This window comes from Hyperolius riggenbachi, chromosome 1, assembly GCF_040937935.1.
Source record: "Hyperolius riggenbachi isolate aHypRig1 chromosome 1, aHypRig1.pri, whole genome shotgun sequence".
In the NCBI taxonomy this organism is placed as follows: domain Eukaryota; kingdom Metazoa; phylum Chordata; class Amphibia; order Anura; family Hyperoliidae; genus Hyperolius; species Hyperolius riggenbachi.
In genome coordinates this window covers 406,752,304-406,879,707 of record NC_090646.1, presented here as the reverse complement: position 1 = coordinate 406,879,707, position 127,404 = coordinate 406,752,304, and the positions used below count along the sequence as shown (strand labels likewise).

Here is a 127,404-nt window from a genome sequence, read left to right as displayed (position 1 = left end):
TCATCTGGTACTGTATGCATTGCCTTCTTTGGATTTTATCTATGTCCACGCTTTACTCTGCATGCTGGCAACTTGCAGTGTCTGTCGCTCCTGCTGATGTTTTGCTGGACTTTGCTTTGCCTCTCCTCAGCTTTGCAGCTTTTTGTTGCTTTCTATCTGTGCTTTCTATCTGCTTGCCTCACACAAGTGCCGGATCAGCCGTTACCTGGATTATCTATCCCCCTGTATACCCATGGCTGTTGTGTCTTGCCGGGCTGTCTGATATCTAGTTGTTACCGTTACTGAGTGGACATTTCATTCAAGAACTCTTATTGGAAACACTCAGTCTGAGTCAAGTGGAACTAGCTCATGCATGGGTTTCTACAATTGAGTTCCTACTGCTAGGGGGTCAGGATTGTATGGGCGTGTGTGTGTGGCCTGAGTGAGCGGTGTGCTGACAGCCATTAGGATGTTTCTGTTTTAATGTGTTATCTTTTTATTATGTACTTCAAATTTTGATAATTAATAAAATAATTTTGATATTTCCTTAAAACATGCATCTTTATTGCTTGGAGTATATGCCCCGCACTAGTACCTCCTAAATTGTTTTGGCTGAGTTTGGAGAAAAACGAGATTCCGGAAATTGGAAAGAGACTAAAACACGAGATTCCCGAGATCGGAAAACGACTAAAAAAACTGACTGAGCAAACCATAGTGCAAATTGCTAATGTTTTTCTTTCCCAAGGAGGTGCTTTTATAATGAAGAGTACCGTGCTGATGGTGATCCTAGGCTGCCATTTCGTCCTAGGAGAATGAAGAGAGGACATTCTCATGTATAATAAAGGGTTAATGAGAATGCAAGGCCCAAGCATGTTAATGTTTGGTGACAGAGGTACTAATCCTTTCACACCTCCCTCCGCTTGGCAAAGATGGACCAAGCAGGGATGGAGGAAAAGAGCACTTGTGCCAGGTGAAAACAAATTTCAGGGCACAAGGTGGGGAACAGGTCTGAAGGGTCAGGTGTGCGGGCAGTATGAATTGAATGGCAGGGTAAATCTGCTATTGAATGTCACACTCCCAGAATCGATGCACCGATCCAAAGGTTGGTTAAAAGGTACACTGCAGTACAATCGGTACATGCAAAAGGTGGAGTGTGTGATTCAGGGGTACCTTGTCTTGGTTATCCAGAGTGAGATGGTTCCAGAGTGGAGAGGAACGAGCAGGAGGCGTCAATTCTCCTGCCGGAGAGACACAGGGGACATCGCCGCACTCGGTAACTACCAACAGGGAGTGCCTCTGAAACAACTATACACACGTAAAGGCTGGAAAGCCGAGGGTTGGTGGTTCTCGAAACAAGAAGTAAAAATCGAGATCAAGCCACATTTCCAGGTGACAAAGAGGGTGGGGAGAGCGGTCCCGGGGGAGGGAAAGCCAACACAGGGAACCCCATTCACACTACACGGGTCACCACAGGGGACGATATTACACAGTCCATATGCAGCCGCTTATACTCATGCTAGTTGGATAAGTGAAGAGGTACTCTTAATTGAAAGATTGCAGAGAGTACAGTCTTCCCGACCTCAGGTACATATTGTGCCTCAGGACATAAGGGGGGAAGAGGTCCAATCAGGACAGTTGGGGACACATTTTGTCAGGGAGATGATTAAAGATCCTGTCCAACTGAGATTGGACAAGGGGAGGTATATTGATTTTTCTGGAGAAGGATATTTTGTATGGAAGCTTCAAGATGTTTGGGTGAACAAATGGAAATGGTGCAACATTCCTTTAGGCACCGCCACTTCCTTAGTTCCCACCTCAACACATGTCTTACACCATGACCTGAGAGGTCAACCTTTTTTGGTGCTAGACGGGGAGATGAAACGAGTAGAGTTGTCCTCATGCGGGCAATTCTCCCAGAGGTACCTGTGTTTGACGGGGCAAGTCAAATTTAGTGAAGAAGCCTGCGGGCTCAATAACACAGAATGCGAGGCTACCATTCAAAAGATCCACCCTGAAGCCAAACCGATAGTTCCGGTGGCTGAAGGAAAGGTTTGTTTTTTTAGCATCATGTCTAAGTACACATTCAACATACATTTTCATAATTGTTCCGATAAGGAGGATCGGTCAAGAGGAACATATTGGGTGAGCGGAAATCCCATATGGATCCAGTCATCCAGGTTTGATGACGTTATTTCTCAAATGGTTAAGAGAACTCTAAAGTTCAAAGTTTCACGGGACGTTCCCCTCCTGAAAGAGAACACGACATGGGACAAAGGGGAACAGGGTTTGAGCCAAGACGACCACACTTTGTTAGAACGCTTAAACAAACAGTACACTAAGTTAGAGGTAAGAATTCACCATGATCCAGGTGATCTTAACGAGGTAGAACACAAAAATAAGGAGGTGAGTTCCAGTCTGACCTGGTGGAAAAGGTTTCCGGTGATGTTCCAGGGACACTCGGACTAGGCCTCTGCAGTTCAAAAGTTCTTCCTACACCCACTGGTCGTCTGGATGGGGATGACAACTTTAGGCATCATTATCCAGGTGAGGTTGTGTGTTAAAATTACGTAAAACAAATTAACCTGGTCAAGAGATTGGTGCCTCATAAACAATCTCATGAACCAATATTTTCAAATTAAGGGATATACAGGGTTACGGGTATAGGTTTAGTAGTTCCCGGTGATGGAGCTGATTGTATAAAGGCGCTCTTTTAGAAGGCACCTGGCACGGCTCCGTTGGGTAACAACCAAAAACGAGTTTCACTTTTCTGTGGTCATGCGAGTTTGTAAGTGATACGCAAGTGACGCAAATGCTGAGCATGTGGTATAGAGGGACTTAGAAGTAGGGCATCCCCAGAGAGCCTGGTTACAGGAATACCAAGAGGTCTTGCCCTCTCTCCCAGGGATAACCGCCTAGAGCAGAGAAGTTGTGTGAGCACGAACATCGAAAAGTGAAACATAAAGAAACGAAACCAGGTACTGTGGGGTTCAGAAGCTGGGATCTGCGGATCAAGCCATTTTAGGGGGGATTGTTAGAATTTAAGTAGGCCTCAGTTACTTGGCCTGAGTTTTATGTAAAAGGCTTGTCCGCAGTGTATGCCTTTAAAATAAATAGAGTTCTTGTGATGCAGGCAGAGGCATCTCAGGGTCTGCGTGTAGCAGAGGATACACGCAGATACTGAGAACATGTTCCTAAAAGAAGGCCACCGGCCTACTCTGACCTCAACAAGTACACCACAGGAACAGTAAACATAGGCCGTGTTTACCAAAATACCAAATTCCAGTAAGTAAAGGAAAGGTGACATTGAATATTAATCGAGTAGGTGTGTATTATGACACCACGAGGGGGCTAAGCCAATAGTCGTGGCGAAGATGATGTCATATTTAACTCTTTCCTATCCGCTATTAAAGATGCGGGACGAGCGGACAGAGGTCTCTCTCTCTCTGATTCCTGCTATGCTTCCTACTTTAATGCTGACTGGAACCTCTAAGTATTTTCATTCTATATGTAATCTGATATAATGTATGCTGTACGTAGGTAGTCTAGTGTAACGTAGTTTAGAAAGAAGGTACCTGATTGACTTCAGCAGGAAGTTTAATCAAGAAGCTTGTAACGCAACATGAAGATTGGCGTGGCTAGGATATGATGAACTGTATCTATCTGTATTTCTGTTTCCTGAATAAATAACGTGAATATTGAAGAAGCCTGAGAAAGTCTATCTCCTGCTTGCTGTGATGAGTCGTGTGTGCAACTCTTGCTGATGAGTTGCTGGTGCCGGAAAAAGGTGATTAGAACAGTTTATAACACTAACCAGGCAATCCAAAAGTAAAAAAAAAATCACTCAGTTTTCTTATCCATAAAACAACATTCCCCAGTTTCCGTGGCTCTTCTTTGGTACATCTGCCACACAAAGGAAGTTGCAGGGCATGCTGGGTTGTCCTTTTTTGCTTTTCTACTCTCCCCTCAGACTTAACTAATGCAGTCTGATTGGCTGAAGACTCTTTCCCTCCCTGTTTTCCCCTCCCACACCTCTGGTCTTCTCTGATTGGCCAATATTTCTCATGCTGAGACAATGCACTTTCTATTGTAGAGCTGGGTGGTAGTGCCTAAAGACTGGGACAAAGGCGAGCAATGCATACACAATCAGGCAAAGGAGAATAAGGGATATAATTACACCAGGATTAGCTACAAAATAGACACAGCTAAGATGGAGAATCCTAAGAAGGATTTTCTCTTTTTTTACTATAGAAAAATCAGTAAAATCAAATGTGGACAGTGCAATACATACTGTATGTTATGTAAGTAGAGCAAGTATTTATCTACTTCTATGTGTTTTTTTCTCTGAGCTAGTATTGCAGACAGCTGCTCTTTAACATGATATCTATGAGGTGTCCAATGTATCCCTTGCAGTACCGCCCAGTCCTTATTAACCATTTAAGCCTCCTGGACATAGAAGCTACGTCCAGGAGGCTATGTGTGCTACTGCGGCCGATTGCGCGTGCACGCGCGCTCACGGCCGCGGATCGTTAGCCCAGGAATCAATCAATCGGGACATGGTGCCCAATGATTGCTTCTCTCGGAAGCCTCGCTTTTTCTGCCTCTTGCGTCTCCCTACGTTCCTCTAAGCGTACATGTTACGCTTAGAATGACGTCATGTAAACAAACTTATGATTGCCATCTTGTGGCCAAAAAGTAAAACTACATCTAAATGTAAAAAAAATAAAAAATAAAAAATACATATATTTACATTAAAAAAAATATTATTTACATCCCACCCTCCCAAAAATACCCACATAAAATGCTTAATAAAAAAAACATTACAATAAAAAAACAACACGTAAATATTTACCTAATGGTCTAAACTTTTTAAATATCAATGTAAAGATGAAATATATATATATATATATATATATATATATATATATATATTTTTATTATAAGCTTGTAAATAGTGATGGATGCAAAGCGGAAAAAATGCACTTTTATATCTAAATAAAATGTTGTCGCCATACATTGTGATAGGGACATAATTTAAACGGTGTAATAACCGGGACAAATGGGCAAATACAATACATGGGTTTTAATTATGGAGGCATGTATTATTTGAAACCTGAGAAATAATGATTTTTTTCTTTCTGTTAAAATGCATTTACAGTAAAGTGGCTCTTAGCAAAATGTACCCCCCAAAGAAAGCCTAATTGGTGGCAGAAAAAACAAGATATAGATCAGTTCATTGTGATAAGTTTGATAAAGTTATACGCTAATGAATGGGAGGTGAACATTGCTCGGATGCATAAAGTGAAAACGACTGAGGGCTGAAGTGGTTAAAGACCAGTATGTACGTGCTCAAAACACAGCATTCTCGAGGTTTTGTGTGGAAAACAAAGAAACATAGAATTTTACTAAACAAACTGCAATTATGCTTAGATAAGGAGGGTTTGAAAATACATCATGCTGGGAATACACGGGTCGATTCTGGCGCTCGATTCTATGCCCGATCGTTTTGTCAGCTTGATTCTCTTATCTTCCGCTCATTTTGCTTATCTTTTTTCAATCCACTTCAATGAGAAATCGAGCGGAAAAAACAATCGAACGATGATCGGACATGACGGAAATTATCTACCTAACCATCTTATCAGCTCAGAATCGAACAGTGTATTCCCTGCATTAGATCGGAAATTATAACAAAGCAGCCTTATTACGGTATGTAACAGGATTGATTAACTCAACTAGCAAATATACAAACCACGTGCTAAAAATGGAAGTAGCCCAGCCTTGGTCCTATTGACAGGTCTGGTACATTCACACCTACAATCACTTCCTCCAAGGATTTTGCAGCATTGCATCTTTAGGAGCAAGATAATGGCCTGGCACTTGGTGTGCAAAAAAATGTCACCTACCGTGTACGTTGTCCAAGTATATGCCTATTATGGCAATCCAAGGTATCCACAGAGTACACAACAGAAACAGTTCTAAGGTGGATAACTTTTGAGGAGCTTAGAACGAAGTTTGGGGTAAAAAAGGGTGATAAACTTGCATATTTACAGTTAAGATTCTAGAAACTCGGAAGTACACGATACAGCAACACAGAGTTTGCCAAGCTGATAGCACTGGAGTGAGCAACCAAAATATTGTCAGAATTGTATAGAGGGTTACAAGATATGGAGCTAGAAAAGGGGCAGCTAATATGCGCTTTAAGCATGGAGAAAAACTTTAAAGGATGACACTGTAGGTGAAAAGATAATTCAGAGGCATGGAATACTTAGAACTTCAAAACAATGAAAGTGGAGGACATCTCACTTACTATTCCTACATAAGGCTAAGTATGCCTTGGACATTAAGGCCTCAATTCACAGAGCATTATCAAATGTTTATCAAACACTTTATCAAACGTTTGATAATTTACCTCATGGGTAAAATCTCATTTTAAATTCACTAAGGTGTTATATATTTATCGAATGTTTTACCGATAAAACATTCAACAAATATATAACACCTTAGTGAATTTAAAATGAGATTTTACCCATGAGGTAAATTATCAAACGTTTGATAAAGTGTTTGATAAACGTTTGATAATGCTCCGTGAATTGAGGCCTAAGTAAGCAAGCAAGACCACCTCCTCACTATTCGCCACATTGTTCAGCATGTAATCTGAATTAAATGCGGAACTGTTTCACTGTGTGAGGGAATGCCTTTATATAAATCATTTCTGGGATAAGGTAACCACATTTGCCAACAATATGTCCTCCAAAAATATACGGAAATGTAGAGACATATACCATTTTCACTACCATACCTGGGCACTGTTACAATATCATACTTGCAGCAGACAGGAAATCCATTTTTGATACTTGGTTGGAAAACAGACCACCAACAATGTCTATGTTAAAACAAGAACTGGGTCTCAGTAGGAAAAAAACATAATACTTTCCAAAAGAAAAAAAGAAAAGCGAACCATGGCCTTTTTCAAACTTTGGAAGCCCTATGTTGCAAGATACATGTCAGAACAAGAAAGGCAACTACTGATGTCACACTGTGAACAGACATCCTGGTATTGCTTAGTCCACTAGAGAAGAACTTTGGGCAAATTCCCTGATTGCTCTAGATGGATGGGTGCCATACTGGATTCAACTTTTGTTGCTGCGCTGGTCTTTCAAATGCAGAGACAGGGAGGGGTGGGTGGTATTATGGGGTTGTAGTTTTTAGGGTATGTTGAATATGTTAAACATGTGAGTACAAATATGCCCTTAAATGTGATCTTGCTATTGGACCATAATCTGCAAAGTTTGTACTATGTTCTTATGGAAACTAATAAAAATACTTTAAAATATTAAGAATCTCTCACCTGTCTGGACGCCATGAGTCCAGCTGCTTTTTCTTTCTCATTCAAGTCCCACTTGGCTGCCGAGCATAGCCTGTGCCACGTTGTAACATTACACACACACCAGTGTGGCACCACATGAGACCTGAAAATACGGAAGGAGCAGCTGGACTTGCGGCGGCTCGACGGGGAAGAAATGTTAATGCATGGGCACTATCTGGCACATGGGGGGAAAGCGGCCACAATTCTGCTGTATTCATCACTCATACTGATATCACATGCCACTACAGCCACACACCCGATAGGCCACGTCGGCCCGAGATTTCCAGTTTTCTCAATTGATACATGCTTGTTGCGGCATTGATGTCCATCACATTTGATAATAATTATCAGCCGCAAAATCGCTAGATGTATGGCCACCTTTACTCTAGCAGTGTGTCTGTATAGAGTGGTTATTCCTAAAACTGTCACCTAGACTGGAAGATTATTCAGGGCTACAGTTGTTGAGTGTTTGTACGGGGCTTAAAGAGACACTGAAGCCAGGCTAAATTCCCTTTTTTAACTTGTATTTATGTTCATAACTATAACCCAAGCTAAATCGCCGCTATCCCGCGGCAAAACAAGGGGTTAATACCCCCCAAATCCCCCCTGCAAAATCCACTACTTTCTTGGTCGTGGATTTTGCTGCTCATGGAGGCAGAGCTATGAGCTGCAGCTCTGCCTCCATGCACGTCAATCGCCACACGGATCTCCGCCTCTCCCCAGACCTGTGAAGGCAGATTGAGAAGGGCAGGGAGAGGCGGCGATCAGCCGGGATTGACTCGCTGAGAGGCAGAGCTACAGCCATTAGCTTTGGCCTCATTCAGGAAGCGCTCCCCGGACTGAATAGAGGGGATTTGGGGGTATTAACCCCACATTGTGCCGCGGGATAGCGGCGATTTAGCTTGGGTTATAGTGATGAACATAAATACAAGTAAAAAAAAAAAAGGGAATTTAGCCTGGCTTTAGTGTCTCTTTAAAGAGACTCCGTAACAAAAATTGCATCCTGTTTTTTTATCATCCTACAAGTTCAAAAAGCTATTGTAATGTGTTCTGGCTTACTGCAGCACTTTATACTATCACTGTCTCTGTAATAAATCAATGTATCTTTCCCCTGTCAGACTTGTCGGCCTGTGTCTGGAAGGCTGCCAAGTTCTTCAGTGTTGTGGTTCTGCTATGAACTCCATACATATGAAAACACGCACACCTTCTAGTTTCAAATGCAAAAAAGGTGTATTAAAAGTCATAGATTGACAAAGTACAGTCAAAAACATGTAAAAAGGCACGAGTACATATATACACATACAGGTGTACCACAATAATCAGCAGACCTCATGAATACAGGCAGTACAGGCAGTCAATTGAGTGTAATGAAAAATGCACATTATAAGACATGAGTAAAGTGGCTAGATTGCTATGGCTACTGAGACAACAAGGTACTGGCTGATACTGACACCCGAGTCAAAAATGGCAGGGAAAACCATATGTAACAATATAGTCAAAAGGCAGCAACTCGCGCTAAAATATATCCCTTTATTGCTTTCAATTCACAGTAAATTCCTTGCACTTAAATCCCACCAAGAATTCTCCCCAATTACTTCTAAGACACATTCACTCCACATACACAATTTAGAAAACTTTCCAAGAAGGGCCCTTCAAAAAAATTTTTTGTATAAAAAAGATAAAAATATTGACTATTCCATAAAGATTGTGTGAATTACACAGAGTTCCTAAACATCCAGATTTGCATGTAATCACAATAACAAAGGTCCCACATTGATTGAACCAAGCCCTGTGAAATATGGGGTTCCAATAGTCAATAGATATTCACCTTTGACCCAGAACTTAGGCAGAAATGTTATGAGTAAGGGGGATACTGGAAATTGTAATAGGACACCTAGGGGTCCATTATTAAGGGGACAGGAGGTCTATAGAAGGAATAGAAGTAGTGGGTTTAAACAAACACCTAATAAGGGACCCCACTCGAGAAATGGATTTAGACAGACACCAAATAGGAAACCCCAATTAAAGCATCAGAATAATATTATAGTAGAAGAACCCCGAAATTCTATTAGTCAGTATTTTTTACGGACACCACGACCTGGAAACGCAAAAGGGGATGTAGGGGGGGTAGGAAGAGGCACCAAAAGGTAGCCAAAAACATAATGAATGAAGGGGTGGAAGTTGAAAAGGCAGGGGGTATTTTTAATTTAAGTAAACGTGAACTGAGCCCTGAGGAGCGAAATCTCCTACAGAAAGGTCTCAAGTTTGCGCCAAGTACAAAGGTGAACAAATTCGACACCTATGTAAATATGAAAAAATTCATGAGGAAACTATGTCTGAGAAAATATTTTTTGAAACAACCAACTCTGAGAGAAAATGAGAATTCTGAATATATACATACAGATTTAAAGAACCCGTCTACCTTTTTTCCACAGGCAGAATATAGCGATGCAATGACAGCATTCGAGAACCTGGTAGATAAGGATATTAGACGTTTTAACAACAATAAAATAGGTAATGATAACTTAACTTATGGGGAACGAAAGGCCCTGAAAGAATTACGTAATGACCCTGGGATCACCATACGTCCTGCAGATAAGGGCGGTGGTGTGGTGATACAGGATTCAGAGGTATACCGAAATGAAGCACAGAGGTTACTCGGGGACTCAGAGACTTATCGCGTCTTGAGTTCAGATCCGACTTTTACCTTTGTTAAAAAATTAAGGATCTTGCTCCAGGAAGGACTTGATCAGGGGATTTTGACTCAGAGAGAATATGATTTTCTTGATATTAAATTTCCCAGACGGCCATTGTTTTATCATCTGCCAAAAGTACATAAAAATTTGGATAATCCCCCAGGCAGACCAATTGTGTCTGGGGTAGGGTCATTAACTGCTAATCTCTCCAGGTATGTGGACACCTTCTTACAGAAGTATGTTAAAACAACTAAAGCATATATAGAGGATACGAAACACATTCTGAATGTTCTTGGGGGATTACAGTGGGAAGAAAATTGGATTTTGTGTACCATGGATGTAGCCTCCCTATATACGATAATTAATCATGAAAGAGGTTTGCAAGCCGTGCGTTTCTATTTGGAGAAGGATGAACTAATGAGTGAGAAACAGAGGGACTTCATCCTTAAATCCATAAGATTCATTTTGGAGCATAATTATTTTGAGTATGATGAGGGGTGGTATCTACAGGTTGGGGGAACAGCTATGGGGACCCGGTTCGCACCCGCCTATGCAAATCTGTTCATGTCCCATTGGGAGGAGCAGTTTGTTTACGGCAGGCATGGTCTGGGTGCGGACCTGGTCCTCTGGCGTCGATTTATTGATGACGTGCTACTAATATGGAGGGGGGATGAAGTCTCTCTAAGAAGATACATTGAGATGATTGGTGAAAATGATTGGGGTATCAACTTTACGGTCAATATGAGCAAAACCAATGTTCAGTTCCTGGATTTGGAACTATATATGGGGAGTGATTCCCTCAACACCAGAACACATCAGAAGACAGTAGATGTGAACAGCTATATTTTATATACCAGCTGCCACCTCCCGAGGTGGCTGAATAATATCCCCAGGGGGCAGTTCACCAGACTCCGCCGTAATTGCACTGAGGTTGACCAATATGATATTGAAGCGGATAAGCTGGCGGACTGCTTCATGGAGAAGGGTTACCCTGTTCAGCGAGTTGAGGAGTCAAAGGTGGCATTGAGACAGACAGTCCGGGATGACTTGCTTACTAAACAGAATAAAAATAAATGGGAGGATAGTAATTTCAGTATGGTATTACAATACAGCTCACATTCAAATAGAATAGCCGGGATTGTCCGGAAGCATTGGGAGGTCTTAAGGGAGGACAAAGTTTTGGGGGAATCATTGCCAGCCCAGCCTAAATTTGTTTTTAAGAGGGCCCCAAATGTAGGGTTAACTGTAGCAACAGCAGCTACTGAAACTAAAAATGATGGAAATAAGGAACAGAAAAAAATGGGTAAACCTGGTTTCATAAGATGTGGGTTTTGTATAAATTGTAAGAAAACTAAGAATCCAGGGAGAATAGTGGAGGTAGAGGCCATGGATTCAAAAAAGTACAAGATAAGGGACCAGATAACCTGCACTACATGTGGAGTCATATATTGTATTCAGTGCCCCTGTCATAAAAGGTATGTGGGGAGGACGAAGAGGGCCCTACACAAAAGAATAGGTGAACATTTTAATAATATACAAAAGAAGAATGAAGGACACCCACTGTCCAAACATTACAAAGAAAAACATGGGGGAAGTTTGAGGGATACCATTTTCTTTGGAATGGAAATAGTGCAACATGATAGAAGAGGTGGGGACTATATACGCAAGATGTCTCAGAATGAATCTAAATGGATTTATCAGTTAGATACACTGGCCCCAAAACGTTTAAATAGCGAGATTGAGCTGTTTGCTTTTTTTAAGTAATTATGAATGTATGTATGTGTGGATTTTTTTAAAAAAAAGTTTCTTCACATATATGATATATACAGACCAATTTTTTTATTTTTACTTTTATTTTTATACAAACAACTCCTATGAATTGGACAATCAGAAATTGCATGGACAATGCTGTGGATACAATAATGAGAACAGGACAATGTACCTTTAAGATCGATGAATCCTCTGTGCTATTTACATATGGGTGGAGTCTAGGGGTGTGGTGTGTGTATATATATATATGGGAATGATGGCTGACCACTCTGTAATAGTAAATCCTCCTGAAGAGGGCCGACGATATCGGCTGAAACGCGTAGAGGTTTATGAGGTTTACATCTACATCTAAAAAATTCCGCTGGGGATCCTGAACTTAGGCAGCCGCATCAGCGCGCAGCGACTGCCTGGATACAAAGGTCCAGTGATCTGAGGTGACGTCACCTACCAACAAGAGCTAGCCGAAGACCAGCTGAGTTGATGTGCGGCGAGCGGAACTCTGAGCCTATCAGACGGAAGTGACGTACGCCGCCACGGGGAACCAGCTTGGTGAGGCTACGAGCAGAGATCGATACAGTAGCCAGCTGTCCAGATTGGATTTCTGACTCAAACGGATTTGGTGAGTGGGGAGTAGGCAATCGGCCACTCTGATCAACTATATACCAACAACACAGCACCATTTGGTAAGCGGAGACACGGCAGATAGTTGCACTAATGACTGTATGCAAATTACTCTGCAAGGAGTCCACGGAGTTGTGAGATATACACCCAACCCATTGTGACATTCTTATTTTGGATCATATATTGGTTCTTTTACCTGGAAACAGGACATAGTCCGGATTTTAGGAGATCTATAGGAGATTACATGCAGATCTGGATGTTTAGGAACTCTGTGTAATTCACACAATCTTTATGGAATAGTCAATATTTTTATCTTTTTTATACAAAAATTTTTTTTGAAGGGCCCTTCTTGGAAAGTTTTCTAAATTGTGTATGTGGAGTGAATGTGTCTTGGAAGTAATTGGGGAGAATTCTTGGTGGGATTTAAGTGCAAGGAATTTACTGTGAATTGAAAGCAATAAAGGGATATATTTTAACGCGAGTTGCTGCCTTTTGACTATATGATTACCTATTTTGAGGGTTTTAGGGAAATCCCCTTTTTGCAATAACGCTGCTTACAGTTTAGCTATCATCAAGCGCTGGTTGTGTGATATAATTACATATGTAACAATACACAAAGAGTAAACAACGAGGTACAATACACCGCTGCATTACCCAGACGCAGCGTTTCGGAAAGTTCCTTTATCAATGGGGCAAGCAGGAGAGCAGCTGAAGCAGAGCGGCAGAGCGGTGATGTCCTGGGATGAACTCCCCCTTCCAGGCCCCTCTATGCACACTGCCTGTGTGTTATTTTGGATTAGAGCAGCTTCTCTCTTATCTTTTACAAGCTGGATAAATCGTCCTCTGAGCTGGCTGGGCTTTCACATACTGAAGAATTACAGACAAGGGAAAAGCTGTTTGCAGGAAGAAACAAGCAGCCTGAAACTTCAGTGCATGAGAACAGGGGGAAAGAAACACACAAATGATCTCTTGAGATTCAAAAGGAAGGCTGTATACAGCCTGCTTGTGTATGGATGTATTTTCTATGTGTGGAGATACTGTACATCAACCTACTTCCTGTTTTGGTGGCCATTTTGTTTGTTTATAAACAAACTTTTTAAAACTGTTTTTAACCACTTTTAATGCGGCGAGGAGCGGCGAAATTGTGACAGAGGGGAATAGGAGATGTCCCCTAACACACTGGTATGTTTACTTTTGTGCGATTTTAACAATACAGATTCTCTTTAAGTGGTTTACTACATGAATGCAATATACTGTAAAGAACATTTACTAAGTTCTTATCACAATGAAACACAGTTTATTATGAGAACTAACTTTTTTTTGTAATTAGTGACATTCACTTTAACATAAAAGGCTGTGTTTATTTTATGTTTAAATCCATACCACAAAATGTGTACTCAGTTATTTATTAAACAATGTAAAATTTATTTTCTACAATTGGCAAAAATAAATTATAAATGGATGGACAGATGAATACATTCATAGCACAACATGGCAGTTTAATTTCTTTTTTTTCATTTTGCATTAAATTAGCACTTTATAAAGTGGACGAGGGGGATGCAACAGCCGTCCTGCTTTTTGAAGTGTCAGGAGTGAGAACTTAAAGTGAACCTGTGATGGAAAAAAGTTAAACATAGATACTTACCAAAGTAGAGGGATAGTCCAGAGGCTTCCTTGATCCTCCTCAAGCCCAATGATCCAGTGCTGGGACCCTCTGAACAGATCTTACAAGAGCTTGTCAGGTATGTTCTCGTGGTCAAAGCTCTCATCCAAGTATGAGTTACTCTGTACTAGGCATGTGCAAAGACGGTCCACGCTCAGTAGAATGCATGGCTTTTTCCTTTGTGCACGAGCCGGTTTTGTTATACTGGACATATAACAGTGGTAGGCTTGAGGAGGATCTGTGAAGGTAAAAAAAATAAAAATGGATACCTAAGTAGAAGGAACTACTTAGGTATCCATTTTAATTTTTTTTACCTTCACAGTTTTGCTTTGAAGGAAACTAAGAGAAAAGCAATAAGGCCATTTACTTATCTGGGGTTTCTTCTGGCCCCTGAAGTCTTCCAGGTGCCTCACTGTCATGCTGCTCGGCTCAATTCCACTGCTGTCCCCCTCTGAACGCAAAAATTGAGAAGTGCGACTCACCTAGTTGCCCAGCTTTCAGAAGGGATACTCGGGGTATGAAGCAGTGCAGAATGACATCGAGGGACCAGGAGGCTTGAAGAAGCCCAATGTAAGTAACTGGCAACCTTTTTTTTCACATAACACTCCCTTTAAGGGGTGGAAATGTGCTTTCTCACTATGTATGTACCATATCTACTTATTAGAGCAGGACACATTGGGGAGGTATAATACTTCATTGTTAGGTTAGTGGTGTCACGAAGCACATGGGGCCATATGCAATTTACTTTTTCTTCTGAGTTTTCTCCTAGGAGAAATTTTTTCAGCTTTGATTTATACTAACGTTTAAGTACTTTGCAATGGAAAAAGTAACAAAAATAGGTGAAAAGTACTATAAAAACTATTTTGAGTATTTGTTTGTTTGCTGATGGTTTAAAATACATTTTATTGACAAGTCTGAAATTTTCACAAAGGAGAAAAAAAGGGAATTGCATATGAGCCATGGAATCTCACCCTCTAAGCCACAGCCTTCCAATGTTTACAGCAATCCATTTGTGCGCCTCCTTGTTACAGATCTACAACCTTCATTACATTTTGGTTGGCAGTGTGTTGAATGGTCTAGAAATATTTTGCTGAAATTTAATCTGAAATGTGATCAGAATTTGTGACCTATTGAACTTCAGAATCAGTATTTCAAATAGAAATAGGACTATTTCAAATAGAAATTGATAAATGCATGTGAAGTAGTTCACATTTATGAATTAATAATCATTCTGCTTATTACTTTTAAATTATAGTTTCCTCCTATTTTATATATTAAAAAAATCAAGTGTCATTGTTCTGGGTTGTAAGCAGTCGTCCATAGCTCAAAATTGCATCCATAGAACTGTAGACTGAAATACAGATACCGTAGTTCCCAAGTTTTGTGTAAACTGTTACCAGGTCGGAATACAAACTGAATCTTGTAAAATTGTTTGTTTTCATTCTAATCATCTATAAAGAATTTTCTTTGTGCTTTTCTGGCTTTTTCAATCTGCTCAAAAGTAGGCAGTCCTTGCGGCAGCTCAAGCAAATGGCTTTCGTGTTCAATAATACTCTCTGCACTACCTATAAAAAAAGAGAAAAACACAAATGTACAATTATACATCAGAAAAATGTAGTTTAAACATTAAAAAATACCAATAAGAAAACATTCTAAAGTATAGTATCACTGTAACAAAAAGTATTAACAATATAAATGTTAACAACTCTTTGTTATGCAAAAAGTGGTAGCCCTTTGCTTTGGAAAAAATACTCTCATTTAGATTACTTATGATAGTATCTACAGAGTCATGTCTCCAGAAATGGCATCTTCTTCTTATGCAAGTCCTATTTTTAAGATTTAACATACATAATGTAACATGCAGATGTTCTTTGTAATTGGTGCCCAACATATCCATTGCATCAATGTCAACTGCATTGATGCACACACACAATGACTTGCATTTAATGTGGATTATTTCTAATTAGTCAGGAAACAGAAACATCTTGTCATAATAAATCTACTACAATACATTGTATGGGAAAACAGTCTACTGCGATATAAGGTGAACTGGTAAGCTGCATACCCTACTTAATAAAAAAACAACAACAACACACTGTATTCTATTAGTGATGTTTTCATGTTAATATGCAAAGATTTTTTCAACACGGTTTTATTCTAGAAAAGAAAATATGCTTTATGAATACCTTAAAGAGACACTGAAGCGAAAAAAAAAATTATGATATTATGATTTGTATGTGTAGTACAGCTAAGAAATAAAACATTAAGATCAGATACATCAGTCTAATTGTTTCCAGTACAGGAAGAGTTAAGAAACTCCAGTTGTTATCTCTATGCAAAAAAGCCATTAAGCTCTACGACTTTCAAAGTCGTGGAGAGGGCTGTTATCTGACTTTTATTATCTCAACTGTTTTCTTTTCCTCTGCCAGAGGAGAGGTCATTAGTTCACAGACTGATCTGAAATAATCATTTTGAATGCAGAGTGTTGTGTAATCTGCACATATTAGAGAACGATGCAATGTTAGAAAAAACACTATATACCTGAAAATAAAAATATGAGAACATTTTCTTTGCTGCTAATCTTCTAGTAATTATTCATAGTACAAAACCAATTCATTATATCATATATTTTTTTTTCACTTCAGTGTCTCTTTAAGAGAGACGATACCTTAATATTGTGTTCAGTTTAACCACTTTACCCCCCGCGGTACGAATTTCTCCGTCCCTTTTTTCCCCCCTAAAAAAACAAGGGACGGAGAAATCCGTACCTTCCGCGCTACCGCTGCTGTCCGCGCTCCCGCCGCTCGTGCACGCCGCCGCCCGCTCGCCCGGAGATCAATGAACGGGAAAATCCATTCCCGTTCATTGATCTAAGCCCCCGCAATGATCTGCTGCTTCTTTGAGAAACAGCGCGATCATTGTGATCTTCCCAGCCTGGTAGTGCTTCCTGTAAGCGTCCTTCCGGACACTTACAGGTCCCATGTAAACAAACTCACTGTGGCCATCTTGTGGCCAAATAGTAAAACTACACCCTAAAGCATTTTACATATACAAATACATTCGTTTTACACAAAAAATTTACGCATTACCGCCCACACTCCCCAATTTTTATTTTTTGTAATTAAAAAAAATACAATAAAAAAAAACATAAATAGTTACCTTAGGGACTGAATTTTTTAAATAATTTATGTCATGAGGGTATAACACTGTTACTTTATAAACTATGGGCTTGTAATTAGGGATGGATGCAAAACTGAAAAAAATGCACCTTTATTTTCAAATAAAATATTGGCGCCAAGCATTGTGATAGGGACATAATTTAAATGGTTTTATAACCGGGACAAATGGGCAAATACATTTCATGGGTTTTAATTACAGTAGCATGCATTATTTAAAAACTATAATGGCCGAAAACTGAAAAATAATAATTTTTTCCCACATTGTTTCCTATTTTCCCATTAAAACACATTTAGAATAAAATAATTCTTGGCATAATGTCCCACCTAAAGAAAGCCTAATTGGTGGCGAAAAAAACAAGATATAGTTCATTTCATTGCGATAAGTAATAATAAAGTTATAGACGAATGAATGGAAGGAGCGCTGAAAGGTGAAAATTGCTCTGGTGTTCAAGGGGTAAAACTCCTCAGTGGTGAAGTGGTTAATCACCATGTGGAACAAGAGCTTTTGACAGCTTTAAAGCAAACCTGATTACCACCTCCACTTTAACCCATCTGCCAAGTGCTCATACCTTATGGTTATACTGTATTATCTTGGGTCAGTTTGCTATTGTATCATTTCTAGTGTGTGGTGTACCTAGCACCCGACCGGTGTATGGCCTACCTATGGGAGGACCTCCTCACCATTGAATCCATGACAAGCGCAGCTAGGGAATCATTTATCACTTCTAATACTGGAGAAGAAAGTGGAAGGGAATATCACAGAGCAGACACTGATGTTGAACCAGTATTTAGGGATATCTTCAAAACCTATAAAGAATTCACAAGATCAGCATGGGAAGTGGCGAGTTTTAATGTGTATTAAAAGGAGAACATAACAGTACGGGGCCTAAGAAACGTAGTAAAGCCTCATTCACATACTGATGATATAGAATTCATGACTGGGTGGGATGAACTTAAAACCAAACAGAGTTTGGAGCAAATGCAACATTTACATGACTACGAATTAAAATATTCTGAGAAAGTGAGAGAAAAACTCTTGAGCGAACAGAAAGTTTATTAGAACTGTCAGGTCACCCAGACTTTGAGAGATTTGAGACGAAACTTCAAAGTAAAGTTAACACATACACAGAGGAGATTAAGGCTTCGATTCATCAAGACTTATCGAATTGGTTAACGACAGTTCAGTAAAATACCGAATTCGTTAAGTTGATTTCAGGTTTCATCAAATTTATCTACAGCTGTTAGCGAGCATTCGGTAAGAATTCGGTAATCATTCGTTAGTGATGCGTTAAAACGGAAGAAAGTGCAATTCATGAAGATGAAAGTGGGCGTGGTTTGGCGTTAAATTTAGGATTAGTTATCTCTTTCACTGCTCTGTTATTCCTGTCAGATCATTGCTGACAGAGAAGATGGAGCCATTTGAAGTGGTTATGTATCAGCTGAAAGTGATTCAAAGGCGCAGAAGGGCAAGAATAAGGTCTAGAACCATATCAATTTTATAAAGAATAGATTTATTTGCTATACCAGGACATCTGCATTTCTTTTTGAATCCTCTTGTAAGAGAACATGGGCAGTGCCAGGGTTAACTAAATTGCTAGCTGCACTATATTTTTTTAGAATAGACTCCTATCAAGCCGCAGCTGGCGAAATTGTGGGATTGTCCGAAGCCACTTCCAGAATCCTGGTCCAGGTGTTAAGCCCTATTCGGAATGTTGCTATGTGGTGTTCAAAGGACTGCCTTTTTACCCACAATTCCATGGGAATCTTATGGCCTTGTGTTAAATTACCGCTGTAAAATGGAAATATCGACACGTTACTGAATTGTTATCGAATTCACACCGAATGCGGAAAAACCTTGATGAATACAACTAGAAATCGATAAACTTTGAATTCGGTAATTTAACAAACTGGAAAAAGTTATCTAAAAAGACAATGATGAATCGAGGCCATGGCTGCTAACCAGAGTGTGATAGGCTGAGAGGAGAGCTTGGAGAGGGTGTGTAAAGCTTCTGCCCATCACAAGCAGTGCTGCACATTCCGCACATTCCAGCCTGAGCCCGACAGAGGAAAGAAGATAAGATTTATTACAGAGGCAGTGCAACTAGAAAAGGCTGCAGTATGCCAGAGCACATTAGAACAGGTATAGGAACTTATAGGATAGAACAAATAAGGCTCAAAATGTTGTTACAGAGTCTCTTTAAGAATAATAAAGTGTATAACTGGGCTGAGAAAACCAAACCTGTTGAGGCTCATTCATACCAAAATAGAGAAATCTCAGACACTGAAACCCAGTCAGGGAGTAATAAGGACAGAAACACAAGAAAACAACATAAAGTCAGACCCAATAGACCAACAAACCAACAATCTAGATCTCGTAACCAACAAACCATTTTTTTAGAGATAACCCCAAAGATACCCGGCTCACAATGTGTAGATACCCCAGAAACACTGAACACAGCAGCCAAACAGGCCCTAAGAGATCGCAAAGATGGAGGTACACTGGCCAAAAAAGAGGCAAGACAAACCATCAATGGTAAATGCAACTGCAAATGAGACGCAGACACAGATGCGGGTTATCAACTTGTCCACACACGCTTTGTCCTCCACACAGATATCTCTTCTCACTAAGGGACTTTCTTTTGTACCCACAGCTATATTTGATGCGTTTGAATGGGTAAAGGATGTTAATGTATTTGCACGTAAGCTAGCCTTGGTGAAGATGTTTGAGACTAGAAACGCAAAAGAAAAGAAATCGTTTAAAAATGAAAAGGAAGCTCTAGAGGCACTTGAATTACTTAGAGAAAATACAGAGGGTACACCTGAACTAGCACCACCTAGTGGAATAAAGAAAAAAAGCACATATTGTCCCTCACTGAACCAGTACCCCCAAATATATACATTCGTTGATATGGTCACTAGGGCCCTGAGAAGACTGGAAGTGGAAACACACAGGGTAGCCCTAACAGACAATCTTAGTGGGGAAGAAAGGAGGGCTCTTGAAGCACTTAGAAAAAATGACCAAATAATCATAAAACCAGCAGACAAAAGGGGTACATCCCCGCTATTTTTAAAAATCATACACTGATGCTTGAAAGTTTGTGAACTTTTAAAAATGGTTTATATTTTTATATGAATGTGGCCTAAAACAACAACATTTGATTTTAAACAAGTTGTAAAAGTAGATAAAGAAAACCTAGTTAAATAAAATCTAGTTATCTATTATATTCAGTGGTGTACTATTGAAAAAATGTTAGAATAAAATATCTGCATGTGGCAAAAGTAAGTGATATGGAGACTGCCATCTTCATTCCATTATAAACAATGCCAGTTGCATAGCTGTAATGTTGAGCTTTTGACTTTACTTGAGTCACACACCTGCAACAAGCATGCAGTCAGTGGAGTCAGACCAGAGTCAAAACATCTGATCTGCATGCTTATTCTATTAGAGGAAGAGCATCCTCACAGAAGCCCAACAACTGACATTGTTTATTAGAGAATGAAGATGGCAGCCCCTGTATTCTTCTTACTTCAGGTTCCCTGTAAGATTATCCTACAACTTGAAGGTGAAGTCAGTCTGATGTTTTCAATCAGAGGTATAACAATCAAGTGTGAGTTAGAGGCTCTAGAGGACGGGGCCCTAGCAAAGCCCATTCATACAATCTTTCATGCATCACTGTGTGGAGTAATCTTCAGATCTCCAAAAATGTGCTGTTATTTAACCTCCTTGGTGGTATTCCCGACCCAGGCTTGAGGTGAAAAAAAGATGCTGAGAACGGTAATCCTGAGCCTTGGTAGGGGTAGACGCCAGGAGGTATGTGCAGACAATGCAGCGGATAAGTGTTTGTAACTCACTTCCCCCAGGATCTAGACATTCGCAGCCCGTCTTCTTCCAGTCCTCAGAGGCTCTCCTTCCCTAGGGTAAGATCGCCGTCTGTCACTTGATGACAGGTGACAATCTCACCATAGGGTTAGAGCGCCACCTGGAGGACAGAAGGGAGAATTGCAGCTCTGATTCCTGGGGAGGTGTATAATGTGCAGGGGCTGCTGCAAATCTCTGCGGTATAAATGTGTGTAGGTGTAACTTTACTATTTGGCTACAAGATGTCCTCGCACATTACTTCTTATTGCACACTTATAGTACGCTAAATAGGAAGTAATGCGTGAATGCATCTCACTGATGACGGCGATGATTCACACGGGGACGGAGATTAACCATCTTGGCGATATGGACGAGTTAAGCTCGACCATACTGCCGTTGCAAAAAACGGTAATGACGAGCTGAGCTCGTCATGTTGTTGCTGCCACTCACTGCTGCGATCGGCGGCGCCTTCGCTGCATCCAGCAGCTTGTGTCGGCTCTGCGGGCTGTGTCCGTCTCCCTGTCTCTCTGTGCGGCCTGATGCCCGGCAATCCAACATGGCGATCCCCAGCTCCTTCCTGTGATGCGGATCATGCGCCCCTGCTGGCCGGTGCATGAATTACATCACAAAGTTACATCATTACACAGCCACAGTAATCCAATCATGTTATAGTAATTCAAAGTTGTTAGCAAAACACCTGAGCACAGTTAAATATGCTTGGCTGTTACTGGTTATTCCTCTTTCAGAATCCATCAGAGTACATTGCTAGTTGCTTGCCAGCTCAGCTTTTGTGATTTCCGTGCTTTGATTCGATTTCCTGCTTTAGCCATACAGTGTTGCGGTATAGTCTTGATAAACACTGCTGTAATTGCTGTGTGATTGTCTTTGCAGCAGATTTTTTTTTTGTCGCTGACCTTCGTCTGACCCCATAACCTGCATAGGGTCATGGCCTCAAGTTCCCAGAGGCGTCTGACCAGGCGCTGCTCGATGTGTTAGAGGACAGTGGTAATGATGTCAAGTCTGTGGCTGAGGAATCTACCGACAGTCACGTTCCTGGGGACCTGTCATCAGAGACCGAGGCCACGAGTGACAGCGACACAGAGGGGCCAGTAGGTTTGCGCACTTGGTGTGAGCTGGAAAATCTGTCGCAGGCTCTGCCACCTAAGTTAACTTTCACTGGGGTACCTGGGCAGAAGTCCGACTGTGACCACAGCCTGCTGGCCTACCTGAAACTCTTCCTGACCGAGGATGTCATCCAGATGGTTGTATAGGAGACCAACCGCTACGCAGCGCAGCAGCAGGGTGCTCCTCTAAGCAGGTTCTCCAGGAGCAGGAAGTGAGAACCTGTCACCAGGGATGACATCTGGCTGTTCCTGGGCCTCATCTTCCTCCAGGGAGTGGTCGGGAAGCCGCTACAGAAGTGGTACTGGACTACGAACAAGATGATCGCCACACCATTCTTTGGTTCTGTGATGCCGGAGTACTGCTACACCCTCATCATGAAGTACCTGCACTTCACCAACAACAAGGACTTTGATGAGGCCACCCATCCCGCTCCCAACCTGAAGAAGATCTGGGACATCTACCAGCTGATTGTAGGCAATTTCCGGAATGCCTACACACCGGATAGAGACATCACCATCGATGAGTCTCATGACCTACAAAGGTAGACTCAGCTGGGTGCAGTTCATTGCATCAAAAAGGGCTCGCTTTGGGATCAAGTCCTTTATGCTTTGCGAGGCCCAGTCCGGATACATCTGGAACTCTGTGATGTACACGGGCAAAGGCACCAAGTTTGCTCCACTGTAAAGTAAGTATGGGAGTGCTACCTCATCCGTGCTCACTCTCATCGTGCCTTTGTTGGACCAGGGGTATTGTCTGACCACGGACAATTTCTACACCTCCCCTGAGCTGTATGAGCATCTCATCCTGCACAAGACGGATGCTTATGGCACAGTGAGGCCCAACCGAAGCCAAATGCCACCAGCCTTTTATGCCAAGAGGTTGAAGAAGGGAGAAGTTTTTGCCTGGCAAAAGGGGAAAATGATGGCTCTGCGGTGGAAGGACAAAAGGGACGTTTGCATCCTCAGCACGGTGCACAACGCTGCTACTGTGCACACCACTACCAGAGGTAGCAGAGAGGTGGACAAGCCCCAAGCAGTGTTTGATTACAATCACACCATGGGAGGTGTGGACAGGGCTGATGCGGCCATGACCTTCTACACGGCTGTCCGCAAACAGCAGAAAAAATATTATAAAAAAAATTTCAGGCACCTCCTTGAACAATGCCTCTGGAATGCGTATGACCTTTTAAAAAAACGCAGTGGAAGGCCTGTACTTCACCATGACTTTGTGTGGCAATTGTGTGAAAACATATATTTGAAACACCCCCCACCGGAGTCAAGTAGATTGGGGCGCAGAGCATCTTATGTTGTAAATCCAGAAAGACTTACTGGACGCCACTTTGTGGAATATCTGCCAGCGACCGCACACAAGCAACAACCGACAAGAAGGTGTGTGGTCTACTGCGCCAAAAAAAGCCCTGATGGGAAAACAAATCCGGAAGAAGACCCGCAATTATTGCCCGGACTGTGATGTGGCACTTTGTGCAATCCCTTGTTTAATGGTGTATCACCAAAGGAGGTGTTTTAGGGGTAAACAACCTATACTGTATTTGTTTTTCTGCCTCCACATATTTCTGCATGTATTAAAAATGCAAGATATTTCTGTTTGTGATTAACCTCCTGAGCGATAATCCCGAGCTGAGCTCGGGGTATATCGCGCAGGAGGATTTCTCAGGCCCTGGTGGGCCGATTTGCATAATTTTTTTTTTGTTACACGCAGCTAGCATTTTGCTAGCTGCGTGTAACTTCCGATCGCCGCCGCTCGCCGCCGATCCGCCGCCGCTCGCCGTGCAGCCCCCCCCCCCCCTCCCCGACCCCTTGCGCAGCCTGGCCAATCAGGCCAGGCAGCGCTGAGGGGTGGATCGGGACTCCCTCTGACGTCACGACGTCCAAGACGTCGGTGACGTCATCCCGCCCCGTCGCCATGGCGACCGGGGAAGCCCAGCAGAAAATCCCGTTCTGAACGGGATTTCCTGCTTACTCTGATCGCCGAAGGCGATCGGAGTGGGTGGGGGGATGCCGCTGCGCTGCGGCTATCATGTAGCGAGCCCTGGGCTCGCTACATGATTTAAAAAACAAAAAATTTAAAAAATAGTGCTGCGCCACCTCCTGGGCGATATAATTGTATCGCCCAGAGGGTTAATAAATGTTATTTTATTTTTTGACAAGATTTTGTGTTTGACACTTTTATTATACTCATAATGTATACTAAACTCTTGCTTGACTCATTTTGGTAAGTTACAGGAAAGATGGTTATGAAATTTAATTGAACCACTTTTTGCACGGAAATCCTGGGGAAATTGAACGCCAGGGTGGTTAACTGCGTTCCCATTCATTCATATCCCCTGTAATGATTGGTGGCGAGAACGCGAGTGCATATTGGCAAGGGACGTAGTTCCTACATCCCTGCGAGGTAAAGTGGGAAACTGCAGGAACGTAGTTACTTATCCCGGGGGAGAGGAAGTGGTTAAAAGGGTGCATTTTCACTATGGGCATTGTGTTACTTAAAAATGTTACTTATCAACTCACTGCCTATACAATAATTTAGGCATGTTCACACCTCTGAGTGATGTAGAGATAAGAACATGCCCATACGTTTATATGGAACAGAAGTTCACATGCGATATTAATGTGTAAGTGACAATGTGTTAGGACATCACTACTTCTTTATAACAGGCTCCTATGTGGTAGTTGGATGGGTGGTTTTATAATTAATGTTACCCACTAAGGCTACATATAGACGCTAGATGAAATCCAGCATGTTTACAGCAACTCCCAAGTGCAGTGTTACCCTGTGCACTGTCCTTCTTACCCGCCCACCAGATGCCATTCCTTTTCCGCTGAGTCTCTCTCCCGATTCTTGTCCCCTCCACATATGGCAGGCCAGGCTGCTCACAAACTGCACAAGTCCAGTAAAAGGAAGTGCTTGTGCAAAAGTTCTTCCTTTTAATTGAGGCGCGCAGGGAATATATGTTGGACTGGGGGGGGGGGGGGGGGGGGACATCGGACCCTGGGGCCGACGGAGAATGACAATTGCTAATAGTAAGACAGATTTGCTTAACTGAGAAAATGTTTTAGTCAGTTGAGGTTTGCTTTAATAACCAAAGCTCCCCAGCATGGTAAGAATCAAAATTAACTTGAAATCTTGTGTAGCGAAAATTACATAAAGACAAATGTATACCTTTCATCCTACGGATTAGAGTTCCATAGCCCATATCATACTGGTATGCAAACACAAATCCTAACGGTATTACAGGAACAAACAAAGCCGGTTTCTTCCCTTTAATGGCCCTGTATATGTACAAGAATAGAATGAGTTAGACAATGCCTTCATAGGTGCTAATTGTATAATCAGAACAGGATTTGGTTATTAAGTGTCACATTTTCATTAACATTTTTTGTTTAAAACCCCGACCTGTATAAAATAAGGGCGAACACAATGCATGCTCGAATGTGACAATGCATGCGTTCCTGGCGCACAACATGCACATCACGATGTATGCAACTGTAAAACAATAGAGCCCGAAAAAGAACTGTATATGTTGAGCAATAAAATGTTTCTGGCCACGTTACATCACAACACATGGGAACTAAGGACTTTCATATTACCATGCAGATTAAGCACAAACACTATGTGCAGTGCAACATAAGCAACAGCTGTTACACCGTTGTACAATCAAGATTGTATCATTGATGGGCACCTTTCATAATACTGGGGGCCTGCAGCATATACCACTAAGGAGTTTAGCAAACAAAATCTACATCTTAATCCACCATTAATGCTTTGGAACCATCATGCACCTTACCCACAAAATCATATATAAAACCTTTCCTCCATGCACAGATCTATACATACAATCTAAAAACTTGCAGTTCTCTGGTGTCCAGTGGTTCCCTCCTTCCTCCCCCATATAGCTTCCTTAGTGTCTAGTGGCTCCCTCCCTCATATACCTTTCCTGGTGCCTAGTGGTTCCCCCTCCCCATATAGCTTACCTGATGTTTAGTGACACCCCCCCCCCCCACCACAACCTTATAGTTTCCCTGGCCTCTAGTAGATCCATCCTCCCCCATATGATTTACTTGGTGTCCAATGGTGCCCCCTTCCATCCCCTATATAGCTTTCCTGGTGTTTAGTGGTTACCTCCTCCCTCTCCCTAAGTTACATGTTTCCAGGACTAACAACCGGAACCGGGCTAATGAGGAGAGGAACGGACAACACACAGAGGTACAGTATATGAATCTAGCATGAACATTCTTCTGTGCTTACCTCAGGTAGTACATTAAAGCATCATTTCCTCATATAACATTGACTGAAGGTCACCAAGTTTGCATGCTGAGCTTCAGGCATTAATGAATGTACCGTATATACTAGAATACAAGTTGACCTCGTGTATAAGTCAACTCCAATATTCAACCCTCTTAAGCTGGAATTTTTTATTGACTCAAGTATAAGTCTACCCAGCAAAATTAATGGCTGCACTTGGGGCTCAGGAGGGGTTAATGACTGCACTGCATACAGTTTTGCAGCCATCAATGCTTCCTCCAGGCCTCCAAGTGCTGCAATTATTCTCTCCCTTTTATGCAGCCCAGTATCTCCAGCTGCCCCTTTTCTTGTTACCGTATATACTCGTGTATAAGCCGAATGTGGGGGTCTCGTCTTATACACGGGTCAATACTTTATGTAGATCCCCTCTGGGTGCCCCCTGCAAATATGCCCACTTCCTTTCACCCCTGCCTGGCTGGAGCGGCATGTACCGTAAGTACAATCAAATACCTTGTTGTATCTCCCCTCCCAGTGCGCCCGGTATAGACCTCCGTTCCCCTCCTTCTTCCAGTCCGGAGTGGCATGTACGTGTCGGCTGAATCCCAAACCTCCTTCGGGCCGATGCAGAGAGCGCAGAGCGGAGTTTTAAGTTATTGGTCCACGCCGCCGGGATTCCGCGTTAGCTTGCTTGTCTCAGTATATTTCCTATGATGCCCTCTAGTGGCGCCTCTCATCACGTGTGCCAGTGCTGGGCGTCATAGGAAATAGACTGCGACAGGCAAGTTATCAGGAATCCCGGCGCCGTGGACCGGTAACTTAAAGCTCCACTCTGTGCACTCTGCAATTGCCGGAAGGAGGTTTGGGACTCAGCCGACACGTACATGCTGCTCCGGACTGGAAGGAGGAGGGGAACGGAGGTCTATGCCGGGCGCACTGGGAGGGGAGATACAACAAGGTATTTGATTGTACTTACGGTACATGCCGCTCCAGCCAGGCGGGGGTGGAAGGGAGCGGACATCTATGCCATGGTATTGGATTGTACTTACATACCGCTCCGATCTGGCAGGTGGAGGGCACTATGACCTTACAGCACCGTATATGATTCACTGCCCTGGCCCTGTCTGCATGGAGTTTCAATGTTCTCCATGTGTTTTCATAGGTTTTATCTGAGAACTCCTGTTTCTTCCTGAAAACATAATTGTAGGTTAACTAATGTCTCTCCAAACTGATCCCAGACAGTTACCTGACTATGCAAGGGGCATTAGATTAGAAGCTGTTTTGAGAGACATGCATTTTTTTGTGTATAGTCTGCAAAGTGCTGAGGAAAATGTCCTCATTATTGCAAATTTCAGCCACCCAAGCAACCCCCAGGCTACCACTTTCATACCCCCGGCTTATACATGAGTCCATCATTTTTTCCATGTTTTTAGGGAAAAGTTGGGGGGTTGGCTTATACGCAGGTCGGCTTATACACGGGTATATACGGCAATTGCTGTGGCCAGGTCAGACCTGTGTTTTATTGGTATTTTCTTTCCTCAAAGTATCACTTACCAGAGGATAAATTGGTGCAAATGGGAATGTCACTTTTAGTACACACATTACTCAGTGTGCTCAGTGTTCCCCGTGGCTCGTGTATAAGTCGACCTCTATACTTTTATGAAGTGAATCAGACCTAAATTTCTAGACTTATACTCAAGTATATACAGTACATTTTAAATCATAGTTTCCTTGGGTACAGTTTGAAGCCTAATAGTTTTTGACAAGTGATGAAGGATGAATGGAACCGCTGGCAATCACATTTATTGCAACTTTTAATTGTGTTACAAAATCTACAAGCAATTTGATTGTCAGGAGGGCTGGCTGTTCCCTCCCTCATTGTGCTACATTGAACTGCTACCTATTGGTCAGAGGACACTACATGCAATTTAGTTACATGTGTCCTGCAGCCTACGCTCATTTGCACTTTCCTCTGACCGTAGTGCCAACGTGTATACTCCTTTATAGCATAATAGTTTGTGAAACTACTAGACTGTAACGTACAGATCTGCTTATAAGCTTCCACCGGCCATCCCCCATATTATCTCACTTAGCAGGTTTACCCTCATCCATCTGTTTCATTATTTTCTATCTCTCTCTCTCTCCCCTTCAAGCTTAGTGTTTATCCTCTTAAGGACCACAGGCTTACACCCCCCTAGTGACCAGGCTATTTTTTACAATTCAGTGCTCTGCAGCTTTAACAGCTCGCTGCAGAGCTATACAACTTAGCACACAAATGGATATCCCCCCCCCCCCCTTTTCTGCCCACCACAGAGCTTTCTGTTGGTGGGCTCTAATCGCTGCTACTGACTTTTTTTTAATTAATTTTGCTGTGTTTTTTTTTTTAAATAAACGTCTTTTTTCTTTATTCCCTCCCCCCCCAGAACCAATTAGGGTGATCGCCTCTCATGTTGAGCCTATCCAGGGGACAGCCAAGTGACAGGGCTGTCCCCAGTACAGCGCTGCACAATGAAAAGAAATGCCGTTTCTTTTCTTTTTAGTCTGCCAGCCGCAATCGGCGTTGCCAGACTGTTGACTGAGCAGAGTCCTCCCCAAGGACTTGTTGCTAATTGGCGTTAGGAGGTCCTGGGGGAGCCACCTTGCGGCTGATTAAATCGGCGTTAGGCGGTCGTAAGGTGGTTAAAAAAAATCCCTATTCAACAGAGTGAAGCCACTTCCAGTCACATGCAAGTCATCTTTTGCATACAGGTTTTACTGAAAGTAAACATCAGCTCACTGCTCTAGAGACCAAAATATTTCCCTCTAGCATCAAGTTTAAGGGCCTATTTCCACTACACGCGGATTCTGGATGCAGAAAACTGACTCCAATGAATGCCTATGGGAAATCTGCATCAGAAAAATCGCGTTTAGTGGAAACATACCCATAGGCATTCATTGGAGTCAGTTTTTCTGCACCCAGAACCCGCATGTAGTGGAAACAGGCCCTCAAAGAGACTCTGAAGTCTCTTTTTTCCCCTTATTTTCTCATACCCGCTTGTTAAGCGTTAATGCCTAAGTGAAATCCCCGCGGCAGATGACAGATTTATAGTTGAGGATTAGCCCTGCAAAGCTACTGGGCTCGCAGGGATTTACTTCCTCAATGAGGCAGAGTTTTAGGCTGTAGCTCTGCCTCCTCCACAGTCAAGCTCTGCGAATCGCTGCCTCTCCCCGCCCCTCTAGGTCTTCTTTCACTGAGAGGGGCAGGGAGAAGGCGGAGACCCGCGGAGATTGATTGCGGAGAGGCAGAGCTACAGCTCAAAGCTCAGCCTCTCCAGGAAGAAAAGCCCTGCGAGCCAGGGCAGCATGATCTGAGACCAGCAGGGTAATAGAACTTTGCAGGTCGCTTCCAAGGTAATAAATCAACCATCGGCCGCGGGGATGCGTCGATTTAACTCCGGCATTAACTCTTAACAGGCGGATATGAGAAGATCTGTGAAAAAAAGAGACTTCAGAGTCTCTTTAAGGTTTATAGACATGCTAGATGAAACTCGACCAAGGCTATGATAACAACATAATCTCCCGTGTTGTACATGGCATAAGCAGAGTTCCAGACATCGTCTTAGTGGCCTTTTCTTTTGTCTTACAGCTTAGTTCTTTCAACTGAAGATCTTCCATCTTCCCTGTATACCATCATTGGTTTCAAAATATACCAGGAAAGCTAGGTCATGGCCAGCTCCTTCTACCACGATAAACCTCTTGATCTACCACTTTAACATCTCTCAGCCAATCTCTTACAAATTAGCTTAATTGATGTTTTATTTTGTTATGAGGAAGGCTACTGTATTAAAACAAAATCCAGGAGGTTTCTTGATTTAAAGCCTATTTTTTTTTGTATACTTTCCAAGACAGTAGCAGCAAGATTTGGTATTATATTGCACTGATCAAATGTGTAATAAAAATATACAAACCCTGCTGTCAATCCAAGAGCTGCCAAACTGAAAAAAGTGCCATAATACTTAAGGAACTCCCGGGTCCAAGCAATCTGCATGGCCATCTGCCTTTCCCGCATCTGATTTTGCATCTGGATTTGTCTCTCCAACTACAGGAGAATAAAAAGAAAAACAATAAAAAGCAAACTCAGTTATGAGAAGCAAAATGCAATTTCCCTACTTCTGTAGCAGCACAAAATTCATCCATCCATCAGTACACACATTATTATCCACTAAGTGGAGCAATTTGTACATAAACCTATTATAAAAGGTTAGAAAGGTGTGCACAACTATGTCTACATATGTGCATATCAATCTTAAAGAGTTTCAGGTGGACTTTGAATAACCTATAATTATATATATATATATATATATATATATATATATATATATATATATATATAAAATTGTGAACAAGGTTTTAGAAAATTATATTAATCAATCTTGCTGACATGCTTACAGCTCCAAGCACATTAACCATTTCATGACCCAAGATTGTATATTTACAACTGACTACAGATGTTTGTGTTTCAGTGCTTTTTACATTTTCTTATAACAGAGAGACTGATGGTGGGCAGACGTGAATAATTATTGGAAGAGGTCAAAAGATACTGAAAAATATTTCATCACAGGTACTGCATATAAGACCAATGGCTGTTTATAGTGTTGAATTAAAGTTTGTGAACACTTTTGTATTATATATATTTTAGCATAAAAATATGATATTTCTTACTGCAAGTCTTTACTAGAAATATGATTTCTATTAAACAAATAAGTAGAAAACATTATTTTTGTTAGTTTACTTATTGAGGAACATGGTCCACAGTTGCGTTTGTGTGTGGCAAAAGTATAGCAACCTCTTAAGTCAACAGCTAGTTTAAAAGTGAAACCAAAGACTGAGTCAGGTTTTAGTCAATGGGATGATAATCAGATGTGAGGGTAGGGCGCCTTACCTTATTCAAAATACTTAAATATGGGTCTCTTCTCTAGCCAGGTCTTTTCCCTAAGGCTGCTTACACACAGGGACGTTACAGGCGCACATTAGTGCAGCCTGTAACGCTCCCCCAACGCACAGCAATGTAACACAAGTGGGCTGTTCACACTGCCCACGTTGCGTTACATGTAACGCTGCACGTTCTTCCGAAAGTGCAGCATGCTATAGCGTTACAGCGGCTTAAGCCGCGTTAGACTGTTTGCACATGCGCAGTCATGTTGGGGAGGAGCGGGGAGCGGCCAGGCACATGGCTAATGAATATTCACTGCACGTTGTGACGTGCAGTGTTTACTTCCTGGTGCGGCCGCTCTGTGCGGCGATTGGCCGGCGGGACCATGTGATGCCGCATGCGTCGAAGAGTACGCATCACGGACGCCAGAGTGAGCTGCACAATGCGGCTCACTCTGACGTCCACATCGAAGAGCACCAGGCCTTGCGTTAGGTGCTTGTTATGCGACCTTAACGTAGCACCTAATGCGACCTCTTAGTGTGCAAGTAGCCTAAAACACAGGTTTGTTCATTACCCAAACAAAGGAGATACCGGAGGGCCTATCAAAAAGTTATTAAGTTATTGATGTTTTACGAGGCTGGAAAAGGACACTATTTCTAAAGAGTTGGGACTTGTTCTTATTTGAGGGAGGTCATGTACAAATAGTGACAACTCAACACTATTGCTATGTTCTTGAGAAATAGTGAAGCAACAAAGATCACATTAAAGGTGGCCACACATGATATAATAAAATGATCAGATTTTACGACAAATCGATGAAATAGATCAGATTTCCTGAAAAATCGAAAGCTTTTTTTAAATTCGTTCAAGAAATCTGATCGTATTTCCCATTTTTATTTGGTCAAAGTTGATCAGGATTTTTCTGACCAATTTTTATGAACACCCAAATAATTTTATCAGAGTTTCCAATCATCATAAGTGAGAAAAATTGAACATGTGTGTGGTACATTGGTCAGATTTTTGAAATGTTACAATCAGTCAGAAAAATGTATTGCAATTCTTGAATTGAACAGATATTTAAAAAAAAAATGTATGGTGTGTGGCCACCTTAAAGGGACACTTAAGTAAAAAAAAATGAGTTTTACTCACCTGGGGCTTCCAATAGCCCCCTGCAGCTGTCCGGTGCCCTCGCCGTCTCCCTCCGATCCTCCTGGCCCCGCCGCCAGACACTTCCTGTTTCGGTGACAGGAGCTGACAGGCTGGGGACACAAGTGATTCTTCGCATTCCTGGCCACAATAGTGCCATCTATGCTGCTATAGCATATAACATATACCATATAGCAGCATAGAGGGTGATAATGTGTCTGGGAACGCGAAGAATCACTCGCGTCCCCAGCCTGTCAGCTCCTGTCACCGAAACTGGAAGTGGCTGCCGGCGGGGCCAGGAGGATCAGAGGGAGACGGCGAGGGCACCGGACAGCTGCAGAGGGCTATTGGAAGCCCTAGGTGAGTAAAGCTCATTTTTTTGTTTGACTTAAGTGTCCCTTTAAGAGCAAGATGTGTAATAGTCCAAGGTGTCTCAAAATACCCCAGCAACTTATGGTCTCTTGCAGTTGTGAATGTCAGTGTTCACAAGCCACTGATCAATGTGTATAGCAGGAACCTTGCAGCTCTTCTACAGTTTGTTAAAAGGATACAGGAGTACATAAATATTATGCATCTTAGATCACATAACCCACCAGAGGAACCGAGGGTTAATCACTTGACCACATAGTAAATAATTGTTAGTCTAATCTAATTCATGTTCCATTTTGGATGTCCCAATACAAATAAATATGAGTAGGAAAATACTGGATTAATAGGACTTTAGAGGGGACTTAATAATTATAGTAAATACACATTTGTGTAGTAGGTTATTTGTTTTCATTAAAAAGTATATATATTACAAACAACATACAGTCACACAGACATGCAAAAAAGAAACCTGAGTGTACACTGCTTGCCACTTTATAGTATATATGCATACATTAGTCTACAATCATAGACCTACAAATATACTTTAGGAAGTAATAGGGGGGTCTGTTTCCCAATACGAAAGTGTATATAAATCTGATCTCCTCACAGTCTCAGATAGGAGAAGTCATCCCTAATACAACGAATAGAAAACAACAACAAAAAAGATTGACTATGGTCAAGTAACCTGAAAGGGCTGCAGTTCATACAAGATGGAAGTCCATCTATATGTATAAGGCAGTGTTGGGGCTATCCTTAAATAATACTCTGCGGTGATGCCATTTAAAGAACTCATTTTGAGCCGGTAATATTGTTTTTGAACCTTATCACACTTTTGCAATATCCACTATTTCTGGACTGATAGCTGTTAGGATAAATATCACTGAAACCATAAAAACTAGTTGACTAATTATTCCCACAAAGGAAATAAGAAAATGGTGTAACTGTTCCCAATATCACATCTTTGGAAATAAGCAAAATAATAATTAAAAATTATTAAACATAATTTCAGTATGGCAAAGAGGGAGTGAAAAACACACTGATCATATAAACACACTGATCATCTTAACTACCGGTAATGTACTGCAAGAAAACAATTTTCAGAACCTTTCTAAATGTTTCAAAGTTACAATATTATTGTCGACACTAATTAAGGTTCTAAAAACGCAGTTGATTCTCAATGGAGCAGTGTACAGAAGAAGCCAAGGAAATAAATAAAAATAGCCTATAAAATAAATTAAACACTATTCCCTGAGTAAACATTTAGATAACAATGGGAGGCTTGCCAGGCAGCAATAGGAATGTTTGTGTCTCTTCAGTGACTGCTTCATACAGTCTAACTGGGACAAATGGCATAGTTTTATTGAAGCAATTTTGGAGAGCACAAAATGTCATAGAGAGCAATGATTTAAAGCACACCTTGAAGCAAACCTGAAGTGAAAATAAACGTATGAGATAATGAATGAATGCGCAGTACAGCTAAGAAATAGAACATTAGTAGCAAAGAAAAGAGTCTCATATTGTTTTCCAGTACAGGAAGAGTTAAGAAACTTCAGTTACCTATGCAAAAGAGCTTCTCTGAGCTCTTCGACCCAATTTTTGACCCAATTCAACAAATTCATTTCAGAATTTGTTTGAGCTAGTACTGTCTCATAAGAATTATCAAAAGCAAAAATGTTACCTTTTGCAGGATAAATAATGCAAAAATAAATTTGATAAAGCAACTCAAAAAAATGAGAACATCCGTATGAACCTTTTATGAAAGATAAATACAAGATAAAACAGCATATGCATAATGACATTGGGAGATACTGTTACAGTATAGCAAATTGTCCATGGCAATCAATTATCTTTATTATGGGCATTGCTAGACTTTGTATACAGTCACAGCTGTAGCAGAATTTACATTAGTGTTAATGGAGTATATGCCTGCAAATATGATGTGAATATAGGAAAGTTTGCATAAGCATTACAAAAAAGTTACACAGTCCGTGTCACAAGATGTTCTAGGCACAGTTGGCTTTTATCAAATAAGGAAAAAAGAAGGTATGACCCAGTGTAATATTCATAAATTACTTTTCACTGACAACAAAATACACATATAACATCTTTCTTTCTATTTGCTTGTTATGGCAAGGGCAAAGTAGATAATATATGTGTTATAAGCTTTGTTCCATTTACACGATGAGCAGGTGGACCAGCGCACGGGAGTCAAATCACTCAACCAGCTCAATCATTTTTATTGGGCATACTTGTGTAGGAGCTGAACATTAAATGTAAAGAAAAGACAAATAGGGTAATTATGCCACAATGTGAGCATATATTTTCACAACAGTAAATGCATTTATAAATTCACGCACAAGCATATGGTCTTGGCCATAACAGAAAGATTATACTTCATCTGCAATATTGTGCAAAACATTACACTGCATCTTGATATGTGAGCTAGATAAAAGAAAACTTTTGTCTAGTCAAATTGAAGCAGGAAGATGCTTGTTAGTTATCCCCAAGTTTGCAGTTAGTGTCGTTTTCTGGCTCCCTCTAAAGCCTTATACATAGGAGGAGAATTCCGCATACTGTAGTTAAACAGCCTAAACATCACTGGGAGGGTGGGGTTATATACCTATACCAATATACAGCTATGTGTAGATATAGAAAGTGCTTCTCATGCTGAAACCAGCAAAACATAAAGTGGGTATCCTGAATAATTTACTGCAATCTACTATATGTCACTACAGTGCTTCTTTCTGCAAAATGGAGTACATTTTTTTATATGTTCTGTTCCAAAGCCTCTTAACTTTGTGTCTTTAGCACAAAATATGAATGAAGGTATCTCTGAGAGCAGTTTGGGCTGTTGGAAGTGTCATTTTTTACAAGCCTTACTGGAGCCAGGAGCTATTATTATTATTTATAGTATTTATAAAGCGCCAACATATTACGCACTGCTGCACAATAGATACAAGGGTTAACATCCAAGGTAGTGCATACAGGAAACTCACAACAAAAACAATATCATGCAAATTATTTGATAATAGTACTATTGTCAAAGTACTTTCACTTGTTTCAATTACAAATGCTACTGTGACTCTCTCCAAATGACTACACTGCTCCAAAAAGTAAAGTGAACACTTAAAGTGACTAAAAATCTACTCAGCAGAACTGAAAAGGCTTGGTGTTTCTTTAACAGTTTCACAGCATCAGAACTTTGTTTTTCTTACCAAAGCATCATTTTTAGCTGCATTTTTAGCTAAGCTCCACCCATCAGAGAAAACTGCCCATGCTTTTTCCCCCTGATGTTGTGCAAAGCATGATGGGATTTCCTATGTTGTTGTTCATGTTGCCTAGCAACTGGGAGGGGTGATCAGCACACAGGACACTTGGAACTGTGTCTCATGTTCCCTGTCACCTCCTTTTAACCAAAAAGATGGCTTCCCTCATGAAATCAAACATTTGCCTGTTTTTTTTTTTTAAATAGGATGGGTATGAGATTATATTACCTATCTATTTTAATTAACATAACTAATGTAACTTAATGACAGTATGTTTGTTTAGGCTGAAGTTCCTCTTTAAACAACGCAATGTAACTCGATCGTAAGTCAATCGCACTTCTGTGAAATCAAACTCTCCACTTAGGTAGCAACACTGACTGGGAATCAATTTCACATGCTGTTGTGCAAATGGAATAGACAACAGGTGGAAATTATAGGCAATTAGCAAGACATCCCCAATAAAGGAGTTGTTGCTGATGTTTGGTCACTTTTGAATGCTGGGGGTGCTTTCACTCTAGTGGTAGCATGAGACGGAGTCTTCAGCCCACACAAGTGGCTCAGGTAATGCAGCTCATCCAGGATGGCACATCAATGTGAGCTGTGGCAAGAAGGTTTGCTGTGTCTGTCAGCAGCACAGTGATCAAAAGCATGGAGGCACAACCAGGAGAAAGGCCAATACATCAGGAGACGTGGAGGAGGCCATAGGAGGGCAACAATCCAACAGCAGGACCACTACCTCTGACTTTGTGCAAGAAGGAACAGGAGGAACACTGCCAGTGCAATGCAAAATGACCTCCAGTGGGCCACAAATATGCATGTGTCTGCTAAAACTGTCAGAAACAGACTTCCTGAGGGAGGTATGAGGGCCCGACGTCCACAGGTGGGGGTTGTACTTACAGCCCAACACCGTGCAGGACGTTTGGCCTTTTCCAGAGAACACCAAGATAAATTTGCCACTGACGCCTTGTGCTCTTCACAAATGAAAGCAGATTCACCTTAACCACCCTGGCGTTCTATTAAGATCGCCAGGGCGGCTGCGGGAGGGTTTTTTTTAAATAAAAAAAAACCTATTTCATGCAGCCAACTGAAAGTTGGCTGCATGAAAGCCCACTAGAGGGCGCTCCGGAGGCGTTCTTCCGATCGCCTCAGGCGCCCAGAATAAACAAGGAAGGCCGCAATGAGCGGCCTTCCTTGTTTTGCTTACATCGTCGCCATAGCGACGAGCGGAGTGACGTCATGGACGTCAGCCGACGTCCTGACGTCAGCCGCCTCCGATCCAGCCCTTAGCGCTGGCCGGAACTTTTTGTTCCGGCTACGCTGGGCTCAGGCGGCTGGGGGGACCCTCTTTCGCCGCTGCTCGCGGCGGATCGCCGCAGAGCGGCGGCGATCGGGCAGCACACGCGGCTGGCAAAGTGCCGGCTGCGTGTGCTGCTCTTTATTTGATGAAAATCGGCCCAGCAGGGCTTGAGCGGCAGCCTCCGGCGGTGATGGACGAGCTGAGCTCGTCCATACCGCCCGGCTGGTTAAGCACATGTGACAGAAGTGAGTCTGGAGATGCCATGGAGAATGTTCTGCTGCCTGTAACATCCTCCAGCATGACTGGTTTGGCAGTGGGTCAGTAATGGTGTTGGGTGGCATTTCTTTGGGGGGGACGCACAGCCCTCCATGTGCTCGCCAGAGGTAGCCTGACTGCCATTAGGTACAGAGATGAGCTCCTCAGACCCCTTGTGAGACGATATGCTGGTGTGGTTGGTCCTGGGTTCCTCCTAAGGTAAGACAATGCTAGATCTCATGTGGCTGGAGTGTGTCAGCAGTTCCTGCAAGAGAAAGGCACTGATGCTATGGACTGGCCTGCCCATTCCCCAGACCTGTATCCAATTGAGCACATCCGGGACATCATGTCTCGCTCCATCCACCAACGCCACATTGCACCACAGACTGTCCAGGAATTGGTGGGTGCTTTAATCCAGATATGGGAGGAGATCCCTCAGGAGACCATCCCCCACCTCATTAGGAGCATGCTCAGGCGTTGTAGGGAGATCATACAGGCACGTGAAGGCTACACACACTACTGAGCCCCATTTTGACTTGTTTTAAGGACATTACATCAAAGTTGGATCAGCCTGTGGTGTTTTTTCCCCACACAAGACAAATGTTATTTGTCTTGAGCTAAATAAGCATCTCGCAACACTGAGACGCATACACAACATGGAGATGAGCTTGGATCTCACGATCCAGACACTTGATGGAACCCTTGAAGATGAGGTGGGTGGAGTAAAGCCGGAGCAAGAAGCAGAGGTAGCCGCTAGTTGGGTCACAGTTAGAAGGGGTAGGGGAAAAAGTGGCAGGGAGGCTAGTCCCGAGTTGTCCCTCACTAATAAGTATGCTTGTTTGCGTAATATTGGTGAGGACGACTCTGGAGTAGCAATGCTGCAGCAGGATGTGCTCCTTAGCAACCAAGGGGCAGACTGCTGTAACGAGAAAGGGAATAGGAGTGCAGCTAAGGCTAGACAGGTACTGGTGGTAGGGGATTCAATTATTAGGCGCACAGACAGGGTAATCTGTCGAAGAAACCGTGAATGCCGTACAGTCTGTTGCCTCCCGGGTGCTCGGGTTCGGCATATAGCGGAAAGAATTGACAGATTATTGGGTGGGGCTGGGGAAGACCCGGCTGTCATGGTACACATTGGCACCAATGACAAAGTTAGTGGGAGATGGAAGGTCCTCAAAAATGATTTTCAGGTACTTGGAGATAAACTTAAAGCAAGGACCTCCAAGGTGGTGTTCTCTGAAATACTGCCAGTGCCACGTGCTACATCTGAGAGACAGAGGGAGCTTAGGGAGTTAAATAAGTGGCTGAGAAATTGGTGTAGGAAGGAAGGGTTTGGGTTCCTGGAGAACTGGGCAGACTTTGCAGTCGGCTACAGGTTCTACAGCAGGGACGGGCTGCACCTTAATGGGGAGGGTGCAGCTGCATTGGGGGAGAAGATGGCTAAACGGTTGGAGGAGATTTTAAACTAGGATCTGGGGGGAGGCGGGAGGATAAAGTCTCAACATATAGACAAGATAAGGTAAAAAGACAGTGGGAGCCTAACATTATGGGGGGTGGAGAGGGGGGTGGGGACAGTGTAAAGATTAAGGAGGTTGGTAAAACTTCAAGTAGCCCATTTCAGGTAAACAAAATTGGTAAATGTGGTGGTAAAAATATAAAGTGCATGATAACCAATGCTCGGAGCCTTGCAAATAAAATAGATGAACTAGAGTTCATTCTGAATGACAAAGGCTATGACATTGTGGGAATAACCGAGACATGGATGGATGAAAGTCATGACTGGATAGCCAATTTAAAAGGATACAATGTGTTCAGGAGGGATAGAACAGGGAAAAAAGGTGGAGGGGTTTGTCTCTTTGTTAAGAATTCTTTTACAGCTGTCCTCAACGATGAGATGGAGGAAGATTGCGAAGATGTGGAGTCCGTTTGGGTAAATATTCATGGTGGAAATAAAAGTTGCCAATTGCTTATTGGGGTATGCTACAGACCACCTCATATTAATGAAGCTGCAGAACTGCAATTACTACAGCAAATTGAAAAAGCGGCAAGTAAAAATGGGGTCATAGTTATGGGCGACTTCAACTTTCCAGACATTGACTGGGGTATTGAGGCTACCCATTCTGGTAAAAGCAGCAGATTTCTGGCAGCACTACAGGACAATTACTTGACTCAAATGGTAACGGAACCAACTAGGGGGAATGCGTTACTGGATCTGATCATTTCAAATAGACCAGATAATGTATCAAATGTGCAGGTTCAAGAACATTTGGGAAATAGTGATCACAACATGATAACGTTTGATCTGGTGACTGATAGGCCACGGGGCAGCGGGACCACTAAAACTATGAATTTTAGAAAAGCAAAGTTCAATCAAATCAGGCAGGCACTAAGTTTGGTGAACTGGGATAATGTACTACAAGGGGAGGACACTGAAGGGAAATGGCAAGCTTTTAAACGTATTCTCAATCAATATTGTAGTATGTATATCCCATATGGAAACAAAATGTCTAGGAATAAAAAAAGGCCTCTATGGATGAATAGAAAGGTTAAAGATAAAATGAAGAGGAAAAAGAATGCCTATAAGGTCCTAAAACAGGAGGGGACCGAGACTGCACTAAGCAATTATAAGGAGTGCAATAAAAATTGTAAAAAAGAAATTAGGCTGGCAAAGATCGAAGCTGAAAATCAAATCGCTAGGGATATCAAATCTAACCCAAAAAAGTTTTACAAGTACATCAACTCTAAAAAAAGAAAGGTTGACTGTATAGGACTCCTAAAGGATGAGGGTGGGAACTCAATGGTGGATGACCAAGGTAAGGCAGAGTTATTAAATGCTTTCTTTGCTTCTGTCTTTACAAAGGAAACAGCACTGTTGCAAATTACAGAGGCGGAAGAGTCTCAATCTTCTAACTGTAATATTAAATACTTAACGCAGGAAGAAGTAAAGGCAAGACTAAATAAATTAAAAATAGACAAGGCACCTGGCCCGGATGGCATGCATCCTCGGGTCCTAAGGGAATTAAGTTCAGTTATAGATAAACCCCTTTATCTTATCTTTTGTGACTCTCTTGCAACTGGCAGAGTCCCAGTGGATTGGCGTACAGCCCACGTTTTCCCATTATTTAAGAAGGGCAAAAAATCAGATCCAGGAAATTATAGACCTGTAAGCTTAACATCAGTTGTATGCAAACTATTTGAGGGGTTACTAAGAGATACTATACATGACTTCATAGTAGAAAATAATCTTATTTCTCAGCATCAACATGGGTTTACTAAAGACAGGTCCTGTTTGACTAACATGCTCAGCTTTTATGAGGTAGTGAATGCTAATATGGATATTGGGAATGCTGTAGATGTGATATACTTAGACTTTGCTAAGGCATTCGACACTGTTCCCCACAAAAGTCTGGTGCAAAAGATGAGGATGCAAGGACTGGGGAAGAGTCTGTGTGCTTGGATAGGGAACTGGCTAATGGACAGAAAACAAAGAGTTGTGGTCAATGGATCATACTCAAAATGGGAGACTGTTAGCAGTGGGGTCCCACAGGGGTCTGTACTGGGTCCAGTGCTCTTCAATTTATTTATTAATGACCTAGTGGATACAGTAGTGAGCAATGTTGCTATTTTTGCAGATGATACAAAATTGTGCAGAATCATCAACTCTAAGGAAGATAGTGTTATATTGCAACAGGATCTGGATAGGATGGCTATATGGGCACATACATGGCAGATGAAATTCAATGTTGACAAATGTAAAGTCATGCATTTTGGTCGTACCAATGGTCTAACACCATACAAAATAAATGGGATACAGTTGGGGACATCAAACTTGGAGAAGGACTTAGGAGTACTCATCGACAACAAGTTAAATAATCGTACTCAATGCCAAGCCGCTGCAGCTAAAGCTAACAAAATTTTGGGATGCATTAAAAGGGAAATAAAAACTCGAGATGCTAGCATAATATTGCCCCTGTTTAACTCTCTAGTAAGGCCACATCTGGAATATGGAATTCAGTTCTGGGCACCACATTACAAAAAAGATATTGCAGTTTTAGAGCAGGTGCAGAGACGAGCAACAAAATTGATACGTGGGATGGAAGGTCTCACTTACCAAGAAAGGTTAGATAAACTGGGTTTATTTAGTCTAGAGAAAAGACGCCTTAGAGGAGATCTAATTAACATGTATAAATACATCAGAGGGCAATATAATAGCTTGGCGGATGAGCTTTTTGTCCCTAGGCCTTCTCAAAGGACTAGAGGACATGATCTGCGCATGGAGGAAAAACGTTTTAGCCATTTATTTAGGAAAGGGTTCTTTACAGTAAGAGTGATTAAGATGTGGAATGCATTGCCACAGGAAGTCGTTATGGCAAACTCTATACCTGCATTTAAAGGGGGCTTAGATGCTTTCCTTGCGTTGAATGACATCCATGGCTACAATTACTAGGTAATGCCAATGATGTTAATCCAGGGATTTTATCTGATTGCCATCTGGAGTCGGGAAGGAAATTTTACCTCGTAAGGGTTTTTTCGCCTTCCTCTGGATCAACAGGGATATGTGAGGGAGCAGGCTGGAGTTGTACTTTGTACTGGTTGAACTCGATGGACGTATGTCTTTTTTCAACCAAAGTAACTATGTAACTATGTAATTATATAGTGCTCTTAGCATGGCGCCTGGGGCTCATGAACAGTCCATTTGGAGGCACCCAATTTAGACAAGTGGATATGCAATTTGAATGGTTTAACCTCCCTGGCGGTAAGCCCGAGCCGAGCTCGGGCTATGCCGCCGGGAGGCACCGCTCAGGCCCCGCTGGGCCGATTTGCACTTTGCTAGCTGCGTGTAACCTCCGATCGCCGCCGCTACCCGCCGATCCGCCACTATGCCCGTCGCCGCAGCCGCCCCCCCCCCCAGACCCCGTGCGCTGCCTGGCCAATCAGTGCCAGGCAGCGCTGTGGGGTGGATCGGATTCCCCTTTGACGTCACGACGTCATCCCGCCCCGACGCCATGGCGACGGGGGAAGCCCTCCAAGAGATCCCGTTTTTTGAACGGGAACTCTTGATCTCCGTTCGCCGAAGGCGATCGGAGGGGCTGGGGGGATGCCGCTCAGGAGCCATTGTCTCGCTACATGGAAAAAAAAAAAAAAAAAAAAAAAAAAAAAAGGTATTTGCTGCCCCCTGGCGGATTTTAACAAACCGCCAGGAAGGTTAATTCTAAACCAAGTCAATAATGATGTGCCAAAAGTTAAAATAAAATTTCATTTGATTGCGAACAGCACAGTGACAACGTGTTTCTCAGCGTAAGCCGCTTCCTCAGGTCAAGTATGTGCCGTCTAAGCGGTTTAAGGTATCCAGATGCCAGTATATCTGTCTGGAAGTTTATAAATTGCATATCCACTTGTCTAAATTTGGCGCCTCCTACCTTCCAAATTTATTCTTTATATCCCTATCTAGTAGGACATTCGTGGCCTCACGTTGGGCGAATCGAATATATTTTCATTTGGAGCTGCAACCGAGACCATCCAAGACAAGGCCAAGTGGGGACGGCACTTTCCCATCTGCACATACGAGTGGTTGCCTCTTTGGAGCAACCCACCTTTGAGTATAAACATACAAGAATTTTCTATTGAAACTCTATCAAGATGATATCACACCAGAGCGGGATCCCGGTGTCCGGGTGTTTTTCGTATTTTCAGCAACATCATTTGGAGGTACGGATATTGACCTGATGAATCGGCTCTTGCCATGGAACGTGTTGTCAAGTGGCGCATTGAGTCAGGAGAAAAGCGTGATATAAATGTTATTACTTTTGTCCTGTCTTATAGTATAGTGCTCTTTACCCAATTTAATGTATATATGCCATATTTGTACATCGGGTGCCTTCAATCACATTTAGTGTGATTATTGATTGTATTGTTACCTGCAGGCAATTTCTGAGGTGGGGATTTGTGCAGCTCCAAGAAGTAGAGAAATTTACGTTTTAAACTGGTTCTGTGTTGCATTAAATTCTGCAATTCTTATTTGAGAAGTACTACTGACAGGCCCTATGATACATACTCTGCCACCAAACTACAGCTCACCCCCCTGGAAAACATAATTTTGTTGCAATTCCTCTTTTAGCAGAGGGATGAGTCTTTACCTCCCTGTCCTGGAATGACCATATTAGTGGAGTAACAGAGCAGCACACATGGCTGAGGGAGGTTATACAAGGCACCTCCAATAAAACATACATAATATCCTAACTCAAAAACTCATGGATGACGTCTGCCTTCCTCCAAGGCCTTGTTCACATTACGTTGCACTCACGCTCTCGCCCGCGCTGAGCGATTTTTTTTTCTAATCGCTCTGCTCTGCATGTTATGAGCACTTTTGTAAGTGCTTTAGCACAGCAATTATTTAAATCACTTCCTGACCGGAGTCAGGAATTGATTATTTTGCTCCGGAAATGAATAAATACAATGTATTTATTTATTAAAGCGCTGGGGAAATTGCTATATAAAGCACTTTTTCAAGCTCTTTGCAATTTCCCTATAACTTCCATTCAGGGCAAATCGCCCTGAAAATGGTACATGCAGCACTTTTGTCAGCGGCAAGCAAACAGAACGCCCCAATGAGAACTCTCTCATTAGAAAGCATAGTGTAAGCGCTTTTAGGGCGATTTGTACAAATCGCCTGTGCTTAAAAATTCCAAGAAAATGCCTCTAGTATGAACCAGCCCTTAGCTATGCATTTACTAGTTATTGTATACAGTATACATCCATGTCTTACGCACTCAAACATACTAAGAATACAGCAAAAGTTTTTTCCCATTGTATTTTAATAGCAATCTATTGTCTTTCTGCCAAAATATATACAAGCTATCCTTAGCACTACTTGCAGACAATTTACATAGAATTCTTCTATATTCAATGTATTACAGTAGAGAAATACTTTACACAATATTGTCCTAATGATGTATATACATCCTGTTATGGCAAACAGGCATGTAATCTTTCTTTTAGTTTTCCCCTATCTCTGGTAAACCAGCTGCAGTTACAAATGTTCAGTGTGGTTAGAAAATGTAAGGAGAAAGTTTCTCAAACACTGACAACCAATTAAGAGGAATAAGTCACGCAACTCACAGTAATTGATACATCCAGAGACTGATGGTATCACACAATGGCGTCATAATGAAGTATGGCAGCAACTAATGCCCGGAAATCTTACCTCAGAGGACCTAATTTGTGCTCTTTTTGTGTGCCTGTATAAATGATACAAATGTTTGAGGGGCTGCAATGAAGCACAGCAGCTCGTCCTACCTGTCAAAAGCTAAAGACAAACACACAGGACCCTGGTGCCCTAATCAATACTGGCAGGAAACAAATGTTTTATGTTCCCTCTAATAGGAACACATTCTCATCATTACATCAGATTTCTGTCTTTGTTGCTTTTTTTGTTTTGTTTTAATGAAAGTTCAGTTTTCTACAGAGCGCTGTGCAAAGGTTAACTGGAGAAGCTGATGATAGTTAATTCACACATTTGTCCATTTATTGTTGAAAGGCAGCTTCCTAGAATAAATCTCAGCAGTACAATACAGATAGAACGTTACTCATCAGCACATGATTATGTCAGTCCCTATATACTGTAAGGGGAGATACCAATGTCAGTGTCCCAGGAGATGTAGCTAGACTAAAGGGATGGGTTAGTGAAGACCAGAATTACACATATCAGCTATAGCAATTCATTTCTAAATGCTTGTTTCCCTTCTCATAACTGGCTCTGAAAGACTGATAAAATGAAAACTCCTCTTGACATAGGGCTATAATGTAGCATTCATTTGAATGACCCTTCCTTGGGTGGATGTTTTCTACATGCCCCGCCTATGTCAACAAAGCAAGCTATTTATTCCAATCAGAAGTCTATTCTATTGTCTGAAGAGGTGCTTTTATGGTCTCTAGCTCAATCCGATTCCTTGGGAACTGGCAAGTGTTTGAATAGTATACATTTAAAGTGGACCCAAATTGAAAATACAAGATTTCAGGAATAAAATCTATTTTGTAAATTATAATAATAAATAGCAGCCTTTTTTCAGCTGCATGATGACAAATATAAAATATTTTACATTTATTGGAGGAACCCCTCCCTTCCTTTCATATTGCCGGGACAGAATCCGGCAAAATGCTGGAGTAGGTGGTGTCCGGCAAATGATGAATTGCTAATGGCTGCCCCCAGTATAACCCTAGTTATGGAAAGAGAAGGGTGAGAAGCATGCAATGAAATGCTCATAGGCTTGAAGGAGTGTTTATTTATCTTTGTATGTGTCAGAGTGGTGCAACTAAATATTTTGAATAAAAAAAATGTTTGGTTTGGGTCCGCTTTAAGTTTTATGGTAATTCAGTGCCATGCTATTCATACTCCATGTCCAATCCAAAGAATCTTCACAGAGCTTTGCTCTAAAGAAGAAATGCAATTACAAAGTGAAATGCAATTTTCAGGCTGTTGATATAGCCAATGGCTATCTAAAAAATAGATTATCTGAGGAGATCCAAGCCATAAGGCTACTGAAGTGGAGCTGTCAGACAGAAGGCATTTGACAGTGTTTCAAAATGTCATGTACATTCTTACAGATTGTGGCAATATCTAAGTGCCTACATTTTTAAAGGGCATGGTCAGCTTTCATATTTAAATAATTAAATACATATAAAGTAGGGTAAGGTAACAAGCAAGAATAATAGGAGACCTAGAAGAAAAAACAATCTTTGTGTGGATTGGGACTTATTCATTTGTTGGTCATTTAACAGACTAATAGTACTATCATTAAAATGGAGCCTAATGTTGCAATCAATTTGCTAAGGTGAACAACAAATTTCTAAATCGTACCATTTTTAAAGAGCTTGTAGATCTTCCCACAACTAATATAAATGAAAAACAAAACAATATTTACAGATTTGAACTAGTAGAAATTGTAGCCATACATATGATGACTCTCCAAGCAGCTACCATTATACCTTTTTCTTCTATTGATAACTGCAAGAATGGATTTATACAAAGCAGTATAGTAGTAAACAGCCACTTGACCACTCAGTCAGCTACTGAGGGGCACACATCCACCTATGCTCTCATTAGCGGTCCTGCCTGACTGGCCTTTGAAATTGATTGAACACTGTTAATCAATTTCCTCAGCAGCAGAAGATTACAGGCATATTTGATTACAAACATGTCTGCCTTTAATTGATCTGGACATTCCCACCATCTTTTGGCACCTTTAATTAAGCAGTACTTAATTAAAAAGCACTTGTACATTGCAAACTTCTAAACAGCAATCAAATTATAAAGTACTAGGCACCCTACAGCTTCCTGGCTTGCTAAAGCTGCGTAAACCTTCTAGATGAAACTCAACTGAGGTGGCCGATAACAACTGCCTCTGACGAGAATCCAGCATGTGTATCAACCGCTCTCGCCCACTCAGCCAGTGACCCAAACTGGTAGATCGCTTTGGCCAAAAGCATTGTTCTCCCCACTTATCCCACCATTGACAAAATGAAAAGTGCCATCACTCAACAGGTATGAAAAATAGAAAACCTTTATTGGTGGATATGAACACACACGGGGACCTATTAAAACCAATTAAAAGCTCCGGAGCAATCCCAATCCAGACATGCCGCAGTCACACTAACACACCAACCACACAGGGGTACCGGTACCACAACCTATATAACTGCCCTGCGGGAAGGGAATGGCTGAGCGGATATGTCGGCCGTCTGCAGAGTGTTTAATGCTGGCTGGGGTGAAAAGTCAATCTGGCTACCAGAATATAGACAATGGGTACGTGGGATATCTTCACCCGCATAGCGGGACTCACCACTCTTCCTCCAATTGCCGTCCTTTTATCGCTGCTGTGCGCACAGAAGACACCGTGAATTTTCCGCTGGGTCCTCAATCCGGATGGAGAGGTTCCCGGCTCCACATATCCAAGGTTTAGGCCAGCAAAGCCGCATTGAAGACCAGTTTCAGCAAACACTCCGGGAGACTCCGGAACACACGTGCGGGTTGGAGCCCAGCCCACCTACGCGTTGCGCCCGCCTTCTACGGGCTTCAACTGGGTGTAGCTGGTTCCGTAAAAACACTTCCCTTATAGTTGCGTATCACCATGGTCCTTCCTCCTTCTAACCATCACTTCCTCTTCCGTCTGTAAGACACAGCATCCCGCAATTTGTATACGCACAACACAGTGTGCACAAGGATGATAGAGACGTGAACTTCTCATTTCTGCGTAGGCAAGGTAGGAGCTAAAACATCCCTCCATATTTCATCATGAAATCTGACAAGATGGCACAAGACATCTCATAAGTGTCACTTATCCCACCATGTGACATTACAAAAGCGATGCTCCATCATCCCTCCACCCCCTGCATGGCAACAGTACACAGCACTTGCCTGCAGGCTAGTTATGGGTTTGTCAACTTTCTCCCTGCAATGGTACCTGAGGCACTGGGCACCAATCTCTGCCGGGCACATTGATTTCGTCTGTATACGAACCTGAAAGTGGACCTGAAGTCTTGCACAGGACAGAAAGGAAACGCAGAGAAATACACCCTCTATGTACTTAGAGAGATAAGCCTGTATAATTCCCCCATCTGTGACTAATTACAAGTTGTAATATGATCCCTCAGCTGTGCCAGCTAACTGCCATGGCAGAGAGGCTAATTTGAAAGCACAGTATGTTAACAATACATCTGCTTCCATAAAAGCAGGAAGTTGAAAAACTGTAGATTTATTGCAGGATTTGTATCAGCTGTAACAAATAAATATTTTCTTTAAAGTTTATTATGCTGTTGTGTATCTTATAGAGCAGAGAGGAAGTTCTGAGTTCAGATCTGCTTTAACTGCTACCAACTAGTAATTTGTGTCTTGTATAGTAAAACAATTGCACCTTTTACAGTCAAACATACATAGCAGAAATAACTGTCAAGCAATTAAAGGGACTCTGAGCTCTAACTAAAATCAAAACCTGAACTTACCTGGGGCTTTCTCCAGCCCACCGTAGGTCGGGAGGTCCCTCGACTGTCACATTTGCATTGAATTCCTCTGGAAGCAGGGAGCTTGGACATTAGCATACAGTTCCTCTGGACCACCAGGAACAGGTAATTAGGTAACGATTCCCTTTTGTCTGGCATCCTGCAAAGGTGATGCATTGCTTTGATCTTTGTATTAATGTAAACAGCTGCCTGTTGGTCAAAACACTATCAGACTAACTGAGTCTGCCAAGTTCAAAGTGGACAGGAATGTTTGAAATTTACATGACAGCCTACTGGAAGTGGGTGAAGGGTTGAAGTCCTTTTGATACAATTTTTACCTGTGGAAATTGGGTTTATGAAAGTGTTTTGAAATCTCTGAAAAGATCAAACACTAACACAGCAACGCTTTGAAGTTGCACACGTTAAACAGGCAATTGGATTATTCCTGGACCTGAGACATTGGAGTGGCCCCGGGGCACACATTTATCTATAAAACAGCAGCTAGGACAGTCACAGATCATCTTCTCCCAAGAGTAGCTCATCGCTAGAGATGATCCCGAGGGAATCGGAAAATTTGTGTCTCTCCACGTTTGGACATTTGCGCTGGTAAAAGTTCAATTAACGTTTATCCCATTTTATTTTTATGCAAACTTGTCTTGCTGTGTATCCTTGTAAACTTTTATTTTGTAACTTTTTACTTTGTTTTTGTAACTCTTTTGTATATATTATTTTCTGCATTGTTCCACTTTTTTCCTGGAATATTAAATCGTTATTTAATAAGTTTGACTTCTGCTGTACTAAACTAACACTCATAGCCTAGTAGAGGAGACTGAAGTGTAACGGTGTATAAGTCCATGCCTGATTGCATGATTGAGCAACACTACCGTATAAGATTGTAATTGCATTTTGTGTATGGGGCACTTCCGCACTCGACAGCAGAGTGGGAAGTCTCGGAGTGGCTAACAGTATCGTTCGGAACGACTGTTAGTGGATCATTGAGGACATGGAGGATCATTGAGGACAGGCACAGGACAAGATGTCTGCAGGGGGCCAGCAGAAGCCCTAGGTAAGTGACAGTTTTTGTTTTTATAATGCCCTTTAAAGAGACACTGAAGCAAAAAAAATTATGATATAATGATTTGTATGTGTAGTACAGCTAAGAAATAAAACATTAGGCATTAGACATAAGTCTAATATGGTTTCCAGTACAGGAAGAGTTAAGAAACTCCAGTTGTTATCTATGCAAAAGAGCCATTGAGCTCCATGACTTTGAAAGTAGCAGAGTGCTCTAGCTTCTGAAGCGTATTATCTCAACTGTCAGCCACTGTATTGTTTGTTCTTCTGCAGAGGACAGATCAATTGTTCACTGACCTACTCTGTAAAATAATTTAGAATGCCAAGTAGTGTGTAAACTGCAAATATTAGAGAATGATGCAATGTTATAAAAAAACACTATATAACTGAAAATAAAAATATGAGAATAGTCCTAAGTGTTCTGCCCCCAACCCTTCTTCTCTTCGCCGCATGTGGCTATGTCCACCGGTTGCTGATTTTTGGAAACAGGTTACGAACTTTCTATATGACGTGATAGGCTCTCCAGTGGACCCCGATATTAAAGTATGTATCTTGAATCTTCTGAATGAAGACACTCCTAAATTTGATAAGGTCTTACTTAGGGAATCCCTCTTTGTTGCCAAACAATGCGTTACTTTTAGTTGGTTATCTCCAATTTCTCCCACACTGGACACTTGGAAAGCTAGAGTCCGTAAACACCTACCTTTCAAAAAGCTAGTATACTCTCACAGAAAATGCACAAATAAATTTAATCAGGTTTGGGACAGATGGCTAAACCACTAATCTGATTTACTGAACGTTCATTATGAACTTTTGTTTACTATTCTAAACACTAAGTGATCTAATACCTGTGATATTTCCTCCACTACTAGTTTACTGTATTAATCCTCTGCGATATCCATGTAAATGTTGTATATTATCTTGTAAGATTATTCCTGAATATCCTTGTACATATGCAATGTTCTATGCTGTACCAATTCTTTCAATAAACACTTTTGGTTGATGGAAAAAAAAAAATTATGGAATAAAAAAAGAGAATATTTTCTTTGCTACTAATGTTCTACTAATTATCCATACTAAACAACTAATTCATTATAATTTTTTTTCAGCGTCTCTTTAAGAAGTGGAACATCATGGGTATGAGTTGTGCTGAAACAAAACCACTGTCAGGTAGACCAAGTAAAATTTCAGCCAAAATGGAAGGAAAAACCCACATATAACTTCAGGTGAAGTACAAAACTTTCTGAAAAAAAAATGTTTGGCTTGGAAGGAAAAACCCACATATAACTTCAGGTGAAATACAAAACTCTCTGAAAAAAAGTGTGTTTCAAAATGCACAATAAGAAGGCACTTGAAAAAAGTTGGTCTGCATGGCGTAGTTGCCAGAAGAAAGTCTATTCTATGCAAATGCCACAAAGTATCCTGCTTACAATATACCAAACAGCACAAAGACGAGTCTCAAATCTTCCGGCACAAGTCGTTTGGAGTGATTAAACTACTCAAATGCAACTCTTTGGGCACAAGCACAAACGCTACATTTGGAGAGCCTATGATGAAAGTTACACCATTCCTACTGTAAAACATGGTGGTGGATCGCTGATGTTGGGGGATGTATGAGCTACAAAGGCACAGGAACTTTGGTCAGAATTGATGGCAATATGAATGCAGTAAGTTATCAAAAAAATACTGGAGGAAAATTTGTACTCATCAGCCAGAAAACTGAGCATAGGATGTACTTAGACATTCCAACATGACAATGATACAAAACACAAGGCCAAGTTGACCTATCATTGGCTACAGCAAAATAGAGTGAAGGTTCTGGAGTGACCATCTCAGTCTCATGACCTTAATATCATTAAAGGAATACTATCGATACCCAAGTGTTCTAAAATGACAGTGTGCAAATAATGTCTAAGTAACTGTGTAAACATTTTCCTACTTTTCATGTTAAATATCAGAGGCAAAAGCTGTAATTTATTGAGGGTAGGATTTAGCTATATTGGGACAAATCAATTGCAGAAGGGGTGTCTGCTTCAATGCACAGCCAGAGTTGCATATCAGACTACATAAAGAAAATATCAAACATATCAAACTCTGAAAGCAAAAACAATATGAAAAAGCTGTGACAATTAGTTACATTTCCTCTGCTCTCTTCAGACACTTCAGTCAGAAACACAGGACACAGGAGCTGCAGCTGTTGGGAGCTCTCTCTCCCTGTCACACACAGAACTACACATAGGCCTCAATTCACTAAGCTTATCTCCTGTCTTTAATAACTCTTCTAGAGTTGTTACCATGGTGATAAGGCATGTAGTATTCAGGAAACATTTTACCTCAGGCAAACCTAAAGTTAACTCTTCTGTCTTTAAGTTAACTCTTTAATCCTTAAAATAACTCCAGAGTTAAATACAGGCTGTTCATTAACTGCGTGTGAAAATAACTACAGAGGAGGTAACTTAACTACAGAGGAGGTAAATTAACTACAGAAGAGGTAACGTAAGGAATTCAGAGATAAGATAACCCTCTTACTGTGTGGAGGTAAGTTTTCTCTTGCCTTATTATCTCCAGCATGATCTTAGTGAATTGAGGCCTAAGAGTTAACTGATCAAGTGTGAGGGGAATTTCCCCTCTCCTCGTGGCTCAGTCAGCCGTCAGTTTTGGCGTCAGTAAACTTTGAATGTATTTTGATAACAGTAAACAAAGAAGTTGCTACTAAAATGTATACACCAGTACTTAGCAGCACTTTCCAAACAAGTCCTGTGTCAATTGAAAAAAATGTGTGAATCGATAGTATTCCTTTAAGCCATGAGACCTCAAGCATGCAGTTCATGCAAGGCAGCACAACAATTTGACATCAGCAAGAGGCAAGTTTGAATCCTGCGGTAGAGTAAGTTAGATACTTACAACTCCACTGTGTCACTCTGCATCAGGGGAAGGAAATGGATCACATGGTGCACAAAATAGTTATGGGGTGGGGGTGGAGAATGGTAGATGAACAAGGTTTGGGGACAACTGTGGTCACATGTTGTGGGGGGAATGAATGGTGGCTGCACAGTGTCCACACAGGTTAGGAAGATTAGTGGTTACAACTTACTATTAGGCTTACCCCAAGATGCACGTGTGTGTGTGTGTGTGTGTGTGTGAGAGTGTGTGTGTGTGTGTGTGTGCGTGCGTGCGTGTATATACACACACACACACACCTTTACTATACAGAGGCAGGAACAAAAATCTGCCTTGCTGTCCTGTCAACGATCGCTGAGACCACATGAACATAGTAATCATGGGATCCTGAGGCCCCTTTTACACTTAATCAGTTGCTCTCAGTTATAACTGAAAGAAAACTGATTTTCAAAGTAATGCCCATGTTTTCCTATGGCACCTTTCACACTTATCGCGTTTTAACTGAAATCTTCTTCCAAATGCACTGCTATGGAAAAAACACGTACTAACACATACCAACTGATTAAGTGTAAACGGGGCCTAAGGCAATGCAATGGCTCCTCATCTTTAAAATTAGCTGCCTCTGGCAGTAGATACAGTTGATTCAGTGAGCATGGCGATTGCAGTCAGGAAGTGATGATTACTAAGATTAATCATGTGATCATAGTAATCAGGAGCATGACTCCAGTGGGAATGCATGAGGCCAAGCAATTGAAAGCTCAGGCAACCATACATTACCCAGTTTTCCATCAAGTGATTGACTTCATGAAGGTGATCAACTACAATGTAGTAGACTGAAAGTCGAACAACTAGTGGTCCACACGCTACAGGCTAGATCCTATGCGATAGTCCTTCACTATCAATTTTAATGAGGTTGTGCCTTCATGCTCTGAAACCCCAAAAAATGTATTTCAGATCAGAAAAGTCAGATCTAAACTCTATATATTTGGGGCCACCAAAATGCAGCCATTAAACCTTTTTATTTTGCCCTCCAGATGGTCAGCACTTTACCATTGTTCCAGCCTGCCAGCAGGCCTCAGTAGCGCTGCCCAACTGTTTACCATCCTCTGCTCTTAAAGGGCAGGGGAAAGGTGGTGTAGGAGGTAAGGGCTAGCCAGCTGTTTCAATCAGCAGGGATAGCACCACCTGGAAGAAAAACTAAGTTAGCCAGGTATGCATCTTCAAATATTTACACTTTCCTCGCTGTGCCAGCTTCAATACTAAGGATCTACTGTATAAAATGATAAATAAACTTACCGTAGGTTGAATTTAAGTATGCTTAAAGGGATACTTAAGCATGTAAAAAAAAAATTAGTTTTACTCACCTGGGGCTTTTACCAGCATCCTGCAGCCATGCTGTGCCCTCGCAGTCACTCACGGATCCTCCGGTCCCCTGCCGCCAGCTAATTTCATTATGCCGACAGGCCTGGCCATGCATAGCCTTCTTCGCTTTCCTGTCCGCATGGCGCAGGATGCTATTGCGGACGGGAACGCAAAGAAGGTGATGCGTGACCAAGCGTGGGCAGGCGCAGTAAGCCGAAAACAAAACTAGCTGGTGGCGAGGGACAGAATCATTCATTTTGCCAAGTACAAACTGGAGGGTTGAACCCAGAATTGGTTTTGGCTCATTCAGGTTCTGGAAGGTTTGGGGGATGATGTCCGAAAGCCAAGAGTTGAGGCTGCCATACTATGGCGCCACCAGTCGCACTTGGCAATCATCTGTCATCCCTAAAAACAAGAAACACCAAGAGCCCCAATAGTGTAATATGTACTGGTAAATGGTTACTAGATAGAGTAAATATTAATACTCACAAACCAGGGTTACCATTAGGCAACCACTGTAAAGGCAGGTGGGGAGATTTTCCTGACCCCACTCAGGAATAAGAAGTCACTCTCTGTAGATGAGAAAAAGGGGGTTCAACCCTCCACCCAGGGTGGACTCAATATTATGCAGGAGAACAGAGGCGCCAAAAGGATAAAAGGAAGCTAAATAAGCTTAAAAAACAAATTCTTGGTAAATAGAGGAGGTAGTGGTGGACTTACCTCCTCCAAGTAGACACACAACGACTGTAGTTAACATAGTCAACATATTTTATTTATGAACTCCAAATATGCAACGCATTTCGCAGGTTTGATCCCGCTTCATCAGGCAATAACAACGGAGCAATAGCATATGTAGTCAGTAGAAGAGCCAGGCACCTCTGTCTGTCAGAGGTGCCTGGCTCTTCTACTGACCACATATGCTATTGCTCCGTTGTTATTGCCTGATGAAGCGGGATCAAACCTGCGAAACGCGTTGCATATTTGGAGTTCATAAATAAAATATATTGACTGTGTTTACTACAGTCATTGTGTGTCTACTTGGAGGAGGTAAGCCCACCACTACCTCCTCTATTTACCAAGAATTTGGTTTTTAAGCTCATTTAGCTTCCTTTTATCCTTTTGGCGCCTCTGTTCTCCTGCATAATCTGTCATCCCTAAGGAAACATGGGGGAGGGGGGTGGACAGGGAGAGGCGAAGGTTCAGCAGTGATGGCCAAATTCTTCATAGAAACCTGCGGTGATGGCTGATGCTGCTATGGATACCGATTGCTGACATCTGGCAGTGCTGGCCAAGGTGTTCCAGTTCAAAGGTGCAGTAGTGTTCATATTTGTAGTGAGTTTCAACAGATTAAGATGAACAGGAGGATCCGCGAGTAACTGCGAGGGCACGGGATGGCTGCAGGGGGCTGGTAGAAGCCCCAGGCGAGTAAAACTGATTTTTTTTTTATTACAGGCTTAAGTATCCCTTTAAGTGCTGCTGGTGTAACAGCTTATTTACATAATTCTGGTTCCAAACTAAAAATTTCCACTTCACACTAACTAATGTACAGAAGACCTAGTTTAAAACTTACTGTCCTATGCAAATCTGTAGCTCTCTACTGCATCACTAAGGGTACTGATGATTATAATTAAAAAAATGCCGTTAAAAGTTTTTAGTTGAGCAGCCGTAATCCCCACCTAGTGACCCGTAGGTGTTTCCATGACTCATAGGTGAAAAATGAATATAAATTGAAGATGCATACTGTATACTATAAAAAAAAATCTTGTTGAAGTCCAATATCACAAAGGTTTGTTGAATGACAAGACATTTGAAGGCTGGAGCATAAAAAAAGTGAATCCAAGCTGACTGAATATCAAGTGACAGAAAAATGTGAAGATGAAAAGGTCACTAAAAAAAATAAAATAAAAAATAGTCAGTGGTAACCGGTGTTATCTGCTACTTAGAGATGGCACAGATTAGATTGCACATTTACAACATATTTTGGGGCCAAGTATTTTGGAAGCAACATATTTACATTTGTGGAAAAGTTACATTTGTTTACATTGATGATGAGACTACTCTTCACTGGATATATACTGAACTGTAATTTAACCAGGGAGCTTATTTACGGTACCGCTTGTAAAGTGTTTTAATGTGAAACCTTAAAGTGAATGGGAACCGCATTTTTAAAAAAAATGAAGCAAATACTTACCTAAGGAGAGGGAAGGCTCTGGGTCGCATATAGCCTTCCGTCTCCTCTCTCAGTGCTCTGTATCCTGTGCTGGCTCCCCCCCCCCGTTTCAATCCCTCGCCGAAAGAGTATTTGGAAGTCTTCGGGAGCCGTGTCCTCCCGAAGACGTGCGGCTCCATACTGCACAGGCGTGAGCGTGCAAGAGAGCATGCTTGCGCAAGCGCAGTACAGGGCCGCCCTTCTTCAGGAGCACTCGGGCTCCCTGAAGACTTCTGAAGCCTCCTTCGGCCGGGTAAAGCAGTATTTGACTAATTTAGTCAAATACTGCTACCGGGCGAGCCAGCACTGGAACGAGGGGACCAGGAGAGGAGCGTGAAGGCTCTATAGGACCCAGAGCCTTCCCTCTCCTTGGGTAAGTATCATCTCATTTTTTTAAATGCGGTTCCCATTCACTTTAAGGGCTTGTTCACACTGCATTACAAACCGCAGCTAAAAACCCCACACAATCGGATGGTGAACACGCACTGTCACCGGAATGCAAACACAACATGCACAGACAAATGCAAAATCCCAACCTGTTGCACTCCTCCGCAACCATATCGCGTATCACAAATCGGTTAGAATTGAAGCCTATGGAAGTCTCCAGTGTCCATTCCCACTAGGCTGGTCACCACATGCAGAATGTTAAGTCTTTTGTCCCATGGATGACACTCTCCATTTGGTCCGAAGCAGAACAGAGCCCTGCAGAAGCAAGGTTTAAAAAAAAAAAAACGATGGGAATCCTGCTACAACAGGGGAAATTCTCATTGGTTCGTAGTGGACCAATGAGAATCCTCCCTGTTACTAGGTAGGACTCTTGTTGACTTTTTACAATCCAACATGCTTCTGGCAGGCTCAGATCTGTTTCAGGTGGAGCAGTGGACCACGGTCGACGGAATAGAGGGAACAAAGCGGACAGGTGCCGAACTGAGCAGATCCAAAATGGCCAGGATGTGAGCAACAACACGGCATGGAAGCCAGCACATCCTGTGTGGATATGCTTACTGTGCTCATTTCTGCATGTGCCGCATTTGCATCACAGTGGCCTGCTAGAGGATGCATTAGCGAAAGAAAATCACTATTTTGAAGAAGAAATATTTTTCCTAAATGTGTAGTTATTTTTACAAAAGAAAAAAGTGGAACAAACACTGCATAACTTTTGACTGTTGGTGAACTGTGGCTACAAACTGAAATGCAAGTAGTCAGTAGGAGACTGAAGTGCCATAGTTTTTTGGAGGTAAATGGCTCAATAAATTAAGCGATTGTTTTTAAATATAAAAAAAGTTTTGTAACTCCAGAAATTTCAGCATGACATTTTAACTTAGACTGGATTCACACTGTGAATTATGTAGGCATTATAATGTGTGTGAAGTGCAATGCACACTGCGTGTATTAAAGCGGAACTCCAGTGAAAATAATGTAACAAAAAATGCTTCATTTTTACAATATTTATGTATAAACGATTTAGTCAGTGTTTGCCCATTGTAAAATCTTTCATCTCCCTGATTTACATTCTGACATTTATCACATGGCAACATTTTTACTTCTGGCAGGTGATGTCATTGGAAGGAGATGCTACTTGCTTTTTTGGCAGTTGGAAACAGCTGTAAACAGACGTTATTTCGCACAATGCAACGAGGTTCACAGACAGGAAATTGTCAGGACACTGTGGGAGGGGGTTTCACAATATCAGCCATACAGAGCCCCCTGATGATCCGTTAGTGGAAGGAAAAGATTTCTCATGGGAAAGGGGGAATCAGCTACTGATTGGGATGAAGTTCAATCCTTGGTTACAGTTTCTTTTTAATTCAAATCATGCATGCAGGGAGTTAGAACAAATCGATCCGTTACAACGCAGAGATGTGAACAGGCCCATAGAATTGTATGGGCAGTAAGAAGACATGCAGACTTATTCTGCAACGCAACTGAGATAAGATGAAGGCATCCTTCCATGTTACCATTGCCTATAGATCGTGCATAGCTTCTACATTACATTTTTTTATGGACAAATTTGATATAATTTAAGGATAGGTGACTGAGCTGCCCAGCCCCATCTGTTGCAAACAACATGCGTCATAAACTTTGTAATGAGAAAAGTGTTATCAAAGAGTTCATAAAGGAGTGCAGACATTCAAGTGAAATCAATAACGTGTAAACTTAAGTCATCGGGCTTTAATATGACCAGTAATTATTTAAAATAACAATCAGAAATGTTGCTATTATACCTCTTCTTGCTAGCAAGGTCAAAAACGGTCAAGCTTATAGATTGCATCGCCACTGTTATTTTGATCTTTACTGCCAATTATAAGCAATTAAATCTCACTTTCAGGCCCTAGTAATATGAGTAACGGGGAATCTTCTGTGTTTAGAACGCCTTTTCTGACAAACAGAACAGTCTAAGGTAGGATGGATAAATACTGTATTTATGAAATTATTTTATTATTTAATATTTTGATGCAGTATAGCTGTACAGAAGGACAGATGGTTATAACATTGGTTATGTTTGGTAAGAATGCTGGTGGTCAGTGACAAAGGGAACAACTGTCTCAGGAGACATTCATGACTGGGACAAGTGCCCATGAAAACTAGGGCTGTGGAATCTGAGCTGAGGAGTTGAATGCAACAGCAATTATTGGGTATCTTATTTTGGAGTTTTAAGATGGCAAAAAAGTATCGCCTCTAACTTTTAATACATTTAATGAAAATTAAAAAATACAGTGTTAAAATGTCTCGTTTCACAAATAATAGTCATAATGAATAACATAAAAGAATAAAGTCCAGCATGAAGTTGTTTCAGCGTTGTGAAGTCCAAATGAGATGTTATGCACCCCTACATTCACATATAAGTTAAATCTGGATTATAATATACAGTATTAGAAAAAGTGTTTTCATAGTATGTGAGCTGTGAAATAAGTGTAAAGGTGTTACTATTGTCAGGTCCAGAACCAATTCCACATGATTCTAGAGCTCACAAGGTTCATGTATGAACTTTGGTATTTTTTTTGTTAAATGTTAGTATAAGGTTTATATCATTCAATCAGGAAAAACTTGCTGCTCCCTGTCTAATGATCCCATTAGCCCACTATTGGGGTCATTTTTTCCTCACAGTCCCATATCACACCTACCCTACCCTGTTACTTCACCTATGTTCTCGGGGTTCACTTATATCCTGCAACCTTCTTTGTTTACTCACTTATTGAATCTAATGAATCTCACAATCATAATGGGTTGTCCTCACAACCACACACAACCCACACCGTGTCTGTACAAGATTTAACACCCTACTATAATAGCCCAACTTTTTTCGGTTCAATATCTACTAATATTCTTTTTAGAATAGGAAGCTACTCACCTGCATGGGATGCCACACTGCCTGTGCAATTACCTGACTGGCTTCACTGCTGGAATATAAATGCTGCTGATCGCTATTGCTTGATAACATTAAGCTTACTCTAATATCTGGAGCCTTTGTGGAACTAGAACTGTGTCTCCAGTCATTAAGTGGATGAGAGCATTCCCCTTTTTTCCCCCCTCCCCTCAGTGTGATGAATATAGGGCCGTTTTGTGATGTGGATGTGTTTGGTTGCGGGTAGTTGTGACGGGGTGGCCATCCCATGTAATTTTTAGGCATGTTGCATTGTGGCCATTTTCATCTAATACATTTTGATACTTTTTATTACATATTTAGATGAGATTTTTGTTGCATCATCTATTGAGATTAAGATTGGACATGTTTCACTGATCGATTGCCACTTTCAGACATTTGTGCATAATATTCTTTTGATCTGAATCATTTTATTGATATATGAATTTTTTATTATATAGATTATGAATCACTCATGTTGATGTTTATTTGTATTTTTTTGGTCTGTTGTATCAAATGTGAATAAGATCTAATAGAACTTATATGGTTCATATAGTGCCACACAGTGAGTGGCAAAGAGTATAATCATGGACTAACATAGCATGAACAGGCCCCCTGCTGGCGGATGTTCAAGACAATACAAGTCCTCAGGGCCATCTGCTGGTGGAATAATGGAAGTTCATGAAAGTCCCAAACCATGCTGCCACCAGTGGGCAGAAAGCGGCAACACAAGGTTCCTGACAATCTGATACTGTATTTTTTCTGGTGTTGAAAAGGCAGATCATTAAAGGACACAAAACGCATACAAAAACACAAATCCAAGAATGCAAACAGCGAAAAACGCAGAAACGCGCATGGCAGAAAACTCATGGTTTTCTGCAAAGAAAAGTGCGATCCTGGCCCCATATGTTGTGTTCAAAAACAGAGCAGGTTCTTTGAACAAAAAATAACAATGATAATAGAAGAGCTGGAGTTGAACACACTGTAAACTGAAGAGCCAAATGATTATGTATTCATGCCACAGCCCTGGTGGAAACAACAGAAGTCACTGGAGTTGCCATGGGTATAAGGCAGCTAGTGCATTTTCCAGTTTTCATAGAGTGCACTACCCATATATAGTACACATGCGTATCAATGCTGCTATTCCTCAAAGTTCCTGCTGTGCTGATCCTCAGTCACATCCAAATCACTTGGCACAAAACCAGGTTAGTTCACCACAGCCAGCCAGAAGTTGTCCAGGTACTCAGGAAGCAGAGATCAAAAAGAAAGAACACATACAGATGGATCATAGTGCAGTCTGCTGTTAATTTCCACCAGGGGGGGGGGGGGGGGGGAGGAGTAAAAGAACCACCACCCTATGGGGGCCCAGTGGTGTATAGCACCACTACGGGATCTCCTCTGTCACCCTGTATAGTGACCAACAAATGGCACGCTCACCTTGCTGCTAGACTGCCCCGCCTCACAGATAGCAACTGCGCTTAATGGTATGAACTGGGCTCTCCTCCAGCAATCTTCCTTCATATATTAAATTATCTCAAAGAAAGGGAATCACAACTTCATAGTGCAGATAAACCTCACAAGAGCTAGGTCAATCACAGAATTGCACACACGTTTTCCTGCTCACCCTTTGTAATGGCTGCCCACTCTTACAGCCAACTGTGCTGGCTTAAGCGTGTGTCATTGCCTCCGGATTATCCCCAGCCTTCAAAAGTATTTCATATCCTGGGACAGACTCAGGCATACATCTAGGGCTAAAACACCTCCAATAGTGAAAAATCAAAGATTTCTTGGATAAAATAAGGAAGTATACTCACAAACATGTGGTAAAAATGCGCATATCAAAGTTAAAAGTCCAGGGGACGTCTCCACCTGCTGCTGCTGCTAGTTGCTTCCTGCCCTTCGCTCCACCCTACACATTAAAGTGAACCTCCAGACTAAAAATCGACTCAGCAGCACTGAAAAGGCCTGGTGTTTCTTTAAAAGATTCACAGCATCAGAACTTTGTTTCTCTTATACAAGTCTCATTTTTAGCTGCACAAAAGAAAACTGCCCGGGCAGTTTTCCCCTTATGCTGTGCAAAGCATGATGGGATTTCTGATGTTGTTGTTCTCGTTCTGCTGTTTTGGTGCAAATTTTTTTTTTTTTACATTTTGAATTTGACATTTGAAGCCTAGTGTGTGCAGCTGGGAGGGGTTATCAGGACACAGGACAGTTGGAACTGTCTCATGCTCCCTGTCACCTCCTTTCAACCAAAAAGATGGCTGCCCCCATGACAAAGATGGCAGCCCCCATGAATCACAAACATTTGCCATTTCTTTTAAAACAGGGTGGGTAAAAGATTATATTACCTATCTATTCTAATTAACATAACTAATGTAACTTAATAACAGTATGTTTGTTTAGGCTGAAGTTCCCCTTTAAAGAGAATCTGTATTGTTAAAATCGCACAAAAGTAAACATACCAGTGTGTTAGGGGACATCTCCTATTACCCTCTGTCACAATTTCGCCGCTCCTCGACGCATTAAAAGTGGTTAAAAACAGTTTTAAAAAGTTTGTTTATAAACAAACAAAATGGCCACCAAAACAGGAAGTAGGTTGATGTACAGTATGTCCACACATAGAAAATACATCCATACACAAGCAGGCTGTATACACCCTTCCTTTTGAATCTCAAGAGATCATTTGTGTGTTTCTTTCCCCGTCTGCTCTCATGCACTGAGGTTTTAGGCTGTTTCTTCCTGCAGAGTGCAGATAGCTGTGCCTGTATGTAATTCCTCAGTATGTGAAAGCCCAGCCAGCTCAGAGGAGGATTTATCCAGCTTGTAAAAGATGAGAGAGAAGAGAGAAGCTGCCCTTATCTAAATAATACACAGGCAGTGTGCATAGAGGGGGGAGATGCATCACAGAACCACAACACTGAAGAACTTGGCAGCCTTCCAGACACAGGCTGACAAGTCTGACAAGAGAGAGATAAGTTGATTTATTACAGAGATGGTTATAGTAGAACATGCTGCAGTAAGCCAGAACACATTAGAATAGCTTTTGGAACTTGTAGGATGATAAAAAACAGGATGCAATTTTTGTTACGGAGTCTCTTTAAGTCTTACGACTCATCAGGGACCCTGATTTCTGATATTGTAAACACCAGTATCATGGAGCTAGTTTAAATGGACCTTCAGATTGTGTTTTATTTACATTTCCTACTGTGTTACTAGTGATAAGGTAGAGATCAAGGTTTATGGTCTCTTCATAATGTAAACAATGGTCTCTCTGGTTTTCCAGTTATCTTTACGGTAGCCATACATCTAGTGAAGTATGGGCAGATTCGACCAAGAGACAAATTTCTCTCTTATCGAACCTGATAAGAGAGAGATCTGTCAGCTGCCCATACACCACAGGCCGACTGTCAATCAATTTCATGCAAATCAATCCGGAATCGGCTTTTTGCGCCGCATCCGCTGCCCTGATGCTGTAATTGTCAAGAGCAGGCCGCGGGCAGGTAATGTATACTCTTCACGGGCCACAGGGGGACATTTACATTAGGGGGGGCACAGCGTCTGGGTTGTCACTGTTCCTGTCACGCACCCGATCGAGCAAGTCTGCTCAACATCTTGCAGCTAACGTGATCGAGAATGTGACCAATTTCCATCCCAAAATTGGTCGTATTGCCAGTCGGGCAAGCACTTGGCGGCACCGATTTTGATCCAATTAGATTATAATAATTGAATTGGATGGTGGATCAGCCACCAAGTCGCCTGATGCTTGGCCACCTTTAGACTCCAGCTAGCTGAAGAGAGTGTTTAAATGTGCAACCCCCCCTGAAATGTGACACAAGTATGTTTTCGTGTGACTTATGAGAAATGTGAAGCATCAGATCTGGCTAGCTTGTATTCCTTTTCCATCGTTACTAATTTCTCAACATAGGGTCATTCCAACAGTGAGGGCTACTAGAAAAACTTCTTGACGTAGATTTTTTTCTCTAAGCTTCCTTCTGTCTATATTTCCACTCACTTATCACTCTAATGATGGCTGTTATAAGTGACTACGTAGGATGGTTTTCTAAGGTTCATGGATAATGAAGACAAAATGTGAACAATTACAGCCAAATGCCATCAAATTAGCAGATCGCGGATAACAATCTATGTGACACACATTCAAGCAATTATTTTTTGCTCTGCAGAAAGTTGACACAAAGTGTGAGTAATTCTCCTGCTTATGGGAATATGTGAACTTGCCGAGTTTTCTTTGGAGACTAAGTTTTCCAGTGCTAATAACCCAAGAATGTCACCTATGGTTTCAGGCTCTCTCCTGTTCATCATTGTTACATCAACATTTGACCTTTCCATTCACAGCTAAAATATGTATATATGTATTTGTATGTGCTCAATGACTTTTAACACTATTGTTTAGCCAGTCCATGACTGTTCATCTCACGACTTATTATATAGCAAGTTTTCAGAGAATGTCATATCTGAAGCTCATACAAGCTAAAAGTGTTGCATGAAGGCTTTTTAATATGGAAAAATATTTAAACTCTCAACCCTGAACACAGTCCATGACCATTCTTTAATGGGTGGTGGGATTTCTACTCCTCTAAAACACTGGTAGTTTTTCATACAAGGTTACCCTTAAAGAGAACCTGAGGCGGGGATTTTGAGTCTAAAGAGAACACAGAGACATGGTCTGTGCATAATCACATGCCTCTGTGTCTCGCCGTTGCCGCCTCTTGTCCCCCCTGGGGTCTGCTGTGCCCCCCTGAAAAAAAGAGCCAGGCTAGCGACAATGTGCTTGTATTTACCTGCAGCCTGTCATTCTATTTTGGCTCCCCTGCCTCCGTCCCTGCCGCTGCCCTCCTCCGTGAGCTTCCTTCAATCGGAAGCTAAGCCGTGAGCTGCTTCCTGGGGGGTGGGGCTAAAGCAGACCCAGGGGGGGGGGGGGGACTAGAGGCAGCAATAGCAAGACACAGAGGCATGCGAGTATGCAAAGACCATGCCTCTGTGTACTCTTGTGTTCACAGTACCAACCTCAGGTTCTCTTTAAAGCAACTTTACAATCTGGCTTAACATACAATAAAAACATACAATAAAAATATCTTTAACCATTTCACCTCCACAGGTACGGATATCTCCGTCCCTTTTTCCATCCTTTCACCCCAGGGACGGAGATATCCATACCTCCCGCGCTCGTGCACGCCGCTGCTCGCCTGGAGATCAATGAACGGGAAAAACCATTCCCGTTCATTGATCTAAGCCCCCACAATGATCAGCTGCTTCTATGAAAAGCAGCGATCATTGTGAAAAAAAAAATCAATTTCCCAGCCTCATAACATTTCCTGCAAGCGTACTTCCTGTCCACTTGCAGGTCGCATAAAAAAAAAGTTACTGTGGCCATCTTGTGGCCAAATAGTACACCCTAAAGCATTTTTTTTTATATACAAATACAATAGTATTACAATAAAAATTACCTCCCACACTCCCCAATTTTTTTTTTGTAATAAAAAAAAATTAAAAAAAAATGTACAATAAAAAAAAAAATACATAAATAGTTACTTTAGGGACTAGAGGTGTACCGAACGGTTCGCCGGCGAACGGTTCCAGGCGAACATTGGGGGTTCGCGTTCGCCTGCGCCAGGCGAACTTTTCCGGACGTTCGATTCGCCCCATAATGCACTATGAGGGTCAACTTTGACCCTCTGCATCACAGTCAGCAGGCACATTGTAGCCATTCAGGCTACAGTAAGCCCTGGAGCCCCACCCCCCCTTATATAAGGCAGCCTCCGGCGGCCATTACAGTCACTCGTGTGCCTGCTAGAGAGAGGAAAGGGACAGCTGCTGCAGACTTTTTCTCTTAGGGACAGATTAGTTAGGTTCTAGGCTGCTTTGCTTGTTCCTGACTGATTAATATTGCTTTTAAAGCACCCAGCAACAGCTCTTTTCAGAGCTCAACCTGTACATTTTTTTTTTCTGACACTTTTGTTGCATGCACAGCCTTGCTAATTGATAGTGTGTGTGCCACTGCCAGCAGCCCAGCACATTCAGTGACTGACTGCCTGTGTGTGTGACAGGGAGCTGCACATTGTACTACCCAGTACTGCATATACCCCAGTACCTGTTGTGTTTACTTAACCCACTTCATCACTGCATATACCTAGCTTTGTGTTGAGTGAACCCAGCTCACTGCATCTAACTACCCAGTACCTGTTGTGTTTACTTAACCCACCTCATCACTGCATATACCTAGCATTGTGTTGAGTGAACCCAGCTCACTGCATCTAAGTCTAACTACCTGTTGTGTTGAGTGAGAACCCACCTCACTGCATCTTAAGTACCTTTACTGTATACTGTTCAGTGAACCCAGCTCACTGCATCTAACTACCCAGTACCTGTTGTGTTTACTTAACCCACATCATCACTGCATATACCTAGCGTTGTGTTGAGTGAACCCAGCTCACTGCATCTAACTACCTGTTGTGTTGAGTGTGAACCCACCTGGCCACCTCACTGCATCTAACTACCTGTTGTGTTGAGTGAGAACCCACCTCACTGCATCTTAAGTACCTTTACTGTTGAGTGAACCCAGCTCACTGCATCTAACTACCTGTTGTGTTGAGTGTGAACCCACCTGGCCACCTCACTGCATCTAACTACCTGTTGTGTTGAGTGAGAACCCACCTCACTGCATATAGCTAGCATACCCCCGAGATGGACAAAATGGACAAACCAGGTAGAGGAAGAGGTAGAGGCAGACCCAGAGGAAGGCCACCAGGCACCGGCAGGTCTGTGGCTGTGCGAGGTGGTGTTGCTGTGATTTCATGCGGACCTGCCCCAAAATACAGTGCTCAGAAGAAGGCACGTGCCATCACTTCCCAAAATCGTGAGGAGGTGATTGAGTATTTAACACAGAACACCTCATCTCCCGCAGCCACCAGCGCTACAACAAGCACCACATCCGCTGCATTTGACACTTCGCAGGAGTTATTTGGTGGTGGTGGTGAAATCACTGATTCCCAGCCACTACTGCAACAACAACAAGAAGGCGCAGGTACACCACCTCATACGTCTGAGTTAGGTGGCGATAGTATGGACGTAACGTGTGTGGATGGGGATGATGGTGGACCACCTGAAGTTGGTGCACTTGAGGAGGTGTCTGAGGAAAGCGCAGCTGGCCAGGAGGATTATGATGACGATTATACGGATACCACATATGTTCCCGGTAGAGGAGATGACCAGGGGGACAGTTCAGAGGAGGAGTCAGAGAGGAGTAGGAGGAGACGACTCCATGATAGAAGCAGAGGGAGCTCGTCCTCAGAAACAGCTGGGGGCAGTGTCCGGTGCCATGTATCGCCAGCTATGGCCAGACAGCCAACATGCCCTTCAACGTCAGCTGCTGATGCCACCGTAGCGCCATCAGCCCAGGGGGGCTCAGCGGTTTGGAAATTTTTTCACGTGTGTGTCTCAGATCGGAGCAAAGCCATCTGTTGTCTCTGCCAGCAAAAATTGAGCCGTGGAAAGGCCAACTGTCACGTAGGGACAAGTGCTTTACGAAGGCACCTGGAGAGAAGGCACAAACAGCTATGGCAAGAACACCTGAGGAAAAGAAGCACCCCTCAAAAGACAAGCAGCGGAGAACAACCGTGGCAGCCGTCACAGGGGGCTTCTGCTGCTCCACGTTCCCATGGTATTGTTCGTGGCTGGGGGGAGGAAGAATGGATACACTTTTAAACAATTTAAAAATACAACCATCTAAACCTTCAAACAATTTAAAGATACAACCATCTAAACTTTCAAACAATTTAAAAATACAACCATCTATCATTTTCAAAAAATTTAAAAAAAGGGCAAAAAAACTTGCCCTCCGTAAAACATTCTTGGCAAATGCTTTCGACTTGGTTTGTCTTCCGCTGGCTCAAGGGTCCATCTGACCACAGATGCCTGGTCTGCAAAGCACGGTCAGGGCAGCTACAGCATGGGTCTCAGCAGGCTCCCACTTCGGGCCGCAATCCAACCTTCATTCCCCGCGGTGACAATGGCAGACTTGCCCTCCATAACGGATTCCCGTTAAAGGATTTAAAGTTAATTCATTTCAAATACACAGCAGGGCCTCGAAAGTCCGCCTCCTGTATTGTTATTTTTGGTCACTACCTCGGGGCGGGCGTGCATGCCTACCTGCTGCCCTCCTTGGATGTGTAGTGGTAGCCGTTTCTCAGGCTCCACACCGGATTCCATCCCTCATTCCCCGGCCATTACCCGGGGTCACAAATGACAGACTTGCCCGCCTCCATATGATTCTCGTGAAAGGAATGTGGTGTCATCTTTGCCCGCCATAACTGGTTCTCGTTAAAGGATTTAAAGTTAATTCATTTCAAATACACAGCAGGGCCTCGAAAGTCCGCCTCCTGTATTGTTATTTTTGGTCACTACCTCGGGGCGGGCGTGCATGCCTACCTGCTGCCCTCCTTGGATGTGTAGTGGTAGCCGTTTCTCAGGCTCCACACCGGATTCCATCCCTCATTCCCCGGCCATTACCCGGGGTCACAAATGACAGACTTGCCCGCCTCCATATGATTCTCGTGAAAGGAATGTGGTGTCATCTTTGCCCGCCATAATTGGTTCTCGTTAAAGGATTTAAAGTACATTCATTTCAAATACACAGCAGGGCCTCGAAAGTCCTCCTCCTGTATTGTTATTTTTGGTCACTACCTCGGGGCGGGCGGGCGTGCATGCCTGCCCGCTGCCCTCCTTGGATGTGTAGTGGTAGCCGTTGCTCAGGCTCCACACCGGATTCAAACCTCTCATTCCCCGGCCATTACCCGGGGTCACAATGGCAGACTTGCCCGCCTCCACAGGATTCTCATTGTAGCGGTACTGAACAAGTACACAGCAAGTAGAAAATGTAAATTAAAAACAAAACGTAAGCTTTTTAACAATGCCATGGAAAGTTGAGAAGGAAGTCACACATTACCTGACATCACTGAGTGAGGAAGAGCAATCACGCCATGTTGCGCAGTAGTCCAGCATGGCCGTCACTACACAAACAGCTGTTTGCGGTGCGTTACACAGTGAGTTTGGTGTGTCAGTGTGAAGCAGTACTCTAATTACACTCCCTGTTTGATGTATACACATGCAAGATGTTTGAAAGCACGTTAGGCCTGCAATTTAACATTCAATGTGATTTCTGCCCTTAAAACGCTGCTTTGCGTAATATCCAGATTTTTCACCGGGACTTTTGGCATGTATCCCACTCCGCCATGCCCCCCTCCAGGTGTTAGACCCCTTGAAACATCTTTTCCATCACTTTTGTGGCCAGCATAATTTTTTCTATTTTTCAAAGTTCGCCTCCCCATTGAAGTCTATTGCGGTTCGCGAATTTTTCCGCGAACCGAACCTTCTGCGGAAGTTCGCGAACCCGGTTCGCGAACCGAAAATCGGAGGTTCGCGACATCTCTATTAGGGACTGAACTTTTAAAATATTTATGTCAAGAGGGTATAACATTGTTACTTTATAAACTATGGGCTTGTAATTAGGGATGGACGCAAGACTGAAAAACATGCACCTTTATTTCCAAATAAAATATTGGCGCCAAACATTGTGATAGGGACATAATTTAAACGGTTTTATAACCGGGACAAATGGGCAAATACATTTCATGGGTTTTAATTACAGTAGCATGCATTATTTAAAAACTATAATGGCCGAAAACTGAAAAATAATGCATTTTTTCCCACATTTTTTCCTATTTTCCCATTAAAACACATTTAAAATAAAATAATTCTTGGCATAATGTCCCACCTAAAGAAAGCCTAATTAGTGGCGAAAAAAAACAAGGTATAGTTAATTTAATTGTGATAAGTAATGATAAAGATATAGACGAATGAATGGAAGGAGCGCTGAAAGGTGAAAATTGCTCTGGTGCTCAAGGGGTAAAACCCCTCAGTTGTGAAGTGGTTAAAGTATCCTACTAGCTTTTGTCAACAAGTAATGCCATCTGTGTAAAAATACAGATTCTTCCTCAGAATAGTCCTGCTGAAGAAAAATCTCTGTTCTTTAAGGTCCGTACACACGCTGGACTGCAGGAAACAATGGGTCCGTCGTCACCTCCTGCTGGGCGTGTTTTCAGCAGACAGTCTGGCGTGTGTACAGTCTGTCAGCAGACTGATACGGCTGTTTCTGTGAGATCCGCCGGGCGGATCGCTCAGAAACAGCCGTATCAGTCTGCAGACAGACTGTACACACGCCGGACTGTCGCTGGAACGCCCACCCAGCAGGAGGTGACGACGGACCCGTTGTTTCCTGCAGTCTGGCATGTGTACGGACCTTCATTCTTCTAGTCTTAATAACTGCTATGAATATTGATCCTTTCTGGCACTGAAGCATGTAATTGCTAAGCTTCAGAACAAAGTGAAAAACTATTAACTCTTTCAGTAACATTGCACAAACAAAACTGTCACTTACAGTACACCTGAACTAAGGGTAACATGGAGGATGCCATATTTATCTACTTTTAAACATTGTCAGTTGTCTGATATAGTAAACTTCTGATATAGTAAACTACCATTCCTGGCCCCTTTACTATAAAGGGATTCTACTGTGTTGGCCAGCTAAAAAAAATTAAAACAAGGAGTTAGTTTCCAGTATAATATCTTCTTCAGACTCCCATCCTGTAACCAGACTGGACTCTAAAGAACATGATAAATCAAAAACTAAATTTTTTAAACTTTTGAGTAGCATCCTATTTCTAAGTCATTGAATATATACGTTCTCACCACACCATCAGATTGATAGTGTTTTTTTTACCAGGAACATGGAGTCTTCTATTTCATTGATAATAATCTAGTGATAGATTACAGAACTTGTTGCACTTACTTATAAATTAGTTTAGGGCAAATATCATATACTGTAATTTTAACTCTATGAAGAGTCACTGATCAATTGGTATCTAGACGCAAGGTCAGTTCATTAGCTGCCAGAAGGAATTAATGTAATGAGAAGCAGGATGGGGCAACCATGCTCCTCTGATTAGCGATGATGGGAAGGTACTTGAGAGGACATTTATTCAGCACATGTTACAAATGACAGTCTTATTCAGAGCAGGAAGCAGAAAATTACTCCTTGAAGAGTCTTATAAGCTATATATGATTTCCTTTCTATAATAATTACAAAAAATACTCTACTAATGAGATAATTTGGAAAAGAAGAAGAACAAGGTAATCTTGTTTAAAAGAACATGAAAAAAAACCTTAATTAACAATAAAAATGTTAGAATCGTGTACACAGCACAATATGCTGTAGTGGCAGAGCTAGATTACCTGTAAAGAAAAACAAGGCACCCGCTTGGGGGCCAGCAATACTGGCAACGGGGCCCAACTCTCATACCCTCTCTATTTTCATTCATGACCCCTTGCTGCTGCTGGCTACACATCTCTCCTGCCTTGCCTTACCAGAGCTGTACTGGCTGCACAGGGGAAACCATGGCTTCCATTCAACCCAGAAAATGCCCTGGAAGTCCCAGATCATAGGAACAATCAATGTAAGCCATATGTGAAGCCTTTTAGGACCAAGCAACAGGCATGAAGCAGTCACAAGGCCTTTGCAAGCTGTTGTCAACAATAGAGCACGTTTATGCAGATATGCTTAGAAGCTGGACCACAGAGCGACAAGTTATATGGCCAATCATGTAATCTGGGCACAGTGCAACAAGTCCACTAGCCAAGGTGAACCACAGGAGCAATAGTAGAGAGTTGCAAAGCATGGCACATCAACATCATAGATCAGACAAGCATACTTGTTGGACCAAATGCTGTTGGACGAGGGAAACACAGTCAGAAAGTGGCAACAAGTTAGTGAGGACAATGAAAAGCTGAAATGTCGCCAGGGTACACCTGCCATCATCAGGGAACATGGGCAATCTCTTGATACAAATCAGTTTTCTCCACCGAAACCAGATCGGCACTAGGGCATGATGGCTACCTGCGTGACTAATTCCTCCTATGCTTTTCCCAACCATGTATTGCAGATGAAATGACAGGCGGGCAGCCAGAAGTCGAGAGGAGAACTGGCAGGCAGTTATGATGGATGACGCAGCATACACATAGTTAAACTTATCTCACAGTTCACAAGTGTCACCAGGGTCTGTATGCTGGATTGTTTAAAGTCAGTAACCATTCTGTGATGCTATATTGGGGGCCCTATTGATAGTCCATGAATTTGTGCATATGTGAAACAATAAAACAAGAGCTGTACACATGGAAACGTCCCAGCAACTACGACTGCGATTAAGCATTTAACATGTGGAACTGTAGTTAATCTTCAAAAGGAAAGGGTACCCAGAACCACTAGGATGTTGTAAGGAGGTCAATGGAAGAAAAAAAAAAGCCCTATTACTAAAAACAATGCTACATATAAATTTGCCTACTATACAACTGGGCAAGAAAGATCTCCCATGATGCATCGCTACTGTATATGTATATCATCCCTTTATGCCTCTAAAAGTGCAAAGTACGCCAGTGACACGCCCCTAGTGGCCAGACTGCTCAATGCATCCCAATCTATTTCACTGCACAGACAATCCAATATCGTGGATGCAATTGATGCGCTGAAACCGCTGGAATTGGGCAAACAGACAAGCCAGGAGGGAGCGTGTAAGCAACACAAACACTTTACTACACAATATTTAAGGTACAAGGCTGCCAACACCTCTGTAGGAGGACAGAGGACTATTCTGGCTATTCTAAGCCTGCAAATGAAATTGTTAAAACACTCTTAGTGTGACTAAAATATTTTATTGTAAATGCAATATACAGGATCTTATCAAAAAATTAGCATATTGTGATAAAGTTCATTATTTTCTGTAATGTACTGGTAAACATTAGACTTTCATATATTTTAGATTCATTACACTACAACTGAAGTAGTTCAAGCCTTTTATTGTTTTAATAATGATGATTTTGGCATACAGCTCATGAAAACTCAAAATTCCGATCTCAAAAAATTAGCATATTTCATCCGACCAATAAAAGAAAAGTGTTTTTAAAACAAAAAAAGTCAACCTTCAAATAATTATGTTCAGTTATGCACTCAATACTTGGTCGGGAATCCTTTTGCAGAAATGACTGCTTCAATGCGGCGTGGCATGGAGGCAATCAGCCTGTGGCACTGCTCAGGTGTTATGGAGGCCCAGGATGCTTCGATAGCGGCCTTAAGCTCATCCAGAGTGCTGGGTCTTGCGTCTCTCAACTTTCTCTTCACAATATCCCACAGATTCTCTATGGGGTTCAGGTCAGGAGAGTTGGCAGGCCAATTGAGCACATTAATACCATGGTCAGTAAACCATTTACCAGTGGTTTTGGCACTGTGAGCAGGTGCCAGGTCGTGCTGAAAAATGAAATCTTCATCTCCATAAAGCTTTTCAGCAGATGGAAGCATGAAGTGCTCCAAAATCTGATAGCTAGCTGCATTGACCCTGCCCTTGATAAAACACAGTGGACCAACACCAGCAGCTGACATGGCACCCCAGACCATCACTGACTGTGGGTACTTGACACTGGACTTCAGGCATTTTGGCATTTCCCTCTCCCCAGTCTTCCTCCAGACTCTGGCACCTTGATTTCCGAATGACATGTAAAAGTTGCTTTCATCCGAAAAAAGTACTTTGGACCACTGACCAACAGTCCAGTGCTGCTTCTCTGTAGCCCAGGTCAGGCACCTCTGCCGCTGTTTCTGGTTCAAAAGTAGGTTCATACTTCCATCTGCTGAAAAGCTTTATGGAGATGAAGATTTCATTTTTCAGCACGACCTGGCACCTGCTCACAGTGCCAAAACCACTGGTAAATCATGGTTTACTGACCATGTTATTACTGTGCTCAATTGGCCTGCCAACTCTCCTGACCTGAACCCCATAGAGAATCTGTGGGATATTGTGAAGAGAAAGTTGAGAGACGCAAGACCCAGCACTCTGGATGAGCTTAAGGCCGCTATCGAAGCATCCTGGGCCTCCATAACACCTAAGCAGTGCCACAGGCTGATTGCCTCCATGCCACGCCGCATTGAAGCAGTCATTTCTGCAAAAGGATTCCCGACCAAGTATTGAGTGCATAACTGAACATAATTATTTGAAGGTTGACTTTTTTGTTTTAAAAACACTTTTCTTTTATTGGTCGGATGAAATATGCTAATTTTTTGAGATAGGAATTTTGAGTTTTCATGAGCTGTATGCCAAAATCATCAATATTAAAACAATAAAAGGCTTGAACTACTTTAATTGTAGTGTAATGAATCTAAAATATATGAAAGTCTAATGTTTATCAGTACATTACAGAAAATAATGAACTTTATCACAATATGCTAATTTTTTGATAAGATCCTGTAAATAATTAATATATACAGAAAATTAGTAAAAGTAACAATTATACGATAGCCACGGGTAAAATAAAAGGTAAAAAAACAAAAAACAAAATGAATACTTAAAGTTTCAGAAGAAATAGGTCCTTTGTGTGGAAATCCAAGAAAAACGGAGGGTTCCTTTGTTTCAAAAATTCCAGTCAAAATGGAGGCCAGCCACATGGTCCTCTGGCTGGCTTCAGTCAGGTGATGTTACACAAGGGAGAACTGAGGTTAAATTTCAGCCTGTTCATTATGTAGTATGCAACTTTTAGGGTGGGACTCAGCAGCCCCTTGGCTGGAGTTTGGGGCATTCTATTACTTTTGGCGGGAATCCTAAATCCAAAATGTGTGACATTTCCATATCTCAGGCCACATTCATTGCACACATATAATAAATTCATAGCAAAGTCACAATCCCCAAAGAATATGGATCATGTTAATACCAGAAATGAATAGTGTGTGGCATTCCCTTCCTAAGACACTTAATAACCTGGTTGCTGGTTATGCCAGCTTCATAAATTAAATATGGTACTCGGCAGGACCTTAGCGATCACATGATATAATTTTCATATAAATTATAAGTACGGTATCTCTTAAAATGGCAAAAATCATACAATACAGTTATTTTAAATCTGGCCACAGTAGCCCCACCAAGTCTGCAGTCCTGCTGTGCTCAGGCTTCCTCTGCCATGAAAGGGACCATTTGGTCCTGTTGCTGGCACCTAGCTGCTAGTGACCTGCTGAATGAAGATTATTTTGTTCCCGGTAATTAAACAAGAAAATTGTAATCCAGATTAGCAGCTGTATCCTGCTGGAATAGACCAAACCCCAGGTTTTTACCTCCGTTGTTCCTAGATATGCAATCTGGATTGTACCGTTAATCACAATCAGAAAACTGATTGTTTCTTCACAGATCATCTGTGAAAGCACACATAGGTCCATATGCAATATCCTAGGTGATATTTTCTTGTCATACAATTCTTTTTAAGCCACCAGCAAGCAAGAAAATACTCAAAATAATTTTGATAGTACCTTTTCTCCAACTTTTGGGTACTTTTTCAATTGTAAAATGCTGAAAATTTGTTTAAAGAGTAGACAAAAATTATCTCCTAGGACAGTGGTTCCCAACCTTTTTGAAGTCGTGACACATCACGCCAAACGTTCAGATATCCTTGACACATCACAAATGTATAAATAGTATAGCTGCCTCAGTATAGGTAGTATAGATGCCCCAGTATGGGTAGTATAGCTGCCCCAGTATAGGTAATATAGCGGCCCCAGTGTAGGTAGTATAGATGCCCCAGTATAGGTAGTATAGCTGCCCCAGTATAGGTAATATAGCTGCCCCAGTGTAGGTAGTATAGCTGCCCCAGAGTAGGTAGTATAGCTGCCCCAGTGCAGGTAGAATAGCTGCCCCAGTATAGGTAGTAGAGCTGCACCAGTATAGGTAGTAGAGCTGCACCAGTATAGGTAGTATAGCTGCCCCAGTATAAGTAGTATAGTTCCCCAGTGTAGGTAGTATAGCTGTCCCAGTGTAGGTAGTATAGCTGCCCCAGTGCAGGTAGTATAGCTGCCCCAGTGCAGGTAGTATAGCTGCCCCAGTGCAGGTAGTATAGCTGCCCCAGTGCAGGTAGTATAGCTGCCCCAGTGCAGGTAGTATAGCTGCCCCAGTGCAGGTAGTATAGCTGCCCCAGTGCAGGTAGTATAGCTGCCCCAGTGCAGGTAGTATAGCTGCCCCAGTGCAGGTAGTATAGCTGCCCCAGTGCAGGTAGTATAGCTGCCCCAGTGCAGGTAGTATAGCTGCCCCAGTGCAGGTAGTATAGCTGCCCCAGTGCAGGTAGTATAGCTGCCCCAGTGCAGGTAGTATAGCTGCCCCAGTGCAGGTAGTATAGCTGCCCCAGTATAGGTAGTAGAGCTGCCCCAGTATAGGTAGTATAGATACCCCAGTATAGGTAGTATAGTTCCCCAGTGTAGGTAGTATAGCTGCCCCAGTGCAGGTAGTATAGCTGCCCCAGTGCAGGTAGTATAGCTGCCCCAGTGCAGGTAGTATAGCTGCCCCAGTGCAGGTAGTATAGCTGCCCCAGTGCAGGTAGTATAGCTGCCCCAGTGCAGGTAGTATAGCTGCCCCAGTGCAGGTAGTATAGCTGCCCCAGTGCAGGTAGTATAGCTGCCCCAGTGCAGGTAGTATAGCTGCCCCAGTGCAGGTAGTATAGCCGCCCCAGTATAGGTAGTAGAGCTGCCCCAGTATAGGTAGTATAGATACCCCAGTATAGGTAGTATAGTTCCCCAGTGTAGGTAGTATAGATCATGGGTCCCCAACCTGGGGGCCGTGGCCCCCTGGGGGTCCTTGGGCAGATTTCTGGGGGGCCGCGGCTTCTCCCTCTCCCCCCGCGGTTGCCGCTCCTGTTACCTTATGAGCGGGCGGCCGCTTCCTTCCTTATATTCCTTCAGCCGCGGCTCTCCTCTTCGCAGCATGTCATATTACAGCAGCGCTTCCTGCACGGCTGCTGTAAGGAGCCAAGGGAGCCGGGATAGCGGTTCCCATAGTAACGGTGATGCGTATCGCCGCTACAGGAAGCCGCTCCCCCACCTCCTTCCCTCCTTACAGCACCCGCGCAGGAAGCGCTGCTGTAATACGACATGCTGCGAAGAAGAGACTGTACTGGCTACACTGGGCTAACTGTACTAGGTATACTGGGCTAACTGTACTTGCTATACTGGGCTAACTGTACTTGCTATACTGGGCTAACTATACTTGCTATACTGGGCTAACTGTACTAGCTATACTGTGGTAACTGTACTTGCTATACTGTGGTAACTGTACTAGCTTTACTGTGGTACCTGTACTAGCTATACTGTGGTAACTGTACTAGCTATACTGTGGTACCTGTACTAGCTATACTGTGGTACCTGTACTAGCTATACTGTGGTAACTGTACTTGCTATACTGTGGTACCTGTACTAGCTATACTGTGGTACCTGTACTAGCTATACTGTGGTACCTGTACTAGCTATACTGTGGTAACTGTACTTGCTATACTGTGGTAACTGTACTAGCTATACTGTGGTACTTGTACTCGCTATACTGTGGTAACTGTACTTGCTATACTGTGGTAACTGTACTAGCTATACTGTGGTATCTGTACTAGCTATACTGTGGTACCTGTACTAGCTATACTGTGGTAACTGTACTTGCTATACTGTGGTAACTGTACTTGCTATACTGTGGTAACTGTACTAGCTATAGTGTGGTAACTGTACTTGCTATACTGGGGTAACTGTACTAACTATACTGGGGTAACTATACTAACTACATTGGGGTAACTATACTACCTAACTAACTATACTGAGGTAACTATAGTCCTTATACAGGGGCAAATGTGTTAGCTACCTATACTGGGGGCAACTATACCTAGATACCTACTTACCTAGATACCTACTTACCTATATACTACACTTAAAATCAGGGAAAAGAGGGGGTGCTGCCGCCGCCACTAACCACGCCCCCCTCCCCCCGGGGGGCCCCATAGAAAACTTTGCTCGGGATAGTGGGCCCCGGGCTTAAAAAGGTTGGGGACCCCTGGTATAGATGCCCCAGTATGGGTAGTATAGCTGCCCCAGTATGGGTAGTATGGCTGCCCCAGTGTAGGTAGTATGGCTGCCCCAGTGTAGGTAGTATGGCTGCCCCAGTGCAGGTAGTATAGTTCCCCAGTGTAGGTAGTATAGATGCCCCAGTATGGGTAGTATGGCTGCCCCAGTAAAGGTAGTATAGCTGCCCCAGTGCAGGTAGTATAGCTGCCCCAGTGCAGGTAGTATAGCTGCCCCAGTGCAGGTAGTATAGCTGCCCCAGTGCAGGTAGTATAGCTGCCCCAGTGCAGGTAGTATAGCTGCCCCAGTGCAGGTAGTATAGCTGCCCCAGTGCAGGTAGTATAGCTGCCCCACTGCAGGTAGTATAGCTGCCCCAGTGCAGGTAGTATAGCTGCCCCAGTATAGGTAGTAGAGCTGCCCCAGTATAGGTAGTATAGATACCCCAGTATAGGTAGTATAGTTCCCCAGTGTAGGTAGTATAGCTGCCCCAGTATGGGTAGTATAGCTGCCCCAGTGTAGGTAGTATAGCTGCCCCAGTGTAGGTAGTAGAGCTGTCCCAGTGTAGGTAGTAGAGCTGCCCTAGTGTAGGTAGTAGAGCTGCCCCAGTGTAGGTAGTAGAGCTGCCCCAGTGTAGGTAGTAGAGCTGCCCCAGTGTAGGTAGTAGAGCTGCCCCAGTGTAGGTAGTAGAGCTGCCCCAGTGTAGGTAGTAGAGCTGCCCCAGTAAATAATAGAGCTGCCCCAGTGTAGGTAATAGAGCAGCCCCAGTGTAGGTAATAGAGCTGCCCCAGTGTAGGTAATAGAGCTGCCCCAGTGTAGGTAATAGAGCTGCCCCAGTGTAGGTAGCAGGAAGCAGGGGGAGGCTGGCTGTACACTGCTCAAATCTACTGCTCTCCCAGCCACAGCACAGCTGCAGCAATGTGTCTGCCATGCATATGCTGGCTGTAACACGAAGAGAGACACTCGGGAAGGATGCTGCCTTTTTGCAGACGCATGTAGGCTCGTACCTCAGTTCTTTATGGTAAATCTGGTCCTCTCTTCCCTCTCAGCTACAAGTGTTTATCTCTGGCTCCCTCTTCGCTCTGGCCTCCGCCCTCGCTCTGAGTAGCTAGTGCAGTGCTACAAAAAATGGCCGACTATGTCCACAAATGCAGACGTCGGCGGCCATTTTCTTGTAGCACTGATCTAATACACTGAGCGGCAGACACAGCTGACAAGCGGCAGAGCAGGGGAACGTGGCGACACATTCCCGGTTGGGAACCACTGTCCTAGGAGATAACTCAGGTGAAAAAGTTAATTGCATATGGGCCACAGCCTGTTAATTTTACATAGCCATGCTAATCCAACATGCATACAGCCGTTTCAGAGTGATTGCTCCTTCTCCGTGCATGGCATGAATTAATTAATGTATCTCCACTTGGCTGGGTTTGGCAAACACTTAGTACCCAGGAGCTCATGGCAGCCCAGAACCACTAGAATATTGTTAAGGCCTCACAGGAACCATACAGATCTCTTACTAAAAAGCTATGTTAAAATATAAGAAGGCAAATGTGTATTTATCAAGGACATGTTGATAGTTCCCCAGTTCATAAGGTTCTGTAGGGTTCTTCTGAAGTTACCCATAGACATAATTTAAAATGGCTGACATAGCAGATAGAAGTTATTTCAGCCAATGGGCCAGATTCCATTCTCTTTTTCTCCTAGGCTTTCACCTAGGAGATAATTTTCATCTTCATTTTAAAATAACTTTTCAGCACTCTGCAATTGAAACAGTAGCTGAAAAAGTACTGTTAAAATTATTCTAAGTATTTTCTTGCTTGCTGGTAGCTTAAAAGGTATTTAATTAATAGGATGTGAAATATCACTTAGGAGAAATCGTGGGAAAAAAAGTGAATAGAATCAGGCCCAATATCTTTTGCGTGATAGATATTTTGTTATTAGATCAAGTGATCTTCCTCTTTCTAAAATCTGCCTGAATAGATAGAGAAATTTAATTAACCACTGTATAAGCACACTGCTGTTGAAAGGTTTGCTAGACACTGTAATAACTTTTTCTTCTGAGTTTTCTACTATGTCAGTGGTTCCCAAACTGTGGGTTATAACCCCCAAATGGGTCATGAGCCTTTTTCTGGGGGTCATGGATGGTCAAACTATGTTTATATTCTGCTCACCGGAACAGAGATGAACACCATCTTGCATGTGTACATGACTTTAACCATTAGCGGGCCGTGCACCATTTTAAAAATGTCCCGTTAGTCCTTAACAGACCAACAAAAGCTTTAAAATGTCCTCCGCCGCCAATGAAGTGCACACACGTGCGCCCACAGTGCATACCCATCGGACCCCGGAGAGCCATGATTGGTGAAGGGGAAGAAGTTTTGATTCTATGAAGTGTTCGCTGAACCAATCAAAGTGCCTGTAAGGGAAAGATCATGGCTTCAATGAGAAGCCAATGATCTTTTCTGTAACAACACTATCTGTGTGCTTGTTCAAAGCACACAGGCTAGTGAATGTGGGTACATCTAGTGGTTAAAAAAAACAACCAAGTAAAAATACACATTTTACACTACATTTTACACTTTGTACAATAAATACCTCCTTCCCCCCTCCCCTGCCCCTCCATAGTTACCAAAATGAAACACTTGTTAAAAAAACCAAACAAACATAAATAGTTACATTAGGGACTAAGCTTTTTATTTTACTATGTATGGCATGAGGGTGCATTACTGTTATATTTGCAAATAAAGGCTTGTAATTATTGATATAGTATCAAAACCACTAAACTGAAAAAATATTATTGCCATACATTGTACTAGGGACATAATTTAAACCTTGTACTAACCGGGACAAATGGGCAAATAAAATGTGTGGGTTTTACAGTGGCATTGTTTATTTTAAAGTCATAGGGGATGGAATTGGATAAATAGTGTATTTGTTTCATTTTTACCCAAGTTTTCCCTTTAAATTAAACAGAAAATAAGTAAAAAGTAATTACTAAAAACAATTATCACACCAAAAAAGCCTAATTTGTGGCGAAAAAAACCAAGGTATATATCATTGTGGTGTAGTAGTGATAAAGGTATTGTCGAATGAAATGGAGGAGTGCTGACAGGTGAAAATTGCTCTGGTCCATTAGGGTAAAAACCCTTGGGGTGAAGTGGTTAACTAAAGGATTGCTTTGTTTTATCGTTAAGCTTAGTAAATCAGACTCATTGTCTTTTTGCAAATACAATGAGTACGGTAAATACAGCCTTATATCAATATATAACCATTTAAATAGTCTTTCGTGACTAACAAATCTAGCAGACTGTACCTGAAGTTGCGAGTTCATCACCATAAACTCCTGCTGTCTCTTCATGTTTTCATTAAACGCGCTGGAGAAAAAGGATCCCATTTCTAAAATAATTAAAGCATTAATTAATAAAAGCAATGAGATAAAAGGGAATGAGAATCACAGGTAAATCTAATGCCATGTCTCCTTGCCACATAACCGCGCATGTCATATATAACACATAATATAAAAGTGAACCTGATTTATACTATGAGACATTTTTAATAGATAGCTATATGTAGAGTATCAGGTATCTTATGGGCTCACTGCCGAAATAATCTGACAGCTATCTGTAAAGCATCCTGTAATTTGCAGCAAATGTCCTATTTGTTTTCATGTTTGAAATCCACACAGTGACGCTTCATTGAACACTTGCTACAGTAGACCACTTGCACTGATCATATGTTCAGCTGATCTAGCTTGTTAGCCACTATTTGCATTGCAGCCACTCACATTTACAAGTGTTCACAAGCTAGGGCTGGCTTACTGTGTACATGCAAAATGGGCGGCGCGGAAATAGCCCCTAGTAGAACCTCGGTAAAATTATAGATATACTATTGGGTAGTGGTAATATTTTACTATCGCTAAACCTAACCCTATTCTCACACGAGCCCTACCTTCACTGATGCCTAACCGACCCCCCTCTGATGCCTAACCATAACCCCCCCAACGAGCATTGTACCATGTTAGCCATCAGTAAAAGCAAGAAGTTTTGAATCAGGATGATAGCATTTATTGGGTTACTTAGGGCTCTTTCACACTAGAGCCCATTTGCTGCATTTCAACACAACGTTGAAACTTTGCGTTAACCAAGGTAAAATGAAAGTCCATAGACTTTCACTTTACCTTTCACACCTGACACTGCGTTTAGATGCATTGGGGTACGACACACCCGGGAGGTTTTTATCGTTGGGAACCGGCGTTTTCCCGGCAGGTAAATAGCTACCGCCGCTAATTGCGTCGCACCGCATCATCCCGATGACACGCCGCAGGCTATTCAACGCGTGCAGGTGAAAGGCTCCTGCACGCGTTGGTAGATGTGAAAGAGCCCTCAAAAGAATATGAGTAAGCTTTCGGGTGGGCAGCCTTTGTCAGACTTGTCAGCAGTGTTGCCAACTCATCCCTTTAATTAGTGAGACATGAATTATACAGGTTTTGTGGCTAGGTAGATGCAGTTAAGGCACTGATTATGTGCAAATAGTCCCAGAACCTGTATAACTTAGATGTGTCTGTAATTAAAGGGATGAGTTAGCAACACTGCTTGTCAGGATTGAAGTCTGGCAAAGGCTGTACGGCCAAAAGCTTACTCTTATTCTTTTAAGTTAGCCATTAATGGTATCATCCTGATTCAAAACTTCTTATCTTCATTATGAAATACAGTACAACTATGCCAATACATGACAAAAATAACTATGAAAAAGTTCACAATTGGCTTTAACCCTAAGGTCTCTTTTACACCATTCAATAATAAAATGATGCATTTTAAAGTGTACCTGAGACCAGTGTAATTGCATGATTTATACTTGCCTGGGGCTTCCTACAGCATAATGTTGATTAAAAAGGCAATTGCATCGCACTGTGTTTGTGATTGCGCTTGGTGATTATCAGTGTGTACAGGTCCTCAGGCTGTGTTGCCACTTGAGCTGAGAATGGACAATTCTTTGTCCATTCTCCACTGAACAGACAATGAAGGCTCTTATTTTATATATAGGAGCCATTCACACTTGTGCAACAGATCAGTTGCAATAAGCGGGACGCACTTCTGTGCAGTCTACAATAATCCTGGGAAGGTGGATGCATTTCCCAACATAACCTATGGGGTTAACGCAATTGCTACAGCCAGACCACAGCAGACCATCAGAGCAAACACTACACTGTCCACTCCCACTGGCCGCACATGATCCAGTGCAATGGGAACTTAGTCTACCTCTCCTTTTACATTACGTCAGCTGTTTTCAGCAGGGCTGTGGAGTCGGTCCAAAAATCCACCGACTCCGACTCCTCAGTTTAGGATTCCACCGACTGACTCCGACTCCTCGACTCCGACTCCTCTAATTTGCATATTACAATTTTGTTGATTAAAAGTATGTAACATGAAATTCATCTCTTAACTGCCAACGCTTAGGAATTTTACAAGACAACTGAAGTGAGAATGATATGTAGACTACTATATTTATTCCCTTTAGACTAAAACTAGTCCTTGGTAAGAGTACTTGTAAAAGGTACAAACCGGAACAAAGAACATCTATCAGGCCCTAGGCAATGTAAGTGTGGGTACATGTAAGAGTGATGTGCAGGTACTCTGCAGGAGAATGAGGAGATTGTAAACAGACAACACCTCTGTGTTCAATGTGCACAGCATTCTCAGTGGATTCCCTGCAGCTCTGTGGGGAGTGCATATGTAGAGTATAGTACTACTGTGTAACAAAGTAAACCTGAGACAGATGAAATTAACGTTTTATACATACCTGGGGCTTCCTCCAGCCGCCTTCAGGATAATCAGTACCTCGTTGTCCTCCTCCACCACCTGGATCTTCTGCTATGAGTCCAGGTACTTGAGCCAGTCAGGCGTAGTGCGCATGCACACACTCCGCCGCCAGGAGCATACTACACCTGTGCAGCACTATTGCGCAGGTGCAGAATGTTCCTGGCTGTGGGAGCGGCATGCGGCCGGACAGCGCTGACTGGCTGAATTACCAGGACTCATAGCAGAAGATCCGGGTGGTGGAGGACAGCGAGGGACTGATTAGCCTGAAGGGGGCTGGAGGAAGCCCCAGGTATGTATAAAACTTTACTTTTCATCCGTCTCAGTTACCCTTTAATTTGTAGTTACCAAACCAAATTTTAACAACATATCAAATTTTTTTATTTCATCAGCAAAGGGAGTGCATACATTTGCATAAATCAGCATCAATGCAGAATTATTTCCATCTCGTTGACCATCTCTATTAGTGACACAGCTACACATTAGGCTTTATTCTTACAGCATAGATGTTATTTAGTATATATGTTACGGCCAGAACCCGAAGTGTGGCCACTTCTAGTTCTGGCCGGCCACTTCGGGTTCTGGCCGGCCAATTTGCGAAGTGGCCGCAGCGCAGCGGCCAATGTTAGAAATGCAAAGCTACACTTATTTTACGGCCGTCTCGCTGCGGCCAAATGTATTAAAAGTTGCTTAAATTTAATTAAATATAGCCGGCGGCGATGTGATAGATGAAGCCGCCGGCTTTCGCACTGCCTCCCCCCCCCGATTCTCCCCCCCCCCCCCGCCTCTCTCCTTGTCCCCGCCTTCCATACAATACGGAGCCGCCGGGAGAGTCGTTCGTCGCGGCAGGGGAAGCAGAGCGGGGAGGCTGCAGACATTGCTTCTGCCAGCGCCCGCTCTGCAGGAACGGCAGGATTCCCCTGCCGCGACGAACGACTCTCGGGGGACACGCGTGTCCCCGCCCGGCTGCTCCGTATGTCGTATAGGAGGCAGGGGAGAGGAGAGAGGCGGGGGGGGAGGAGGAGAGGAGGAGGAGGCAGTGCGAAATTTAATTTAATTAAATTAAGCAACTTTTAATACATTTGGCCGCAGCGAGACGGCTGTAAAATAAATGTAAACTTTCCATTTCTAACATTGGCCGCTGCGCTGCGGCCACTTTGCACATTGGCCGGCCAGAACCCGAAGTGGCTGGCCAGAACTAGAAGTGGCCACACTTCGGGTTCTGGCCGTAACATATATAAGAGATTCCTGTGTACACATCATATATACAGTCACAATCAGATATGTATATCTGACCTTAAAAATACGGGGACTGCTTTATTTTTTTTTTAAATTCTTTATTTGGATCCATAGGCATATAGATAATTACAAACGTTTTTACCTTGTATAACCACATATACATTGGTGCGATTAACATACATATATATGTCATACATTGCTATAAATAACAAACCAGCAGGTCAGATTTTTTAGCATTAAGCGTAAAGAAAGCTATACATACCAGGCAGATAGGGGTAGGCCCAACTTGTATCCAGCCAGGAGATGATTATGTTATCTAAAGTTTGCATACGTGTTTAGCATCTCATTCTGGTGTTATATCTCCCCAATCTGCCTTTGTGATTTCTTATTTAAAGAATATTATCTAAGAAAAAAAAACACGACTATCTAAACATAACAGTCAAAACATTCCAGATTGTAGCATATATGACCACATCTGCTCGTCTTCCAGGAGCGAGCCTATGTGTCGCCCATCCTATATTAAATTGTAATTACATGACACGACACCTCTTGCTGGCAGCAGGAAGAGAAGCATATAATAATAGTGCACTTTCCCATCTCCGCCATAGTAAGGTCTCAACCCTATGTTTGGTACCCCACCCCGCTATACTTCATCAAGCAGCAGACCTATCTCCTCAGAGTCTCGCAAACCGGACCAGTATCTCCATGTTTTTTGAAATTTTTCCACGTCATTGGACCCAATATGTGCCATATTTTCCATTAGGTAAGTTTGATCCATTTCTGAGAGCACCTCTCTAATATTAGGGGGAATGGGGTTTCGCCAACGCCGGACCACTACCCGTTTTGCTGCATTCAGTATGTGTCTTATTACTGATTTTTTGTATTTTTTAAAGGACCACGAGTTAGCGTGCAGAATGTAGAATTCCATAGTGAATGGAATGTCACCATCTATAACCAATTTCACTAAGCTATGCACCTTCTTCCAGAAGTCTTCAAGTTTGGCACATGACCACAAAATATGTGGTAAAGTACCTCTTTCAGATCTACACCTCCAGCATTCTGGACTAACAGAGGGGAATATCTCATGGAGCCTGGAGGGTGTTAAATACCATCTTGTAAGGATTTTATAGTTAATTTCCTGCATGCCTGCTGATCTAGAGGTTTTATGGGCAAAGTAGCACATCTTGACCCTCTGAACAGAGCTGAAGCGTGCCCCTGTGTCTCCCTCCCATTTCGTGATGAATGACATATCTGGAGTAGTTTGTTCAATTAATAGGGAATAGATAATTGAGAGTGTTTTCTGCATAGGTTCCCCCTCTGTGCATAGATTCTCAAAAACAGACGGCTTTCTGACCATTGTAGGAGTAATTCTGTGGCTTCGGAGGTAAGATCTGATTTGAAACAGAGTCCACCAGGTCAACTTCAAAGTAGGAAATTTAATTTGTAGGTCTCCCAGTGATAACCAGTCCTTTTGGTCACAAAATCTCCCCAGAGTCAGTTCGTCTCGCTGGCTAAGGTGTCTGCTTCCCTGTTTAACTGCCAGTTGCAACTCAGGGTTATGGGAAAGAGGAAGGAGAGGTGAAGGATGAGGAGATACCTCAGGCAGGTATCTAATTTTATTTAGGCAGCTCAATGTGTAGAGGCTTAGTGGAGAGATTAGTTGGGTATTCGTGTTTGCCCCTAGTGTCCACAATAAATTTAGAAGTGGGTAGGTCGACAGGTTCAACTCTAAATTGGTCCATTGTTTAGTATCCCTGTGTCTGGCCCAGTCAACCGCTCTAGTGAGTACTGCAGCATAGTGGTAAAACCTAACATTAGGTACAGCTAAACCCCCAGATTGTTTAGTGCTATAGAGTATTTCCTTCTTGATTCTGGGCGGTTTGCCCTTCCAAATGTACCTGTTGAAAAGTGTTTGGATGCGGGCCAAAAATGTTGATGGAACTGGTATCGGCAAGGTCTGGAACAGGTATAAAAGCCGCGGCATAGTGTTCATTTTGATTACAGCAATACGCCCAAGCCAAGACAGGTGTGGAAAGTTCCACTTTACTAAGTCATCTGAAAAGGATTTCAGTATGGGTGGGAAATTTAACGTGAATGTTTCACTCATAGAATGGGCTATATTAGTACCCAGGTAACGTATAAACTGCTTGTTCCATTTAAAAGGAAACTTCTGTTCCAGATCTTGCCTCACCTGCTCAGGTATACCCACATTGTAGGCTTCGCATTTATCTAGATTTATCTTAAATGCTGAGAGTTCCGCAAATTTCTTAAATTCTTCGAGCAGATTTGGGAGGGATGTCGCAGGTTTTGTAAGGAAAAATAACAAATCGTCCGCATAAGCGGCTATTTTATTACAGTTGTCACTAACCTCAATCCCCGAAACATTACTTCGATCTCTCACATGCTGTAAGAACGGCTCCAGTGCCAGTGCGAAAATCAATGGGGATAGGGGACATCCCTGGCGAGTGCCATTTCTTATGGGTAGTGATTTTGATAAGTCTCCATTAATTTTAATTCGTGCAGTGGGGTTAGTATAGAGGGCCCCTATGGATCTTAGCATACGTGGGCCTAGATTTGTATTTTTAAGTATCGCCGTGATCCAGTCCCAGCTCACCTGGTCAAACGCCTTTTCGGCATCGGTAGAAAGAAGCATACAAGGAATGTTATTAGACCGGGCGTGCTGTAACAGGATCTGTGTTCTTATAGTGTTGTCCCTCGCCTCTCTATGGGGAATGAATCCCACCTGATCCCAATGTATTAATAAACTCATCTGTTGTGCCAGTCTATTTGCTAGAGCTTTTGCAAAGATTTTAATATCTATATTTAGCAGTGATATTGGCCTGTAGCTACCACAGTTGGCCGGGTCTTTTTTGGGTTTTGGTATCACCGCAATATGGGATTCAAGAGTCTGTGTTGAAAAACCGGAGTTAGGCGTGTCATCAGCTATATTATTAAACATCCTGCACAAATATGGGGTGAGGGTCTCTTTAAATTTTTTATAGTAGTCGATAGTGAAACCGTCTGGGCCGGGGGCCTTACCTGATTTAATGCTCGCGATCACCCCCTTGATTTCAGATTCATTGAAAGGGGCTTCAAGTTCCTTAGTTGTCTCTGCATCTATTTGGGGAAGTTTAGCTGCTTTAAGGTAATTTTCGATTGCCGCTTGTCTTGCTTGCGGTTCGCCCGGGCCCCCCGTACGGGATAAATTATATAAATTGGTGTAAAAAGTTTGAAAGCTACTGGCAATGGAACCGCTCCTGACATGCCTAGATCCTTTACTATCTATAATTAGGGGAATATAGGTTCTCTGCTGCTGTTGCTTAAGGGCTCTTGCCAGCAGTTTCCCTGGTTTATTGCCCAGCATATAGTAGGTGTTTTGGCACCGATAGGCTGCCTGCTTCGCATATTCCTGTAAGAATGTGTTAAGTTTCCTTCTTTTTTCCTGCAGTGGTGTGAGGTTTACCTGTACAGGGTTGCGTTTATGCTTTAGTTCTAACACGTGAATCTCTTCTATTAAGGTCTGGATGGCCTGGTTTCCTTCCCTCTTAAGCCTCGATCCCAGCTGGATAAAGAAGCCTCTCAGCACACACTTATGGGCATCCCAGAGAGACGTTGGGGATATGTCCTCCGTGTCGTTTATATTAAAGTATTCTTTTAATTCTTTCAGGATTTCTGTATGCGTGATTTCATCATGTATAAGGGCCGTATTAAGTCTCCATGTGAACGGGCACTCCTTTTTATATCTGCAGGTTAGATTTACGCCTACAGGGGAGTGGTCCGAATATGACATTATTCCGATGTCCGCAGAAACATGTTCTGTCAGCAAATTGTGGGATATTAAAATGTAATCTATTCTGCTGTAGGTCTGATGTACATTGGAATAGTAAGTAAAATCTTTTGTATCAGGGTGGGTCGCCCTCCATACATCAATCAATTGTCGTTCGTGGAGCATACGTTTAATTTTGTTGATTTTAGCGTATGACATGGAGGCCCTACCCTGGGAATTATCAAGTTTAGGGTTTAATGTTGTGTTGAGATCTCCCCCCAGGATGATACTTCCTTCCGCAAAAGAATCCAGGGCATCCAGAAATCTAGACACGAAGGTTACTTGGTCTACATTTGGGGCGTAAATTGAGCCCAGTGTATATTTTATATCCTTTATAGTGCATTTTACCAATACAAATCTTCCATCAACGTAAGCTTTCACGTCCAGAACAGAAAACGGTAGGTTTCTGTTTACCAATATAGCAACGCCTTTTGTCTTTGTCTCAGGGGAGACTCCCAGGTATACATTTGGGTAATTTTTATCTCTAAAACTAGGGTGGTGTCCCTTTTTGAAATGCGTCTCCTGTACAAAGACAATTTGCGCTTTTTGCTTCCACATATCTTTCAAGAGAATTCTCCTTTTTTCTGGAGTATTGAGACCTCTGGCATTGATGGAAATACACCTCACATCAGCCATGTGTGAGGCATGATACCTGTGCCAGCGGTGTGTGTCATATGTGTAAGAACAATCAACCTGGAATGGGAACAAATAAACCAAAAACTACTCTTAACCTTCAACGTGAAGGGAAAACTAATGTCAGCTGATGCCCACCTATGGGATAGGACTACCAGAGTCTCCCTATGTGGGCTCCGAGCAACCATTACAAACGCGAGGAGTGGGGACCTCTCAGCCACCCACCTGCATAGTTGAAAGGTTATTATATTACCGAGTTTTATATCATTGTCAGGACACTTTCAGACTCCCCTACGACTTAGATTAGCAGCCCCATTTGTTATTAGGCCTGGATATTCTCCCCCTCCCAAATTTCCCGTTGGCCAAATCTAGGACCCCCCCACCCACAGCCATGTATGTAAAAGTTGATGACATTAACAATTACGGGTGCCCAATTCTCTGTAACATGCTTTCTAGAGGCAGCGCCCCTGATGTTTGCAAAATGAGAGTGCAAACACAGTGCCCACCGTGCCGATATGCCAGACTTATTAGGCGTCTCCAAGGCCGCATGCCTAGGTAGCAGCTTTTCCGCCTATTCCCCTGACACAGAGCCCTCCGGATTCCATCAATACATATCTAAATACAGTAATAGATTTCCCCCTTCGGGGCATGCAATAGTTGTCACGAGATATTGATGGCGCATTATCATAGCCGTTTCCTGTCAAAGATATCTAGTCGGGACATTGAAAGCTGGCGTCTTAGAGCCCATCCACATCCAAGTATGGGCCAGAAATGATGCAAATGCAAAATCAATGTAGTGGCGTAAACCCAGCAAGTTTAAAGAATGACCATAATAGCACGATCAAACGTGCGCCGTCTTCTGGATGGAGTGGGTTAAAGTTATCCTGTATGGGAGATGTCGCACCACCCACATTAATATAGGTCTGTTCCGTTTCTAGTTCCTCTGGGTGGGGTGCTTCGGCCTTGTGCGACCATTTTGGAGGCTCAGTGGGGTTAGTAGCACCTTACAGTAAAAGTTAGACGACATGTGTTCCCGTAAGCCTTCTGCTCGATGTGAGGGGTCCAGGAGAAGCCAATATGGCTTAGATGTAAACTCCATAGGAGGGGGAGGACCATGTCTATCTACGCAGTGATAATAAATTTAAATGGGTTACAGTACCTTATCCATCGTCGTAGAAGGCCTGAGAAAGACTAGGGCCTAAGGAGAAGCATTGTCGCCATTTTGTGGGATCTGTCGCTTGCGTCTATTTCTCTGCGGCAGCCCGGGGGTCATTTGGTCAGGTTTCCATTCCGGCACGGCTACTGGCTGCATTTGCAGGGTTTCAAAAAGCTCGGGCAGCTCTGCAGGGTTCCGCAGAATGTGAGTCTTGTCTTCTTCCAGGATGATCAGGTGGAAGGGAAAGCCCCAGCGATATTTCCAACCTTTTTCGACCACCGCCTTCAGCAGCGGTTGCAGTGCTCTTCTCTGAGCTAGGGTTCCCGGGGCTAGGTCCTGATATAACTGTATCTTTTGGCCGTCATATTCAATAAAGTCCATCTGTCTTGCTGCCTGCATGATGGCGTCTTTCAGGCTATAATGGTGTAGCTTGCAAATAATGTCGCGTGGCGGGTCTCTCTCTGCAGGTTTAGGCCGTAGTGCTCTATGTGCACGGTCAAATTTGATAGAGTCGTCCGCGTGGCGGTTGAGGACCTTATTGAATATCGCTATCAGTGCGGGTTCTATTTGTGTCGTTCCGTATGACTCCGGGAGACCCCTCACCCGTATGTTGCAGCGACGACTGCGGTTCTGAAGGTCTTCCAGGCCGTCGCGCAGCATGGAGTTAGTGGCGGCCTGCTTTTCTTTTTCCTCTTTTAGTTGTTTGAGATCCGCCTTCAGGTCCTCCACATCGCTTTCCAGCCGGGCTATTCGGTTATCGTGCAGCTCAACTTCATCTTGGACCACCTGCAGCTCGGCCCGGGAAGCCGATGTGATGCGCTCTGCCAGATCGGTGAGGTCATCTTTAGTAGGTAGGGTGTGGAGGAAATCCCGTATCTCGTTAAGAGATTTCATGGTAGCTGACTCTGTGTCTGCCGCCTTTGCTGTCTTGCCGGAGGACGGAGACCCGTCGGCCATTTTGACTGGTGTCTGCGTCGCTTCGTTCCTTTTAAGATATTTTGTGACTTGCTGCTGTGTTTCGTTCCTAAATGGGGTTGATTTAGATCTTGTTTTGCCCTTTGATCTTCCTGACATGCTGTGGGGTCTTTCGAGATGAATTACTCGGTTTCTTGGGCCAAAGTTAGGCGGGTGGATGAGGAGCTCCGGAAAAACACGTCCTCACGGAAGCATGGCTAGCTCCGCCCCCGGGGACTGCTTTATTGAAGCAGCACAAGTAACTAATTTTGATTGGTTTATTTCATTTTTGTGGACTAAGCACAGCTATTACTGTATATATACTGTATATATACATTATTTTTAATGACTATTATCTGAGAAATAGAACATTTTATCATATTTTCTATTTTAATTACAGTTACAAATTCATTAGGAGTCGGAGTCGGTGCATTTTTTCCCGACTCCGACTCCAGGCACCCAAAATTGCCCGACTCCACGACTCCACAGCCCTGGTTTTCAGCTATAACTGAAAAGAAAACTGATGTACAAGGTAATGTCCATGTTTCCCTATGGCCTCTTTCATACATTGTACATTGAACAACTGAAGCTTTTTCACAATTCACTGCGATGGAACATTTGATCAGTTAAAATGCATCTGTTTTGAAGCGTACTTCCCGACTGCCTAAAGCCGATTGGCGGTTGGAAGGTGGCGCCTCCAGGTGTCAAGTCCTGGAGGCATAGTTTATCAGGGAGCGCACATGCGCGATCGTTCACTGCAGAGATACGGAGCAGAGCTCCATGATCAGCCTGCCATCGCGGCTGGCAGGCTGTTTGGAACCCCCCCAAAAAAGCTTATTTACAGTGGTTTGCAAAAGTATTCGGCCCCCTTAAAAGTTTTCCACATTTTGTCATATTACTGCCAGAAACATGAATCAATTTGATTGAAATTCCACATGAAAGACCAACACAAAGTGGTGTACACATGAGAAGTGGAACGAAAATCATACATGATTCCAAACATTTTTTACAAATAAATAACTGCAAAGTGGGGTGTGCGTAATTATTTGGCCCCCTTTGATCTGAGTGCAGTCAGTTGCCTATAGACATTGCCTGATGAGTGCTAATGACTAAATAGAGTGCACCTGTGTGTAATCTAATGTCAGTACAAATACAGCTGCTCTGTGAGGGCCTCAGAGGTTGTCTAAGAGAATATTGGGAGCAACAACACCATGAAGTCCAAAGAACACATAAGACAGGTCAGGGATTAAGTTATTGAGAAATTTAAAGCAGGCTTAGGCTACAAAAAGATTTCCAAAGCCTTGAACATCCCACGGAGCACTGTTCAAGCGATCATTCAGAAATAGAAGAAGTATGGCACAACTGTAAACGTACCAAGACAAGGCCATCCACCTAAACTCACAGACCGAACAAGGAAAGCGATGATCAGAAATGCAGTCAAGAGGCCCATGGTGACTCTGGACGAACTGCAGAAGTATACAGCTCAGGTGGGGGAATCTGTCCATAGGACAACTATTAGTCATGCACTGTACAAAGTTAGCCTTTATGGAAGAGTGGCAAGAAGAAAGCCATTGTTAACAGAAAAGCATAAGAAGTCCAGTTTGCAGTTTGCCACAAGCCATGTGGGGGACACAGCAAACATGTGGAAGAAGGTGCTCTGGTCAGATGAGACCAAAATGGAACTTTTTGGCTAAAATGCAAAATGCTATGTGGGGTGGAAAACTAACACTGCACATCACTCTGAACACACCATCCCCACTGTCAAATATGGTGGTGGCAGCATCATGCTCTGGGGGTGCTTCTCTTCAGCAGGGACAAGGACACTAATCAGGGTTGATGGGAAGATGGATGGAGCCAAAAAAGGGCAATCTTGGAAGAAAACCTCTTTTGAAATCTGCAAAAGACTTGAGACTGGGGCGGAGCCTAAAACATAAAGCCAGGGCAATAATGGAATGGTTTAACCACTTAAAGACAACTGGACGAATATATTTGTCCAGCGTAGTTGTGGAGAATGCACCACCAGTTTGTTACTAAATGAGACACATGGTATCATTTTAACTATGACGAGTTGTAGAATTCATTTTGGTGTGTCTAAAAGCTGTGACCCACGTCACATGAAAAATAGGTAGGGACAAACTCAATCAAACATAAAAAAGTCATTTTCAGAATTATGATCAAACTTGGGAATGTTTTAGCAACACTACAAGAGACACATGTGGTATCATTTTAACCATGATAGGTAGTAGAATAGAGTTTAAAAAGTTTTAGGGTTGAGGCCCATGTCTCCTATATTATTTTTAGTCACAAACAATCAAAAGAAATTACATTTCACATATTCTATACCAAATTAAAAGACTTGTAAAATGAAAACAAAGTGACAGAATATAAAAGAAAAAACATATATTGGTACCTTAAGAACCTGGCTTTTTAAACATGTATGCCATGAGGTTACATTACTATTGAAAATAAGGTCTTATAATCATCAATAGTGTACAATGAGAAAGCAAAAACAGAAAAAGACACCTTTATTTTCAAATACAATATTGTCACCATACATTGTGCTTGGAACATAATCTAAATGTTGCAAAAACCAGGATGAATGAACAAATAAAATTAGTGGGTTTAACTTATAGTCAGCACTGTTTAAGGTAAAGCTATGATGGATGTAATTGGAGAAATAGTTTGTTTTTTCTATTTTTTTTCCTTATATTCCCTTTAAAATGCATAGAAAATTAGGTGATTAATAAAAACAAAATTAACACACACTAAAAGCCTCATTTATCCTGAAAAAACAATATATAGATCATTTAGGCGTGATAAGCAGTAATAAAGTTATTGGCAAATTCATGGGAGCATTGCCTATATGTGAAAATTGCTATTAGGCTGAAGTGGTTAAAACAAAACATATCCATGTGTTAGAATGGCCCAGTCAAAGACCAGATCTAAATCCAATCGAGAATCTGTGGCAAGATCTGAAAACTGCTGTTCACAAACGCTGTCCATCTAATCTGATTGAGCTGGAGCTGTTTTGCAAAGAAGAATGGGCAAGGATTTCAGTCTCTAGATGTGCAAAGCTGGTAGAGACATATCCTAAAAGACTTGCAGCTGTAATTGCAGCAAAAGGTGGCTCTACAAAGTATTGACTCAGGGGGCTGAATAATTACGCACACCCCACTTTGCAGTTATTTTTTTTTTTAAATGTTTGGAATCATGTAGGATTTCCGTTCCACTTCTCACGTGTACACCACTTTGTATTGGTCTTTCACGTGGAATTCCAATAAAATTGATTCATGTTTGTGGCAGTAATATGACAAAATGTGGAAAACTTGAAGGGGGCCGAATACTTTTGCAAACCACTGTACATCTGTACAGCGATGCGATCTAGTGCAGCGCTGCACGGGGGACACTTAGCTTTCCCTCCGAGTGGTACACAATCTAAGCCCTCTCACAGGATAATCGCTATGAGAGGAGAGGAACTGGACGGATCGCCTTCCAGGGCCAATTTAGAGGGGTGAAAGGAAGGGGGAGAGAGTGGGACAATAAATAATTTTTTGTTAAAGCGGTTTTTTTTTTGGCAATAAAAACTAACTACTAACTATCGCAGCAGCAATCAAAGCCCACCAAAAGAAAGCCCTGTTAGGGACAAGAAAAGGAGGTAAGATTCCTTTGTGTGCTAAGTTGTATGGCCGTCCAGCGAGCTGTTAAAGCTGCAGAGCGCTGAACTGTGAAAAATCGCCTGGTCACTAGGGGGTGTAAGCCTGCGGTCTTCGAGCGGTTAAAGTACTCCCGTACCAATGGTTTGAACACCGCTGAACAACTCACCTACTCCTGGATCCCTTTGCTTTCTTTTCCGACTTGTCAGCTCTCTCGTTCTGCCACCATGTCCCTCGTATCTGCCGACATCTTCACCACTATGGCGGTGACCCGGAAGTAACCCGAAAGGACATCCGGGTCAGCGGCATAGCAGTGGAGATGCCAGCCAATAGGAGAGGACACAGCTGCGGCAATAGAAGAGGACACAGCAGCGGAACAGGAGAGATAACAAGGTGGAAAAGACAGCAAAGGGATCCAGGAGTGAGTTGTGCAGCATTTTTTATTTTGCAGGTCTCAAAACGTCGGAGGTACAAGGGGGGCGTGATCGGGGAGGATAACTGCCATATCCTCCCTGCTCATATTCGATGTTCTAGTCAGTCAAAGATTTTGGGTGACTAGAACAGGGACCCTTGGGGGTACTGGACTGAGAGAATAGTGCTCTGATGTCGATCAAACCCCTCTCAGTTCAGGGGTACTTTGAGGTGGCCACACACCATACAATAAAGTGATCCAATTTTACAGCAATTTGATAAAAACGATTAGTTGTCCCAAAAAAATTTCAAAAACTTTTTTTTTTTTTTCCATTCGTTCCTATTTTTGTTCGATAAAAGATCGGGAGTGTTGGATTTTTCTGATCAATTTTTATGAAAATTGAATGGTGTGTGGTATACAATTACTTGATGTACAGACCCAAGAATTTTTCTGAGTTTTCAATCATTTCTTTCATAATTGCAATTCTTGAATTGGAAAGATATTTAAAAAAATTGTATGGTGTGTGGCCTCCTTTAAGCTCTGTTCCCACTTGAGCAGAGAACGGACATTTTTTTGCTTATTTTATAAATAGGGGTCATTCACACTTAACATCCTGCAGTGTATCCGTTTCAGTAAGCAGGCCGCACGTCTGTGCAGTCTGCGATAATCTTACCATATAGCCTATAGGGACCCACTCACTGGTCGATTTCAGCCATCAATCGATTGATTCTATCAAATCGATCAGAAATCGATTCTATCGAATCAGCGGATTGATCGAATTGTGGCCGATTTTGATCGATTTGATCTATCTGACTGGATGGAAAATGTAGGTGAATCTGCTGCTGGCAGCAGATCAATGGCCCATAGAGTTGCATTGGATCTAATGGTCCAAGAATGCATTTAGATCGATTTTCAATAGATTTCCAATAGATTTAATTCTGAAATCTATTGGAAATCTGTTCCTAGTGTGTGGCACACATCAGAATGATTCCTGTCAGATTCGACTTGACAGGCATCTGAAGGAAATCTATCTGATTATCGAATCTGCTGCAAATCTATAAGTGTATGGCCACCTTATGGGGTTAACGCATCTGCCCTGGGCTCCAGAGGCGAACTACACTGTCAGCTCCTGCTGGCTGCATGTGTTCTGGTGCAAGTGGGAACTGAGCCTTAAGGGGCCCATACACTCAGCCAATAAGTGGCCGATCGATCAAAAATCGATTGCCCGATCGGTCAATTTGCGGACGATTTCGATCTATTTCAATCGATCTGACATGCTGGAAAATCTAGGTCGATCTGATGAGATTGCTTATGAATTTGCATTGGACCTAATGGAAATCTGATGGCAAAAAAATGCCATCAGATTGATTTTCATACTGAAATCCAGGGCTGTGGAGTCGTGGAGTCGGGCAATTTTGGGTGCCTGGAGTCGGAGTCTGAGTCGGGAAAAAATGCACAGACTCCGACTCCTAATGAATTTGTAACTGTAATTAAAATAGAAAATATGATAAAATGTTCTATTTCTCAGATAATAGTCATTAAAAATAATGTACATATACAGTATATATACAGTAATAGCTGTGCTTAGTCCACAAAAATGAAATAAACCAATCAAAATTAGTTACTTGTGCTGCTTCAATAAAGCAGTCCCCGTATTTTTAAGGTCAGATATACAGATCTGATTGTGACTGTATATATGATGTGTACACAGGAATCTCTTATATATGTTACGGTCAGAACCCGAAGTGTGGCCACTTCGCGTTCTGGCCAGCCACTTCGGGTTCTGGCCGGCCAATGTGCGAAGTGGCCGCAGCGCAGCGGCCAATGTTAGAAATGGCATGATGACACATAAGTTACAATGTATTTTATGGCCGTCACGCTGCGGCCAAATGTATTAGAAGTCTCGCACTGCCTCTTCTCCAACTCCCCCCGACTCTCTCATCTCCCTGCCTCTATACAATATACGGAGCAGCCGGCGGGGACACGCGTATCCCCGAGAGTCGTTCGTCGCGGCAGGGGAATCCTGCCGTTCCTGCAGAGCGGGTGCTGGCAGAAGCAATGTCTGCAGCCTCCCCGCTCTGCTGCCCTGCTGCAACGAACGACTCTCCGGGACACGCGTATCCCCGCTGGCTGCTCCGTATGTGGTATAGGAGGCAGGGAGAGGAGAGAGGAAATTGACCAACTTCCGCGTGTGTCCCCGCCGGCTGCTCCGTATGTGGTATAGGAGGCAGGGAGAAGAGAGAGGCGGGGGGAGGAGGAGAGGAGGCAGTGCGAGACTTCTAATACATTTGGCCGCAGCGTGACGGCCATAAAATACATTGTAACTTATGTGTCATCATGCCATTTCTAACAGTGGCCGCTGCGCTGCGGCCACTTCGCACATTGGCCGGCCAGAATCCGAAGTGGCTGGCCAGAACGCGAAGTGGCCACACTTCGGGTTCTGGCCGTAACATATATACTAAATAACATCTATGCTGTAAGAATAAAGCCTGATGTGTAGCTGTGTAACTAATAGAAATAGTCAATGAGATGGAAATAATTCTGCATTGATGCTGATTTATGCAAATGTATGCACTCCCTTTGCTGATGAAATCAAATAATTTGATATGTTGTTAAAATTTGGTTTGGTGACTACAAATTAAAGGGTACCTGAGACGGATGAAAAGTAAAGTTTTATACATACCTGGGGCTTCCTCCAGCCCCCTTCAGGCTAATCAGTCCCTCGCTGTCCTCCACCACCTGGATCTTCTGCTATGAGTCCTGGTAATTCAGCCAGTCAGCGCTGTCCGGCCGCATGCTGCTCCCACAGCCAGGAACATTCTGCACCTGCGCAATAGTGCTGCACAGGTGTAGTATGCTCCTGGCGGCGGAGTGTGTGCATGCGCACTACGCCCGACTGGCTCAAGTACCTGGACTCATAGCAGAAGATCCAGGTGGTGGAGGAGGACAACGAGGGACTGATTATCCTGAAGGCGGCTGGAGGAAGCCCCAGGTCTGTATAAAACTTTAATTTCATCTGTCTCAGGTTTACTTTGTTACACAGTAGTACTATACTTTACATATGCACTCCCGACAGAGCTGCAGGGAATACACTGAGAATGCTGTGCACATTGAACACAGAGGTGTTGTCTGTCACCCATAAACCTTGTTCAGATTGTGCATGAAGAATGTGTAATAGAGGAAGAATCTCCTCATTCCCCTGCAGAGTACCTGCACATCATTCTTACATGTACCCACACTTACATTGCCTAGGGTCTGATAGATGTTCTTTGTTCCGGTTTGTACCTTTTACAAGTACTCTTACCAAGGACTAGTTTTAGTCTAAAGGGAATAAATATAGTAGTCTACATATACTTCTCACTTCAGTTGTCTTGTAAAATTCGTAAGCGTTGGCAGTTAAGAGACGAATTTCATGTTACATACTTTTAATCAACAAAATTGTAATATGCAAATTAGAGGAGTCGGAGTCGAGGAGTCGGAGGAATCCTAAACTGAGGAGTCGGAGTCGGTGGATTTTTGGACCGATTCCACAGCCCTGCAAATCTATTAGAAATCTGTTCCTAGTAAAAAATGTTCCTAAACACATCAGATAGATCAGAAAATCTATCTGATGATCTATCTGCTGCTAATCTAACGAGTGTATGGCCACCTTTAGGCTTGGTTCACACATACAAAAGGTGTCCACTCCTGTTCTGTCTGTTGGCATCAGTTTTGTATGTGTTTCTATGGTTGTGTTCACACATAAATCTGTACATTTCCTGTCCTGTCAGTTTTGCATCAATTTTGTATAAGTTTTCAATTGTCTGGTTCACGCATAAAAGGTGGACATTTTCAGTCCAGTTCAGTCCTGTCAGTTTTATATGGGCGTATTCACACATAAAAGGTGTACAGGTCCAATTCTGTCAGGTAAAACTTATAGAAAACTGACAGGACAGGACCAGAAATGTACAGATTTATGTGTGAACCAAGTCGTCGGCTTGGTTCACTTGCAGCCTGTGGGAGTGGACGTGTAGTGTCAGCTCAGATGGTCCACTGTGGTCTGGCTGTAGCCTGGGGCAGATGCGTTGTTACCCCCATAGGCTATATTGGGGAAGGGGAGGGGGGAACGTATCTGCCTGCCCAGGATTATCATGGACTGCAGCACAGAACTCATTTCTGTGTTGCAGAAGGGGCCTCATGCCCCTTACCGCAACAGATTTCACAGAACGGTTACAGGCTGACAAATGCGAATGGCTCCTATATATAAAAAAGGAGCTGTTCACGATGAGCAGAGAACGGACAGGACCCTGCAGGACCCTCCCGGCGACGTCAGTTGCCATCGACTTGTAAGACGGCGGAAGTGAGCCGCGGCAGGGGACAGGAGCATCCTTAAGGACCGGCGTCTGCAGGGGGCCGGTATTAGCCCCAGGTAAGTGAAACAAAAAACAAACAATGAAGGCATTTAGTATAAAGTTTTGATTCGGTGCCAACACTGTATTTCACTTGAAATATGCAAATAATTTTAAGTTGATGAGGAATTATGTAAATGTTACTGCGAATTTATGCAGCTTGAAAACGAGTCAAATGCCTTCACAGCAAGATTTGTGTGTTGCTTTTACATTTAATAATTAGCATAATTCTGTATCATAATAATTGGCATAATTCTAAATCATCTCACATGTATTTGCATTTCAATGACAATCCCTACGGACTAATCCCTGGACGTACAATGCAGATTTACGCAAGATCTTTTTAATAAACACTATTCATATTCATATAACAATGCTGGCTTTTTTTAAATACCGTAGCTGACAGTCTAAAAGGTACCCATACTAAGGTTGCACAATCACCTTTTACCAGTTTTCGGGGGCCGGGCTACGTAGTGGCAGGGATGTGACGTAGCAGCAGGCGCACGAACAACGAAGGGAATAAATAAATAAACTCACTTGCCGGCGGGTCCTGCTCGCGTGCACTGACTTCTTCCCTCTTCCTGCTCTTGCGTCCCATTTCCCTGAAACAGCGCCCCCCTGGGCACTGTTACAAGGAGATGGAACGCAAGAACTGGTATAAGAATGAAGAATACTGGTATAGGAATAAAGCCAGTACACGCGTGCAGGACCCGCCAGCAAGTATTTGTAACCCCCGCCGCTGTGTCCCCCTCCCCCACACTTTCGGCTCTCTATACTGCGGGCACCTAACCTGGCTACACCTATGCTGTGGTCACCTACTACTGGCTACACTTATCTCTGGCTACCTATGCTTCGGCCACCTACTACTGGTTACACCTATCCCTGGCTCCCTATGCTGCGGCCACCTAATACTGGTTACACATATCCCTGGCTCCATATGCTGCGGCCACCTACTACTGGTTACACCTATCCCTGGCTCCCTATGCTGCGGCCACCTACTACTGGTTACACCTATCCCTGGCTCCCTGTGCTGCGGCCACCTACTACTGGTTACACCTATCCCTGGCTCCCTATGCTGCGGCCACCTACTACTGGCTACACCTATCCCTGGCTCCCTATGCTGCGGCCACGTACTACTGGTTACACCTATCCCTGGCTCCCTATGCTGCGGCCACCTACTACTGGCTACACCTATCCCTGGCTCCCTATGCTGCAACCACCTACTACTGGCTACACCTATCCCTGGCTACCTATGCTGCGGCCACCTACTACTGGTTACACCTATCCCTGGCTCCCTATGCTGCGGCCACGTACTACTGGTTACACCTATCCCTGGCTCCCTATGCTGTAGCCACCTACTACTGGTTACACATATCCCTGGCTCCCTATGCTGCGGCCAGCTACTACTGGTTACACATATCCCTGGCTCCCTATGCTGCGGCCACCTACTACTGGTTACACCTATCCCTGGCTCCCTATGCTGTGGCCACCTACTACTGGTTACACATATCCCTGGCTCCCTATGCTGCGGCCACCTACTACTGGTTACACATATCCCTGGCTCCCTATGCTGCGGCCACCTACTACTGGCTACACCTATCCCTGGCTCCCTATGCTGCGGCCACCTACTACTGGTTACACCTATCCCTGGCTCCCTATGCTGCGGCCACCTACTACTGGTTACACCTATCCCTGGCTCCCTATGCTGCGGCCACCTAATACTGGTTACACATATCCCTGGCTCCCTATGCTGCGGCCACCTACTACTGGTTACACCTATCCCTGGCTCTCTATGCTGCGGCCACCTACTACTGGCTACACCTATCCCTGGCTCCCTATGCTGCGGCCACCTACTACTGGCTACACCTATCCCTGGCTCCCTATGCTGCGGCCACCTACTACTGGTTACACCTATCCCTGGCTCCCTATGCTGCGGCCACCTACTACTGGCTACACCTATCCCTGGCTCCCTATGCTGCGGCCACCTACTACTGGTTACACCTATCCCTGGCTCCCTATGCTGCGGCCACCTACTACTGGCTACACCTATCCCTGGCTACCTATGCTGCGGCCACCTACTACTGGTTACACCTATCCCTGGCTCCCTATGCTGCGGCCACCTACTACTGGCTACACCTATCCCTGGCTACCTATGCTGCGGCCACCTACTACTGGTTACACATATCCCTGGCTCCCTATGCTGCGGCCACCTACTACTGGTTACACCTATCCCTGGCTCCCTATGCTGCGGCCACCTACTACTGGTTACACCTATCCCTGGCTCCCTATGCTGCGGCCACCTACTACTGGCTACACCTATCCCTGGCTCCCTATGCTGCGGCCACGTACTACTGGTTACACCTATCCCTGGCTCCCTATGCTGCGGCCACCTACTACTGGCTATACCTATCCCTGGCTCCCTATGCTGCGGCCACGTACTACTGGTTACACCTATCCCTGGCTCCCTATGCTGCGGCCACCTACTACTGGCTACACCTATCCCTGGCTACCTATGCTGCGGCCACCTACTACTGGTTACACCTATCCCTGGCTCCCTATGCTGCGGCCACGTACTACTGGTTACACCTATCCCTGGCTCCCTATGCTGTGGCCACCTACTACTGGTTACACATATCCCTGGCTCCCTATGCTGCGGCCACCTACTACTGGTTACACATATCCCTGGCTCCCTATGCTGCGGCCACCTACTACTGGCTACACCTATCCCTGGCTCCCTATGCTGCGGCCACCTAATACTGGTTACACCTATCCCTGGCTCCCTATGCTGCGGCCACCTACTACTGGTTACACCTATCCCTGGCTCCCTATGCTGCGGCCACCTAATACTGGTTACACATATCCCTGGCTCCCTATGCTGCGGCCACCTACTACTGGTTACACCTATCCCTGGCTCTCTATGCTGCGGCCACCTACTACTGGTTACACCTATCCCTGGCTCCCTATGCTGCGGCCACCTACTACTGGTTACACCTATCCCTGGCTCCTTATGCTGCGGCCACCTACTACTGGCTACACCTATCCCTGGCTCCCTATGCTGCGGCCACCTACTACTGGTTACACCTATCCCTGGCTCCCTATGCTGCGGCCACCTACTACTGGCTACACCTATCCCTGGCTCCCTATGCTGCGGCCACGTACTACTGGTTACACCTATCACTGGCTCCCTATGCTGCGGCCACCTACTACTGGCTACACCTATCCCTGGCTACCTATGCTGCGGCCACCTACTACTGGTTACACCTATCCCTGGCTCCCTATGCTGCGGCCACCTACTACGGGTTACACCTATCCCTGGCTCCCTATGCTGCGGCCACCTACTACTGGTTACACCTATCCCTGGCTCCCTATGCTGCGGCCACCTACTACTGGTTACACCTATCCCTGGCTCCCTATGCTGCGGCCACCTACTACTGGTTACACCTATCCCTGGCTCCCTATGCTGCGGCCACCTACTACAGGCTACACCTATCCCTGGCTCCCTATGCTGTGGCCACCTACTACTGGCTACACCTATCCCTGGCTACCTATGCTGCGGCCACCTACTACTGGTTACACATATCCCTGGCTCCCTATGCTGCGGCCACCTACTACTGGTTACACCTATCCCTGGCTCCCTATGCTGCGGCCACCTAATACTGGTTACACCTATCCCTGGCTCCCTATGCTGCGGCCACCTACTACTGGCTACACCTATCCCTGGCTCCCTATGCTGCGGCCACCTAATATTGGTTACACATATCCCTGGCTCCCTATGCTGCGGCCACCTACTACTGGCTACACCTATCCCTGGCTCCCTATGCTGCGGCCACCTAATACTGGTTACACCTATCCCTGGCTCCCTATGCTGCGGCCACCTACTACTGGTTACACCTATCCCTGGCTCCCTATGCTGCGGCCACCTACTACTGGTTACACCTATCCCTGGCTCCCTATGCTGCGGCCACCTACTACTGGTTACACCTATCCTTGGCTCCCTATGCTGCGGCCACCTACTACTGGCTACACCTATCCCTGGCTCCCTATGCTGCGGCCACGTACTACTGGTTACACCTATCCCTGGCTCCCTATGCTGCGGCCACCTACTACTGGCTACACCTATCCCTGGCTCCCTATGCTGCGGCCACCTACTACTGGTTACACCTTTCCCTGGCTCCCTATGCTGCGGCCACCTACTACTGGCTACACCTATCCCTGGCTACCTATGCTGCGGCCACCTACTACTGGTTACACCTATTCCTGGCTCCCTATGCTGCGGCCACCTACTACTGGTTACACCTATCCCTAGCTCCCTATGCTGCGGCCACCCACCTACTACTGGCTACACCTATCCCTGGCTACCTATGCTGCGGCCACCTACTACTGGTTACACCTATCCCTGGCTCCCTATGCTGCGGCCACCTACTACTGGCTACACCTATCCCTGGCTACCTATGCTACGGCCACCTACTACTGGTTACACATATCCCTGGCTCCCTATGCTGCGGCCACCTACTACTGGTTACACCTATCCCTGGCTCCCTATGCTGCGGCCACCTACTACTGGTTACACCTATCCCTGGCTCCCTTTGCTGCGGCCACCTACTACTGGTTACACCTATCCCTGGCTCCCTATGCTGCGGCCACCTACTACTGGTTACACCTATCCCTGGCTCCCTATGCTGTGGCCACCTACTACTGGCTACACCTATCCCTGGCTACCTATGCTGCGGCCACCTACTACTGGTTACACATATTCCTGGCTCCCTATGCTGCGGCCACCTACTACTGGTTACACATATCCCTGGCTCCCTATGCTGTGGCCACCTACTACTGGCTACACCTATCCCTGGCTCCCTATGCTGCGGCCACCTACTACTGGTTACACCTATCCCTGGCTCCCTATGCTGCGGCCACCTACTACTGGTTACACCTATCCCTGGCTCCCTATGCTGCGGCCACCTACTACTGGCTACACCTATCCCTGGCTACCTATGCTGCGGCCACCTACTACTGGTTACACTTATCCCTGGCTCCCTATGCTGCGGCCACCTACTACTGGTTACACCTATCCCTGGCTCTCTATGCTGCGGCCACCTACTACTGGTTACACCTATCCCTGGCTCCCTATGCTGCGGCCACCTACTACTGGCTACACCTATCCCTAGCTACCTATGCAGTGGCCATCTACTACTGGCTACACCTATCCCTAGCTACCTATGCAGTGGCCATCTACTACTGGCTACACCTAACTCTAACACCACCAGGACTTTTGCAGGAGCAGGGTGAGCCTTTTTAGTGTTTTACCCGGCGCCCCAAATCTCCAAGCGGCTTAATCATATGTATGTTGAGGGAGTGGGGCACCCCACATTGGAGTGGGGAACATTATTTAATGTAAGGGGGGCGGGTCCAAATAATCGTATAATATGGTATACTGTAATATTTTTTAGACGGTTATCATACTGTGGAATTTCATACAGTTGCAACCCTAACCCATACACTTCTAGATTTCCAGCAGATTCAACCATCAGATAGATTCTGATCTGGTGTGTGCCACACACTAGGAACAGAATTCCAATAGATTTCAGTATGAAATCTACTGAAAATCCATCGAAATGCAGTGTTGCACTATTCAATCCAATGCAACACTATGGGCCATCGATCTGCCGCCAGCAGCTGATCGACCCTAGATTTTCCATCTGGATCAATCGATTTCAGGCAGAAATCGATCAGTTGACCAATCATGCTGCCTGCTGCATTGATTTCTAGCCAATTCGATCAGAGCGGTCAAATCAGCCATATACTGATGGCAGAAAGCGATGAGTGTAAGCATACCTTAAGGGTTAATGATAAAGACACTAAACTTAATACTGACTCTTACACACCACTGCTTTGCAAAGTGAAAGAAAAACTATAAGAGCCACCCGTATCACATCTATACAAGCCTAAAGAAAATATATTTAATGCAGAAAATACTATAGTAAGTGATGTTTCTCAATAAACCCCCCAAGCAAAATTGAACCTGACAGGACGTCAGCTATCACTATCACTTCATTAAATACACAATGACAGGTCCTCCTAGCAGGAAATGACATAAGTACTATAGAAGCTGAACACTCCATATAACAGCATGGCAGAATTCTACAGTCATACACTCCTATTGCCACTGCAGATTCCCAAATAAGCAAACCCATGTCAAGGCTGGCTGAGGGAACAGAATTACCGTGTTTATAGTAGGCACCCCAGATGCAGCCCGCTCAGCTCCTCTGCAATAGGTGACACACGTTATAGAGCAGGGAAGAGGTCACTGCCGGAGCTGTATGACATTGAATACTGTTAACTCTTTCTGTCCTTATTCGAGCCTACTTAACTCTGTTTAACACACACAACAGCTTCCAACCAGGCAACGAAGAGGTTAGTGGAAGGTGTCGCTTGCAGTACAGGAAGGGTGTGTCTGAGTAGTGGAGGGCGTACTATAGGCTACATTGCCTCTTGTTGTATTCCGTAAAAAATGCGGTCTCGCATAATCATCTAGACAGACTAAGGGCGCCATCTACTGGCTGGCCGTGTTAATGCAACACTCATGAGTAACAAAGCAGTGAACTTGAGCTTACTTGAAGTGAATTCGTAGTGTTTTTATGTTAATTGGAAAAGTAAAGGGAAGTCAGGTCCAGCTCAATAAAAGCCACATTTTAGGTAGCTTTGGATGGAGTGAGGAATGGTCACAAACATGCTTTTTGTTTTGATTGTGGTTCATTTTTGATTTTGAGAGATCTGTGCATGTGCAGTAGGTCACCATCAATTCAATGAACATTGATTCATTAAAGAGTCTCTGAAGTCTCATAAAATTCACTTTTTTATTTTAAAAATCACTTTAACATCATAGCCCTACCTGTTAAATCCCCCCTAACTTGTCCCTCCACCTGAACACCCCCCCCCCCCACACACACACACACACACACACAAAATCCACGACTTTCCTTTCAGCTGCAGCTCTACCTCCAAGCATGTCAATCCGCACGTATCTCCACCTCTCCCCGCCCCCCCCTCTTAGTGAAAGAAGACTGAGAGGGGTAGGCGGAGGCGGCAATCCGCGCTGATAGACACATGTAGAGGCAGAGCTGCAGCCAAAAGCTCTGCCTCTCACGAAGCGCTCCCCACAGTGTGCTCCGGGGAGTTTGGGGGGATTAAGTTAGTGTTCAGCTGGGGGGGGGGGGGATGCTGCGTTTTAGGTAGGGCAATGATGTTAAAGTGATTTTTAAAATAAAAACTTGAATTTTATGAGACTTCAGTTTCTCTTTAAGCTGCGCTGCATTTAAATTTATGCGTGTTGCTATCCAAGCAACACATGTAACTAAGGAAGGCACGCTCCTTACATAGAAATGCGCGCTGCTATGTAAGCCTTGCATAGCAGCCGCTCCTTTTTAATGTGCGCTCCGGGTCCTTTTCCACTAGTAATCGCAATCACAAACACCAAGGATTGCGTTTTTTCATTAATTTTGTTATGCAATTGCAATTTTTCATTTGCATTGCATTATCACTCTTAGGGCCCTTTTCCACTGCACAGCGATTCAGCAAAATCACAAAATGCTAGCGATTTTTAAATCGCTAGGTTTTACAATTAACATAGGATAATAATAATAATCTGAACATTTGTATAGTGCTTTTCTCCTGTCGGACTCAAAGCGCTCAAGAGCTGCAGCCACTGGGACGCGCTCAGGAGGCCACCCTGCAGTGTTAGGAAGTCTTGCCTTGAACTCCTTACTGAAAAGGTACTGACCCTAGCCAGGATTCGAACCCTGGTCTCCCATGTCAAAGGCAGAGCCCTTAACCAGTACTCCATTCAGCCACTCCGGAATTACAGTAGGTATTTTCCACTACCGCAATTCGATTATGTCCAAAGCGCAATCGCGTTCGGGAACGATTTTTACCACGATTTTGCAATGCAAATGCATTGCGTATGCAAAATTGCGATCACGTAAAAAAAAATTTGTGACAAAAAGCAATCACTAGTGTTTAGCAATTGCGATTGTGACTGCTAGTGGGAAAGAGCCCTTAAAATCACTTCAGAAAGCGATTGCGATTTGCAAATCGAATAACTATAGTGGAAAATACTGTTCATGATTTCTATGATAAAGTAGCAACCCTAGCGATTTAAAAATCATTAGTGTTTTTGCAATTCAGCTGTGCAGTGGAAAAGGGCCCTCCCTCACATTAAGCTGCGCTGCTTTAGCCCTAAGCCCCTTAGTCCATTGCTGGAATGAGGTGAGTAAAGGGATACTGTAGGGGGGTCGGGGGAAAATGAGCTGAACTTACCTGGGGCTTCTAATGGTCCCCCGCAGACATCCTGTGCCCGCGCAGCCACTCACCGATGCTCCGGCCCCGCCTCCGGTTCACTTCTGGCATTTCAGACTTTAAAGTCTGAAAACCACTGCGCCTGCGTTGCCGTGTCCTCGATCCAGCTGATGTCACCAGGAGCATGCTGCGCAGGCCCAGTATGGTCTGTGTTTGCGCAGTACGCTCCTGGTGACATCAGCGGGATCGAGGACATGGCAACGCAGGCGCAGTGGTTTTCAGACTTTAAAGTCTGAAATTCCAGAAGTGTACCGGAGGCGGGGCCGGAGCATCGGTAAGTGGCTGCGTGAGCACAGGATGTCTGCGGGGACCATTAGAAGCCCCGGGTAAGTTCAACTCATTTTCCCCCGACCCCCCTACAGTGTCCCTTTAACCAGTTCCCATCCTGCATACAGTATATTCACGTCATCTTAAGTGGCTCCTGAAAGCCACACGACATGAATATAAGTTACTAGCACGCACCTGGGCTCATTAACCTCCATAATCCATCTAGACTAATTAAGGATCCCCTTCCTGGGGTCTGATCCTCCCACCCCCCGCCCGATCCCCTGTACTGAGGCTTCTTCCCCCATGCAGCAATCGGGTAGCAGGCAGGATTAGCAGCATGTAAACAACATACCTCACCTTGTTCCAGCGCGATCAGCCTCCCCTCCGTGCATCACCGCTGCCTGTGTCATTATGCCGAACGGATCGGGTCCCGGCTTGATGGCGTCATCAAGGCGGGACCCGATCAGTTCGGCATAAAGACACAGGCAGCGGTGATGCACGGAGGGGAGGCTGATTGCGCTGGAACGAGGTGAGGTATGTTGTTTACATGCTGCTAAGCCTGCCTGCTACCCGATTGCTGCATGGGGGGTTGTTTGGAGAGGGTGTGTGGTGTGTGTATCACTACAGCCCATAAAGCTAGGGGATTTAAAGGGCACACCTATCATTTATGGGGGGGGAGGGGGCATAGAGGCACACCTGGCTATCTATGGGGCAAAGGAGCATACCTGGCTAGCTATGGGGGTGGGGGGGAGCAAAGGGGCACTCCTGGCTATCTATGTGGAGGGGGGAAATAAACATGCACACCAGGCTGTCCATGGCAGGGTCAAAAGGGCATATCAATGTGTTGATACTGGGGGAGGAGCTAATAAGGGGCACATCTGGCTATACTGGGGGCAAAGAAGGGCACATCTGGCTATCCATGGAGAAGTGTGGGAATAGAGGGGTACATCTGGCTATCTGTTGGGGGGGAAGAAGCGAGGGGCACACCTGGCTATCAATGGGGGTGGGAGGACAAAGGGGTGAATCTGGCTAATAAAGGGGCACATCTGGGCTTTTTATATGGGGAGGGGCTAATAAAGGGCACATCTGGCTGTTTATACCGGTAGGGGGCGATAAAGGGGCACACTTGGCTATCTGTGGGGGGGGGGGGGCAGAGGTAATAAAGTAGCACACCTGGTTATATATGGGTGTGTGTGTGTGTGTGGGGGGGGGGGGGGGGTTATGGCGGAGGGGAATAAAGGGGCACATCTGGTTAACTACGGGGTGGGAGCTAATAAATGCGTTTAGCTTTTTTAATATGTATGCCATGAGGGTAAATTACTGTTATTTTGTCAAATACGGCTTGTAATTACTGATAAAATACTTGTGGGAGAGCTGGCAGGCACTCGGGGACAGCTGCGGATGACTGGCATGAAAATGGATGCATCCAGTAAAACTATGTGCTCAGGACAGCAGGCAAAGGATATGCAAAGTATGGAGAGACAGGAAATGTCCAGCACTATAGTAAATGGTTTATTAGTACAGCGTTGCAGAAAAGACGTGCTGTGGCAAAAACAACATTCAAGTGCGATTGCATGTGAGATGCTAAACATCAAAAAGCATGGACATCACTGATACGTCTGTGCTGTACCTGGGTGCATTGGAGGTGGCTGGTGTGGGCGCCAGAGGGTACACGGTCCTTACGACCGTTTCGCAAGGCGGTTCATCTGAGGTGTGCACTAAGTGTGTGGAACGACAGCGGAACTAAATATGCGTCCGTGTAAGGACGTACTTCCGTTGCGCTGAGAGGGTCCGCCCTCTCCTAAGTGATTGGTCCAGTGCTCCAGCTCCAATAGGAATAGAGCTGGAAGGTGACCAGCTGCCAGGGACCGGCCGCGCGCGCACGTCGGAGTGACGCTGCGGGCAGCGGCCAATAGCTGAATGGCCGGTCGCCAAAGCCATACGTGTTGGCTGCAGTTTCCTAGCAACGGGGCGCTGGCCGCTACGGCAAATCAAGCCACCCCGCCCATGTAAACAGAGGGGCAGGGTAAGCGTGACAAGCCGCAGCAGGACCAAATCTGGCGCCGAGCAACAAGTGACCAAGCCAGCAGTCGCAACCAGTAAAAATCGGGCGGCCACTTATGCTGGTCATTTGGAGTGGGAGTGATTCTCGCACTTTTAGGCTCATTAGCCTATCTATATAATGCAGCATTGGGGCGGAAAGTGAGCATGGAGCAAAAACTGAAGGGAGATGGGTGGAGATAAGGCTGGGGTATACCAAAGGTGTAGTTAGAAGGACAAGAGGAGTGAAGAGGGGGTGACAGTGAAGTGAAAGGGAAAAGATGAAAAAAAAAGAGGAAAGAGGGAGAGAAAAAAAAAAAAAGTGTGCATGGTACACTATAGAGATGACCCGAGGGAGAGACATGATGTAGATAGGAGAGAGGACAAATTGCATCATGGCATCATAACATTGAAATTTCGACATTTTCAATTTTTTGTTTATTTGTAATATAACATTATTAAAAACTCATAAGTGAATCAACTGTAAAAAAGCCATATAAAAAAGAGAATAAATGGCTTAACAGTTACATGAAATTAAAAAATCGTTAGATAGAAAAAATGCCATGATGTAAATGCCTGGGCAACAAAGAGTGGCCATAGGGGCCCATATATATAGGTAAAAGGGAAGAAGAACCTCAAGATCCAAGAACTTAAGGATCCAAGAAGCATGCAAGGTCCACATAGTCATTTAGACCGAGTGCACCCATCGCATCAGTGCGTAAGATCCAGTGTGCTTCTTGCCTAAGCAGTAACTTCTTTCTGTCACCACCTCTACGAGGGGTATTGCAGACATCAATGCATGCAAACGACAAAAGATTTGGATTGTTTTGATGGGCAGCCGACATGTGTTCGACTATCCTTGGGCAACCTTTGCCCTTCGGTAGTAGACGCACATGCTCTAAAATTCGTTCTTTAACCATCCTGGTCGTTTTGCCAATGTAAAAGCGTTGGCATGGACACCAAAGCGCAGAGACCACATATTTGGTCCTACAAGTGGCGAAAAATGCAACATTACAACAAACGGGACCCAGCTGATAAGATCCACCTGTTTTCATAAAGTGGCAAGATTTACAAAAGCCACAACGATGGTTACCTGTGGATGTGAAATCACTCAGCCAAGTGCGCTGTGGGTTTTTGTGAAAATCACTGTGGACCAGAACGTCACCGATAGTAGGTGCTCTTTTAAAAGCTATCAGTGGTTGAGAAGGTAAGTTATTCTTCAGAACTGGATCCTCAAGTAACAGTGACCAGTTTTTGCTAAATGCCCACTTAATTTGTTTGGCCATAGGGGAGAATTCAAAAGAGAATACTCCTGAGTTATTGGTAGGTTTACTCTGTTTCCTCCTTTTAATAAGCTCTGATCTGTCTCTCGTGGTAGCTTTTCTGATGGCTCTGTCTAGGGCAGCCTCATTATACCCTCTGACCAAGAGTCTTTGTTTCAGATCTTCAGCCTGGTTCAGAAAATCTTCCAAGTTGGTGTTGTTCCTGCGTAGACGCAGGAATTGGCCAAAAGGAAGAGACTCTGTGACATGCTGTGGATGATAGCTACTGGAATGTAAAATGGTGTTGGAGGCCGTAGGCTTTCGGTAACCTCTAGTTAGGACGCCTCCAGGTGTGATGGTCAGTTCCAGATTGAGAAAGCAAATGCTTTCCTCTGACCACTCCATGGTGAAATGCATATTAACGTCATTTTGATTGAGGTACTCCAAAAATTGCTTAAGAAGAGGTACATCTCCTAACCAAAAGGTCAGGACGTCATCCACATATCTGGACCACATCCTCAGATTAGATCTATAGAGGTTGTTGGCAGAATGGATATAAATGTCTTCCCAAGCGCCCAAAAATAGATTGGCATAAGTACATGCGACGGGAGTTCCCATCGCGGTGCCTGAGATCTGCTGATACCATGACTCACCAAACATGAAAGCATTATGTGTGAGGACGAACTCCAAGCATTCACACACATATGCATTGTAGGAAACGTCCTTTTTGTCTCTATCCAGGTACATCTTAACAGCACAGACACCGTCAAGGTGTGGGATCCTGCTGTAAAGGCTGGTGACATCGATGGCCACCAGCAGATCCCCCGTACACCACGATGAGGACCCAATGCCACCAAGGACATCGATGGTGTCACCAAGGTGTGAGGGGAGATGTGACAAGAGTGGTTGAAGGACGTGGTCCAGATATCTGGAGAGTCTCTCCGTGACCGATCCCAGGCCTGACACAATGGGTCATCCCGGGGGATCGGTCACGGATTTGTGGATCTTCGGTAGGCAATACCACACTGGTTTTACTGGGAAGGAAGGCAAAAGGTTATTAGCCAAAACAGAAGTAAGAAATCCATTCTCTACCCCTCTATGGAGGAGTGACCTCAGGGCAGACTGATAGCTCGCCGTGGGGTCTCCTCTGAGGGGTCTGTAAGTCGAAGTGTCGGAGAGTTGTCTTAGAGCTTCCGCTTCATAACTCTTCGTAGAGAGGAGGACAACTGATCCCCCTTTATCTGCCTTACGGATGGTAAGGTCGGGGCGATTCTTTAGCCAGCGAAGAGCTTTACTTTCAACAGGGGTTAGATTCTGTGTTGCAATAGGGTAAACTAATGCTTTGATCTCGCTATCAATTTGTTTTTCAAAGAGGTCTATGCAGGAACCTGCTTGTGTGGGAAAGGGCATTATTGATCTACATGGCTTGAAGCTGGCGATGTCAGACGGTGGTACTTCAACCAGAGCTGAATCGGCCAGAAGTTCATTCAAGGCTGAGATTTCCCCAAGTTCTTTATTATTCCATGATCCCTGCGGGCTAAACCCTAAGGGGCCAACGAATGTCTGTTCGACTTTTTGGGGGCCCATCAAGGAAGAAGTTTCCTCCATTTTCATTCTCCCAAAATGGTGCTGGATGTTGAGTTTTCTGACTCCTTTGTAAAGATCCACCTTGAATTGTACATAGTCAAATTGCTGAGTCAAAGAGAAATTCAGTCCTTTATTAAGGAGACTTTCTACCCCTTCCGGGAGTTCCACGGTGGTCAAGTTCACCAAGCTCGTTTTGACGTTGGATGGCATCCTACCTATTAGATTACTTTCCTCTTTTTGCCTTTCCCTCTCAGTTTGTCCTCCCAGGTAACTTTTCTGCTTCTTCCTTCTCCCTCTTCCCTGCCTGATGCGCTGCCTAAAGGGACGTCAGTGGGGTTTGGGGCTGGTTTTTTAGGTTTTTGTTTCGGATGGGGTTTTGGGGTGTCCTCCCCACTAGATTCAGAATCAGTGGTCTAGTATCCCCTTGGTTTTATAGGGGTGTGTGGTATTCCTCTTGGTTTAGAGCCAGGGGTTTGTACCCAGGAAAAGATCCTACCAAACTCTATAGTGTACCATGCACACTTTTTTTTTTTTCTCTCCCTCTTTCCTCTTTTTTTCATCTTTTCCCTTTCACTTCACTGTCACCCCCTCTTCACTCCTCTTGTCCTTCTAACTACACCTTTGGTACACCCCAGCCTTATCTCCACCCATCTCCCTTCAGTTTTTGCTCCATGCTCACTTTCCGCCCCAATGCTGCATTATATAGATAGGCTAATGAGCCTAAGAGTGCGAGAATCACTCCCACTCCAAATGACCAGCATAAGTGGCCGCCCGATTTTTACTGGTAGCGACCGCTGGCTTGGTCACTTGTTGCTCGGCGCCAGATTTGGTCCTGCTGCGGCTTGTCACGCTTACCCTGCCCCTCTGTTTACATGGGCGGGGCGGCTTGATTCGCCGTAGCGGCCAGCACCCCGTTGCTAGGAAACTGCAGCCAACACGTATGGCTTTGGCGACCGGCCGTTCAGCTATTGGCCGCTGCCCACAGCGTCACTCCGACGTACGCGCGCGGCCGGTCCCTGGCATCTGGTCACCTTCCAGCTCTATTCCTATTGGAGCTGGAGCACTGGACCAATCACTTAGGAGAGGGCGGACCCTCTCAGCACAACGGAAGTACGTCCTTACACGGATGCATATTTAGTTCCGCTGTCGTTCCACACACTTAGTGCACACCTCAGATGAAGCTCGGCAACCGCCTTGCGAAACGGTCGTAAGGACCGTGCACCCTCTGGCGCCCACACCAGCCACCTCCAATGCACCCAGGTACAGCACAGACGTATCAGTGAAGTCCATGCTTTTTGATGTTTAGCATCTCACATGCAATCGCACTTGAATGTTGTTTTTGCCACAGCACGTCTTTTCTGCAACGCTGTACTAATAAACCATTTACTATAGTGCTGGACATTTCCTGTCTCTCCATACTTTAATTACTGATAAAGTACAATGCGAAAAAATTGAAAAAAAATACACCTTTCTTTACAAATAATATATGGTCGCCATACATTGTACTAGGAACATAATTTGAATGTTGAAATAAACAGGACACATGGGCAAATACAATGTGTGGGTTTTATCTACGGTAACACTTTTTATTTTCAAACTGTAAGATCTGAAAACTGAAAAATAATGACTTTTTTCATTTTTTTTTCTCTTTATTCCCTTTACAATGCATACAAAATAAATAATTCTTAGCAAAAAGTACCACCCAAAGAAAGCCTAATTAGTGGCAGAAAAAAACAAGATATAGATCAATACATTGTGATAAGTAGTGATAAAGTTATTGGCGAATGAATGGGAGGTAAAAATTGCTCGGATGCAGAAGGTGACAAACGACTGAAGGCTGAAGTGGGTAAAGAGGCATCACAGTGGCACATAGTAGATTGCAATAAATGATTTACGGTTACCCACTTTTATGTACACTTTCCTGGTTTCAGCATCAGAAACACTTCCATATACCTATATATTGCTGTATATCTCTCCCAGTGATATCACAGCCTAAGCTGTTTAGTATTCTTGGAGACTAGGTATATTTTCGATTGGCTTCGATACTCTCAATAAACAAACATTCTGAAAAGCTGCATCTGACAGCATTAAATATGTTTCCACCTGTGGTAATTTTCACAATATAAATCAGGGTGAGGATACCTATTAACCTTTCCATCTTTGATGTGGAAAAGTTTTTTTTTTTTTTTTTGGGGGGGGCGAGGGAGTAGGCCAGAATTGGACATAAAAATATTAATGGTAACAAGAGAAAGCACATTTTGTGATGCTAAGCATGTTCTGGCATTTTCACACTTAGCTGTTACGGTACGGTGTTACAATATCAGAAGTATACTAATACCTATAATGGACTGTTGCCAAAGTTTACGTGATATAATATAGATGTGGGCACTTCAGTGGTATAATGGTAATATATCTATATATGATTATGTTATTTTTTTTTTTTTTTTAATATGCATTTTTGGGTCAGCAAACCTGCAGTAGCAGAGATTTGTATGTTTGTACTTGAAATTAGCAATATTGACACTAGATGGCATTAGCGAGTTAGTGTTCTTGGCGAGATTTCTATTTTCTGTTAATAAAAACAGAAGTTTACCTTCTTAAAGAGACTCTGAAGCGAGAATAAATCTCGCTTCAGAACTCATAGTTAGCAGGGGCATGTGTGCCCCTGCTAAAACGCCGCTATCGCGCGGCTAAACGGGGGTCCCTTCACCGCCAAACCCACCCCTGCAAACATTGGTTGCAAACTTGGTCGTGAGTTTTCTTTTCCTGGAGGCAGGGCTAACGGCTGCAGCCCTGCCTCCAGTCGCGTCTATCAACGGCGCATCGCCGCCTCTCCCCCGCCCCTCTCAGTGAAGGAAGACTGAGAGGGGCGTGGGAGAGTCGGGGATTCGCGCTGACAGACGCGCGTGGGGCAGGGCTGCGGCGGTTAGCCCTGCCCCAACCAGGAAAAGATCATCCGCTGCATCGAGGTGATTTGGGGGTGAAGGGACCCCCGTTAAGCCGCGGGATAGCAGCGTTTTAGCAGGGGCACACATGCCCCTGCTATCTATGAGGTCTGAAGCGAGATTTATTCTCGCTTCAGACTCTCTTTAAAACAGAAGGTATTTGTGATTATTCAAGTTGGAGTGGGCTCTGATGTGTCCTACGATGCATCACTGCTGAATATGCTAATCATCTATTTGCTGTCCCTGAGAGCTAAACACACCCCCAGAACCGCTGGGATGCAGTGATGTGTCAGCTTGTTAATATTACAGAGCAAAGATAATTCAACATGCATACAGGCTGTTTTCCAAATTTAACTTTTTATTGGTACTTGTTAGAAAAAAATTACAACATATGCGTTATATTGTACCGGTAGCATACAGGCTGTTTTTGATTGGTTGATCCTCATCAGTGCATGGCATGCATTAATATGGCTCTATGGGGTAAGACTTAAAACAGAGTAAGGCCCGGTGCACACCGAAACTTGCTAGCAGATCCACAAAATGCTAGCAGATTTTTAAACGCTTTTTTAAATTTTTATGAGACGTTTTGCTAGCGTTTTGCAGATTGCTGCTGCGGATTTCAGTGTAGCATATTTCATATATTGTTACAGTAAAGATGTTACTGAACAGCTTGTGTAACAAAACTGCCTTGCAAACCGCTCTGATCTGCCGTTTTTCAGAGCGGTTTGCGTTTTTCCTATACTTAACATTGAGGCAGAAACGCCTCCGCAATCCAAAAAATGCCTCACCCCGGGAGGATTCGTTTCTGCAAAACGCCTCCCGCTGTGGTGTGCACACCCCCATTGAAATACATTACCCTAGCTTATCCGCAGCCGCAAGCGGCTGCAAAAACGCTCAAAAAGCCGCTCGGTGTGCCCCAGCCCTTACAGATTGCCCAGCAAGTTCATGGTGAACCAGAATTTCTAGCAGTGAGTAAGGGGCTGAAAGAGACCAAAAAGCCTCCTTACTAAAATACTATGCAAAACAGAAGTTTGCCGTCTTAAAACATGAACAATGATGTGTCAGCTTGTCAATATTACAGAGCCAAACGAATCCAATAGGATCAACCAAACACAAAAAGTCTGTATGCATGTTGGATTAATTTGGCTCTGTAATATTAGCAATTTGGCACATCATTGTATCCCAGCTGTTCTGGAGGTGTGTTTAGCTCACAGGGACAACAGATATGTGTTTTTAGCTCACAGGGACAAGAGATGATTTGCATATTCCGCAGTGATGCACTGTGGGACATCTCAGAGCTCACCCCAACCTGAATAATTGCAAATACTTTTAAGAAGGCAAACTTTTGATTGCTGTTCATAAAATACAGAAGTACACACATTGCCATGGTTGTACAATAAATAAACAATACAGTATAATCTCGTTATAGTAAACGTGGATATAGTAAACATTTGGGTATAGTAAACTAAATGTCCAGGTCCTGCCCAAGCACCATTATAAGCATATTTGAGTAATGCTCGGTATAGTAAACTCTGATATAATAGAGCTTCTGTTATAGTAAACCTGTTTTTTGGCCCCTGCGGTATTCTGTGTCTGGCTATAGTGGAAAGTGGGCGGGTTCATTCGTCAGTTGGAGTCCCATGAGTCATGGTTGGTGGGTGAGCTGGCAGCCATTTGTAGCCTGCTTGCAATCTGCACACTATTCTTGGCCTGCTAGTGGTGCTCAAATACCCCTTTTTAAAATTCGAGTTTGGTCGAATTCGAATAGTAAATTATTCGAGGTCAGTCGAATATTCGAGTCGAATAAATTTTACTATTCGATTCGACCTCGGACTTCGAGCTCACTATTCGAGTCGGTATTCGAGCTCATTATTCGAGCTGACTATTCGAATTGGCCTTAAATAGCTTCCCAACACTTGTTTTGAGGGTTAATGATGCAAGAAACATATTTTTTTCCAAGTGACAACAGCAAGTGATTATGTGGGGATGTTCCTTTAAAAAAAAAAAAAGGTGAAAAGAGAAGTTGTGTCCAGAATTTTGTTCAGTACTGTATATACTTCTTCTTCTTCTTCTTTATCTTCTATATCTTCTTCTTCTTCTTCTATATCTTCTTCATCTTCTTCTTCTTCTTCTTCATCTTCTTCATCTTCATCTTCTTCATCTTCTTCTTCTTCATCTTCTTCATCTTCATCTTCTTCATCTTCTTCATCTTCATCTTCTTCATCTTCTTCTTCATCTTCTTCATCTTCTTCATCTTCATCTTCTTCATCTTCTTCTTCATCTGCTTCATCTTCATCTTCTTCATCTTCTTCTTCTTCTTCTTCTTCTTCTTCTTCTTCATCTTCTTCTTCATCTTCTTCATCTTCATCTTCTTCATCTTCTTCATCTTCATCTTCTTCATCTTCTTCTTCATCTTCTTCATCTTCTTCTTCTTCTTCTTATTCATCTTCTTCATCTTCTTCTTCTTCATCTTCTTCATCTTCATCTTCTTCTATATCGTCTTCTTCGTCACTTATTTCTCTTTTCATTTTTTTTTTTTTTAAAGAAATGCAGCTATTTTTGAGCGTAACAACAAATAGCTGGTGGCGCACGCATGTTGGAAGCGCCATTGTATGTGCTCCCTGGCAGTGGAAACACACAGACAGCAGGAGGTAAATTTAGCAGCAGGAGGAGGAGGATGAGTGTGTGGCAGCATGCAGTCAATGAGGCAGGCAGCGTGACATAATAGCCCTGGTACCTAGCGGTGATACCATGGCTGTAAATAAACACAACAGGAGGTCCCAGACAGCGGTCGTGCAGCCCACATTGTGTCCAATACACAACTGGGACAACACAGTTTTCAACCCGGGCACCTCAGAAAAATTAAACCTTTTTTTGTAATGGTTTTGTAGTTTTGGTTTTACAACCAATTACACAGATATATAGCTATTTTTTGACGTAATAGCTGGTGGCAGAGTGGCAGCAGAAGGTAAATCTGTGTACCCTGGCGGTGGGAAACACAGACAGACAGCAGCAGCAGCAGGAGGAGGAATGGAGGAGAGTAATTATGTGAGCAGCTATTGTTTGACGTAATAGCTGGTGGCAGTGTGGCAGCAGAAGGTAATTCTGTGTACCCTGGCAGTGGGAAACACAGACAGACAGCAGCAGCAGGAGGAATGGAGGAGTAGTGTGAGTGTGGCAGCAGGTAGGCAGCGTGACATAATAGCCCTGGTACCTAGCGGTGATACCAGGGCCGTAAATAAACACAACAGGAGGTCCCAGACAGCGGTCGTGCAGCCCACATTGTGTCCAATACACAACTGGGACAACACAGTTTTCAACCCGGGCACCTCAGAAAAATTAAACCTTTTTTTTTTTTTAATGGTTTTTTGGTTTTTGGTTTTACAACCAATTTAGCTATTTTTGGACGTAATAGCTGGTGGCAGAGTGGCAGCAGAAGAAGGTAATTCTGTGTACCCTGGCAGTGGGAAACACAGACAGACAGCAGCAGCAGGAGGAGGAATGGAGGAGTAGGCGAGCAGCTATTGTTTGACGTAATAGCTGGTGGCAGAGTGGCAGCAGAAGGTAAATCATCTGTGTACCCTGGCAGTGGGAAACACAGACAGACAGCAGCAGCAGCAGCAGGAGGAGGTATGGAGGAGCAGTGTGAGTGTGGCAGCAGGTAGGCAGCGTGACATAATAGCCCTGGTACCTAGCGGTGATACCAGGGCCGTAAATAAACACAACAGGAGGTCCCAGACAGCGGTCGTGCAGCCCACATTGTGTCCAATACACAACTGGAACAACACAGTTTTCAACCCGGGCACCTCAGAAAAATTAAACCTTTTTTTTTTTAATGGTTTGTTTGGTTTCGGTTTTGCAACCAATATAGCTATTGTTTGACGTAATAGCTGGTGGCAGAGTGGCAGCAGAAGAAGGTCATTCTGTGTACCCTGGCAGTGGGAAACACAGACAGACAGCAGAAGGGCAGTACACAGCAGCCCACTGTAGGTGTAAAATGTGTGGCTGCAGGCGACGTAATAGTCAAAGTGAACCAGGCTGGCTTAGTGAGCAGGAGCCAGGAGGTGGTAAAGGGTGGTAAGGCACATTAACGATGGTTCCGGCAGCCAGTTCATGTCCCCCTCTCGCCGACAACAGGGGCCAGGAACTCGCCTTCCACCCACGCCTGGTTCATCTTGAGAAACGTCAGTCTGTCCACAGACTTGTGAGACAGACGTGAGCGTTTCTCGGTGACCACGCCACCAGCTGCACTGAAGCAGCGCTCGGACAGCACGCTGGAAGGGGGGCAGGACAGCACTTCCAGGGCGTACTGCGCTAGCTCGCTCCAGATCTCCATGCGCTTGACCCAATACTCCATGGGATCAACAGGGGCATCGCTGTCAAGCCCGCTGTACGACCCCATGTAGTCAGCCACCATGCGGGTCAGGCGCTGGCTGTGACCGGAGGAGGATGCTGCTGCATGCATCTCCTCTCTAGTCACTGCTGCCGGAGCCTCTACAGTCCTGTAGAGCTCGTGGCTGAGAGACAGCAGGTCTGTGGGGCGCTTGCTGCTGCTGGATGCAGGCACCTGCTGCTGCCTCTGTGCTGGCTGCTGGACAGTGGGGGTGGAAGGCTGGGGGAAGGCTTCCTCCAAGCGCTCAACAAGGGCCTGCTGCAAGCTCCTTATTTGTTGCGCTGGGTCTCCTCCTGCAGGCGGCAGGAACTGGCTCAACTTCCCCTTGAGGCGTGGGTCCAACATCATGCTGATCCAGATGTCCTCCCTCTGCTTCATCTGGATCACCCTGGGGTCCCTGCGCAGGCACGCCAGCATGTGCGCTGCCATTGGGAAGAGGCGGGCCACGTCTGCTGGCACATCGACGTCAGTGCTGTCCTCATCCTCCTCCTCTGCCGCCTCATCCTCTCTCCACCCCCGCACCAACTCAGCTGCGCTGTGCTGATCCCCCTCATCAGCAGCCAGGTCAGGGACCTCCACCAAGTCCTCCTCCTCCTCCCCCTCAGAGGTGGACTGCGCAGCTGGTTGCCGCTCCTGCTGGTCCAAGGCTGCCGCTCCCTGTTCCAGCAAACCATCGAGGGCCCTGTTCAGCAGAGAAACCAGGGGCACCCACTCGCAGACCATAGCATGGTCCCTGCTCACCATGTTTGTGGCCTGCAGGAAGGGAGCCAGCACAAAGCACACCTGCTGCATGTGCCTCCAGTCATCATCGGGGACGATGGACGGGATATTGCTGGTCTTGTCCCTTCTCCGAGCTGCGGAAACAGTGGCCAGGGCAAGGTACTGGTTGACAGCGTGCCTCTGTTCAACCAGACGCTCCAACATCGCCAGGGTGGAGTTCCAGCGAGTCGGAACGTCAATGATCAGCCGATGGCGTGGCAGATCCAGCTCCTTTTGCACGTCTTCCAGGCTCGCACAGGCTGCAGCCGAGCGCCGGAAGTGACGCACAACATTCCTTGCCGTTTCCAGCAGTTCGCCCATCCCCTGGTAGGTGCGCAGGAACTTCTGCACCACCAGGTTCAGCACGTGGGCAAGACAGGGGATGTGGGTCAGGTTTCCCCTGTCTATGGCAGCAACCAGATTGGCCCCATTGTCGGACACCACCTCTCCGACTCTGAGGCCTCTGGGGGTCAGCCAAATCCTCTCCTGCTCCTGGAGTTTGGCCAACACGTGGGCTGCCGTCAGCTTGGTCTTGCCAAGGCTGACCAAGTGCAGCAGCGCTTGGCAGTGGCGGGCCTTCACGCTGCTGCTGAGGCGGGGGGTTTGGCCAGGTGTGGCGGAGGATGGCAGAGGATCGGAGGAACCCGCTGCAGTTCCCCTGACCCTGCGGGGTGGCACCACCCACTGTGTTGCTGCTGCTGCTGCTGCTGTGCCCGCTGCTGCTCTCCCATCCTCACCCCCTTCCACCAAGCTGACCCAGTGGACAGTGAAGGACAGGTAGCGGCCTGTCCCGAAGCGGCTGCTCCAGGAGTCCATGGTGACGTGGACCCTTTCACCAACCGCGTGCTCCAGCCCTCGCTCCACATTGGCCATCACAAAGCGGTGCAGTGCTGGAATGGCCTTGCGGGAGAAAAAGTGTCTGCTGGGGAGCTGCCAGTCTGGGGCTGCACAAGCAAGCAGCGCCCGCATGTCGCTCCCCTCCTGCACGAGCGTGTACGGCAGGAGTTGGGAGCACATGGCCCGTGCCAGCAAGCCGTTCAGCTGCCGCACGCGACGGCTGCTGGGAGGCAGAGCCCTAACCACCCCCTGGAAGGACTCGCTCAAAAGGCTCTGGCGTGGCCTTTTGCTGACACGGGAATCACCAGACACAGCGGAGGAGGCCACTGAGGACTGGCTGCCAGAACAGGCCTCAGTGTCGGCGGCAGGAGTTGCAGAGGGGGGAGGAGCAGTGCGTTTCCGCACTCCTGCTGGTGCTGCTGGAGGAGCAGGAGGGCGGGTGGCTGCTGTTGCTGCTGCTGAAGGCTGTGCAGTGATGGGTGTGGTGCCACTGCCAGCACCAGATGCCTTCAGCCTCTGGAACTCCTCATGCTGGTGGAAATGTTTAGCCGCAAGGTGGTTGATCAGCGAGCTGGTGCTGAACTTTAAGGGGTCTGCACCTCTGCTCAACTTCCGCTGACAGTGGTTGCAAGTGGCGTACTTGCTGTACACAGTGGGCATGGTGAAAAAGCGCCAGATTGGTGACAGAAACATCCCCCTACGGCATGGAAGCGCTGCTGCCTGTCTCCCTGTGGTGGTTGGGGGGGGGGCTTGGGTGCGGCTGGTGGTGGTACTGGCTGATGCTGCTGCTGCTGCTGCTGAGCCTGAGACACCAGCAGGCTGTGGGTCGCTGCCAATGCTTGCAATGATGCGCCTCCTTGCAAGGCCCACAAGCGCATCCTCCTCCTCCTCCGAGCTGCTGAGGACGACATCCCCTGGAGGTGGTGGCACCCAGTCTCTGTCTGTCACCGGGTCATCAACATCATCCTCCCCCTCCTCAAACATGTCCTGCTGGGATGATGACCCCCCAAACTCCTCTCCTGATGCATGGATGGGCTGCTTGACTGTCGCCACAGTCTTGCTGTCCAATCCCTCATCCCCCAAAGTGCCCATCAGCATCTCCTCCTCAAAATCGCCAACAACAGCAGACAATTGACTCATCATGCCTGGGGTCAAAAGAGTGCTGAATGAGAGGTCGGCGACTGACGGTGAACTGGCCTCCTCCCCAGACCCTGCTGGGCGGCTGCTGCGAACAGGGGTGGTGGTGGTGGTGAGGGTGGAGGCCTCGGATGCAGAGCTGATGGCGGGCTGCTCATCCTCCGTCATGAGTTGCACCACAGTGTCTGCATCCTTTTCCTCAATGGGACGTTTCCGACCCGGCTGGAGGAAAATCGGAGCAGGTGCTACACGCTGCTGCTGCTGTGTCTCTGCAGCGTGAGTTGCAGATGCTCCTGCTGGGCGGCGCCCAAGGCGTCCACGGCCAGTGGCTATGGGAGGAATGTTAGCCACTGACGCTGCTGCTGCTGCTGCTGCGGAACTGTGCATGGTGGCGCGCCCGCGGCCGCGGCTTGCCACAATGCTGCTCCCTCTCCTCCTGATTCCCTTGCTGCCCTTCCCCTTGCCCAAACCGCGCTGGCTGCCACTTCCAGACATCTTCAATGTTTTGGGCGTATAGACAAAAGTTTTTTAAAAGGGCGGGTGAAAAGTGGGGTACTTTAATGGAGTGGGTTGGTTGGTGAGGTGACTGAGTGAGTGTCCCCTAGTACAGTAAATAAGTAGTAACAGTCAGGAAGTACAACTAGCAGTTACAATAATCAGTAGTAATCACAAGTAAATTTAGTGTGTGTACACTCAGACAGTGAGTGCACGCAGGCAGGAGCTAGTAGCCTATGAACACAGTGACTGAGTGTCCTAGACTCCTAGTACAGTAAGAGTAAGTAGTAGCAGTAAGAAGAACTAACTAATTACAATAATCAATCAGCGATCAGAAGGAAATGGAGTGTGGGTGTGTGTACACTCAGACACTGAGTGCACGCACGCAGGAGCTAGTAGCCTATGAACACAGTGACTGAGTGTCCTAGACTCCTAGTACAGTAAGAGTAAGTAATAACAGTAAGTAGAACTAACTAATTACAATAATCAATCAGCGATCAGAAGGAAATGGAGTGTGGGTGTGTGTACACTCAGACAGTGAGTGCACGCACGCAGGAGCTAGTAGCCTATGAACACAGTGACTGAGTGTCCTAGACTCCTAGTACAGTAAGAGTAAGTAATAACAGTAAGTAGAACTAACTAATTACAATAATCAATCAGCGATCAGAAGGAAATTGAGTGTGGGTGTGTGTACACTCAGACAGTGAGTGCACGCACGCAGGAGCTAGTAGCCTATGAACACAGTGACTGAGTGTCCTAGACTCCTAGTACAGTAAGAGTAAGTAATAACAGTAAGTAGAACTAAATAATTACAATAATCAATCAGCGATCAGAAGGAAATGGAGTGTGGGTGTGTGTACACTCAGACAGTGAGTGCACGCACGCAGGAGCTAGTAGCCTATGAACACAGTGACTGAGTGTCCTAGACTCCTAGTACAGTAAGAGTAAGTAGTAACAGTAAGAAGAACTAACTAATTACAATAATCAATTAGCGATCAGAAGGAAATGGAGTGTGGGTGTGTGTACACTCAGACAGTGAGTGCACGCACGCAGCAGCTAGTAGCCTATGAACACAGTGACTGAGTGTCCTAGACTCCTAGTACAGTAAGAGTAAGTAATAACAGTAAGTAGAACTAACTAATTACAATAATCAATCAGCGATCAGAAGGAAATGGAGTGTGGGTGTGTGTACACTCAGACAGTGAGTGCACGCACGCAGGAGCTAGTAGCCTATGAACACAGTGACTGAGTGTCCTAGACTCCTAGTACAGTAAGAGTAAGTAGTAACAGTAAGAAGAACTAACTAATTACAATAATCAATCAGCGATCAGAAGGAAATGGAGTGTGGGTGTGTGAACACTCAGACAGTGAGTGCACGCAGGCAGGAGCTAGTAGCCTATGAACACAGTGACTGAGTGTCCTAGACTCCTAGTACAGTAAGAGTAAGTAGTAACACCAGTAAGTAGAACTAACTAATTACAATAATCAATCAGCGATCAGAAGGAAATGGAGTGTGGGTGTGTGTACACTCAGACAGTGAGTGCACGCAGGCAGGAGCTAGTAGCCTATGAACACAGTGACTCAGTGTCCTAGACTCCTAGTACAGTAAGAGTGAGTAAGTACAAGTAGTAACAGTAAGTAGAACTAACTAATTACAATAATCAATCAGCGATCAGAAGGAAATAGAGTGTGTGTTGTGTGTGTACACTCAGACAGTGAGTGCGCACACGCAGGAGGTAGTAGTAGCCTATATGAACAGTGACAGTGAGTGTCCCTACGGGTACAGTAAGAGTAAGTAGTAAGTAAGTACAACTAACAATAATCAAACAGTAATGAGAAGGAAATAGAGTGTGTGTACACACAGACAGTGAGTGAGTGCACACACGCAGGAGCTAGCTAGTAGCCTATAAACAGTGACAGTCAGTGAGTGTCCTACTCCTAGTACAGTATAACTACAATACTATTAGTAAAGGACAGCAGAAATACTGGTATAGAATATGAGAGAAATAAACAGAGGACAGCTGCCCACAGAGGCAAGGCCCCCCTGAGGCCTAAACCCGTAAGCTTGCAGCAGCTGCCTGCAGTTCTCTAATGTAACACACAAGCTACTAACTAAAATACAATGTCTATCTAACTAACAACAATATAGGTGTATATGGCAGGTGTAGGTGAGCAAAAACGCTAGGTAAATGACCACAATAGAGCACTTGCTAAGCCAAAGCACAAAGGAGCAACTCTCTCTCTGTACAAGTCTCAGGCAAGCATGGAAAAACCGAACATGGCGGCCGCTATTTATAGGGTAGGGGCTGGCCAGGGTCCCCCTCTGTGATTGGCTGCCGTCAGAGGGCCTGGGAGCCCTCTGATTGGCTCTAAGGACATCAATCTGGGCTATGACGCTATTCGAGCTCGGTACCGAGCTCGAATAGCGCCGGGTGGCTCGAATAGTGAATGGGCTATTCGAGTGTACTCGGATAGCCCATTCGAATAGCTCCAGCTATTCGGAGCTCGAATACCGAGCTCGAATAGCTGAAAAAGAGCTCGAATATTCGAACTACTCGAATATTCGAGCTCTGCTGAGCACCACTGCGCGGATTACCTCAAATGCACCAGCTGGTAAGACCTATGCTTCTTGTGTAATCTACTGACTGATTACTGAGGGAATTGCCTGTAACTTGCTTGTGCTCGGCTACAACTCTACAGTATCATCTAGGCTGCACAGACATTTGGATAAAGCAGCACACTATCAGTACTGTACCTACAGTAACTGGTGAGACCTATGCTTCCTATGCACACTGTTGTGTGATTATTATTGAATGCAAATCTCTGCATATTGAGCGCTGTGCATTTTGACTTATCTTAGAAGCTGTCAATACTCACTTGCTGAAGCACTAAAAGGAAAACAATACTCCCAGTTATTCACTGAATTAAGATCCAATACTATAGTATACTTTATGTGCTTGAGTATGACAGACAGTTTGTGATATAGTAAACTTCTGATATAGTAAACCACTTTTTCTGACCCTTGACTAACTAGAAATCACTGGGCCCCCCTGCAAAAATTTGGATGCCCCCCCCATAGGTGCCAAACAATCGTAATGGGGCAGCGTTTCACCATAAAATAATCGTAATGCACCATAAATGAATCGTAAAGTGGGCAGCATTTCACCAGAAATGAATCGTAAAGTGGGCAGCAGTCACCAGAAAATCTCAATGTGGGCAGCGTTCACCAGAAAATCGTACAGAAGGCAGCAGTCACCAGAAAATCGCAATGTGGGCAGCGTTCACCAGAAAATCGTACAGTGAACAGCAGTCACCAGATAATCGCACACTGGGCAGCAGTCACCAGAATAAAATCCACCTGTAAAAAAGAAAAAAACAATTCACTCACCTGGCAGACGTCTCCTCTCCTGGCCTCTGGTGCGCATATCCCCCGACGATCCTCCTGAAGCAAATCTCCCGCGCTGACAGGCAGAGAGCAGGGCGCCCGAAGTCCTGTACTGGAGACACAAATAGTCTCCAGTGCAGGGCTTCAGCAGCCATCTTGCCGTAGCCCAGCTCTGCCTCCCGGGAGACTGCGGGCTGCAGGGATTCGGGGAAATGAACTGGCGCGGCATCTATTAGAC

The 127,404-nt window shown here is 44.1% G+C and overlaps 1 protein-coding gene across 1 annotated transcript; it reads right to left on the bottom strand.

Annotated features, from left to right (window-relative positions):
• Nucleotides 1-13,830: 13,830 nt before the first annotated feature.
• Nucleotides 13,831-106,129, bottom strand: PLGRKT (plasminogen receptor with a C-terminal lysine). The gene is made up of 5 exons (XM_068235581.1): nucleotides 105,928-106,129; nucleotides 80,944-81,026; nucleotides 30,463-30,593; nucleotides 25,436-25,545; nucleotides 13,831-15,657 (listed from the first exon to the last, which is right to left on the bottom strand). Exons 2-5 carry the CDS (start codon nucleotides 81,022-81,024, stop codon nucleotides 15,536-15,538), a joined length of 444 nt encoding a protein of 147 aa, XP_068091682.1. The 5' UTR covers nucleotides 81,025-81,026; nucleotides 105,928-106,129; the 3' UTR covers nucleotides 13,831-15,535.
• Nucleotides 106,130-127,404: the final 21,275 nt, after the last annotated feature.

What these genes read in the sequence shown, in the direction of transcription:
- PLGRKT (XM_068235581.1), bottom strand. Translation starts at nt 81,024, where the DNA reads ATGGGATCCTTTTTCTCCAGCGCGTTTAATGAAAACATGAAGAGACAG. An exon ending in TGATGAACTCGCAACTTCAG is followed by an intron (nt 30,594 to 80,943) that starts GTACAGTCTGCT and finishes ATTCTCCTGTAG; the next exon opens with TTGGAGAGACAAATCCAGAT. An exon ending in GCTCTTGGATTGACAGCAGG is followed by an intron (nt 25,546 to 30,462) that starts GTTTGTATATTT and finishes GTACATATACAG; the next exon opens with GGCCATTAAAGGGAAGAAAC.